The following is a 144179-nucleotide window of genomic DNA, read 5'->3' as shown; positions in this document are numbered from 1 at the left end:
TGATAAAGGCTGTTCAGTGAATAAAACAGATAAATATCCTTCTTTTTTCTTTTAAATAAATTTTATTGATTTTTTACAGAGAGGAAGGGAGAGGGATAGAGAGTTAGAAACATGGATGAGAGAGAAACATCGATGAGCTGCCTCCTGCACACCCCCCACTGGGGATGTGCCCGCAATCAAGGATGTGCCCTTGACGTGCCCTTGACCGGAATCGAACCTGGGACCTTTCAGTCTGCAGGCTGACACTCTATCCACTGAGCCAAACCGGTTTCGGCTCCTTCTTTTTTCTTAAGCTTACAATCTAGTAAAGAGGTTATGAACACAATAAAGAAGTAAATTATCGAGAATGATAGAACATATGTGCTTTAGGGAAAAGTAGAGCAAGGTAAAGGGGCGTGGAAGTGCTAGACAAACCCACACCTCTTGTGCAAGTTCCTCTGTGCCATATCCTGGGTGCCAGCCTGAGACAACCACCAGACAGAGAGCAAGTTTCCTGGGAAGATCTGAGCTGGCTGCACCTCACCTGTCCTCTGTCCTCCAACCTTCTTCCTGGGAGGCGAAAGGGGGCCTGAGTACATCCCACCCTGGGGTCCTGAACCATGGCTTAATAAATACTTGTTGGAAAAGTGAAAAAAATTAAAGGGAAAGAGGGAAAGGAAAATGTCATGGTATTGTCTGGCATGTAGGAGAACACTCACCTGTTCCATGCACCTGCAGGGAAGAGAGTAGAGGTTTGTAGAGGAGGACTTTGCCAATGGTGGAAACCATGAATGTGAGCCTTTGGACTTCAGTGTCCTGCCAACTGGAGCACCAATCTGTGAACTTCTGACAGATGATTATTTAGTACATTGAGTTGATACATTTGAGATATGATTAAACCCTATAAGATGATTCCTATGCTTATTTCCAGAGGGGCATCTGGCAGCAGAAACTTGAAACTATGTGTTAGAGCTGGGGAGGAATGTTCCTGAATTTGCCACCAGATCCAGAAACAACACTGTCTCTGAGTTTCAGGAGCCTTCTAACAGTAAGTGTCCTCCCATGACATGCTTCTCTTGCTTCTAAGCCTGTAGAGTCTTATTATTCTAAAGTGCTCAAACCTTTCCCAATCTGCTGAAGCAAACATTGGCCATCATTCAAAGCCATCTCTTCCCTAATACCTTTCCCGTGACTCTGGCTTCTCTGAGGCCTTGCCATGCTCAGCATATTATCCCGGAGTCTTTGGTTTACTAGATCTGTATTGTTGTAGCACTCTTTTCCCAGAGATTATGATGATTAGCCTGGTCCAAAAACACTATTTTCCATCCAAAGGAGACTCAAGAGGAAAGGAAGAGCGAATAAGCAGGAAACAGACTGGGTTGGTTCCTTGCTTGCTACAGCTCTTTGGTGACTACAGGGAGGCCTTCTGTATTTGGATGAAAGTGGTCTTTCTAGTTGAGAGCTTTCCATGAATTCTATATGTCAATCATTATGCTGACACCAGTCTTCCTTTCTATTTTTTAAGTTTCCGTTTCAGTTTTATTGAGAAATGATGGACATGTATAAGTTTAAGGTATATAGCATGAGATGGTTTGATTTGCATATATTGTGAAATGACTACCGTAATACATTTAGTGAACATCAATCATCTCATATAGATACAATAAAAAGAAAAAAATTTTCTTATGATGAGAACTATTAGGATCTACTCTATGAACTTCCTTATGTATTACACAGCAGTTTAGCTATAGTCATCATGTTGTACATTACATCCCTAGTACTTACTTATAACTGGAAGTTTGTACCTTTTAAAAAATATATATATATATATCTTATTGATTTTTTACAGAGATGAAGGGAGAGGGATAGAGAGCTAGAAACATCGATGAAAGAGAAACATCGATCAACTGCCTCCTGCACACCCCTCACTGGGGATGTGCCCACAACCAAGGTATTTGTCCTAGACCAGAATCGAACCTGGGACCTTTCAGTCCACAGGCCACCTCACTATCTACTGAGCCAAACCGGTTAGGGTGAAATTTGTACGTTTTGACCACCTTCCTCCCATTACCACTCCCCCACCCTCACCTAACCACAAATTTGACCTCTTTTTCTATGAGTTTGGTGGGTTTTTGTTGTTGTTTAAATTTCATTGAAGTCTAATCTCCATTGGATACTTATAATTTAGCCTTAATTCCTAAGATTATTTTGCTGTTTCTTTCCTGAGTTCTATCATTGGTTGACAAATTTATCTATTCTCTCTCTCTCTCTCTCTCTCTCTCTCTCTCTCTCTCTCTCTTGCTTTGTTCATTTCTGTTCTTGAATTTTTAATTTCCAACGTCAGGTGTTTTTTCATATTCAAAATGCTTGTTTTAAGATATTAATACCATTTATAATTTTGTATTTTGTGGTTGTTTTTTGGTAAGAACTTTCTACAGCTAAGATGCTTTGATTCTCATTTTTTCCCTCTCTTAGTGTAGCTTCCTGTGGCTTTGTGATGGTTCCTTTTATTTCAGTTAGAGTAATTTACATTCCTAGTTCAAGATCACCCTCTTCTGTCAGTGTAGTGAAGTACAGTTCCTTTAAAGGATGGTTTCATTTTTACATTAGGAGGTGATAATTTTCTAATGTTCTTTTTATTATTTATGTATTTTAGTTTCATGATATCTTTTCTGATTTAATGATGTTATCTTCTTTGATTTTCTTGAAGATTTTAGACAGAACTTTAAGTTGGTTTTATCTTCTTGTATTTCTGTCACCTCAGGATAAAAACCTCTCCTTTGTGACTATTTTTATTGTAATTAAGTGTGGTTTCTAACTTTTCCTGGAAAGCTCATATTGTGTGGGGATTTTCTTGCATACTTCTCTTATCTGTGAAGCAGTTTCTTAGCTGCCTTAGCCTTGGTCTCATGGGTTGACCAGACTCAACCCAGGCCATATGTTTGCAGCTCACCTCAGAGCTCTCCATTCTGGGATGACACTTCACCTGGTACAGACCAGAAGGGAACTCTGCTGTGGACATTGGCCCTGAGCAAGTAGTGTATTTCTGCCACAAGTCTGGATGCATGGATGAAGTTACATCACCCACTGTTCTTGGGTAGGAAGCCCAGCTCAGGTTCCTGTTACAGAAGGTATTTAACTCCAGCCCTGCTTGCCTGGCTCCAGTCCTACCTTTTGTCCCTGTGGCTTTATACTTTGTTTACTCTCACTTAGAACTGCTGAGATTTTCTTCTTATATTTTGAAAGAAGCATATGAACATGTATTTTTAATACATTTTTATTGATTTCAGAGAAGAAGGGAGAGGGAGAGAGAGAAACATCAATGATGAGAGAAAATCATCGATCAGTTGCCTCCTGCAGTGTGGATTGACAGCCCGCGCATGTGCCCTTGACTGGAATCAAACCAGGGACCCTTCAGTGCACAGGCCAACACTCTATCCAGTGAGCCAAACCAGCTAGGGCTAAACATGTATTTTTATATCATGTCTCATTGTTATGGATTTGGAGTACAGGAAAGAAGATTGTGAGTGTATTTACTTTGAGACCTTTATCCAGAGCTTTCATGGCTTTTAAAAAGTGAGAATGGGGAGAGGAACCAAGATGGCGGCATAGTTAAACAACTAATCTGCTGCCTCACACAACAATTTCAAAAATACAACTAAAAGACAAAAACGTCTACCACCCAGAACCACGGGAAAGCTGGCTGAGTGGAAGATTTACAACTAAGAAGAGAAAGGAACACAATCGCTGAAAAGCTGAGGTACGGAGGCACGCGAATCGGGCCGGCGGCGGGCGGCTGGGTGCGCGGCTTTTCTTCAACCCGCAGGGAGACAAGCTCCCGATCACTCTGAAATCCAGTTTCTGGGGACACTCGGGGGACCCAGGCACCTACGGGGAGAAGCTGGACTCTCGGCCATCGGGTCGGAAAGTGAGAGTGATTTTTTTGCAGAGGTGCGCCCAGCAATCATTGTTTACTGCGCTGCAGCGCAGGGCGCAGGGACTTGGAAAAGTGGAAAGGCAGAGACAGCTGACGGCAGCCATCGCCGTTGGCCACGCCCCAGCCTAGTGACACCCTGAGACCCCGCCCAGCCCTGAGACCCCGCCCTGCACATTCTACAAACCTGCCCAGGCTCCACTCAGCGGCTTTTGCATATAAATGGCCTGTTCTGGGGCAGCTCAACCAAATTAACTGCAGCTCCAGTCAGACTGCTCCAAAACCGCCCAAGCAAAGGAGGAGAAAACTAGCCCTTGATGTAGCTCCTGCTGGGGGACACACAGTACACAAGGGTACACCAAGAGTGTCCACCTCAAGTAACTGGGAGGCTGACCCGTTGAACCAATAGGACACAAAACTACCCTACCAACTTAGGGAAGCAGAGAATATGAGAAGGCAAGGAAACAGATCACAAACCAAAGAAATGGAGGAGAACAAGCGACTGGACATAGAGTTCAAAACCACGGTTATAAGGTTTTTCAAGAATTTCATGGAAAAGGCTGATAAATTCAATGAGGACCAACTAGAAATTAAACATACACTGACTGAGATAAAAAATATTATACAGAGACCCAAAAGCAGACTAGAGGATTGCAAGAATCAACTCAAAGATTTGGAATACAAAGAGGCCAAGGACACTCCTCCAGAGAAGCATGAAGAGAAGAGAATTCAGAAAATTGAAGATAGTGTAAGAAGCCTCTGGGACAACTTCAAGCGAACCAACATCAGAATTATGGGGGTACCAGAAGAAGAGAGAGAGCAAGATGCTGAAAACCTATTTGAAGAAATAATGAACAAAAACGTCCCCCACCTGATGAAAGAAATAGACTTACAAGTCCAGGAAGCGCACAGAACCCCAAACAAAAGGAATCCAAAGAGGACCACACCAAGACACATCATAATTAAAATGCCAAGAGCAAAAGACAAAGAGAGAATCTTACAAGCAGCAAGAGAAAAACAGTTAGTTACCTACAAGGGAGCTCCCATACGATTATCAGCTAATTTCTCAACAGAAACCATGCAGGCCAGTCGGGAGTGGCAAGAAATATTCAAAGTGATAAATAGCAGGAACCTACAACCAAGACTACTCTACCCAGCAAAGTTATCATTCAGAATTGAAGGGCAGATAAAGAGCTTCACAGATAAGAAAAAGCTAAAGGAGTTCATCACCACCAAACCAGCATTATATGAAATGCTGAAAGGTATTCTTTAAAAAGAGGAAAAAGAAGAAGAAAGATAAAAATTATGAACAACAAATACATATCTATCAACAAGTGAATCTAAAAGTCAAGTGAATTAAAAATCTGAGGAACAAAATAAACTGGTGAACTTAATAGAATCAGGCATAGAATGGGAGTGGATTGATAATTCTCAGGGGGAAAGGGGTGTCTGTGTGGGGAGTATGGGAAGAGACTGGACAAAAATCATACACCTATGGATAAGGACAGCGGGGGGGGGGAGGTAAGGGCAGAGGGGGGTAGGAACTGGGTGGTGGGGAGATATGTGGGGAAAAAGGAGAAACAATTGTAATCTGAACAATAAAGATTCATTAAAAAATAATAATAAAAACTAAAATAAAAAATAAAATTAAAAAATAAAAAATAAATAAAAAGTGAGAATGGCAATATGTGTATGAATTCAAGAAAATATCCTGTGATCCAATAATTCTGCATCTGGAAAATAGCAGGGCTCAAGAAATGGTGGTTATTATTATAACCCCTCTTTTCCTCCCAGCACTTTGTAGAATTGGGCTGTCAAACATGGTAGCCACTAGCTGCATGTGGCCATTGAGCACCTGAAACATGGCTGGTCTTAGATGAGATGAGCTATGACTGTAAAATGCACACCAGACTGTGAAGGCTTAGTGTGACCAAAAGAATGTACAGTATCTTACTAATAATTTTCATATTGATTATATTTTGCAATGATAATATTTTGGATATATTAAGCTAAATAAAATATGTTATTAAAATTAATTTCACACATAGCCTTTTACATAATTTAATACGGTCACCAGGAAATTCAAAATTATAAATTGTCTTTGTCAGCTTAGGCTACTATTACAAAATACCATGGACTGGGTGGCTTATACAACAGATATCTATTTTTTTTAGGTCTGGAGGCTAGGAAGTCCAATATCAAGATGCTGGCAGAACTGGTTCCTGGTGAGGGTCCTGGTTGCTAGCTTGCAGATAGCCACCTTCTTGCTGTAGCTTTACATGGAGAGAGAGGGCTCTGGTTTCTTTCTTTTCTTATAAGGACAATAATTCTATAGTGCATCTTAATGACTTCATCTAAAGTAATTACCTCCTACCAATCAAAAAATGGGCAAAGCACCTAAATAGACACTTTTCAAAAGAGTTCAGACAGAAGGCCAGGAGACATATGAAAACATGCTGAAAGTCACTACTCATCAGAGAGATACAAATCAAAAGGACAATAAGGTAACATCTCACACCTGTCAGAATGGCTATCATCAACAAATCAACAAATGATAAGTGCTGGCAAGGATGTGGAGAAAAAGGAACTTTAATATACTGCTGATGGGAATGCAGACTGGTGCAGCAACTGTGGAAAACAGTATGGAGTTTCCTCAAAAAATTGAAAATGGAACTCCCATTTGACCGAGTAATCTCACTTCCAGGAATATATTCCAATAAATCAGAAACACCAATCAGAAAGAATATATGCACCCCTATGTTCATAGCAGCACAATTTACAATAGCTAAGATTTGGAAACGGCCTAAGTGTCCATCAGCAAATGAGTGGATTTAAAAATTGTGGTATATCTACACAATGGAATACTATGCTGCTATAAAAAAAGAAGGAACTCTTACCATTTATAACAGCATGGATAGACCTGGAGAGCATTATTAGAATCCAAATAAACCAGTCGGAGAAAGGTAAATATCGTATGATCTCACTCATTTGTGGAATATAATAAACAACATAAACTGATGATCAAATACAGTAGCTAATGAGATAGAGAAGTGTCACCTGGAAAAGATTGGTCAGACACCCCATCATATCCCCAAGGGGAGGCACTGCCTCAGTGAAATTATTATACTTCAGGGCTGAGTCATGAGAGAATGAGAATCTGGTTGGTCAGCATACAGATAGCAAATATTGGGTATTGATTAAGGTATTTGAGGTACAAACAACAGAAACTTAATCATAAATAAGGGATTAAATAGAATGATAGGGGTGAGCCCACAGACTTGACAAAAGCTGAACAACTGGGTGTTAGGAGGGACAGGACCCAGTGAAACCTGTTCTGCAGACAAGAGTTCTGCAGCCAGCACCCAGGCCCATCTCACTGGGTATTGCCACCCTATGATTCCACTATGTGCCTTTTGCTCTTTCGACTTTGCTCAATATTCAAATGACCAGGAGAGGAAAACTTGACTTTGTTTAGCTTAGGTCATAGGTCCACCCACTCCTTAGGCCCTGGGGGTGGGATTCTGATTGCCAGCTCCCCAGGAACTATGGGGCTTAGGTTTGGGTGGTTTTCCAAAGGAAGGAGGTTGTGGCAGAGACTAGGCTTTGTGTTCACAAAATCCTGTTATCTTTTCCTCTTTCTGGACACAAAGGAAGACGTTATTTCCACCATTCTCTTCAGTGAAGTTAAGGTCAGTGGGATGCAGGTGGGAGGGAAGATCTCCAAGCCTGTGTGGACATAAAATCTTCTTCAAGCTTAGAGGGTATATGTTTAAGAAATCAGTATCATAGACTGGAAGGAACCTGGAAGACTGAGTTATCACTTAAGGGAGAGACTAGAGAGAGCTTACAATTTACATCAGACTGTGATTTCATTAAGAAATAAAACTTTATCTGAGATTTTAGGATTGTGTGTTATGGCAGCTGGCATAGTTACTCTGAGTAATTCAGTAGTATTATTTCACAAGAAAATATCTCTCTTTGGGAAGAGTCACAATATATGAGTACCTGAAGACTGAAGTGTGGAACAATGCCAAATTTATTAATATTCAATGAGAAATATAATAGTTTAGGGAACCAGGTGCTCAATCTTTGCTTAATCCATTCTCTTCTGCACTTAGAGTATATGAGAAGCCAAATTATAATCAAATGGATACTTGATAACATGCATATACACAGAATAAGGGGTGTTGATTTTATAATTGTAGTCTTCAATAACATGAGGACTTGACCACTTAATCTTTGGGTCATGTTTCTTAAAATGGAATTCAAGAGTCCATTGGGCTATTCTGCACCATGCCAGGGCGTACAAAAACCTAGGATAACTTGGCACATGTTTCTAGAGGAACCAAAGATTTGAGGGCTAATATGTTAATAACTCTATTGGTAATTTTAAAAATATCTTTACAAGAGAAAAAAGAAAAATATCTTTACATGAAAACATACAGATATGTTATTAATTAGAGTGCAAAAATTTCATTAATTTAAAAAACAACATGAAGCCCCAAAGAATTTATTTTATTATATATTTTTTATTGTTTAGCACGAAAGAATATTTGAGCTTGTGATGGGCAGCGTCTGGCTTAGGGTGAGTAGTACATAGCAACGTCAAGTGCCTAGGCTTGGTGTATGAAGACCAGGATTTTAAAACCCAGGCTTTCCCATTTATTAGCTTGGACAAGTCACTTAACTTCTCCAAGCCTCTATTTCCTTGACAATAAAATGAAGACCGTAAAGGTTCTTCCTCAATGAGTTGCAAGACTCAATTAGCCAGAGCACCAAAATCAGGACAATAGCTGACACAAGAAGGATACAATCAAGGGTAATGGTTATTGTTGCTATGGTTACAGCTATGCCCCCACACTCTTCTCAGCTACTAGGAGCACTTTAGGAAGATAAGCTGGGAACTTACCATCCTGATGCACCCCATCTTTACAATCGAGGCAGGCCACAGCCACTCTCCTTTCCTGTTTCTGAGGCTGGCAAACCCTTCTTCTGCTTGGTACTTTACACCCTCAGAAATGTTACTAGTACCTGTAGAGAAGTTATGGCCGAAAGAGTTCAGTTCTGTATATTTAGGCATCACTGCATTCCTCCCTGGTTTGAGACCTCTCATTTCTAGGTTCTTGCAGTATCTTGCTGTAGCCCCTGCACAATGCAGTGTTGTCATCACCTCATATTCTTTCACATGGAACTCTTCTTAAATGAGGGGAAGGAGATAAGAGGAGGGCATACATACTTCTAAATCCCAAAGTCAAGAAACAGTCCTTTTGCCCAGTCTCGTGGCACAGTGGTTGAGCATTGACCTATGAACCAGGAGGTCACATGCCCAGGTTGTGGGCTTAATCCCCACTGTGGGGCGTGCAGGAGGCAGCTAATCAATGATTATCTCTCATCACTGAGGATTCTATCTCTCTTTTTTTCTCCCTTCCTCTCTGAAATCAATAAAAATATATTTAAAAAACAAAAACAGAAACAATCCTTTCACCACAGTGATAAGGACCATAGTGACTTCCTGTCCTTCATTCTACCGAGGTAAAGAGGTGATATGTGGTATTAGAAAGATCAAGGTTTTTAGGGTCAGGCAAACCAAGGGCAATAGCCCAGCTTCATCATTTCCTAGTGAGGGCACTGGAATTTACCAGGTAGGTGGCCCCATTTGACCCCTTTGAACTTCAGTTTCCCAATTGACCCATCTCCCAGAGTTGGCAAGGAATGAGTGACACAAACATCAAGAAAGGGACATCCTACCTAATAATTGACAAATATGCAAATTGACCGCACCTTTGCTACACCCAAGCCACGCCCACCAGCCAAGTCACACCCACCAACCAATCAGGATGAGTATGCAAATAATCCCAAACAGGATGGCAGTTAATTTGCATATCAAGACAGCATAGAAAGAAGCCAAGAGCTGCAGAAGGGAGCAAAGCTGCGGAGAAGCAAGCAAGCCGGGGGAAGGAGAAGGGAGGAGTGGAGGCGGGGCCGGGGGAGAAGGAAGGAGAGCAGGTGGGCTGGCGGAGAAGGCGGGGCAGGGGAGAAGGGAGGAGCGCAGGCGGGGCTGGCAGAGAAGGCGGGGTGGGCGGGGCGGGGTAGAGTGCATCAGGAAACCCTATTTTTTTAAAAATATATTTTATTGATTTTTCACAGAAGGAAGGGAGAGGGATAGAGAACTAGAAACATCTATGAGAGAGAAACATTGACCAGCTGCCTCCTGCACATCTCCTACCGGGGATGTGCCCGCAACCAAGGTACATGCTCTTGACCGGAATCGAACCTGGGACCCCTCAGTCCACAGGCCGACGCTCTATCCACTGAGCCAAACCGGTTTCGGCAGGAAACCATATTGCAGGATTCTTCCTGCAACGGGAACTCTAGTACATAATAAATGATCATTTCCTTTCCAAGTAAAAGTGTTTTTGGTGCAGATATTTGCCTCAGAGCGGGCACTGCTTTCTGGGATCTTCTTTGTTTTTTTTCTTTTTTTAATGTGTCTGTGTATTTCTATTTAAAAGCTGAAATTCAACTTTCCATCCTGTATTTTATCAGTCCTGGAGCATGTGGCAATTTAAGTCTTTCTGTAGACTGGATGTGGAAAAGAAAAGGAAGCAAAAGGTAGTTGGTAACGGGAGCCAGGGTGATAACCCAGGTTAAAGCAGTGGACATTTCTCTATGTATGTATATCTCTGTCTTTTACCTCTTCTTTCTTTTCTCCTTTCCTTTCAAGTCATCTCTTTGTTTTTGTCCCACCAGTTTTTTTATTTTCCTTTTTGACTAAGTTATATATCCACATGGTTCAAATTAAAAAGGTATAAAAGAGGATTAAGTGAAGTCTCCTTCCCACCCTGTCCTGCAGCTACCAAATTCTTCTCCCTAAAGGCAACCAATGCTAACAGTGTATCCCCCTGGAATATTCTGTTTACCTCATTTTTATACAAATGATCACTTACTACTTGTTCTATACTACTATCTGAACCATATATTTATCACTGAACAGTCTTACAGATTTTTTCACACATGGAAAGCTCCCTTGCTCATACATGGAAAGCGCCCTTGCTCTTCCTTAATTTATTTTTAATTGCATTACATTTTGTTATATGTATGTACCATTACTTATTTAACCAATACCCTATTAAGGAACATTCAGGTTAGGTTTTTTTTCCTATTATAAGTAACTAGAGGTCAGCTGCATGAAATTCGTGCACTGGCGGGGGGGAGGGGGATGTCCCTCAGCCCAGCCTGCATCCTCTCCAATCCGGGACCCCTCGGGGGATGTCCAACTGCCAGTTTAGGCCCTGATCTCACAATCTGGGACTGCAGGCTCCCAACCACTCGCCTGCCTGCCAGCCTGATCACCCTCTAACCACTCCCCTGCCAGCCTGATCGATGCCTAACTGCCCTCCCGTGTAGGCCCGGTCGCCCCAAACTGCCCCCTGCTGCCAGTTTCGTTGCCCCTAACTGCCCTCCCCTGCCGACCTGGTCCCCCCACAACTGCCCTTCCCTGCAGGCCTGGTCCCCCCCAACTACACTCCCCTGCAGGCCTGGTCCCCCACAACTGCCCTCCCCTGCAGGCCTGCTCGCCCCCAACTGCCCTCCCCTGCAGGCCTGATTGCCCACAACTACCCTCTCCTTCCGGCTATCTTGTGGTGGCCATCTTTGACTACTTGGGGGTGGCCATATTTGACCACATGGGGGCGGCCAACTTTTGCAAGGGCATGAGGGTCAATTTGCATATTACCTCTTTATTATATAGGATGCTGTAATCTTTTTTTTTATATAGATCTTTATTGTTCAGATTACTACAGATGTTCCTCTTCCCCCCTCCCATATCTCCCCTCAACCCGATTCCCCCCCCTACCCCATGCCCTTAACCCTTTCCCCACTGTCCTCATCCATAGGTGTAAGATTTTTGTCCAATCTCTTCCCGCACCCCTCACACCCCCTCCCCCCGAGAATTGTCAGTTCACTCCCTTTCTATGCCTCTGATTCTATTATATTCACCAGTTTATTCTGTTCATCAGATTTTTTATTCACTAGATTTTTAGATTCACTTGTTGATAGATATGTATTTGTTGTCACTTTGTTGTTCATAATTTTTATCTTTCCCTTTTTCTTCTTCTTCCTTTTCTTAAAGAATACCCTTCAGCATTTCATATAATCCTGGTTTGGTGGTGATGAACTCCTTTAGCTTTTTCTTGTCTGTGAAGCTCTTTATCTGACCTTCAATTCTAAATGATAGCTTTGCTGGGTAGTGTAATCTTGGTTTGTAGGTTCTTGCTGTTCATCACTTTGAATATTTTTTATTACTCCTGTCTGGCCTGCATAGTTTCTGTTGAGAAATCAGCTGACAGTCGTATGGGTACTCCCTTGTAGGTAACTGTTTTTCTCTTGCTGCTTTCAAGATTCACTCTTTGTCTTTTGCCTTTGGCATTTTAATTACGATGTGTCTTGTTGTGGTCCTCTTTGGATTCCTCTTGTTTGGGGTTCTGTGCGCTTCCTGGATTTGTAAGTCTATTTCTTTCACCAGGTAGGGAAAGTTTTCTGTCATTATTTCTCCTAATAGGTTTTCAATATTTTGCTCTCTCTCTTCTTCTGGAACCCCCATAATTCGGATGTGGGTACGCTTGAAATTGTCCCAGAGGCTCCTTTCACTATCTTCATATGTTTGGATTTTTTTTTCTTTTTGTTTTTCCAGTTGGGTGTTTTTTGCTTCCTCATATTTCAAATCTTTGGTTTGATTCTTGGGGTCCTTTAGTCTATTGTTGAATTTCTGTATATTATTGTTTATTTCAGACAGTGTATGTTTAATTTCTGACTGGTCTTTTTCCATTTTTTTTGGCATTCTCATTAAGATCATTAAATGTCTCATTAAGTTCCTTGGAGGTTTCTAGAAGATTCTTGAGTAACCTTATAACTGTAGTTTTGAACTCTATATCCAATACCATATTTTCTGGCCTATAAGATGACTTTTTAACCCAGGAAAATCTTCTCAAAAGTCGGGGGTCGTCTTATATGCCGGGTGTCATCTTATAGGGTGGGTGTATCCCAAACTCTATATTTTAACTGGAAAAGTTGGGGGTCGTCTTATACGCCCAGTCATCTTATACACCAGAAAATACGGTAGTTTGCTTTCCTCCATTTCTTTCATTCGTGACATGTTTCTTTGTCTCCACATTTTGGCTGCTTCCCTGTGTTGATGGAGTGGCTTTGTGTGGTAGGTGACCTATAGGGCCCAGTGGCTCAGCCTCCCCAATCACCTGAGGTGGACACTCTTGGTGCACCCCTTTGTGGGCTGGGTGCACAGTTTTGTTGTAGTTAAGCCTTGATTGCTATTGGTACACGGGGAGGAATTGACCTCCAGGCCAATTGGATGTGAGGACCTGCTGTGTCTATAATGGAAGAACTACTGTGCTGGAGACACCCTTATGGGGCAGGACTTGTTTCAGTGGGGCTTTGGTGCTCACTGAGTCTGCCTCTTGAGTGTGTTACTTATGGATGTGAGGAGTTGAAATCTGGTATTGTCTCACACTGACCACTAGGTACACTGGCTCCTGGATCTCCAAGGAGGTGCAGGTCAGCTACTGCCTCAGGCCACCCAGCAGGAGCTATAGCGAGATCTGCAGATTTCTCCTCTTTGTTTGGGGTTTGGAAGTTTTGGAGCTGTCTGACCCAGCTGTAGTTTGTTAGATTAAGCTGTGAAAGGGCAGACCATTCATATGCAAAAGCCACTGCGTACAGCTTGGGTGGGTTTGTAAATTGGGTGAGGCAGGGTCTCAGGGATTCACCAGGGTGTAGCAAACAGCGATGGCTGCCAGTCAGCCGTCTCTGTGTCTCTGCATCTCCACGTCCCATGCCCCAGCGCAATAAACAATTCCTGCAAGCACCTCTGCAAGAAAGCCACCCTCACTTTCCAACCCATTGGCAGACAGTCCAGCTTCTCCCGTATGGATCCCCAGAGTAATGCTGGAAACTGGAGTTCAGAGCAGTATGGAGCTTGTATCTCCTTCCCGATTGAAAAAAACAGCGCACCCAGTCACCAGACCGATTTGGGCACCTCTGTACCTCTGCTTTTCCGCGCCTCTGCACGTCCTACCCCGTCTCAATGCGCTTTTTTCTTTCCTTCTAGTTGTGGAACTTCTGCTCAGCCAGCTTTCCCGTGGTTCTGGGTGATAGTCGTTTTGTCTTTTACTTGTAGTTTGGTGTGGATGTGAGAGGCAGCACGTGCAGATGTATACCTTATGCTGCCATCTTGGTTTTTTAGGATGCTGTAATCTTGCACATGTCATTTTGCAATAGGCAAGTATAAGATAAATTCCTGAAATGGAATTTCTGGGGGAAAAGGTATGTGCATTAGTAAATTGATGGATGCTTCCAAATTGGCCTTCATGGAGGTTGTACCAAAGCACATACTCACCTACAGAGCATCAATCTTCTGACTTTTCTAAAATCACATAAAAAGGAACCAAAACACTAATCAAGGAAGTAACAGAGACAATTTGACCTGACCCTGTGACCATGAGCCAACGGATTTGCTTGTTACTCCTCTCTCCCTCAGTAGACAATTTGGATATCTGATATTAAAGGTGTTTAAATGTCATAATTCTAAAATGGAATGTCATATTAAATGTGTTTCCAATTCAGTTGTTTAGCTGCATTTCAGGCTGTCAGAACCTCATGAAGTTAGGAGAAGTTAGGGGTGGGGAGAAAGTAAGAGATCAACCAAAGGACTTGTATGCATGCATATAAGCAAAACCAATGGACACAGACCAAAGGACGTGTATGCATGCATATAAGCAAAACCAATGGACCAGTAGGATGAGAGCATGTGCTGGGGGTGGGTGGGAGTGGTCAGAAAGAGGTCAAGGGGAAAAAGAAGACATATGTAATAACTTAAACAATAAAGAATTTAAACTAAAAAAACAAGTTAGTAGATTGGATGATGGGTTTAATCTTTGTTTTTTAAAGTTTTGAATTTTATAACTCTCTATTAAATCTATAGTCCTAAAACTTTTTGATATTGTACTCTTTTATTCTCCTAAGCATCACAGAGGACTTCAAGGTTTCTGTTTATGTGGGTTTTATATAAAAAGATCTATCAGCCGAGACCGGTTTGGCTTAGTGGATAGAGCGTCGGCCTGCGGACTCAAGGGTCCCGGGTTCGATTCCGGTCAAGGGCATGTACCTTGGTTGCGTGCACATCCCCAGTAGGGTGTGTGCAGGAGGCGGCTGATCGATGTTTCTCTCTCATTGATGTTTCTAACTCTCTATCCCTCTCTCTTCCTCTCTGTAAAAAATCAATAAAATATATTTAAAAAAAAGATCTATCATATTTGTAAACAAACTAAAAACTTAAAATATTTATTAAAAATGTTTCCATTTTATGTTAACAAAAATAACGTTGTGGGAAAAAACTATTTAAAAATGAGTGAGAAGAATATTGTTTATACTATTGCAAATCTGGCTTAACAGATGATAGCTGGCAGGGAACCTTGGGAAACCCAGTGGAACATTTTCCTATGGACTGGACTTCTGTGCTACAACACTTTCTGCCTCTCTTGAAAACACTTATGGCTGCTCCTTACCCTCCTGTTGTAAGGCCCCATCCCCAACTTCCAGGAGATGATGGGCAGTGCCAAGGCTCAAAGCTTTTTGTGAATTGGTTTTCAAAGTCCAGCTCCAAACCTTGTGTTCAGTGAGGCTAAACCTTGAATGGGTCTTTCTTTGTGGACGAGAATAATTATTGTAGCTGTATAAGCTTTGGTGTAGTGACAAAAGGGGCCTAATAACAGTGTGCTTGGGGTTGTGCCCAGGTTTCAGGTGCCCAGGTTATAATATCTAAATTCTAATGCCCAATACTGACATGACACCATATATCTAGACAGAGGTCAGCATGTTATCCAGAATATCTGACTCTTCCCACTAGATTACCTTCAAGAGACCAATTAGGTTTATTGAGTGAACAAACAAAAGGGTAGAAAAGCTATGCTGAGTACAGAGAATAGTCCATGGGAAACACACAGAATCAGGCTCATGTCCCTAGCCAGAGGCAAGTGTAATACAGAGGGCTGGAGCTAGATCCAGAATTGGAAAGGTGGCAACCCCTATGCATAAAAAGGCTGATGGCCCTTGGCAGCCCTACAGATCAGCCAGGAAATGAGAGCTGCCCAGCAGTAAAATTCTATGCTAGCAGGAGAGAGCCAAATGAGGTTTGTAATCCGGAAGACTGTTCTTACAGTTCCTGGTGAGAATACTCAGGAATAAGCACCCTGGCATAGGCATCATGTTGAAGAGAAGGAGAGTGAATGCTCAACTCTACAGTATTAGCCACAGTTCCATACTTAGCATTTCGGTCCTCCTTTATGGTCTACACCTTTTCTCTGGCACTCCTCTGTAACACGGGTTGGGCAGGTAACATTACTCTAACAAATGAAGCAAACAAGGAAAATGGGCTCAGGGATACTAAGTGACTTGCCCAGCTGGACAGTGATAAAACCACACTCAGATCATCAGACTCCTAATCCAGGGCTTTAGCCACTCTTCCCAGGTGGACTAGTGTGCGAGGAAGGAGCCACAGATGGTGGAAGAAATGAAAGCTCAAGCTGAGCTACTGGAAGCTAAGAGGCTTTAGAAGGCAGAGAAGAGGCAAAGAACGTAGGAGAAACACAGGAAGGAAGCTCTTGGCAAATGTGGGAATTGGTGGGAAGATTCATCCAAGTATCAAATTTGTGTTGGGACATGGGAAATTAAGATCTAAAAGTGTGAATAGATGAATAAATAGGATGTGATCCTGTGTGGTGTGTAATAAGGCATCATTGTGGTTTTACCACAGTGACCAGAGTAACAATGAAAGCAGGGCTTTCGTGAGATTAGTATGGCAGTGTGACAAGGATGTGAGTGGAAGAGAGAGTCTAGACCTGGATAACCCAATTAGGTATTCCGGTTGTGGTAATCCAGTTGTGAAGTGATAAATCTTTTTTTTTTATTTTTTTTTATTAAGGTATTATATGTGTACATATCTTACCTTTGCCACCCTCCACCCCACTCCCATATATGCCCTCACCCCCCAGAGTTTTGCATCCGTTGGTTATGCTTATATGCATGCATACAAGTCCTTTGATTGATCTCTTATCTCCCCCACCTCTCCCTAACTTTCCCCCTGTAATTTGACAGTCTGTTTGATGCTTTACTGTCTCTGTATCTATCTTTTTGTTCAAGTTTATAATGTTCTTTATTACCCATAAATGAGTGAGACCATGTGGTATTTTTCTTTCATTGACTGGGTTATTTCACTTAACATAATGTTCTCCAATTCCATCCAGGTTGCTGCAAATGATGAGAATTCCTTCTTTTTTATGGCAGCATAGTATTCCATTGTGTAGATGTACCACAGTTTTCTGATCCAGTCATCTGCTGACGGGCACCTAGGCTGTTTCCAAATCTTAGCTATGGTGAATTGTGCTGCTATGAACATAGGGGTGCATATATCCTTTCTGATTGGTGTTTCTAGTTTCTTCGGATATATTCCCAGGAGTGGGATTACTGGGTCAAATGGGAGTTCCATTTTCAGTTTTTTGAGGAAACTCCATACTGTTCTCCGCAGTGGCTGCACCAGCCTGCATTCCCATCAGCAGTGCACAAGGGTTCCTTTTTCTCCGCATCCTCACCAACACTTGTCGTTTGTTGATTTGTTGATGATAGCCATTCTGACAGGTGTGAGATGGTACCTCATTGTTGTTTTGATTTGCATCTCTCGGATAATTAGTGACGTTGAGCATGTTTTCATGTGTCTCTTGGCCTTCCTTCTGTCTTCTTTTGAAAAGATTCTATTTAGGTCTGTTGCCCATTTTTTTATTGGATCATTTATCTTCCTTTTATTAAGTTGTATAAGCTGCCTGTAGATGTTGGAGATCAAACCTTTATCAGTGATGCCGTTTGCAAATATGTTCTCCCATGCAGTAGGCCTTCTTGTTGTTTTGTTGATGGTTTCTTTTGCTGTGAAAAAGCTTTTTATTTTGATGTAGTCCCATTTGTTAATTTTCTCTTTAGTTTCCATTGCCCTAGGGGCAGTGTCAGTGAAGAATTTCTTTTGGCATATGTCTGAGATTTTGCTGCCTGTGGATTGCTCTAGTATTTTTATGGTTTCCCGTCTTATGTTTAAGTCCTGTATCCATTTTGAGTTTATTTTTGTGTATGGCGTAAGTTGGTGATCTAGTTTCATTTTTTTGCATGTATCTGTCCAATTTTCCCAACACCATTTATTGAAGAGATTGTCTTGACTCCATTGCATGTTCATGCCTCCTTTGTCAAATATTAATGAGCATAGTGGTTTGGGTCAATATCTGGATTCTCTGTTCTGTTCCATTGATCTATATGTCTGTTCTTGTGCCAGTACCAGGCTGTTTTGAGAACAGTGGCTTTGTAATACAGCTTGAAATCTGGTATTGAGATCCCTCCTACTTTATTCTTCTTTCTCAGGATTGCTGTGGCTATTCGGGGTCTTTTTTTATTCCAGATGAATTTTTGGAGAGTTCTTTCAAGGTCTGTGAAATATGCCATTGGTATTTTAATGGGGAGTGCATTGAATCTATACATTGCTTTGGGTAGTATGGACATTTTAATGATGTTGATTCTACCAATCCATGAACATGGTATGTTCTTCCATCTGTTTACGGCTTCCTCTATCTCTTTTTTCAGTGTCCTGTAGTTTTCCGTGTATAGGTCTTTTACCTCCTTAGTTAAGTTTATTCCTAGGTATCTTAATTTTTTTGGTGCGATGGTAAATGGGATTGCCTTTTTAGTCTCTCTGTCTGTAAGTTCACTATTGGTGTATAGAAAGGCCATAGATTTCTTGGCGTTAATTTTGTATCCTGCTACGTTGCCAAATCCATTTATTAATTCTATTAGTTTTTTGACGGAGTCTTTCGGATTTTTTATGTACAATATCATGTCGTCTGCAAATAAAGACAGCTTTACTTCTTCTTTTCCAATTTGGATGCCTTTTATTTCTTCTTCTTGTCTAATTACAATGGCTAATACTTCCAGTACTATGTCAAACAGGAGTGGTGAGAGTGGACATCCCTGTCTTGTTCCTGTTCTTAGGGGAAATGTTTTTAGTTTTTGTCCATTGAGTATGATGTTTGCTGTGGGTTTATCATATATAGCTTTTATTATGTTGAGGTATGAGCCTTCTATTCCCACCTTGTTGAGAGTTTTTATCAAGAAAGGGTGTTGGATTTTGTCAAATGCTTTTTCTGCATCAATTGATATGACTATGTGATTTTTAGTGAAGTGATAAATCTTGGACTAAGGTGGTAGCAGTGGAAATGGCCAAGAATGAATCCATACCACTTTAAGACAGACATTCCACAATTTAGTAACAAATTAGCTATGGAAACAAAAGTACAGAATTCAAAGCTGTTCCAAGCTCTGGAGGGTCTAGAACAATGAAGTCCTCACTGGAACAGAAGCCTTTAGAGATATTGGATTTGATGTGACAGTCTCAAGAGGGACAGTTTGTAACTTGAAGAGTACATCACAGCTGAGTGACCAGAGGTCAATCTCCTTTATGAAATGATTTCTGAGGCACATGGATGAAAAAGGAAGTTATATTAGCTAGCACATTTGCTATAATCATAAAAACCAAAATATGGCTTTTTTTCACTTTATTAGTACTTATAAAATAAAAACAATTTGTGAAAATATTTCCCTATTCAAGATAGAGAAACTACAATCTTTGCAAAATATACACACCCATAATTGTTACAATACATATCCTTGTATACACCTTGGACATTAGAAAAGTATTTAAGAATCATACCCTATAAAAGTTGGGAGAAGAAACGTTTTCCTCAACCTTGGTCATATATGTAACATTCAAGTACTTAAAACTACATTGTTGAAATAAAATGCCTCTAGTTTCCAGGATCAAAGGGATGTAACTTTCAAGGCCCCATAGGTTCTTTTATTTGTGCAAGGTCAAGAACCAGGAGAGGGTTCCCTGAGCGTTAATTTACCTTAGGTAGGTCAAGCAGTGGTTTACTTTCCATACTTTATCATGGAACTAAGGGGGTCGGGGGAATAAGGCCATGGAAACCCATCTCAGGCAGGTCCCCTTCTTAGCATTCCTATCTATGTAGTGTGGCTCCTACAAGAGGATTTTTAACCATTGAGCTCTAAAATGCTGATTCTATATTATCTAAGATACTTGCAAAATGATGCTTTTGCAAGTCTAAACTCCTATATTGTGAACTAGGATAAAGTTATGATAGTGTGACTCCCTAAATAGACTTCATTTAGGGTTTGTCAGGTGGGGAGCATTTGAAACGATCAGTAAACCAAAATATTCACTCTTGGAACTATTGGAGAAGATCCGTTCTTACTAAGGCATAAACCTCAGAAGCCAAGTTCCTTCTTACTTTGGAAGAACTGTGACCAAAGGATGGGAAAGAACCTGTAATCTTTCAAATCTGCAGGCTTAAAATAATAGACGCTACATCTGACAAAGAGCTGGAGCCCATTATAGCTTCAGCAATAAAGGGTTCATTGTTACAAAAAAATCATTTGCATGCATTTCCCACTTTCTGATTAAATTCCCAAGCTTTCTTAATATTCAATTATCTGTTTAACAGCAGAGTGTTGGCTTGCTGAAGTTCCAGATATGAAATGTCATTTTATTTCATGACACTAATATCATGATGTAGCTTTGACATTTAATATCATATTGATATACTAGATTTAACAGTGATTATTTTTTTCTATTCAAGAAACTACAAAAGTCAACCAACCATGGAATTCACAGGTCTTTACATTTAACATATAATATGAATCATTATTACAAATAATCCCATAAGGCAAAAAGACTATAAAAATAAGTTTAATAGGATTGCTGCACTTAGAGAGTTGTTTTAAAAATATATATTCCAAAGTTCTCTAAGTATTTGGCTTAGAGGGTAAGGAAGTTATCTATTAGGATGAACCATAAGTTAAAAGGTAAGTCTCTGTCATTTCAAATGGTTCAATCTAATAAATTCCTGAGAAAATTTTATTTGGCATCACACTATAAATTCAAAGGGAATTTATATAAAAACCACATTTCTAATGAGGAGAAAACACTTTAGGATAGAAATGGCACATTGGCCATGCCACGATTTCTTTCTTGTGATTAAAAATAAACAACTGCCGAAACCGGTTTGGCTCAGTGGATAGAGCGTCGGCCTGCGGACTGAAAGGTCCCAGGTCCGATTCTGGTCAAGGGCATGTACCTTGGTTGCGGGAACATTCCCAGTAAGGGGTGTGCAGGAGGCAGCTGATCGGTGTCTCTTTCTCATCGATGTTTCTAAATCTCTATCCCTCTCTCTTCCTCTTTGTAAAAAAAATCAATAAAATATATTAAAAAAAAAAACAAAACAACTTAGTGTGGTTTAAAAAAAACACCCAAAAATCAGAAGACAATTAAAATTATAGAATGATAGTTACAGTTGCTAATGCCACTGAAAGAGAAACTATTAGTCAAATTTGGTGATTTAAAAACTTTTCAAAAAGTTTACATATAAAGAAGTCTGGCATTAAAATGAAAAGGCACAAATATGGGTTAAAAGAATAATAATCATTTACAAGAGCCTTGAAAATAAGGCTAAATTATTTGTATTTTAACACCATTAAGTAGGCACCTATTACAAAGTTCAGCTTTGGCCTCCTAAATGCAATTATGTTTCAAATGAATTTTCAACATACTAATCATAGCAGCATTATTACCAGTAAGTTTCTTAGCCTCTACACTGCTAAAAGAGCATCTAAAATTTCCTCCCAACATAAATCCCATCATTGCAAAAATATACACTTAACTTTGAGTTCGATCCCCACTGATGTTGCATAAAGGAGGCAACCAATCAATGTTTCTCTCTCCCCCATTCCTATCTCTCTAAAAATTTTTTTAAAAATCAATAAACGTATCCTTCATGATGATAAAAAAAGACATACCATATTCAAAAATGATACTTAAACTATGAAATTTATTAAATATAATCAATTAATACCGATTTTCCAGGTATGTGCATATGTGGTGTTTGTACTCGGTGACGGTGGACTTGTAAAAAAAATACACATTCCCGCAATGATGCTTCATGTGGAACCCTGGCACCATTTACGAATGGCCGCTCCAGCACTACTGGCTACTACGCAGAGCGCGCCACCCACCGTCCACCACGTTGGTACATCAGACAGGAAAATAATCTGAAAGATAAAAGCAAAAACCACATCCATAGTCTTCGTTAGTGCCACTAGCCCAGCTTTTTCTATCTGAAGGGCTTTGGTGAGAAACACCTGACCCGCCAAACCAAACAGCCCGATTAGTAGGAGAAAGAGCCTTTCTATCCCACAGTTCGGCAGCCTCCACATTCCAAATACAAAGAGGATGATGATGGACTCCAGGAGGCCAGCCACTACGTAATACCAGATGGTCAAAAAGTAGTCCACAGATTTCCCCATTTTTCTGAGGATAACGAGAGTCAAGGCATTAGCCACAGCATATCCGAGTGCTGCAAACGTGCCCTTCAGGTGATCTGAGTAGCTTCCAGTCACCTTTGCAGCGTTGGAACCAAACAGAAAGGGCGGCCTCACGATGAGGATCACTCCAGTGAAGGCGAATGCGGTGAAGAGAACATCCCAAAGGCTGTATTTTTCCTTGAGAAATATGCAAGCAAATAGAGACGTAAACACTGGACAGCTAAACGCTATGACCGTGGCATCGGCGAGGGACGTTGTATGGAAAGCGTAGTATAAAAGGATCATGGCGGTAGAACCGAGAACTCCTCTGAGAATGAGCAAGATTCGTAGATCTTTTGGGCCTATAAACCCAGTTCTGGAAATTCAAACGAAGGAATGCATATTAAACGAAACTTGCTATTTGTTTTTAAACTATAATTTTTAATAAAGTATTATTTTAGAAGTCTTAACTATCAAAAAATAGGGGAATAGCAAATTAAATATGATAATGTCCACAACTACTATATCCCTTTAAAAAATGTTTTCTAAGTATACCTAACGACATTAAAGTGTTCACAGTATAAGCAAAAATAATACAAGAGAACTACATAAACAGTATCATTTAGTAAATAGATATATATTGTTTCTTTCTTCTTATGTTAGATATAATTTGCTACATGTATATATAGAGTGTCCCCCAAAATGTATACATACTTTGAATAATGATAAAGGCAGTGTTTATTAAAATACATTTCATTTTGAAAATGTAACAAAAATCAGCTGTTAACATATTAATACAGTTTGGGGGGGCACCCTGTATATGCTTGCAAAAAAAGACAAAGGAAAATATACTGAAATGCTCATTGTGGTGAGACCTCATTCTAGTATAGTAATTTTCCTTCTTTACATTTATTTTCCCCAAATTTTCTGTGAAATATGTAAATATATGAAAGCATGTTATTTGATAAGAAGTACAATTTCAAGATTTAGCTGCCCCATATAAGAAAACTTGGTCATGGACAGTGTGCATTCTTATGAGTTTTTCTATAAAAGCGGAAGCAATGCTACATGTTCTGTAAGTCTTTGAATGTGAGAGAACTTTTCACTGTTCTCTTTAGGAAAAGAGTTAAAACACACTGAAAAAGAACCTGAAGTATTCAGTAAGTATAACTGCCATCAAAGTTTTTTAATTAAATATTTACTAAACAGAATTCTGTGTTAGTTCCAGTCTAGGTGCATCTTGCTGATCTATGTTGGAACTGGACATCTTTAGGGCAGCATGTAGGCCAGACATGGGGACCCTGGGTCTCTGGAGTCCGAAGTAAAAGTGTGGTCACCTTTGGTCCATACTTTGAGAAGCTAGGAATCTTCCTCAATAGTGAAATTTAAAATGGGTCGAACTAAATTATCACCAAGGATTTAAGAAAATTCTTCCAGTGCCTTCCCCTGACAATACTTTTATTCCAAAATGGGGAAGATGAACAATATTGACCTTAGCAAATTTTAACCTTTTTCACCAAACCCTCAGTATATAGACTGAAACAATTCTAAGAGAATATGCACAGTATTATAGATATAAGGAGAGTTCCGTGGCAAGCGACTGAAGCTTTTAATTTGGGGTTTAAACATCTTTGCCAAAGAGAGAAAGAGCCAGGAAGCCACCAGGAACCAGACTGGTCTCTTTTTCCCAGGGTTCAAAGTACACAGGGGTGCACAGAGGTTATAACAGTGTGGGAGAGGCATACTTTTAACCTGGGGAGGGTGTGTGTGTGGCAGAATTCACATGAATGAGGAAGATGGGATGGGTGAGATCAATGCTACATTTTTAAAAAGCACTCTGATCTATAATAATTCCATTTGATTCTTGTAACCACACCAGGTAGAGGATAAATATTCCCTTCAGTTTACAGATGAGGACACTGAATATGGAAAGCAGTTACAAAGCCCCTCAAGATTACCTTTCCCCTTTCCCACAGCACCTTAGACCTAAATATTACTATGGTAGCTGCCTCTCTGCCCTTGTAGCAGAGCAATCTATTCTACCTAAAGAAACCTCTGACACTGGGAGACAATACCACATCCTCTTGTTTACTTTTTCTTCCAAATACTAGTTATACCAAAACAAAGAAGGGAAGGTGGTACAAGATGAGAGGAATTATACCAGGAAAGTTTTGTTCTCAAAATGAGGGTGGAGAATAACTGAATCTCTTTATCTCCCTCTGATGGGCATGTTGTGTGTGCTTATGAGCATCTGATTTAGGTGGGATCCTTGTGACTTTTCAGTAATCAGAGACAAAGGGTGTAGGGACTGGCAAATCTATGACAGGGGCCGGAACCGGTTTGGCTCAGTGGATAGAGCGTCGGCCTGCGGACTCAAGGGTCCCAGGTTCGATTCTGGTCAGGGGCATGTGCCTTGGTTATGGGCGCATCCCCAGTAGGGGGTGTGCAGGAGGCAGCTGATCGATGTTTCTCTCTCATCGATGTTTCTAACTCTCTATCCCTCTCTCTTCCTCTCTGTAAAAAATCAATAAAATATATCTTTTAAAAAAAATCTATGACAGGGATTAAAGCAGATACTATAGAGTAAATTTGAGCAGGTCAAAAGATTTACAACCATTTATTAATATCATCTACTTTGCAGTTAGGAAATACTTACTTTCTGTATATTAAGCAAGGGATAACGACTAACATTTGGAACACACATCGGAATGCACTAATTTCTACAGCATGGAGGCTTTGCACTTTTTTAACAAATAAAGAGCCCACTGAGAAAAGGAAGGCAGACAATAATGTGTAAAACAAGCCAAGTCCAGGACAGGGTGCTTTCTTCTTAGCTTCTGAAAAAGATAAATTCTGGTTAGTCCTTACTTCCAAGTGTATGCTTTATCATTTTCAGTTAGAAACTGAGAAAAATGGGACAATGTTAATGGGTAACAAGCTGCAAATATTACCTCCTAAGCATGTCTATTTTTTGGATTGGAAAAAATTTTCCCACCAAAAATGAAGAACCACAGAAGAAGGAAACAATTTAAACTTGTGTTTTCTTAAATGCAATTTCACCCTATAAAATGGATTTCCTTTAACTCGCTGAAGAGACATCCCTCACCTACAAGTCAAAAAGAAGTAAAAATAGTAAAGAAGTCTTTTAAGAAATACTTGTCAAGATGGCTAGAGAAAAATGCTTCCAAATGATGTTTTGTATCATCTCACTGGTGAACTGTGCTTTATGAAGACAGTGATCTTTCCTGGAAAACAGTTCATAACTGCTCTATGGCTACTTGTTGATGAGCTGACTTCCCCCACAAGCCTGCGAGCTCCTCCAGGGCTGGGGCCTCAGCGGTCTTGTTCATGCCTGGCACATGGAAGACCCTCAATAAATATGTGCTGAATGAAAGGATGTGAGAGAATCTCCTGGAAAGATGCAGAGTGTAAAACACTGGCAACAGCATGATTTAGGAAGGCTCTGTGTTTTGTTAATTTCAACCATTAGTCAAATATTTGAACCTCTCATGGTTTACAACATATCTTTCATTTAGAGCATAAACTTTCGAGGACAAGGGGGGGGAGGGGCTATATACCCTTCTGACCCCAAAGTGCTTTTTCTTTTCTTTTTTAATCCTCACCCAAGGATACTGATGAGAGAGTGCAAGTAAGAGAAAGAGAATGAGAGAGAGAAACATCAGTGTGAAAGAGAAACATCATTCGTTCAGTTGCCTCCTGTACGCACCCTGAATGGGGATTGAACCAGCAATATAGGTATGTGCCCTGACTAGAAATCAAACCCACAACCTTTTGGTGTATGGGAGGATGCTCCAACCAACTGAGCCTCCCAGCTAGGGCCCAAAGTGCTTTTTAAAAACATTTTAAAATTAGAATTGTCATCTAATACCAACTTCCTGGTTAACCGGCGCCAGGACACTTGTGCTTTCTCTAGGCCCATGGTCGGCAAACTGCGGCTCTTTGGCCCCTTGAGTGTGGCTCTTCCACAAAATACCACTGCCTGGGCGAGTCTATTTTGAAGAAGTGGCGTTAGAAGAAGTTTAAGTTTAAAATATTTGGCTCTCAAAAGAATTTTCAATCGTTGTACTGTTGATATTTAGCTCTGTTGACTAATGAGTTTGCCGACCACTGCTCTAGGCCATCAAGTATTCAATCTATTTATGATAGTCTGAGCCTTAAACTTCTATTTAGCCACTTCCTCTGTCTTAGTTGCCTAAAACAGGAGTAGAACCCGCTTTCAATCTTACCTCCTGGCATTCAAGAGAGCAAAATGGAGAAGAGTGAGCAGAGAACTCCCTAAAAGGCCACACACTGAACTCACAAAAAGGAGAGAATAAAAAGTAAACTTTACTGGCTCTTATTTGCTAAGAGCACGGCAGAGCTAAAGGATGTGTGGGCCCATGCAACTTGTAGTAAAACCAGGATCACCATTCCATCTAGAAATGTACAATGTGTTCTTCCACTATAGAACGGTATTATATAATGAGTTATATGTGGGTGTGTAGGTGTGTTTGTGTTAAAATGTCCTTCCATTATAAAGGCAAATACCAGGTAATGTATTTTAAGATCCTACTGTTAGTTAGATATCTTTGCCCACAAGTGACACATTTGCTAAGTGTGATGATGCAGTCTTCCTGTTGGCATTGTACAGCCTGTCCTTGGCAGTAACAGATGCCATTCTGGTCAGAGGCTTCACCTCTTCCTGTTCTAGGTGCACAGCTGAAGAGAATGAGCTGTCATGTTACAGATTTTACGTTGTCTAAGTGCCAGTCTCCACATTTTGTTCTGTAATCATGTGCTCAGATACTGCAGAACAAACTACACATACCTACTCAGCCCATGAGAAGGGAGCTTTAGAAGACTGCTAAGTTAAGCACCACCACTCAGTACATGTTTTGGCTGCAGTCAGCCTTAGAATTTAGCTTCTGAAATTTCAGAATTCAAGTCCAAATAAAATAGTTTTTCTTCAAAGAAACCCAACCCATACATAGAACCTACACTCTCAGACAGAACAGAACGAGATCAAGGACAGAAAACACCTTCCTGGTCTATATTTAAAGGATCTTCTCCAACCTAAACTTCTGTTTTTCTCCAAGAATATTTTAACATGCTATTTTAACTTTTTGAAGACTTAATTCCACATCCCTGGCTCTGATTATCTTTTCCTTAAGACACATTCACTCACATATTTTCTTGCATATGAACTTTTAGGGCCCATGCTTCCCAATGGGGACAGGGCAGTTGGTACAAGGCCAGCTGAACTTGATTATTTGTTAATGGGGGTGAGAACTGACTCTACACAGGCAACCCTCAGTCTCTTACTGAATAATAATTTCAATACTCTGTCAATGGAGATGAGCAAGAGTAGCATAATCCAGAGGCATTTGCTTATGTAATAAGCTTCCAAGTTCATATCTCACTATAAGCATATCTATTAATTTGGTGACTCTAAGTAACTCAAATTTGCCATAGTGCAACTTCCTGTGTTAGAAGAAAACAGAAAAGTTGCTCAATGTCTGCTTTAAACTGGTGATTCGAAATCCTGGTTGGGAATTAGAACCAACTAGTAGTAACGTTTTAATTTTTTTAATACATCTTTATTGGTGAAGGTATTACATATGTCCCCTTTTTCCCCTATTGACCCCTTCTAGCCTGTCCCTGCCCCTCACTCCTGCCCCAGGCCTTAGCCATACTATCAACTCTATCCATGTACAGATAGAGTAGGGGGACCATGACCCCCTACTCTAACCAACCAAATAACTTGTATGCATATATCCATGTATATATGCATACAAGTTATTTGGTTGGTTTCTTCCCACCCACCCCATCCTAAAATTTTAATTCCCAAGCCCTGCCCTAGACCTATTGAAACAGGATCTCTGTAAACTGTACAAAGCTCTACTGGCTAGAGAATCACAGTTAAAGAACTCATTCCTTCCAGGGGAATGCAAGGCACAGACCCAAGACAACTTCTTGCTTCAGTCTAAGATCCACACAGCCCCTCAAGAAAATAAATAGATGTCTTAGGGTAGTTGTATGTTGTCTGTGAGGGTTATCCAAGAATGTAAGAAAAATTGGTAACAGTTTCAACCTGAACTTGAAAATGAGTTTTGTTGAGGTAACCAGTTGATTCAAGAGGCTAAAATGATATTGTCACTAAGTTCAATGACAACAGTACTGTGGTTTAAAGTGTTTCTGTGGCAATCCTGTTTCTGGAATATCATCTGGTCCCCTTTTAATAACTATTGCTAAGCCTTATTTTTACCAACTTTCTTTGAAGTTATAAGACTCCACAAGATTCTAAGCGCAATCACTTATATTGGTTTGTCATTTTGCCACGTGCCGCCTGAGTGAACAGTGTTCCTCTTCCATTCCCATACAGGGGAAACGTTTAAGAGTTTGCAAAGCCCGACTCTGCATTCCATCAGAATGACATTTAGCCATAGGGTGATAAGGTGAGAAACTGACCTCTTCAAGGTCTGCACATCTGGCCAACCCCGCTTGGGGTAACTCCTGCTCTAGAGAGAGGCTCTACCATGCATAAAGGAATAGAAGTCTGTTCATTTCTGTTAGCGTTTAGGACAAAAGTGGAGCAAGAGTCATTTTCCTGGAGTTTATCTCTCTAAATTGGAGAAAGGGCATACAGAGAGGAGGGAAGCTGGGGTGCAGCAAGACACATAGGAATCCCGAGTCACACTTAGGGGAGGTGACCCAGAAGACGAGGTGGTGCCGACTGTGTAACTGTGTCTGGAAAAGGCATCTGCTTATTTCCCTCTTCTTCCAAGCAGCTGCTCCAAGTGGGTGGTGGAGTTCAAGGAGAAATGTGCTTGAGGCTAATAGAAAGGGCCCTAGGCTAGGTTTCTAGCAAGCTGGTGCTGCAGGGACCTAAGCCAGATCTTCATAAAAACAAAAGAGCCCAAGCCCTCCCTTCCTGGGCCTCACTTTCCTCTTTTGTCAAAGTAAGGCGTTGCAGGAGATCATGGGTTTTTCCCACGGGGTCCTTGGCTTGGGGGACGAGTCCCTGAACCCCTTAACCTCATCAGTAAGAGTATCACTCTGCCTTCTTGTGCATCAGTTGCTATCAAGTCCTCCTAACCCCAACTCTGCCTTCCCAAGATTCTGGGACAAACATTTTTTAGACTCGAAAGTTTTTCAACTTCCTCTTCAGGGTACACCGTTTACCACCGAGATCAGTTTTCATGGTTAGCTTCCTCCCAGCCACGGCCGCTGTGGGATGGCCTTTCTCGCTGACCACCCAACCTCCGACCTCGAGCGCCCAACTGCCATCTGACTCCACCGACTTGCCCGCAGCACTTTAATTATAGGAACAGTTGAACAGTTTTAGAATCCCCAAAGAGTTCCAAACACAATCAGAAACTTTCTCGGGCTTCGCGCCCGCGGATACAGGGGACTTCTGCTTTGCTGCCCCCAGGTGACAGCTCCCAGGTTTTCGGGGCTCTAGGCAGGGCAGAGTAGGGGGTCATGGTCCGCAATGCGCCCCGCGCCAGCGCCCGCCCGGCCCCCAAGGGCGAGACGGGCGCCAGGGTCCGCACCGCGCACTCACCAGGCTGCGCGCGCGAACCGCACGGCGAGGAGCGGCACAGCCAGCACCAGCTGCGGCCCGGGGTTTCTACTGCCTCCGCCGGCTCTTCCCTCGCGGCCGCCGGCTCTTCCCTCGTGGCCGCCGGCTCTGCACTCGCGGACGGGGATGTGTCGGTTTTCAGCGGCAGCCCGGGCTCCCGCAGCTCGGCGACCCCGGTGCTGTCGAGGGGCCGCATTGCGCGGCCGGCGCTCTCCCCGCGGCCGTCACAGAGTCTGGCGTTGAGCTTGGCTGCCTGGTTCTTTGCTGGCGGGGTGGGGGCGCGCCTGCGCGCGCGGCCCTCCTGTGCCCGGGGTAGGGCTGTCCTTCGCCGCCCTCCCACCTCCAGCTCCTTACCCTCCTGTGCAGCTGGAGGTCAGCCAGCTCTCTGATGGGGCTTCGTTGGCCACAGCTGACCCGAAGGCGTCCACCCTTCTGCTGCGGTCTGGCTAGACTGGCCAGAGCTTTGGAGTCATCTTTCCCAAGACACAGTGAACCCTTTCCCTTGGGCAGGCCTTCAGGAGGTTAGGAGGGTACCCCTTTGTTTATTGGTGTGGCGCCATAGTCCCTTCTCGAAGCTTTGTCAACCCCAAGCTTTTTCCCCATGACTCATTGCCTCTTACCCATGGAGGGTAGAATGTTACTGGTTCTAGGTCTTGAAAAAGGGGGTAAGGGATTTGCACATAACCACAAGGAAAATATATCAATAGAACTGTGATAGAACCCATTTATATGTCCTTTGTAACAGTAGGCACTCGTTATTGGTCCTTCTAGGTTGTAGGCAGTTAGATGTGAGCAGAGGGAGGAGGATGGGCCAGGTACAGACGAAGGTCACGAGGGTGGAAAGCCCTAGGTGCCTAGCAAGGGGCAGTCAATTGTAGGGTGGGGCCTCATCCCGGGGTAACTTAGTCCTTCCCTAGCATATCAGTGGTCATGTGGTTTGCACTCCCTGACCTTTCCTCCATGGCAATAACATCTAGGCCTCCATTGTATTTCATCTCCCACGTGCCTGTAATAGACATTTTGCATACCCATTCTTATTCCTTTTGCCTACCTCCCTGTATAATCCTTGTCCTACCTCATATAAGCAGCTGGCTTATGGAGGGTGGGGGATTGCAGAGCAAATTTTTGTGGATGACCTGCTGCTCTCCCACACTGCTGGCATCCTATATAATAATCCTATCTAATAAAAGAGTAATATGCAAATAGACCATCACCCCAACACACAAGATGGCTGCCCCATGTGGACACAAGATGGCCACCACAAGATGGCCAGCAGGGGAGGGAAGTTGGGAGAGACCAGGCTTGCAAAGGAGGGCAGTTGGGGCAACAAGGCCTGCAGGGGAGGGAAGTTGGGGCAACCAGGCCTGCAGGGGAGGACAGTTGGGGGGACCCAGGCCTGCAGGGGAGGGCAGATGGGAGGGGGAAGGCCTGCCGGGGAGGGCAGTTGGGGCAACCAGGCCTGCAGGGGAGGGCAGTTGGGGGGACCCAGGCCTGCAGGGGAAGGCAGTTGGGGGGAACCAGTCCTGCAGGGGAGAGCAATTAGGGGTGACTAGGCGAGCAGGGAGGGCAGTTGGGGGCGACCATGCATGCAGGGGAGGACAGTTGGGGGTGACCAGGTCGGCAGGGGAGGGCAGTTAGAGGTGACCTGGTCAGCAGGGGAGGGCAGTTAGGGGCAATTGGGCTGGCAGGGGAGGGCAGTTAGGGGCGACCAGGCTGGCAAGGGAGGGAATTTAGGAGTGACTGGGCCAGCAGGGGAGGGCAGTTAGGGGTGACCAGGCCTGCAGGAGAGGACAGTTATGGGCAACCAGGCCTGCAGGGGAGGGCAGTTTCGGGCAAACAGGCCAGCAGAGGAGGGCAGTTAGGGGCAATTGGGCCAATAGGGGAGCAGTTAGGTGTCGATCAGACTGGCAGGGAAGTGGTTAGGGGGTGATCAGCCTGGCAGGCAGAAGCGGTTAGGGGAAATCAGGCAGCCAGGCAGCCAGGCGAGCAGTTGAGAGCCAACAATTCTGGATTGTGAGATGGGCACCAGATTGGAGAGTGTGCAGACTGGGCTGAGGGACACCCCCCTCCCCATGCACGAATTTCGTGCACCAGGTCTCTAGTTAATGGAATAAATGCTCATATATTATTCAGCCCTATCTCTGCTTAATTGGCTCAGGTAGTGACAGGCAGCCTAGACCCATTGGTTGTCTGGTATCAGAATGGCTTTAGTATTACAGTTTATATATTCCCTTTAACTTCTCTTCTGCTGATCTTGACATATAAATGGTATCAATTATAGTCATTCTTTTATCTTAACTAAGCCTATAAGAACCATGAAAACATAAAAAGTAACTGGTATGCCCTAACTGGTTTTGCTCAGTGGGTAGAGCGTCAGCCTTCGGACTGAAGGGTCCTAGGTTCAATTCTGGTCAAGGGCATGTATCTTGGTTGCGGGCACATCCCCAGTGGGGAGTGTGCAGGAGGCAGCTGATCAATGTTTCTCTCTCATCAATGTTTCTAACTCTCTATCCCTCTCCCTTCCTCTCTGTGAAAAAATCAATAAAATAAAAAAAAAGTAACTGGTAAGAAAAGTATGGACCAGGCTAGAACTGGCTCTGTTTGGGCTTCATCGAGCAGGTGTGTGTCATGATTAAGTTCTTTGAGCATTGTTGTTTCAAGGCCTGATACCAATGACATTGAGCTGGTGAGAAGTGGGTTTCCGCACAGTGTGAAGGATGGGGAAATCCTGATAACGGGGGAGACCAGCTCAGAGCCTACTGTAATGCTCTAGTGACTCGAGGCAGAGGAGGCAGAGGGGAAAGATTGATTAGGAGGTGGAATGGACTAGGACTTGATGGGAAAGAGTATTGCTTCTGTATGCAAAATCATGCAGTGTTACAACGGAAACTCCTCTGCTTCTGAAGGAATTGGATCCTCCAGTGAGGACAGCACCTCTCACTATGATGCCAGGTAACCACAGACAGGGTGGCACTCCCATCATTCTGGTGTTAAGATGTGAGAAGGAAGGTGAAAGTAGAGGACAGCTGGGTTCTAGAATCCTTATTAACAAATGAAAGTCCAAGATCCTCACCATCCCAGTGGTGGCAGATGGAGACCTCCAGGTTCCACAGGAGGAGTTAGATTCCTGATTTCTAGTACTGTTTGCCAGTCAGGTATGCAGTTGCATTACAAATGTAGTGTAGTGTAGTGTAGTGTAGTGTACACCTTTGATAGTGGTTTTCTTTTTTGTAATGCAACTGCCTCACTTGAACTTTGAATGCTGAGGCATACACTTCAAAGATGTGTCTACTCCAGAGACAGCTATCTGGAATAAACACATAGCCAACCACAGAACTACATAAAGGGCGAGGTCACCTCCTGGTCCTGAGGCTCCTTTGTTTTAGAGATCTTGGTTGATTTCAACAGCCAAAATCATTTGTGCCACTCCCCCCCACACCCCATTCTTCACCAATAAAGAGTGACTCCAGAAACCCTAGGCCCCTAGTCTGGACTCCAATGAAAGCAGGACGCCAGGCCCTGTGTACGTGCTCTCTTTCTACCTGAGACCCCACTGTATGGTCTCCGATATAATTTCCAGGCCCTGTGAGTAATTAACCTTTGTGGGTTTTTTCACACTTTCCTGATGGTTATTACTGAAGGGTGTCTTGCAATCATAATAAAAATTATAAGGGCCAAACCAGCCACAACATTGTGTATTGATAGGCTGAGACCAGCACAAAACAGTGAGTCTTATAAATCAGGAACTGTCTTTTCCTAGTATGTCTCTCTGATTCATACTAGACTAGTATCTTGGTATTGATTTCAAAGACTGCTTTTTTAAAAAAAAAAACATTTATTTTTTACCCTTTCAGCTAATACAACTTATAACTTGGAAAATGGCAGTTTGTTCCAAGAAATAAGGTCTAATATTTGTGTTTTAGGGAAAATCAGTACCGTAGAACATAAGATCGTAATTCTAAATAACCTTGGTAAATGAAGAGGGAACAAGGAAAAGAGGGGGATTAGCATAAATGTAGGATGGTACATTAGCAAGGCAAAATAAACTTCGAGGTGATAAGAAGTGACTCTAGAATTATAACAACAACAACAACAAAAATGCCAGGGTCGGCAACACAGTTCCCAACAGAGTTGATTCAAAGTAAATGGGACCTTGAAAAGCAGAGGCAAGAGAACAGGCTGGCTGCAGGAGTATGTGGCATCCTCACCTTTCTGCTGGTTTGCCTGACACCAGCGCCTTCTGTGAGGACATGACAATGGAAGGTGGCATGGCTTCCCTGCGGCCGTCTCGAGTACTTGTTGGATAGCTTGTGGCTGGGGCCCACAGGGAGCCTGGGAGGAGGCTGAGTTCTAAGGAAAAAGGACATCGGCATTAAAGCAAAGCCCTAAGTGCTCTCACTGCCTGGCTGGACAGGGCTGGTCACCTGTCACTGGGACAGGCTGCAGGCCAGGGGTATCCCTTGGTACACTGTCATGGAGGGACATGCCTGGAGAGGGTCCAGAGCAGGGGTCCTCAAACTTTTTAAACAGGGGGCCAGTTCACTGTCCCTCAGACCGTTGGAGGGCTGGACTATAGTTTAAAAAAAACTATGAACAAATTCCTATGCACACTGCACATACCTTATTTTGAAGTAAAAAAACAAAACGGCAAAAACACCCGCATGTGGCCCGTGGGCCGTAGTTTGAGGACGCCTGGTCCAGAGCCTAGAAGCAGGTGGCAGCCCAGGCTTTGGATGTGAGAGCTGGGTCTGCTCCATTGCAGGTCCCCTACCTGCCCCAAATGGATGAATGGCCTTTTGTGAAACCCATGGAAGGGGTAGGCCCCGTCTGAACACCTGGGCCTGTTCCCACCCTCCCCCCCCCCAAAAAAAAAAATGCCAGGGTCAGTTCCTTTAAAAAAACTTAAACATAGCTCTACCTGGTTTGGCTCAGTGGCTAGAGCGTCGGCCTGCAGACTGAAGGGTCCCAGGTTCGATTCCAGTCCCGGGTTGTGGGGCTGGATCCCCAGTGGGGGACATGCAGGAGGCAGCCGATCGGTGATTCTCTCTCATCGTTGATGTTTCTCTCTCTCTCTCCCTCTCCCTTCCTCTCTGAAATGGATAGAAGTATATTTAAAACATTAAACAGAATTACCATATGATTCAGCAAATTCACTTCTGGATATATACCTGGAAGAATAGAAAGCAGGGGCTCAAACAAATATCTGTACACCCATGTGCAGTATTGTTCACAGTAGCTTAAAAATAGAAACAACCCAAATGGCTACCAATAAATGAATGGATAAATAAAATGTATATACAGTACATACAATGAGATATTATTGAGCCTTAAAAAAGAAATGAAATTTTGACACATGCTACAACATGGATAAACCTTGAAAACATTATGCTAAGTAGAATAAGCTAAGCATAAAAAGGACAAAATTATATTATTCCAGTTATATGAGGGACCAAGAATAGTCAAATTCATAGAGACCAAAAATACCGTGGTGGTTGGCAGGGGCTAGCAGGGAGGAGGGAATGGGGAAGTTATTGTTTAACAGGCACAGAGTGTCATTTTGGGATGATGAAAGAATTCTGTGGATAGATAGTGGTGACGGTTGTGAATTCACTTAATGCCACTAAATTCTATACTTAAAAATGGTTAAAATAGTAAATTTTACTATATATATATATATCCACAATAAAAGTGTTTCTAAAAATGCCAAGGAAAACCATTCTGAGAGTATGCAACAGACAGCTAATAAACCAGCAAGGTAGATCCAAAATTGAAGTAAACCATGGTCTGTATACAAACTGAGACAGGCAAGGTATTTTCTCCAGCACTGGCCATAGTCTCTCCTCAGTTCTGGCAGATAATGACAGAGGGAAGATGTGGAGCATAACATAAGGAAAGAATAGGAACACACATGGTATAGAGTGTCCCAGGCTTGTGAAACATTTCCATCCAAGTAGTATCCCCCATAGCTAAAAAAATGTGAAGTTTGAACTCTAAACTTTAATTTCCGGGAACAGAAATTAAGCCTTTTTCAGAAATGGGTCCTGTGTCCCATGTGGAAAATTTATGTCAACTTTCCATTCTATTCCCTCATATATTTATCTCAGTACCATTTTTCATATAACTCATTCAACTAATGTTGTTTGCATGCCTACCCTGGTCCATTTACAATTCTTAATAGAGGCAGAGTAGGGAACAAAGGAGACTGGGCTGCATTCAGTCCTCACCGTGACAGGGATGGGGATGATGAAGGAAAAAGGTGCTAGCATTACCTACCTTTACCTAGTGGGCCGTGTCTTGTTTAGCATCCTGTTCCCTCCCAGTTTGACATGTTGGCCTAGGAGTAAGGACATTGAGTTCTCTGTGGTTGCATGGGTCTAGGCAAATTTCAGCTCTCTCAATTTCTATTTTCTCAGCTCAGAAGGCACAGGACTGGATTCCCAATCAGTTGCTGTAGGGCAGAAAACTGCCCTTCAGGCCTTGACATGGTTGAGACTTGCTCCAGTGATTCCTTGCTTTCCTACTTTCACCTGTTCCCACACTGCCAAAGGTAGCTCCCTTGTAAATGATTTCTAGCACCCCACAGAACCTGTATCCTCCTGTGGGAACTTGCTTTCTGTTTACAGATTCTTTGGGAGTGAGGATGCCTGAACTTGAGACTAGGCCCTAGATAATAAAAGTGCAATATAATGCACTTTAATCTTGAATTTGTTATAAATTTGGGATTTGGATTCTACCCAGTGCACATTTTAATAACTACCATTTACTAAATGCTCAAAATATGCCAAGCACTATTAAGTGCATGATTTCACTTAATTGTAAAGTGAGTTTTTTCAGGAAGTTCAGCGTAAGTTTTAAAAGCAGGTCTCTGATAGCTTCTCGGCCTTTTGGCTAAGATCAAGTGTAGTAAAAGCAGGGCTGTAGTCCGGGTGAGGCCACGCGCTCCTGGGTCCGGGTGAGGCTGGGTCCCGGGCCCGGGTGAGGCTGCACACCCCTGGGTCCGGGTGATGCTGGGTCCCGGGTACGGTTGAGGCCGTGCGCCCCTGAGTCCGGGTGAGGCCGCGCCCCTGGGTCCAGGCGAGACCAAACCAGAGGGAGTTGGACCTGCATTACCACCATTTGTCCACCATCCAGAGCTGAAAAGTCAGTGCAGACATGTACACATAAGGAACTGGTGGACATTGAAATTGGGTCTCAAAAGAACTGTTGGTCCAGAAAGAAACTCACTACAGACTGATTCATTTGCCTGTCAGCATAACTATTATTGCTCATCTCACATTCGGTTCTTATAAGTATATTTCTAGTAGCACATGATCTCACTCATCTAGGGGGAAAGATGAGCAACATAGACTGATGAACAAGAACAGACCCAGAAACAAGGAGGCATCGATCGGATGGTCCGGCCTCAGAGGGAGGGTAGGGGTGGGTGGGGGTAGTGGGGAGAGATCAACCAAAGGACTTGTGTGCATGCATACGAGCCTAACCAATGGTTAAGGACAACAGGGGGGTGGGGGCATCCGTGGGGAGGGGTGTGGTATGGGAATGGGGGGATGAGGACAAATATGTGACACCTTAATCAATAAAGAAATTTAAATAAATAAATAAATAAATAAATAAATAAATAAAAGCAGGGCTCTGGAGTCAGACTGCCTGAGTTTCCATCCTGGCTGGCTTACCAGGTGTGTGACTTTAGAAAAGTGACTTAGCCCCTTTCTGAACCTCTATTTTCGTTTCTATAATAGAATCTAGCTGCTGTGAGAATGAAGTAAGAGAAAAACGTAAAACACCAGATAGTAAGTACTCTTAAAAAAAAAGAAAAAAAAAAAAAAGGTGTGCATTCTATTATCTTCACTTTACAGATGAGAACATTGAGGCTCAGAGATGTTAAACAACTTGCCAAAGTCACATTGATTGGTTAGGGCATAGATAGGTTTGGAATCCAGGAATGCCTGAAGTCAAAGTCATGGTCCACACAACTCTACTCATCCAGAAGACTTGTTACCAGGTTTGCTGGTTTCTGAGAGGACCTCTTTAGAGCATAGTTTCTTTCACATTGAATCCTGACTTGGACCTTAAGGCCATTGCTATGGCAACATTCTGTGACTACTTTCTATGTTACAGTGATGCTGTGTAGTTTGCATCTTGACTTTCTTGGAGTAAAATGCTATGGATAAAGAAGAGCAGTAATTTTTTAATGCTATTAACAGAAGTCAACCTATTTCCTTATCTGTTATGCTCCAGTGACCACAGCTCTGATCTCTTTTTATCTCACATCTGTTGTCCAAAGCTGGGGATCTTAGCTAGGACCTAGTTGGGTAGGGAGAGTTCATAGGCAATTTGCCAAGTGAATAGGTACCCTCAAATAACACAGCTCTGATTTTAGTCCCTTCCTGGATCTTCTGCCTGTCTGAACCCTCCACTCTCTTGCTGTCTGCTCCATTTCTCTTTTCCCATTACCAGAGTTGATCTTCTTCCAACTTTTCATGCTGTCAAACAAAAAGGGAAAAATATTAATTTTTAATAATAAGAGTCCTCAAAGTGGAAGAAGGCTTAGGCAAGGTGTCCGTGAGTAGAGAACTCCAGTACCACTTGAGAGACAAACAGCTATACCACAGATACACACACATATGTAGTTCTTGGCTACTACAACTGAATCAGAGGCCAGCACTAGTCTTCTGCTATTTTTAAATTAAAAGGATTCTTCATTTTAAATGTATATAGTGCCATAATTCATCAAAAAATTTATAGTAGTTAACCACCTCTTAAATATGATTGTAGAAACAATGTGTGGATTCAGTCAGTTTGTTTAAAGTTAACTGTATGCTATGAAGTATTCTAAGAGAGGAAATCATGACACGTTCCATTCCATTAAAGGGGATTAAAAAGAATTATAAGCTAATTTGGATAGCCCTAGCAATTTCCTGGGTATTATAATTCTGTATAAACCTGACTCTTTATATTAAAACCGTATTCTGGTTTCCTACCATTAAGTAAGAAATTCCTTAACAGAGGCCTAGAAATGGCCTTACTGTCACGCACTTCTTCACCTCCAGATGGTCACTTGGTGCTCTGATGTAGACAGTATAGAATGTCTGCTATTTCACCTCTGCTAATCTTCCCAGGAAGACAAGCATTCCATTCCATTCCTTCCACCTTGACCTTCCAAATGCCACTGCTGTGAAGAGGAGCCATCACAGATTGCCATAGCAACATAGTCTTTGTGAATCAGTAGATCAACCACTTTCAGGCACTGTCCAACTGACACCTGGTACAGTCGATTATTCCTCCCAAAGGTCCACTGCTGGGATCCTCCCAACCCATGGCACTTCATGAGTCCGGATGGGTCACATGATCGAGTTTGTGACATCCAAGCAAAGGAGATTACTTAAAATCAATCCATGCTCTTCATTATAAATCTAGATCTAATTTGGGTCACTGTAGTCACATGCCTTAAGCACTACTAGGCCTCTCTTCTGACTTGGGCGGCTCTGAGCCACCAGACATTTGCCAGTCTGGTGGTGATAAAGCCTTCCATGCTGAAGGGTTTTGGGGTGTTTTGGCCCTCTGTTGATAAAAATGGGTTGCTGGGGTTTGGCATTGGGCCCAGATATCTGCATCTCTAGGTAAATGCTATCCAAATGCCATTTAAATAATTTACAACCCAACTTCTTCCTCAATTCAACACACTCACTGACATTTCCATAGCTTCTTGTCCTCAGGTCAGGTCTTAAGGAAAAATACTGCTCCTTATATTCCTCCAACCAAATGTGTTCCAGCCTCAAGGAGTTGTGTCCTGGCCTTCGGAGGAACCATAGGGTCGCCTTTTCCAGAAAACGTGTCCGACTCTGGAGCAAGGGATAATGAAGAGCTTACCCCCACACATCCAAATCTGAAATGATCTTTCCAAGTTTTCTCCTTCCCAGATATCCATGCTGCTGTCATACTGCCCGAGTTCACTGAAGTAGCTTCTATTCATGGGAAACAATCCTTCATGCGGTAGCTCCTTCTGGTCCTCCGAGCTCAGAAAGGAGAACAAGATCCCATTTGAAGTGCAGCCCCCAGTTGAACCCTCCACGTACCACAGGGGATGAGCTGTAGGCCAGCGTGTCTGCACTGATGATATCGATCACCAGACACACGACCCTCCACGGTCCTCTCGGATGGCAGCCAGCAAGGGCTGCAGCCATGTTACATTCACTTCACAGTGGCTGTCCAGGAACACCAGGACTTCTGCTGCATGAGCTGCTCCTAACATTCTTCCTTGAATTAATCCCTCACGCTTGTATTTCTTATTAATTTAATTTTTCCAGGGAGGTTATTTGACAAATTCATCTAATTCTCCTTTCAAATCATCGAAGTCACTGTTGTCATCCACGAGGATGATTTCATGGAGAAGCCGGGCTGGTGTGTGGTCCAGGACGCTGTGCACAGTCCGCAGCAAAGCAGACAAGGCTTCATTGTAGAAACAAATAACACTAGTGCCTGGCAGGTCTGTAGGACATGTCTTGTCTTTACATGCTACATTCCTTGTATCTGGCACATCTCTGTGGTAGCCCAAGTGGTTGCTAATGAGCATATTGAAGGCATGCTTCTGATACCCCAAGTCTCTCAATTCCTGATCATGTTCATTAAAAATCATACCCAACTCAGAAGAGAATTTCATGTTGCCTTTTTCTGCATCTTCACTATGATTACCACATCATCAATCTTGTTTGCTTTGAACTGTAATTCTAATATTCAACTTGGACCTTGGGTGAAATGGGGATAGATTTTTGGGGGGAAATGGCTCATGGGGCCCAGACCCCTTGATGGGCACATTCTTAAAGTGGCCGAGACACTTCACTGAAGTTAAAATAAACAAAAAGCAAAACCGTCCAGGTCACAGATGTTAGGCATCCATAACAGAAATATCGAACTGTGATGCTTCCCATTATAGACCTAGCATAGCTGAAGGGCCATTTTCAGCTTCCTAGAGCAAAAGCTGCTGGAGCCATAAACTTGTACTGGTGGCTGGGTATGAACTGGCATGAGAGTTCAAAACGAGGAATGCAGTCTTGGGGGGCTGCTTCACTTCTGTGGGCTTTACCTCCAGGAACCCCACCAGGTCCTCAAGGTGAAGGTGAAGATCCCAGAAAGATCCTCTGGTGAATCCTGGCGCCGGCAACGCAGGATCCCGGCCTCTGGGACTCGGGCTGTGGCAGCTTCCCTCCCTCCACAGTCCAGGTACAGCTGCACTAGCTTCCGCAGGGCAGAACACCCGGGAGAAAATGCAAGGTGAGGTAGCGACCACAGGTTGGCCCAGGCCTCTGGAGTGCTCATCCAGTGCCGGTGCCACAGCCTCTACCATCTTCTTTCTTTTTTAACTTTTAAAAAACTTAGAGTTGACATGCCCAGGCCAGTGTGGCTCAGTTGGTTGGCTCAGGTTGCCAGTTTAATTCCCAGTCATGGACACATGCCCAGGTTGAGGGCCTGATCCCTGGTAGGGGGTGTGCAGGCAATAGCTGATAGATGTTTCACTGTTACATTGATGTTTCTCTCTCTCTCTGCCCCCCATCACCCTTCCTCTCTTTCTAAAAATCAATAAAAAGATTTTTTTAAAATTACAGTTGACATACAATATTATGTTAGTTTCAGATTTATAACCCATGAGCTGACATTTATATAACTTACAAGTGATCACCCTGATAAATCTAGTACCCATCTGACACCGTATATAGTTATTACAATATTATTGACTATATTCCCTATGTTGAACTTTACAGCCCCATGACTATTGTGTAACTACCAATTTGTACTTCTAAATCCCTTCACCTTTTTCACCCATTCCTTCAACCCCTATTCTATCTGGCAACCATCAAAATGTTCTCAGTATCTGAGTCTTTTTCTGTTCTGCTTGTTCATTTATTTTGTTCTTTAGATTCTACATGTAAGTGAAATCATCTGGCATTTGTCTTTCTCTCTGTGGGCTTTTTAAGAGGAACACTTGGGACTCCAGCAGCCCTCCGTCACACTTGGCCACAATCCCCACTGGTTTTTACAGCCAGAAGTTATGGGGACTTTTCTTCCCAGCACTGGAACCCTGGTCTGGGGGGCTGGGTGTGGGGCTTCTCAGGGGGACATTTTTTTTTAAGCATATTTTATTGATTTTTTTACAGAGAGGAAGGGAGAGGGATAGAGAGTTAGAAACATCGATCAGCTGCCTCCTGCACACCCCCTACTGGGCATGTGCCTGCAACCAAGGTACATGCCCTTGACCAGAATCGAACCTGGGACCCTTCAATCCGCAGGCCGACGCTCTATCCACTGAGTCAAACCGGTTAGGGCTCAGGGGGACTTCTGCAGCTGAGATATCCCTCCCGATTTTTAACTGCCACATGTGGGTGTGGGACCACCCCTTTTCCCATCTCCTCCCCTTCTTGCAGTCTGGATGTTGATTCTTTATAGCCTTAGTTATAGACTTCTGTTCAGCTAGATCTCTGGCGGATCTGAATGATGGTTGTTCTGTAGTTTCATTGTAATTCTGATGTGGTTGTGGGAGGTTTCAAGTACCACATTTACCTACCTGCCATCTTGACTGGAAGTACCAGCACTAGTCTTCTGAAGCAGCAGCAGCTTGACCTTCAGGGGTGGTAAGGACAGAAAGTACTCAAGCAATTTCATTTTTATACATCCAGGTACATTTTTTAAACCTTTCTACTTGCTCAATATATTCTTTTAAAATTATAGAACTAGGTTTTAAAGTTTTATGTACTATTTAGTGTATGATAAATATTTCAACAGTACAAAGGGTGTACTATAAATAATGAAATCTCTTTTCTCTTTTCCCAATTCCACTTCTCAAAGGCAATCACTGTAAACAATTTCTGTTCTTAACTCTTCTGGTGGTTGCCATTATATTCTTACACACTCTTAGGTCTCTAGTTAATGATTTATCAACTTTAGATGATTTATTTTATTCTGCTTTGGAAGATGAAGATTTTTAGTGCCTTTCACCACCTCCTTCTTTTCCTTGTTCCTGTCATATCTTCTTGATCAACTGGTTTCTGGACAAGGTGGAAACATGTTTGAGTTTCAGATAATAATGACTGCCTTTTGTCAAAGTCCTTATTCTTCCCAGAAAGGTAATGTGCTAACACATGATATATGATAACTAGAGGCCTGATGCACGAAATTCATGCAAGGGGCTCGGCCCTCACAGCCCCACCTGCCTCTGCTGCCTTGTGGCCCCGTAGCCCTGCCCCTCAACCCACTGGTCGTTCCAGAAGGTCATTCCAGAAGGTGGTTCTGCTGTCCGGTCTAATTAGCATATTAGCTCTTTATTATATAGGATTTCATTAATCTTTATACCCATGCTAGTAAGTAGGCACTATCCCAATTTTTACAGGTAAGGAAATCGAGGTTTTGGCTAGTTATGCCGCTTGCTCAAAGTCCTGTAGTTGATCATTAGCACAGTTAGATTTAACCTGGATTCTCTAACACTCAAGCCCACATTCTTCAGCATTACTGCCCTAGAACAGTGGTCGGCAAACTCATTAGTCAACAGAGCCAAATATCAACAGTACAACGATTGAAATTTCTTTTGAGAGCCAAATTTTTTAAACTTAAACTTCTTCTAACGCCACTTCTTCAAAATAGATTCGCCCAGGCCGTGGTATTTTGTGGAAGAGCCACACTCAAGGGTCCAAAGAACCGCATGTGGCTCACGAGCCGCAGTTTGCCGACCACGGACTTAGGATGAGTCAGGCAAGGAAAACTTTAAGGAAACGTTCTCAGTTAATGTAATTGGGAGGAACAAAAACACAAACCAGTGTCCTGGTTCCATACCAAGATGCCCTGACTTAATTGGTCTGGGGAGCCACCTGCATATGGGAAATATTAAAAAGGTCCCAGGAAATTCCAGTTCTAAGCACTGGGAAGGTTCTGCAGAAGCATGGTGAGGCAGTGATTAGCTCTAGCCCTCTCCTGAGCTGAAGCTGACCCACACCTACCACCAGCAGAACCTGGAGGCAAGCAGCTGAACAAGCAAGAAGGGACACTCAATGTAAGAAAAACTACCAAGAATCAAATGTGGAAGGAAAAGCAAAGCCAGATCGTGGAGAACAAATGTGGGGATGGGTTGGGGAAGCAGTTCCGAACTCCATTTCTGAATGGGGAGGGAGTGTTGATACACTGTTTTCAGACAGCATTTGGGATATGCTCCTAGATGTGTTCAGTGGTTGATAGTGCCTTAGTAGGGCTAGATATGAACAACCAGCAAAAGCTTCTAGAAAATGCTGTCTAGAACAGGAAATATGTAATGACAGCAAGTTGCACATTCATGATAACACCCATCAGACCTTAATCAGCACAAAAAACCTTCAGGAGAAAGGCCTGGTAGGGAATTAATAACAGGTATAATAATTTTATCAAAGTATTCCTAGCTGGTTTGGTTCAGTGGATAGAGCATCAGCCTGCGAACTGAAGGGTCCCAGGTTTGATTCCGGTCAAGAGCACATGCCCGGGTTGTGGGCTTGGTCCCCAGTGGGGGGGGTGGGGGTGGGGGGAGATGTGGAGGAGACAGCCAATCAATGATTATCATCACTGATGTTTCTATCTCTCTTTCCCTCTCCCTTTCTCTCTGAAAACAATAAAAATATATCTTAAAAAATTTATTAAAAGCTGACTATGCTTTGCACACATTATCTCCTTTACTCCTCACAACCGGTCCTAAGTAGTTATGATGATCTTTTATAAATAGGAAAACTAAGGCTTAAAAGTATGAAAGACAAAATGCATTGGGCAATTAGGAGCTGGTTTTATTTAGGCTATCGCTGTAAGGACGTTTATTGGTGAGGACCACCTCAAAGAAAGGGAAGGAAGTCTGGGTTTTTTTTAGAAGCAGGTAAACACGGGAATGAATCCAGGGAAGCCTTGGAGAGAGCGTGGACAGATCTTATCATGGAATCTGCATGGGCAAGATTGTCCTTTTGTTATTGGTGGGGTGCCCTCTGTGTCCCCATCTGTTACCAGTGGAAGTGGAGTTCTCGTGATGTCTCAAGAAAAGGAATTTCCTGAGACTCACATGGGAGGGTGAGTGATCTTTATTTTCATGGGATAAAACCCCTGGGTTTCCAATGTTGCATTTCCCTCCATGCTGTCATGGGAAAAGTTCAATTTTGTCTTCAGCAGGGCTAGAATTAAGGCCACTACCCAGAGCCTTTGCTCCATGTTAAAGAACAGGCCAGTGCAGCATTTGGCTAGCTTCACTTGTGTTCTCAGTTGCAGTCCATTGCGTGTAGGTTACGCCTGGCCATGGGCCATGTGGTTGCTTAAGGCCACATGGCAGGCTGGTGCATGGGGCGAGTACAGGTCACAGAGCGAGAAGAGCACAAGAACAGAACAAGAGAGAGAGAACTCTTTGTCTGAGGATCATAACTATGAGCTTAACCAGTTAACCCTTTAAGGTTTCTCATGCTTGCAGTGTCTCTCCCCCCGATAGCCAATTATATTTTTCTCAGTTTAGGCTGACAGGCAAGCATCTTTCCTATGTCACCCCACCTTCCTTGCATATGTGCCTATTTCCCCCTTTGTTTGGTATTTCCTCCCAGTGATCTGCAAGGAATAGACCAGCGGTTCTCTGGGGAGCATGAAGTTGCAGCTTCCGGGTGAAGCTGCCCAGATGACCAGCTTATAAAGGCTGGACTTCCTTTTGTTTTCTTCCTGTTATTAATATTAACTAGTTTATTATGACAACAACACTGAGAGATTAGCTGTTTCCTAGAATATAAAAGGTGGAAGGAATTATTAATCCTCCCTGTTTTCTCAGGGCTCAGGTAAAATTCAGTATTGTCAAAAGGTTCAGAAACTACCCAAAGTCAATCAACCAGGAAATGACCCAGCTGGATTCAGACCCAATCTGACTGGTGCAATCTGTTCTGTAAAAAGAAACATTGAGTGCCATTCAGCCAGGAAATGCCAGGCCAGAGAAGAGACTCCAGAGAGCAAGGTTCAGACCTGGTTATCCTGTGAACCTGGATGGAATCACAGGGTTGGATTCTAATTAAACAGCTTTGGGATCAGTCTTTGAGGAATCTAATAAACCAGGGTCCAGGACGAGGGTCCCAGGCTGAGAGAATGGGAACAAAGCCCCAGACCCCCTATAGGCAATGAGAACAAAGGCCTTGGAGTAGAAGCCCTCTCAGCTCTCCTTCACCTACCCCCTGTGAGAGTGAGCCAGCGATCTCTTCTGTCAAAGAAAGGAGCTCGCTGCCATCTTGGGTCCCGCCATTTGGGTATGACCTTCAGATTCTTTCAGGGGGCACCATCTTAGGTTCTGCGATCTTGGTAGGACCTTCAGGCTCTCAGGGGGGCTGCCATCTTAGGTTCTGCCTTACCTTCCCCTTCCTCTGAATTAGCCAATCGCCCAATAATGGGAATCCGGGCTCTTGTCCTTGGCCAATCGGGTCAGAGTTCAGAGTGAGGGGCAGGGCAGACCCCGCCTCAGGAAATAAAACCTGAATGGACTTCCCGTTGGGTGTGCTTTTGCCCAGGATTTTCAGCTGGCAGGAGCACCCCTCTGCGCAGAAGTCCAGTGTTTGTCTCATTCCAGCGGCATTGTTGAGAGCGTTTCTAAGCCCCCGCCCCCCCAGGCTTGTTCAGACAGATGTACAGTGAGCATGAGAGAGAGAGAGAGAGAGAGAGAGAGAGAGAGAAGGAGAGAGAGAGAGAGAGAGACGGAGAAGGAGAAGAAGGAGAAAGAGAGTTCTGCTCCGCTTCCGAGGACCTCATCACGGGATCCCAGCAGCTAACTGGCAGGCAGCTAGGCTGCTTCACATCAATTAGCCATCATTTTCATGGACTCATTAAGCAAGTTCAGGGGCTTTTATTGCTTTGTTGACTGAAGGGTAAAATGAAAATGAGTTTTTTACACTCGTGCAGCTTAATAATTAAAAGGCAGAGAGGTAGTTCTGTGTTTTCTAACTTGTGTGGCCTCGGGTACACTTTTCTTAGGCTGCTAATGCCAATATTCTCTCAGTAATAAATATTTATTGGGCTCCTACATGTGATAGCTACTGATAAAGGCTGTTCACTGAATAAAACAGATAAATATCCTTCTTTTTTCTTTTAAATAAATTTTATTGATTTTTTACAGAGAGGAAGGGAGAGGGATAGAGAGTTAGAAACATGGATGAGAGAGAAACATCGATGAGCTGCCTCCTGCACACCCCCCACTGGGGATGTGCCCGCAATCAAGGATGTGCCCTTGACTGGAATCGAACCTGGGACCTTTCAGTCTGCAGGCTGACGCTCTATCCACTGAGCCAAACCAGTTTCGGCTCCTTTTTTCTTAAGCTTACAATCTAGTAAAGAGGTTATGAACACAATAAAGAAGTAAATTATCGAGAATGATAGAACATATGTGCTTTAGGGAAAAGTAGAGCAAGGTAAAGGGGCGTGGAAGTGCTAGACAAACCCACACCTCTTGTGCAAGTTCCTCTGTGCCATATCCTGGGTGCCAGCCTGAGACAACCACCAGACAGAGAGCAAGTTTCCTGGGAAGATCTGAGCTGGCTGCACCTCACCTGTCCTCTGTCTTCCAACCTTCTTCCTGGGAGGCGAAAGGGGGCCTGAGTACATCCCACCCTGGGGTCCTGAACCATGGCTTAATAAATACTTGTTGGAAAAGTGAAAAAAATTAAAGGTAAAGAGGGAAAGGAAAATGTCATGGTATTGTCTGGCATGTAGGAGAACACTCACCTGTTCCATTCACCTGCAGGGAAGAGAGTAGAGGTTTGTAGAGGAGGACTTTGCCAATGGTGGAAACCATGAATGTGAGCCTTTGGACTTCAGTGTCCTGCCAACTGGAGCACCAATCTGTGAACTTCTGACAGATGATTATTTAGTACATTGAGTTGATACATTTGAGATATGATTAAACCCGATAAGATGATTCCTATGCTTATTTCCAGAGGGGCATCTGGCAGCAGAAACTTGAAACTATGTGTTAGAGCTGGGGAGGAATGTTCCTGGATTTGCCACCAGATCCAGAAACAACACTGTCTCTGAGTTTCAGGAGCCTTCTAACAGTAAGTGTCCTCCCATGACATGCTTCTCTTGCTTCTAAGCCTGTAGAGTCTTATTATTCTAAAGTGCTCAAACCTTTCCCAATCTGCTCAAGCAAACATTGGCCATCATTCAAAGCCATCTCTTCCCTAATGCCTTTCCCGTGACTCTGGCTTCTCTGAGGCCTTGCCATGCTCAGCATATTATCCCGGAGTCTTTGGTTTACTAGATCTGTATTGTTGTAGCACTCTTTTCCCAGAGATTATGATGATTAGCCTGGTCCAAAAACACTATTTTCCATCCAAAGGAGACTCAAGAGGAAAGGAAGAGTGAATAAGCAGGAAACAGACTGAGTTGGTTCCCTGCTTACTACAGTTCTTTGGTGACTACAGGGAGGCCTTCTGTTTTTGGATGAAAGTGGTCTTTCTAGTTGAGAGCTTTCCATGAATTCTATATGTCAATCATTATGCTGACACCAGTCTTCCTTTCTATTTTTTAAGTTTCCGTTTCAGTTTTATTGAGAAATGATGGACATGTATAAGTTTAAGGTATATAGCATGAGATGGTTTGATTTGCATACATTGGGAAATGACTACCGTAATACATTTAGTGAACATCAATCATCTCATATAGATACAATAAAAAGAAAAAAATTTTCTTATGATGAGACCTATTAGGATCTACTGTATTAATTTCCTTATGTATTACACAGCAGTTTAGCTATAGTCATCATGTTGTACATTACATCCCTAGTACTTACTTATAACTGGAAGTTTGTACATTTTTATTTTAAATATATTTTATTGATTTTTTACAGAGAGAAAGGGAGAGGGATAGAGAGCTAGAAACATCGATTAGAGAGAAACATCGATCACCTGCCTCCTGCACACCCCCCACTGGGGATATGCCAGCAACCAAGGTACATGCCCTTGACCAGAATCGAACCTGGGACCTTTCAGTCCACAGGCCAATGCTCTATCCACTGAGCCAAACCGTTTAGGGCGAAGTTTGTACCTTTTGACCACCTTCCTCCAATTACCACTCCCCCACCCTCACCTAACCACAAATTTGACCTCTTTTTCTATGAGTTTGGTGGGTTTTTGTTGTTGTTTAAATTTCATTGAAGTCTAATCTCCATTGGTTACTTATAATTTAGCCTTAATTCCTAAGATTATTTTGCTGTTTCTTTCTGAGTTCTGTCATTGGTTGACAAATTTATCTATTCTCTCTCTCTCTTATTGCTTTGTTCATTTCTGTTCTTGAATTTTTAATTTCCAACTTCAGGTGTTTTTTCATATTCAAAATGCTTGTTTTAAGATATTAATCCCATTTGGAATTTTGTGTTTTGTGGTTGTTTTTTGATAAGAACTTTCTACAGCTAAGATGCTTTGATTCTCATTTTTTCCCTCTTAGTGTAGCTTCCTGTGGCTTTGTGATGGTTCTTTTTATTTCACGGAGTTAGAGCAATTAACATTCCTAGTTCAAGATCACCCTCTTCTGTCAGTGTAGTGAAGTACAGTTCCTTTAAAGGATGGTTTCATTTTTACATTGGGAGGTGATAATTTTCTAATGTTCTTTTTATTATTTATGTATTTTAGTTTCATGACATCTTTTTCTGATTTAATGATGTTATCTTCTTTTATTTCCTTAAAGATTTTAGACAGAACTTTAAGTTGGTTTTATCTTCTTGTATTTCTGTCGCCTCAGGATAAAAACCTCTCCTTTGTGACTGTTTTTATTGTATTAAGTGTGGTTTCTAACTTTTCCTGGAAAGCTCATATTGTGTGGGGATTTTCTTGCATACTTCTCTTATCTGTGAAGCAGTTTCTTAGCTGCCTTAGCCTTGGTCTCATGGGTTGACCAGACTCAACCCAGGCCATATGTTTGCAGCTCACCTCAGAGCTCTCCATTCTGGGATGACACTTCACCTGGTACAGACCAGAAGGGAACTCTGCTGTGGACGTTGGCCCTGAGCAAGTAGTGTATTTCTGCCACAATTCTGGATGCATGGATGAAGTTACATCACCCACTGTTCTTGGGTAGGAAGCCCAGCTCAGGTTCCTGTCACAGAAGGTATTTAACTCCAGCCCTGCTTGCCTGGCTCCAGTCCTACCTTTTGTCCCTGTGGCTTTACACTTTGTTTATTCTCAGTTTGAGCTGCTGAGATTTTCTTCTTATATTTTGAAAGAAGCATATAAACATGTATTTTTAATACATTTTTATTGATTTCAGAGAAGAAGGGAGAGGGAGAGAGAGAAACATCAATGATGAGAGAAAATCATCGATCAGTTGCCTCCCGCACTGTGGATTGACAACCTAGACATGTGCCCTTGACTGGAATCAAACCAGGGACCCTTCAGTCCACAGGCCAACACTCTATCCCAGTGATGGGCAACCTTTTGAGCTTGGTGTGTCAAACTTCGCCAAAAAACTGAGCATAACTCGGGTAATGTGTCACTTTGAGGAAAAAACATTATTTCGCAAATGTTTCACCCTCAGGAGCAGCAAATGTTTCATCCTCGGCATGCGGCTGCCTTAGCATACTTCCTTAGACATTAGCGGCCGCATGTCATCAAAAATGGCTACGCGTGTCAGTGCTGACACGCATGTCATAGGTTCGCCATCACTGCTCTATCCAGTGAGCCAAACCAGCTAGGGCTAAACATGTATTTTTATATCATGTCTCATTGTTATGGATTTGGAGTACAGGAAAGAAGATTATGAGTGTATTTACTTTGAGACCTTTATCCAGAGCTTTCATGGCTTTTAAAAAGTGAGAATGGCAATATGTGTATGAATTCAAGAAAATATCCTGTGATCCAGTAATTCTGCATCTGGAAGTCTTACTTAAGGGAAAATAGCAGGGCTCAAGAAATGGTGGTTATTATTATAACTCCTTTTCCTCCCAGCACTTTGTAGAATTGGGCTGTCAAACATGGTAGCCACTAGCTGCATGTGGCCATTGAACACCTGAAACGTGGCTGGTCTCAGATGAGATGAGCTATGACTGTAAAATGCACACCAGACTGTGAAGGCTTAGTGTGACCAAAAGAATGTACAGTATCTTACTAATAATTTTCATATTGATTATATTTTGCAATGATAATATTTTGGATATATTAAGCTAAATAAAATGTTATTAAAATTAATTTCACAGATTTCCTTTTACATAATTTAATATGGTCACCAGGAAATTCAAAATTATAAATTGTAAAAAAAATTTTTTTTAATTATAAATTGTCTTTGTCAGCTTAGGCTACTATTACAAAATACCATGGACTGGGTGGCTTATACAACAGATATCTATTTTTTTTAGGTCTGGAGGCTAGGAAGTCCAATATGAAGATACTGGCAGAATTGGTTCCTGGTGAGGGTCCTCTTGCTGGCTTGCAGATAGCCACCTTCTTGCTGTATCTTTACATGGAGAGAGAGAGGGCTCTGGTTTCTTTCTCTTCTTATAAGGACACTAATTCTATAGGGAGGGCTGCATCTTAATTACTTCATCTAAAGTAATTACCTCTTGCCAAAACCCGAAACCCGTTTGGCTCAGTGGATAGAGCGTCAGCCTGGGGACTTAAGGGGCCCCAGGTTCGGTTCCGGTCAGGGGCACGTACATTGGTTGTGGGCACATCCCTAGTGGGGGATGTGCACGAGGCAGCTGATCGATGTTTTTCTCTATTCGATGTTTCTAGCTCTCTGTCACTCTCCCTTCCTCTATGTAAAAAAATCAATAAAATATATTAAAAAAATAAAGTAATTACCTCCTACCAATCAAAAAATGGACAAAGCACCTAAATAGACACTTTTCAAAAGAGTTTAGACAGAAGGCCAGGAGACATATGAAAACATGCTGAAAGTCACTACTCATCAGAGAGATACAAATCAAAAGGACAATAAGGTAACATCTCACACCTGTCAGAATGGCTATCATCAACAAATCAACAAATGATAAGTGCTGGCGAGGATGTGGAGTAAAAGGAATCTTAATATACTGCTGGTGGGAATGCAGACTGGTGCAGCCACTGTGGAAAACAGTATGGAGTTTCCTCAAAAAATTAAAAATGGAACTCCCTTTTGACCAAGTAATCTCACTTCTAGGAATATATCCCAAGAAATCAGAAACACCAATCAGAAAGAATATATGCACCCCTATGTTCATAGCAGCACAATTTACAATAGCTAAGATTTGGAAACAGTCTAAGTGTCCATCAGGAAATGAGTGGATTTAAAAATTGTGGTATATCCTCTGACTTTTCTAAAATCACATGGCAAGGAACCAAAACACTAATCAAGGAAGTAACAGGGACAATTTGATCTGACCCTGTGACTATGAGCCAACGGATTTGTTTGTTACTCCTTCACTCTCCCTTGGTAGACAATTTGGATATCTGATATTAAAGGTGTTTAAACCTCACAATTCTAAAATGGAATGTCACATTAAAATATGTTTCCAATTCAGTTGTTTAGCTGCATTTCAGGCTATCAGAACCTCAAGAAGAAGTTAGGGATGGGGAGAAGGTAAGAGCTCAACCAAAGGACTTGTATGCATGTATATAAGCAAAACCAATGGACAGTAGGAGGATGAGGACATGTGCTGGGGGTGGGAGTGGCCAGGGAGAGGTCAATGGGGGAAAAAGGAGACATATGTAATACTTTAAACAATAAAGAAGTTAGTAGATTAGATGATGGGTTTAATCTTTGTTTTTTAAAGTTTTGAATTTTATAACTCTATTAAATCCACAGTCCTGAAACTTTTTGATATTGTACTCCTTTACTCTCTTAAGCATCACTGAGGACTTCAAAGAGTTTCTGTTTATGTGGGTTTTATATAGAGAGATATCTACCATATTTGTAAGCAAACTAAAAAAATAAAATATTTATTAAAAACATTTCCATTTTATGTTAACATAAATAACATTGTTGTGGAAAAAACTATTTAAAAATGAGTGAGAAAAATATTGTTTATACTAATGCAAATCTGGCTTAACAGATGATAGCTGGCAGGGAACCTTGGGAAACCCAGTGGAACATTTTCCTATGGACTGGACTTCTGTGCTACAACACTTTCTGCCTGTCTTGACACCACATATGGCTGCTCCTTACCCTCCTGTTGTAAAGCCCCATCCCCAACTTCCAGGAGATAGATGATGGGCAGTGCCAAAGCTCAAAGCTTTTTGTGAATTGGTTTTCAAAGTCCAGCTCCAAACCTAGTGTTCAGTGAGGCTAAACCTTGAATGGGTCTTTCTTTGTGGACGAGAATAATTATTGTAGCTGTATAAGCTTTGGTGTAGTGACAAAAGGGGCCTAATAACAGTGTGCTTGGGGTTGTGCCCAGGTTATAGTATCTAAATTCTAATGCCCAGTACTGACATGACACCATACATCTAGACCAGTAGTCGCCAATTGGTGGTCTGTGAAGTCCGAAAGGTTGGCGACTGCTGGTTTAAGGAAACCTTTGGAGCAGCGATCGTGGACTACTGGTGGTCCGTGAGGTCCAAAAGGTTGGCAACCACTTATCTAGACAGAGGCCAGAATGTTATCCAGAACATCTGACTCTTCCCACTAGATTACCTTCAAGGGACCAATTAGGTTTATTGGGTGAACAGATAAAAGGGTAGAAAAGCTATGCTGAGTACAGAGAATAGTCCATGGGAAACACACAGAATCAGGCTCATGTCCCTAGCCAGAGGCAAGTGTAATACAGAGGGCTGGAGCTAGAGCCAGAATTGGAAAGGTGGCAACCCCTATGCATAAAAAGGCTGATGGCCCTTGGCAGCCCTACACATCAGCCAGGAAATGAGAGCTGCCCAGCAGTAAAATTCTATGCTAGCAGGAGAGAGCCAAATGAGGTTTGTAATCCGGAAGACTGTTCGTACAGTTCCTGGTGAGAATACTCAGGAATAAGCACCCTGGCACCGGCATCATGTTGAAGAGAAGGAGAGTGAATGCTCAACTCTACAGTATTAGCCACAGTTCCATACTTAGCATTTCGGTCCTCCTTTATGGTCTACACCTTTTCTCTGGCACTCCTCTGTAACACGGGTTGGGCAGGTAACATTACTCTAACAAATGAAGCAAACAAGGAAAATGGGCTCAGGGATACTAAGTGACTTGCCCAGCTGGACAGTGATAAAACCACACTCAGATCATCAGACTCCTAATCCAGGGCTTTAGCCACTCTTCCCAGGTGGACTAGTGTGCGAGGAAGGAGCCACAGATGGTGGAAGAAACCAAAGCTCAAGCTGAGCTACTGGAAGCTAAGAGGCTTTAGAAGGCAGAGAAGAGGCAAAGAACGTAGGAGAAACACAGGAAGGAAGCTCTTGGCAAATGTGGGAATTGGTGGGAAGATTCATCCAAGTATCTAATTTGTGTTGTGACATGGGAAATTGAGTTCTAAAAGTGTGAATAGATGAATAATTAGGATGTGATCCTGTGTGGTGTGTAATAAGGCATCATTGTGGTTTTATCACAGTAACCAGAGTAACAATGAAAGCAGGGCTTTCAGGAGATTAGTATGGCAGTGTGACAAGCATGTGAGTGGAAGAGAGAATCTAGACATGGGTAACCCAATTAGATATTCTGGTTGTGGTAACTCAGTTGTGAAGTGATAAATCTTGGACTAAGGTGGTAGCAGTGGAAATGGCCAAGAATGAATCCATACCACTTTAAGACAGACATTCCACAATTTAGTAACAAATTAGCTATGGAAACAAAAGTACAGAATTCAAAGCTGTTCCAAGCTCTGGAGGGTCTAGAACAATGAAGTCCTCACTGGAACAGAAGCCTTTAGAGATATTGGATTTGATGTGACAGTCTCAAGAGGGACAGTTTGTAACTTGAAGAGTACATCACAGCTGAGTGGCCAGAGGTCAATCTCCTTTATGAAATGATTTCTGAGGCACATGGATGAAAAAGGAAGTTATATTAGCTAGCACATTTGCTATAATCATAAAAACCAAAATATGGCTTTTTTTCACTTTATTAGTACTTATAAAATAAAAACAATTTGTGAAAATATTTCCCTTTTCAAGATAAACTAGTCTTTGCAAAAAATACACACCCATAATTGTTACAATACTAGTACATATCCTTGTATATACCTTGGACATTAGAAAAGTATTTAAGAATCACACCCTATAAAAGTTGGGAAAATAAATGTTTTCCCCAACCTTGGTCATATATGTGACATTCAAGTACTTAAACTACATTGTTGAAATAAAATGTCTCCAGTTTCCAGGATCAAAGGGATGTAACTTTCAAGGCCCCATAGGTTCTTTTATTTGTGCAAGGTCAAGAACCAGGAGAGGGTTCCCTGAGCGTTAATTTACCTTAGGTAGGTCAAGCAGTGGTTTACTTTCCATACTTTATCATGGAACTAAGGGGGTCGGGGGAATAAGGCCATGGAAACCCATCTCAGGCAGGTCCCCTTCCTAGCATTCCTATCTATGTAGTGTGGCTCCTACAAGAGGATTTTTAACCATTGAGCTCTAAAATGCTGATTCTATATTATCTAAGATACTTGCAAAATGATGCTTTTGCAAGTCTAAACTCCTACATTGTGAATTAGGATGAAGTTGTGATGGTGTGACGCCCCTACAGACTTCATTTAGGATTTGTCAGGTGGGGAGCATTTGGAATGATCAGTAAACCAAAAATTCCCTCTTGGGACTATTGGAGAAGATCAGTTCTTACTAAGGCATAAACCTCAGAAGCCAAGTTCCTTCTTACTTTGGAAGAACTGTGACTAAAGGTTGGGAAAGAACCTATAATCTTTCAAATCTGCAGGCTTAAAATAATAGATGCTACATCTGACAAAGAGTTGGAGCCCATTATAGCTTCAGCAATAAAGGGTTCATTGTTACAAAAAATTCATTTGCATGCACTTCCCACTTTCTGATTAATTCCCAAGCTTTCCTAAATATTCAATTCTCTGTTTAACAGCAGAGTATTGGCTTGCTGAAGTTCCAGATATGAAATTTGTCATCTCATTTAATGATATTAATATCATGATGCAGCATTGACATTTAGTATCATACTGATATACTAGAATTTAATAGTGATCATTTTTTCTATTCAAGAAACTACAAAAGTCAACCAACCATGGAATTCACAGGTCTTTACATTTAACATATAATATGAAGCATTATCCTATCTAATAATAGACAAATATGCAAATTGACCACACCTCCGACACACCCACAAGCCACGCCCACCATCCAATCAGAGCGAGTATGCAAATTAACCCAAACCAAGATGGCTACAGCCACAGAGAGCAACGTTTCCTAGGTAACAGAGGAAGCCAAGCTTTCCGCCTGCCCTTGTCAGGCCTAAGCCTCCACTCAAGCTACAAAGTTTCAATTATAGAAGGTAAACAAATTCAAACAAATGGCAGCAGAATGGAGCTTGAGAGAGCAGGCCAGGGTTGCCCCCGGCAACAGGGGAAGAAAAGCTTTCCGCACACCCTGGCCGGGCCCATCCGCTTAAGGCAACAAAGTTTCAATTATAACCCCAACAGAAATGGCTGCCGGCCTCGGAGGGAGCCCCAGGCTTGGCTCCACTCCAGGCTACAAAGTTTCAATTGTAGAAGGAAAATAAATTCCAGATACCAGGGCCTCCGCTTGGGTTGCCAGGGGGCGTGGCTGGCCTGCAAACCACCACAGGCCCCTCGCTCAGGCCGCCCCACACCCCAAGGGAACCCCCACCTGATCTGGGACGCCCTTCAGGGCAAACCAGCTGGCCCCCACCCCTGTACCAGGCCTCTATCCTACCTAATAAAAGAGTAATATGCAGATTGATCATCACTGCAACACACAATATAGCTGCCCCCATGTGGTCAAATATCCTGCCCCCATGTGGACACAAGATGGCCACTACAAGATGGCCAGCAGGAGAGGGCAGTTGGGAGGCACCCGGCCTGCAAGGGAGGGCAGTTGAGAGGGACCAAGCCTGCAAGGGAGGGCAGTTGGAGGTGATCAACCCTGAAGGAGAGGGCAGTTAGGGGTGACCAGGCCGGCAGAGGAGGGAAGTTGGGGGCAAACAGGCTGGCAGCAGAGTGGTTAGGGGGTGATCAGGCTGGCAGGCAGAAGCGGTTAGGGGCAATCAGGAAGGCAGGCAGGCAAGCAGTTGGGAGCCAGCAGTCCTGGATTGTGAGAGGGATGTCCGACTGCCCGTTTAGGGATCCGACTGCCCACCGGGATCGGGCCTAAATGGGCAGTCGGACATCCCTTGAGGGGTCCCATATTGGAGAGGGTACAGGCTGGGCTGAGGGACAACCCCCCTCTGTGCATGAATTTCATGCACCGGGCCTCTAGTTACACATAATTCCATAAGGCAAAAAGACTATAAAAATAAGTTTAATAGGATTGCTGAACTTTAGAAAGTTGTTTTAAAAATATATATTCTGAAATCCTCTAAGTATTTGGCTTAGAGGGTAAGGGTGGTATCTATTAGGGTGAACCATAAGAAATTATGGTTTTTGTAAGTTAAAAGGTAAAATCTCTGTCATTTCCAATGGTTCAATCTAATAAATTCCTGAGAAAATTTTATTTGGCATCACACTATAAATTCAAAGGGAATTTATAGAAAAATCACATTTCTAATGAGGAGAAAACACTTTAGGATGGAAATGTGCACATTGGCCATGTCAAGATTTCTTTCTTGTGATTAAAAATAAACAACTTGGTGTGGTTTAAAAAATACCCCCCAAAATCAGAAGACAACTAAAATTACAGAATGACAGTTACAGTTGCTAATGGCACTAAAGAGAAACTATTAGTCAAATTTGGTGATTTAAAAACTTTTCAAAAAGTTTATATACAAAAAATTCTGGCATTGAAATGAAAAGGCATAAATATGGGTTAAAAGAATAATAATCATTTATAAAAGCCTTGAAAATAAGGCTAATTTATTTGTATTTTTAACACCATTAAGTAGGCATCTATTCCACGTTTCAGCTTTGGCCTCCTAAATGGAATTATGTTTCAAATGAATTTTCAACATACTAATCATAGCAGCATTATTACCAGTAAGTTTCTTAGCCTCTACACTGCTAAAAGAGCATCTAAAATTTCCTCCAAGCCCTTATAAGGTTGACGCAGTGCCTTAAGAGGCTAACACAGAAGGGTAAACTAAGTCTCCATAAAACCCAGAGAAGAGATGGTAAAACTCCTCTTTGGATCCTGTCTGGAGTCACAGCTGGAAAAAAATAAAATAAAATTTCCTGCAAACCTAAATTCCATCATTACAAACATACACTTTAAAAACTTACATATATTTGTAACTAGAGTAATAAAAATTTTTGTGTTTCTTGAACTAATGAGCTGTCCTTACCAATGCCACCCTAACAGAAAACAAACCAAAACCAAAAATAATCGCTAGACCACACCAACAGGCTATGCTTCACTAATAACAGGCAGCATATTCAGCCCTGGCCGGTTGGCTCAGTTAGTTGGGAGTGTCCTCCAGTTCTGTTCTGGTCAGGAGACATACTTAGGTTCGATCCCTGACTGTGATGCATAGGGGAGGCAACCAATCAATGTTTCTCTCTCTCTCCCCCTTCCTCTAAAAAAAAAAAAAATTCAAATAAATAAATAAATCAATAAACATATCCTTGATGAGGGTGAAAAAAAGACATGCCATATTCAAAAATAATACTTAAACTATGAAATTTATTAAATATAATCAATTAAGTAAATACCGATTTTCCAGGTATGTGCATATGTGGTGTTTGTACTCGGTGACGGTGGACTTGTAAAAAAAATACACATTCCCTCAATGATGCTTCATTTGGAACCCTGGCACCATTTACGAATGGCCGCTCCAGCACTACTGGCTACTACGCAGAGCGCGCCACCCACCGTCCACCATGTTGGTACATCATGAAGGAAAATAATCTGAAAGATAAAAGCAAAAACCACATCCATAGTCTTCATTAGTGCCACTAGCCCAGCTTTTTCTATCTGAAGGGCTTTGGTGAGAAACACCTGACCCGCCAAACCAAACAGCCCGATTAGTAGGAGAAAGAGCCTGTCTATCCCACAGTTCGGCAGCCTCCACATTCCAAATACAAAGAGGATGCTCACGCTCCCCACGAGGCCAACCAGTACATAAAACCAGATGGGCAAAAAGTAGTCCACAGATTTTCCCATTTTTCTGAGGATAACAAGAGTCATGGCATTAGACACAGCATGTCCAAGTGCTGCAAACGTGCCCTTCACGTGATCTGAGTAGCTTCCAGTCATCTTTGCAGCGTTGGAACCAAACAGAAAGGGCGGCCTCACGATGAGGATCACTCCAGTGATGGCGAATGCGGTGAAGAGAAGATTCCAAAGGCTGTATTTTTCCTTGAGAAATATGCAAGCAAATAGAGACGTAAACACTGGACAGCTAAACGCTACGACCGTGGCATCGGCAAGGGACGTTGCCTGGAAAGCGTAGTATAAAAGGATCATGGCAGCAGAACCAAGGACTCCTCCGAGAATGAGGAAGATTCGTAGATCTTTTGGGCCTATAAACCCAGTTCTGGAAATTCAAATAAAGGAATGCATATTAAAAAAAAACTTAATTGTTTTAAAATACAATCCTATATAATAAAAGGCTAATGTGCAAATCAACCAAACAGCAGAATGACTGGTCGCTATGATGCACACTGACCACCAGAGGGCAGACACTCAATGCAGGAGCTGCCCCCTGGTGGTCAGTGCGCTCCCACAGGGAGAGCGCTGCTCAGCCAGAAGCTGGACTCACAGCTGACGAGCGCACTGGTGGTGGTGGGAGCCTCTCATGCCTCCGTGGCAGTGCTAAGGGCCTAAGGGGTCCCAGACTGTGAGAGGGCGCAGGCCGGGCTGAGGGACCTACCTCCCCAGTGCATGAATATCACGCATGGGGCCTCTAGTTTTTAATAAGGTATTATTTTATAAGTCTTAGCTATCAAAAAATAAGGGAATAGCAAATTAAGTATGATAATGTCCACAACTATTATATCCCTTTAAAAAACGTTTTCTAAGTATAGCTAATGACATTAAAGTGTTCACAGTATAAGCAAAAATATAAGAGAATTACATAAACAGTATCATTAAAATTTAGTAAATACAAATATATTTTTTATTTTTCCTTATGTTAGATATTATTTGCTAAATGTATATACAGGGTGTCCCCCAAAATGTATACACACTTTGAATAATTATAAAGGCAGTGTTTATTTAAATGCATTTCATTTTCAAAATGTAACAAAAATCAGCCATTAAAGCAGGGGTCCTCAAACTTTTTAAACAGGGGGCCAGTTCACTGTCCCTCAGACCGTTGGAGGGCCGGACTATAGTTTAAAAAAAACTATGAACAAATTCCTATGCACACTGCACATATCTTATTTTGAAGTAAAAAAAACAAAACGACAAAAACACCCGCATGTGGCCCGCGGGCCGTAGTTTGAGGACGCCTGCATTAAAGTATTAATACAGTGCCATGGCTGACCAAGTGACAGATGAACAGATTGATCAGACACGAGTTTCTGTGAATGAGAGGCTAAGGGACTGTTTTACTTTAGAAGAAAAAGCAGTCCCATTAGCCTGCCTCATTGGCTTTTTATTGTAATAACAGTTTGAAGTAAAATTAACCTCTGGATACAATCAGTAGGGTAAGTATCCTTAAGAAAGTATATGCTTCTACAATGTCTTTAAAGTGTAAACATAGAGATTCTAGCAAAATACCCTGGGGGATCAGACTTATTTGGAAAAGTCAAGGTAGGGGCTGCTGCCTTCATCAAGGTCCCCTCAAAGGCCCCCAACCTTACAGAGAATCCTCCTTACAGACATTCCAACCAAGTCCTGTGCTTCCTAACATCTCCCCCCTTTTTGTTTTGCTGGCTGCAGAAGACAGAGGGAGGTGGCAAACTTTCTGCTTTGGAAGGTCGGGGTCTACAAAGCAGGTTCACTACTTTTGTAGACTATCTATATATATAAAAGGCTAATATGCAAAGTATCCCTTTGGGAGTTCAACTGGGAGTTCAATCACTCGCTATGACGTGCAATGACTACCAGGGGGCGGTGTAGAATGAAGGAAGGCCTTGGCTGGCAGCGGGAGAAGGAAGGCTCCAGCTGGCAGTAGGAAGACCCCGATTGGCCCTAATCCCTGGCCAGGCCTAGGGACCCTACCTGTGCATGAATTTCGTGCATCAGGCCTCTAGTAAGAAAAATAAAGAGAATTACAATGACAGTTAATGGTTAGTCTGATCAGGTACCAATTGATTTTAGGAAACCATGTGGTGGGGTCTATCCACTCTAAATGCTCCTTTACCGTACTCTAAGCAGTAGTCTGTTTTTCATGTTTATTCATAGCAAATAAGGATTCTTTAATTTGCCTTTTCAACATGTTTACTTCTTCAGTAACGTTATCATGAAAGACTTCCCAAAGATGCTTTTTAACATCAATCCAATGATGGTGACTACTGTTCCATTTCAAAGGGGTGACATATATGTGCTTATGCTCCCAATTGCAATTAAGCACTTGCCTGTATGCTGTGTCCTATCTTTTTCCTAGATATTCAATGGCTGCCTCTATTGCCTGTAGTCTAGCTAATACTTTTTTTACGTATATGCTGTTGTATAGTGAATTCCCTAGTTATATTATAGGCCATATTGTCTACAAATGTGGCCATCTGCATAGACTCAGAAAGGGCCATCACAGCAATGCTGGCAGTAGTAAGAATAACAACAGCCGAGATAATGGCTGCAATGAGCATTCCCCAAAATTTTTTGGGCTGTAATTGGCTCAATGCTCTTTCTAAGACTTCAATAGTGATGAGCCTTGCCATTTCCTGGTGAGATTAACATGTATCAGGATTTCTGCTTGTCTTCTGAGTATCATTAATAGTGCTGATGTTCAATGAAGTAATATTCTGGGTGGTAATACAGGATGTAAAATAAGCTTCCTTTCTAACCTGTATTAGAAAAGATGAACTACGGTTTATTAGTAGATCGGGGCCCATAACAAAGACAGGGATAAGTGGTGCAAATCAGGCTATTGTCAGTAAGATTATTAGTAAAAGTTACACTATACTGGCCAGAGGAGTTCTGGTAGTCACCATGCCATGCCATGATAGAGTTCAATCCAACAAGCTGGAATCCACAGTGGCCCTGTGGGGGTAGAAACACACGTATATCCTCTCCCCCATGTTAATAATTTCATTGGGTCCTTGAGTCCCATATTCTCCCTTTTGTGTTTTACTAGTATGTTTTTTAATGTTGAATGGGCACACTCAATAATGGCTTGCCCCTGTGGATTGTAAGGGATTCGTGTAGAATGCTGGGTGGACTAAGTCCTGTAAAAGGTGGTAAAGGCATGGCTGCTATAAGCAGGCCTATTGTTAGTTTTTATCTTGGTTACTATAGCTATAATTAAAAATAGGTCTTACTGAATTTATGTAAAGAAATGTATTTCTACTTATTAAGAATTGCTAAATTTTGGAGGGATAGGTAGAGAGAGAAATCTATAATTTACTAAATTGCTTTAAAAATGCTTTCTTATATCTGAAAAACAAAAAGTTTAAGAATTAGGAATACTTTCAACAAAAGTTACAAAAAATACATAAATTATTTTTTATTTACTCAGCTTTATAATAAAATTGTTTTTTTTCTTGCTAATATTTCTATAGATCTACTATATAATGTAAATTACATGGAATTTTGTGCTTTTTGCAAAATATAGTCTATATTTTAATTTATAACAATTAGTTATAAATGAAAGTATATTAGAATTTAATGTGCATATATAAATAGAATTATTTTTTATTTGACAGAGCTTCCCATATATTTTAAGTATAAAATTTCCTTTATAAGGAGAGAAAGCAAATCTTAACATTTAAATCCTGGGAAGATAGTCAAATATATTATATCATTACCGTATTTTCCGGCATATGAGATGACTGGGCATATAGAGGATTTTCCTGGGTTAACCCTTTGCACTCACTTGCTTTTTTCTTGATTCCTTTATTCTAATGCTAACCGTGTCGAGTCACACTCGACATCCGAGTGCAAAAGGTTAAAAAGTTGTCTTTTATGCCGGAAAATACAGTAGATATAATAATTATTCTTTTTTAAAAATATATTTTATTGATTTTTTACAGAGAGGAAGGGAGAGGAAGAGAGATAGAGAGTTAGAAACATCAATGAGAGAGAAACATCGATTCAGTTGCCTCCTGCACACTCCCTACTGGGGATGTGCTCGCAACCAAGGTACAGGCCCTTGATTGGAATCCAATCTGAAACCCTCAGTCTGCAGGCCGTTGCTCTATACACTGAACCAAGCTGGTTAGGGCTATTATTATTATTAAACAATACTAAGTAATTTATTTATTTAAAGTAATCAGGTTCCTGATGAACATAATTATTTTAATGATTCTATCGAATAAAAGATTAATATGCAAATTGTACTTCTGCTACACCCACAAGCCAAGCCCACCAGCCAATCAGGAGCGAGTAAGCAAATTAACCCAACCAAGATGGCTACGGCCACGGAGAGAGCAGGAGGCTTGGGTTTCCCCAGCAATGGAGGAAGCCAAGCTTTCTGCCTGCCCTGGCCTCCACTTAAGGCTAAAAAGTTCCAATTATAGAAGATAAATAAATCCCAGATACCAGGGCCTCCGCTTGGGTCACCGGGGGGCATGGCCAGCCTGCAAACCACCACAGGCCCCTCACCCAGGCTGCCCCACACCCCAAGGGAACCCCCACCCTGATCTGGGACACCCTTCAGGGCAAACCAGTCGTCCCCACCCATGCACCAGGCCTCTATCCTATCTAATCCTCCTATCTAATAAAAGAATAATATGCAAATTGACCATCACTCCAACACACAAGATGGCTGCCCCCCTGTGGTCAAAGATGACTGACTCCATGTGAACACAAGATGGCCAGCAGGGGAGGGACCAGGCCTGCAAGGGAGGGCAGTTGGGGGTGATCAAGCCTGCAGGGGAGGGCAGTTAGGGGTAATCAGGCTGGCAGGCAGAAGCAGTTAGGGGCAAATCAGGAAGGCAGGCAGGCGAGCAGTTGGGAGCCAGCAGACCAGGATTGTGAGAGGGATGTCCGACTGCCCATTTAGGCCCAATCCCAGTGGTGGGATCAGGCCTAAACGGGCAGTCGGACATCCCTCGAGGAGTCCCAGATTGGAGAGGATGCAGGCTGGGCTGAGGGACACCCCCCATGCATGAATTTTGTGCACCTCTAGTATATATATATATATATATATATAAAACCTTTGCTTCTTAGGCAAAAATATTTTAATGATCCTATATAATAAAAGGTGAATATGCAAATAGACCAAACAGCAGAACGACCGGTCACTATGATGTGCACTGACCACCAGGGGGCAGACGCTCAATCAGGAGCTTCCCCTTGGTGGTCAGTGCACTCCCACAGGGAGAGCGCTGCTCAGTCAGAAGCCAGGCTTACGGCTGGCGAGTGCAGTGGTGGTGGTGGGAGTCTCTCCTGCCTCAGCAGCAACGCAAAGGATGTCTGACTGTGGGCTTAGGCCTGCTCTCCCAAGGGCTCCTGGACTGCGAGAGGGCGCAGGCAGAGCTGAGAGACCCTAAGTGCACAAATTTCATACACCAGGCCTCCAGTATATATAAAACCTTTGCTTCTTAGGCAAATATAGGAAAAACTGTTTCTTTTCTTTTTTTCTTACTTTTAGAAATAGGCTTATTTTTCCAATGGAAAATATACTCACATTCTTCAGAAGCATAATAGAAAATACTATGACCTTGACCACTCTTAGGAGTCTGGAGAAAGGGTGGGTGTGTATGTGGGGAGATAGCAGGTCCTGGGATTTGTTTCCAGGACTGTAGTAACTTCTGGGCCTTTAACGGCTTTAGTGTAAAAGTACCTTTTTTTTTTTAGTGTAAAAGTGCCCTTTCCCTCACCTCACTGTTGTGCTTCTGTAGCTTATTCAAGGGTATTTCTGGAGCTCTAGCCTTTTAGGATAAATACTTGGGGAGTGTAAATAATTATTTCCCATATGTTTTATCTTTTTGAGCAGATTAACAATATTAAATTTTGTATATAGTAAGAAGAGATCTTAAAAACAGAAACAAAAAACCCTACAGTAAATGAATGAGTACTCACAAAAGGGTGGACTGGGACATTAACCAAGTTATATTACAGACAGACAAGAACTTCTACTAGCTAAGAGTTTCTAGTGGCTGATGTCTTGAGAGGGAGAGAAGGGAAGGTGGTACAAGATGAGAGGAATTATACCAAGTAAGTTTTGTTCTCAAAATGAGGGTGGAGAATAACTGAATCTCTTTCTCCTCCTCTGTTGGGCATGTTGTGTGTGCTTATGAGCATCTTATTTAGGTGGGATCCTTGTGACTTTTCAGTAATCAGAGCCAAAGGGTGTAGGGACTGGCAAATCTATGACAGGGATTAAAGTAGATACTATAGAGAAAATTTGGGCAGGTCAAAAAATTTACAACCATTTATTAATATCTTCTACTTTACAGTTAGGAAATACTTACTTTCTGTATATTAAGCAAGGGATAACGACTAACATTTGGAACACACATCGGAATGCACTAATTTCTACAGCATGGAGGTCTTGCACTTTTTTAACAAATAAAGAGCCCACTGAGAAAAGGAAGGCAGACAATAATGTGTAAAACAAGCCAAGTCCAGGACAGGGTGCTTTCTTCTTGGCTTCTGAAAAAGATAAATTCTGGTTAGTCCTTACTTCCAAGTGTATGCTTTATCATTTTCAGTTAGAAACTGAGAAAAATGGGACAGTGTTAATGGCTAACAAGCTGCAAATATTACCTTCTAAGCATGTCTATTTTTTGGATCAGAAACTTTTTTCCCACCAAAAATGAAGAACCATAGACGAAGGAAACCATTTAAACCTGTTTTCTTAAAAGCAATTTTTTTCTTGTTAATTTTTATTGTTCAGATTATTACAGATGTTCCTCTCCCCCCCCCCCCCCCCATAGCTCCCCTCTACCTGGTTCCCACTCCACTCCAGGCCTTCCTCCCCATCCCCACTGACCTCCTCCATAGGTGTAAGATCTTTGTCCAATCTCTTCCTGCACCCCCCACAACCCCTTCCCCCCAAGAATTGTCAGTCTGCTCCCTTTCCATGCACCTGATTCTACACCAGTTTGTTCTGTTCATCAGATTTTTTATTCACTTGATTTTTAGATTCACTTGTTGATAGATATGTATTTGTTGTCACTTTGTTGTTCATAATTTTTTTATCTTTACCTTTTTCTCTTCTTCCTCTTCTTAAAGAATACCCTTCAGCACTTCATATAATCCTGGTTTGGTGGTGATGAACTCCTTTAGCTTTTTCTTGTGAAGCTCTTTAGCTGACCTTCAATTCTAAATGATAGCTTTGCTGGGTAATCTTGGTTGTAGGTTCTTGCTATTTATCACTTTGTATATTTCTTGCCACTCCCTTCTGGCCTGCATAGTTTCTGTTGAGAAATCAGCTGACATTAGTATGGGTGCTCCCTTGTAAGTAACTGTTTTTCTCTTGCTGCTTTTAAGATTCTCTCTTTGTTTTTTGCCGTTGGCATTTTAATTATGATGTCTTGGTGTGGTCCTCTTTGGATTCCTTTTGTTTGGGGTTCTCTTCGCTTTCTGGACTTGTAAGTCTATTTCTTTCACCAGGTAAGGAACGTTTTCTGTCATTATTTCTTCAAATAGGTTTTCAATATCTTGTTCTCTCTCTTCTGGCACCCCCATAATTTGGATGTTGGTATGCTTGAAGTTGTCCCAGAAGCTCCTTACACTATCTTCATATTTTTGGATTCCTTTTTCTTTTCCAGTTGGATTTTTTTGTTTCTTCATATTTCAAATCTTTGACTTAATTCTTGGGATCCTCTAGTATGCTGTTGAATCTCTGTATATTATTATTTTAGTCAGTGTATGCTTAATTTCTGATTGGTCCCTTTCCATATCCTTGAAGGTCTCACTAAATTTCTTGGAGGTTTCTAGAAGATTCTTGAGTAACCTTATAACTATGGTTTTGAACTCTATATCCAGTATTTTGCTTTCATCCATTTCTTTCATTTGTTACTTCTTTATCTCCGCATTTTGGCTGCTTTCCTGTGTTAGTTTCTATGTACTGGGTAGCTGCTAAGTCTCCTTGAGTCGATAGAGTGGCCTTGTGTGGTAGGTGTCCTATAAGGCCCAGTGGCTCAGCCTCCCCAATCACCTGAGGTGGACACTCTTGGTGCACCCCTTTGTGGGCTGTTTGCACAGTCCTGTTGTAGTTAGCCCTTGATTGCTGTTGGTATCACTGGGAGGAATTGACCTCCAGGCCAATTGGCTATAAGGACCAGCTGTGTCTACACTGGAAGATCTGTTGCACAGGAGACACTTTTATGGGGCAGGGCTTGCTTCAGTGGGGCTTTGGTGCTCACTGAGTCTGCCCCCTGAGTGTGTCTCTTATGTATGTGAAGAGTTGTAATCCAGTATGGTCTCACACTGACCACTGGGTACACTGGCTCTTGGATCTCCAAGGAGGTGCAAGGTCAGCCACTGTCTGGGGCTGCCCAGTAGGAGCTACAGAGACATATGCAGATTCCTCCTCTTTTTATGGGGTTGGAAGGGCCCAGACGAGGCCCAGCTGTGAAGCAAGGCCCAGCTGTGAAGCAAGGCTGGCTGCTGTTACTGGGCCTTGGGCCTTCTTTTGGAAGCTCTGGGTCTCTGTGACCCAGCTGTAGTTTGACAGGTTTTAGGCGGAGAAAGGACAGGCCATTCATATGCAAAAGCCAATGTGCACAGATTGGGTGGGGTTGTAAATTGGGAGAGGCGGGGTCTCTGGGAATCATCAGGGCAGAGCAAACAGCAATGGCTGCCAGTAAGCCCTGCACTGGAGAGGTCCCCAGGTCTCCGCCCCTGTGTAGGAACAATGATCGCTGTGAGCACCTCTGAGAGAAAGCCACTCTCACGTTCCTGTCCTGATGCCAGACAGTCGAGTTTCTCTCTGTATGTGTCTGGGTCCCCCAGAGTCTCGCCTGGAACTGGGCTTCAAAGCAAGTGGGAGCTTGTATCTCCCTCCTGATTAAAAGAGCAGCACATCCAGATGCAAGCACTTTCTGTGCCTCCGTACCTCTTACCAGTCTCAATGCACTTTCTTCACCTCTCTAGTTGTGGAACTTACACTCAGCCAGCTTTCCCGCAGTTCTGGGTAGTAGCTGTTTTGCCTTTTAGTTGTAATTCTGATGTGGTTGTGAGAGGCAACAAGTATAGGTGTTTACCTATGCCACCATCTTGGTTCTCCCCTCTTAAATGCAATTTCACCCTATAAAATGGATTTCCTTTAACTCACTGAAGAGACATCCCTCACCTATAAGTCAAAAATAAGTAAAGACAGTAGAGAAGTTTTTTAAGAAATGCTTGCCAAGATGGCTAGAGAAAAATACTTCCAAATGATGTTTTATATCATCTCACTGGTGAACAGTGCTTTATGAAGAAAGTGATCTTTCCTGGAAAACAGTTCATAACTGCTCTATGGCTACTTGTTGATGAGCTGACTTACCCACAAACCTGCGAGCTCCTCAAGGGGCCTCAGCTGTCTTGTTCATGCCTGGCACATGGAAGACCCTCAATAAATATTTGTTGAATGAAAGGATGTGAGAGAATCTCCTGGAAAGATGCAGAGTGTAAAACCACTGGCAACAGCATGATTTAGGAAGGCTCTGTCTTTTGTTAATTTGAACCATTAGTCAAATCTTTATTTAAACCTCTCATGGTTTACAACATCTTTCATTTAGAGCATAAACTCTTCCAGGGCAAAGGGGGGGGGGGGGGGGGGCTATCTACCCTTCTGACCCCAAAGTGCTTTTCTTTTCTTTTTTAATCCTCACCCAAGGATACCGATGAAAGAGTGAGAGTAAAAGAAGGAGAGAGGGAGAGAGAGAGAGGAGAGAGAGAGAGAGAGAGAGAGAGAGAGAGAGAAACATCAATGTGAAAGAGAAACATTGTTCATTCAGTTGCCTCCTGTACGCACCTGGACCGGGAATTGAACCAGCAACATAGGTATGTGCCCTGAGCAGAAATCAAACCCACAACCTTTTGGTGTATGGGAGGATGCTCCAACCAACTGAGCCACCCGGCCAGGGCCCAAAGTGCTTTTTAAATACATTTTAAAATTAGAATTGTCATCTGTGCCACGCCAGCACAGCCAAGGGTTCGGCGAGCCTGAGGGAGGGCCGGTGAAGGATGAAGAAAAGACAAAGAGAATAAGCTGGGTCTAGGTGGATCTTCTGTGCCTGGCTGAGGCCGCAGAACAGAACCAGACTGCAAGCTGATGGTTTATTTTATAGTCAGAGGTAAACAAGGTAATTTACAACGTTCTTGTGAGCTTCACTTGTTTTGGCAGCACTTGCTGCACCTCCCACAGCCCATTAGCTACCCAGGAAAGATCTAGGGAGCAGTCACAAGATCAAGCTTAATTATGCTAGGAGGGCTGTGCCCTCCAAGGTGGGACTTGTTTGCAACTTTGCCAGCAGGTCAGTCCGAGGCTTAACCCTATAACCGCTGCCTACAGTCATCTAATACCAACTTTCTGGTTGACCCTTCTGCTTTCTCTAGGCCATCAAGTATTCAATCTATTAATGACAGTTTGATTGAGCATTAAACTTCTGTTTAGCTACTTTCTCTGTCTTAGTTGCCTAAAATAGGAGTAGATCCTGCTTTCAATCTACCCCCTGGCAATCAGGAGAGCAAAATGGAGAAGGGTGAGCAGAGAACTTCCTAAAAGGCCACACACTGAACTCAGAAAAAGTAGAGAATAAGAAGTAAACTTTACTGGCTCTTATTTGCTAAGAGCACGGCAGAGCTAAAGGATGTGTGGGCCCATGCAACTGGTAGTAAAACCAGGATCACCATTCCATCTAGGAATGTACAATGTATTCTTCCACTATAGAACGGTATTATATAATGATATATATGTGGGTGTATAGGTGTGTTTGTATTAGAATGTCCTTCCATTTTAAAGGCAAACACCAGGTAATGTATTTTAAGATCCTAGTGTTAGTTAGATATCTTTGCCCACAAGTGACACATTTGCAAAGTGTGATGATGCAGTCTTCTTTGGTGGCATTCTACAGCCTGTCCTTGGCAGTAACAGATGCCATTCTGGTCAGAGGCTTCACCTCTTCCTGTTCTAGGTGCACAGCTTGAGAATGATTGAGCTGTCATGTTACAGATTTTACGTTGTCTAAGTGCCAGTCTCCACATTTTGTTCTGTAATCATGTGCTCAGATACTGCAGAACAAACTACACATACCTACTCAGCCCATGAGAAGGAAGCTTTAGAAGACTGCTAACTTAAGCACCGCTCAATACATGTTTTGGCTGCAGTCAGCCTTAGAATTTAGCTTCTGAAATTTCAGAATTCAAGTCCAAATAAAATAGTTTTTCTTCAAAGAAACCCAACCCATACATAGAACCTACACTCTCAGACAGAACAGAACGAGATCAAGGACAGAAAACACCTTCCTGGTGTATATTTAAAGGATCTTCTCCAACCTAAACTTCTGTTTTTCTCCAGGAATATTTTAACATGCTATTTTAACTTTTTGAAGACTTAATTCCACATCCCTGGCTCTGATTATCTTTTCCTTAAGACACATTCACTCACATATTTTCTTGCATATGAACTCTTACGGCCCATGCTTCCCGATGGGGACAGGGCAGTTGGTACAAGGCCAGCTGAACTTGATTATTTGTTAATGGGGGTGAGAACTGACTCTACACAGGCAACCCTCAGTCTCTTACTGAATAATAATTTCAATACTCTGTCAATGGAGATGAGCAAGAGTAGCATAATCCAGAGGCATTTGCTTATGTAATAAGCTTCCAAGTTCATATCCCACTACAAGCATATGTATTAATCTGATGACTTTAAATAACTCAAATTAATTGGCCATAGTGCAATTGCCTGAGTAAGAAAAAAAAACAGAAAAGTTGCTGTTTCTCTAATCTCTACTTTAAACTGGTGATTTGAAATCCTGGTTGGGAATTAGAACCAACTAGTAATTTTTTTAATAAATCTTTATTGGTGAATATATTACATATGTCCCCTTTTTTCCCTATTGACCCCTTCTAGCCTGTCCCTGCCCCTCACTCCTGCCCCAGGCCTTAGCCATACTATCAACTCTGTCCATGTATATATGCATACAAGTTATTTGGTTGATCTCTTCCCACCCACCCCACCCTAAAACTTTAATTCCCAAGCCCTGCCCTAGACCTATTGAAACAGGATCTCTGTAAACTGTACAAAGCTCTACTGGCTAGAGAATCACAGTTAAAGAACTCATTCCTTCCAGGGGAATGCAAGGCACAGACCCAAGACAACTTCTTGCTTCAGTCTAAGATCCACACAGCCCCTCAAGAAAATAAATAGATGTCTTAGGGTAGTTGTATGTTGTCTGTGAGGGTTATCCAAGAATGTAAGAAAAATTGGTAACAGTTTCAACCTGAACTTGAAAATGAGTTTTGTTGAGGTAACCAGTTGATTCAAGAGGCTAAAATGATATTGTCACTAAGTTCAATGACAACAGTACTGTGGTTTAAAGTGTTTCTGTGGCAATCCTGTTTCTGGAATATCATCTGGTCCCCTTTTAATAACTATTGCTAAGCCTTATTTTTACCAACTTTCTTTGAAGTTATAAGACTCCACAAGATTCTAAGCGCAATCACTTATATTGGTTTGTCATTTTGCCACGTGCCGCCTGAGTGAACAGTATTCCTCTTCCATTCCCAAACAGGGGAAACGTTTAAGAGTTTGCAAAGCCCGACTCTGCATTCCATCAGAATGACATTTAGCCATAGGGTGATAAGGTGAGAAACTGACCTCTTCAAGGTCTGCACATCTGGCCAACCCCGCTTGGGGTAACTCCTGCTCTAGAGAGAGGCTCTACCATGCATAAAGGAATAGAAGTCTGTTCATTTCTGTTAGCGTTTAGGACAAAAATGGAGCAAGAGTCATTTTCCTGGAGTTTATCTCTCTAAATTGGAGAAAGGGCATACAGAGAGGAGGGAAGCTGGGGTGCAGCAAGACACACAGAAATCCCGAGTCACACTTAGGGGAGGTGACCCAGAAGACGAGGTGGTGCCGACTGTGTAACTGTGTCTGGAAAGGGCATCTGCTTATTTCCCTCTTCTTCCAAGCAGCTGCTCCAAGTGGGTGGTGGAGTTCAAGGAGAAATGTGCTTGAGGCTAATAGAAAGGGCCCTAGGCTAGGTTTCTAGCAAGCTGGTGCTGCAGGGACCTAAGCCAGATCTTCATAAAAACAAAAGAGCCCAAGCCCTCCCTTCCTGGGCCTCACTTTCCTCTTTTGTCAAAGTAAGGCGTTGCAGGAGATCATGGGTTTTTCCCACGGGGTCCTTGGCTTGGGGGACGAGTCCCTGAACCCCTTAACCTCATCAGTAAGAGTATCACTCTGCCTTCTTGTGCATCAGTTGCTAACAAGTCCTCCTAACCCCAACTCTGCCTTCCCAAGATTCTGGGACAAACATTTTTTAGACTCGAAAGTTTTTCAACTTCCTCTTCAGGGTACACCGTTTACCACCGAGATCAGTTTTCATGGTTAGCTTCCTCCCAGCCAAGGCCGCTGTGGGATGGCCTTTCTCGCTGACCACCCAACCTCCGACCTCGGCCGGGAGCGCCCAACTGCCATCTGACTCCACCGACTTGCCCGCAGCACTTTAATTATAGGAACAGTTGAACAGTTTTAGAATCCCCAAAGAGTTCCAAACACAATCAGAAACTTTCTCGGGCTTCGCGCCCGCGGATACACGGGACTTCTGCTTTGCTGCCCCCAGGTGACAGCTCCCAGGTTTTCCGGGGCTCTAGGCAGGGCAGAGTAGGGGGTCGTGGTCCGCAATGCGCCCCGCGCCAGCGCCCGCCCGGCCCCCATGGGCGAGACCGGCGCCACGGTCCGCACCCCGCACTCACCGGGCTGCGTGCGCGAACCGCACGGCGAGGAGCGGCACAGCCAGCACCAGCTGGGGCCCGGGGTTTCCACTGCCTCCGCCGGCTCTTCCCTCGCGGCCGCCGACTCTTCACTCGAGGACGGCGATGTGTCGGTTGTCAGCGACAGCTCGGCGACCCCGGTGCTGCCGAGGGGCCGCATAGCGCGGCCGGCGCTCTCCCCGCGGCCGTCGCAGAGTCTGGCGCTGAGCTCGGCTGCCTGGCTCTTCCGGCGGCGGGGCGGGGGCGCGCCTGCGCGTGCGGCCCTCCTGTGCCCGGGGTAGGGCTGTCCTTTGCCGCCCTCCCACCTCCAGCTCCTTACCCTCCTGTGCAGCTGGAGGTCAGCCAGCTCTCTGATGGGGCTTCGTTGGCCACAGCTGACCCGAAGGCGTCCACCCCTCTGCTGCCGTCTGGCCAGAGGTTTGGAGTCATCTTTCCCAAGACACAGTGGACCCCTTCCCTTGGGCAGGCCTTCAGGAGGTTAGGAGGGTACCTGTTTGTTTATTGGTGTGGCGCCATAGTCCCTTCTCGAAGCGTTGTCAAACCCTGTTTTCCCCATGACTCATTGCCACTTACCCATGGAGGGTAGAGTGTTACTGGTTCTAGGTCTTGAAAAAGGGGAAGGGAATTAGCACATAGCCATAAGGAAAATATATCAATAGAACTGGGGTAGAACCCATTTATATGTCCTTTGTAACAGTAGGCACTCGTTATTGGTCCTTCTGTTGTAGGCAGTTAGATGTGAGCAGAGGGAGGAGGCTGGGCCAGGTATAGACGAAGGTCACCAGGGTGGAAAGCCCTAGGTGCCTAGCAAGGGGCAGTCAATTGTAGGGTGGGGCCTCATCCTGGGGTAACTTAGTCCTTCCCTAGCAAATCACTGGTCATGTGGTTTGCACTCCCTGACCTTTCCTCCGTGGCGAATGGCTAGGCCTCCGTCGTATTTCAGCTCCCCCATGCCAGTAGTAGTCATTTTGCATACCCATTCTTATTCCTTTTGCCTTCCTCCCTGTATAATCTTTGTCCTACCTCATACAAGCAGCTGGCTTATGGAGGGTGGGGGATTGCAGAGCAGATTTTTGTGGATGACCTGCTGCTCTCCCATACTCTCCCATGACTCTGGCTTCTCTGAGGCCTTGCCATGCTCAGCATATTATCCCAGAGTCTTTGGTTTACTAGATCTGTATTGTTGTAGCACTCTTTTCCCAGAGATTATGATGATTAGCCTGGTCCAAAAACACGCTACTTTCCATCCGAAGGAGACTCAAGAGGAAAGGAAGAGTGAATAAGCAGGAAACAGACTGGGTTGGTTCCCTGCTTGCTACAGCTCTTTGGTGACTACAGGGAGGCCTTCTGTATTTGGATGAAAGTGATCTTTCTATTTGAGAGCTTTCCATGAATTCTATATGTCAATCATTATGCTGACACCAGTCTTTCTATTTTTTAAGTTTCCGTTTCAGTTTTATTGAGAAATAATGGTGTACAGCATGATGGTTTGATTTGCATATATTGTGAAATGATTACCGTAATATATTTGGTGAATATCAATCATCTCATACTAGTGGCCTGGTGCATGAAATTTGTGTACATTAAAAGGGGATTAATTAGAGGAAATATTTTAATATTGCTATTTGCGCTTTCTCTAGAATAGAAGTGTCAGAGATGAAAGAATATTAGTAAAATGTATATGAAAATCTTCCTCCTGTCAGAGTCTGGGCCACACCACGGGACTCAGAGTGAAGTCCCTGCCCAACCCATGTGCACCTCAAAATTGAACGAGACCACCCTAACCGGTTTGGCTCAGTGGATAGAGCATCCGCCTTCGGACTGAAGGGTCTCAGGTTCGATTCTGGTCAAGGGCATGTACTTTGGTTGCAGGCACATCCCCAGTAGGAGTTGTGCAGGAGGCAGCTGATTGATGTTTCTCTCTCATCGATGTTTCTAACTTTCTATCCCTCTCCTTTCCTCTCTGTAAAAAACCAATAAAATATATTTTTAAAAATATTGAACAATACCTCCCCCAGCTAGTCCCCCCCCATCGGGCTAGATCCAGACCTGTGCAGTCCCATTCTTGTCAATCCCCACCCGGTGGGGGGGCGCAGCCTCAGGTCTCCTGGCCCAGCACTGGGGTGGGGAGCGTGGCCTGAGGTCCCCCAGCCCGGGCCGGGGCGGGGAGCGCGCCTTGAGGACCCCAGTCAAGCCCTGCCGGGTGGGGGGGTGCGTTGCCTCAGGTCCTCGCTGATTGCTTGTTAGGCTCGTTATGGGAACTCAGCCTCCGCTGTGGGCACAGCCATCTTTGTGGCAGAGTGATGGTCAATTTACATATTCCCTCTTTATTATATAGGGTAGATACAGTAAAAAGGAAAAAATTTTCTTATGAGAACTATTAGGATCTACTCTATTATAACGTGACCAGATGACCCGCTTTTGGCGGTACAGTCCCGATTTTTAACAATTTGTCCCGCGTCCCACGACATTTTAAAAAAGTCCCGATTTTTGGAAAGAATGCACAACAAGCTAGGGAACGGTGGGAGAACGGGAAGGGAATATACGGTTTTCGGCGGCCATGTGGCTATTTAGCCAGGATATGAGTTTTATATTATTTTTGTTAATTGTATAATGTTAAACTTTAATAATAACAAATAATTGTTGAGAACTGATTATCGAGAACTGCTTATCAAAGTTCGCATTGTTGATCAGTTGTTAGAATTCGACCACCATTGTTTGGACTTAATGAACAATGGCATTTTTTGGGATTGGCAATGACGAAAACATTTTGTAACTGTCTCTCAGACGATACACATCGTACTGCGTGCTAGTAAGCTAGTTAAATAAGTGATGTCATTACAAATCAGCTATTCAGATAATTTAGGTAAGTAATTTATTTATTCATTTCATAAATACATAAATTTTCTTGAATTTAGCAGACAGTACTTGTATTATTTATATTTTATAGTGGCAGCAAAAAGTCTAGCGCCGGCCTCGAAAGTGACACTTACAACTTACGTTACGGCAAATTCATGACCTTTTAAACAACGACAGCAATCTACTAAAAAAAATTCACTCAAATGAGAAATATGCCAAAGAATAAAATAATACTATACATAATTTTTTATTTATTATACTTGTAAATTGTACTTATGTTGAAATTTTAAAAAATATATTATAATACTATTTTTGCGTTCTATGAAAATTTTTCTTGCTCCATATAGACCAAATTTTTAATCAAGAACCACCCCCCATCCCCCACCCCTGGTCAATGGTGTCCCGCTTTACCAGTGTTAAAATCTGGTCACCTTACTGTATTAACAACTTCCTTATGTATCACACAGCAGTGTTAGCTATAGTCATCATGTTGTACATTACATCCCTAGCATTTACTTATAACTGAAGTTTGTATCTTTTGACCACCTTCCTCCAATTACCACCCCCCCACCCTCACCTAACCACAAATTTGACCTCTTTTTCTATGAGTTTGGTGGGGTTTTGTTGTTGTTTAAATTTCATTGAAATCTATTCTCCATTGGGTATTTATAATTGAGCCTTAATTCCTAAGACGATTTTGCTTTTTCTTTCCTGAGTTCTATCATTAGTTGATAAATTTATCTATCATCTATCTATCTCTCTATCGCTTTGTCCATTTCTGTTCTTGAATTTTGAATTTCCAATTTAAGGTGTTTTTTCATATTCCAAATGCTTGTTTTAAGATATTAATCCCATTTGGAATTTTGTGTTTTGTGGTTGTTTTTTGGTAAGAACTTTCTACAGCTAAGATGCTTTGATTCTCATTTTTTCCTTCTCTTAGTGTAGCTTCCTGTGGCTTTGTGATGGTTCTTTTTATTTCACGGAGTTAGAGCAATTTACATTCCTAGTTCAAGATCACCCTCTTCTGTCAGTGTAGTGAAGTACAGTTTCTTTAAAGGATGGTTTCATTTTTACATTGGGAGGTGATAATTTTCTAATGTTCTTTTTATTATTTATGTATTTTAGTTTCATGATATCTTTTTCTGATTTAATGATGTTATCTTCTTTTATTTCCTTGAAGATTTTAGACAGAACTTTATTTTAAGTTGGTTTTATCTTCTTGTATTTCTGTCGCCTCAGGATAAAAACCTCTCCTTTGTGACTATTTTTATTGTATTAAGTGTGGTTTTTAACTTTTCCTGGAAAGCTCATATTGTGTGGGGATTTTCTTACATACTTCTCTTATCTGTGAAGCAGTTTCTTAGCTGCCTTAGCCTTGGTCTCATGGGTTGACCAGACTCAACCCAGGCCATATGTTTGCAGCTCACCTCAGAGCTCTCCATTCTGGGATGACACTTCACCTGGTACAGACCAGAAGGGGACTCTGCTGTGGACGTTGGCCCTGAGCAAGTAGTGTATTTCTGCCACAATTCTGGATGCATGGATGAAGTTACATCACCCACTGTTCTTGGGTAGGAAGCCCAGCTCAGGTTCCTGTCACAGAAGGTATTTAACTCCAGCCCTGCTTGCCTGGCTCCAGTCCTACCTTTTGTCCCTGTGGCTTTATACTTTGTTTATTCTCAGTTTGAGCTACTGAGATTTTCTTTTTATATTTTGAAAGAAGCATATAAACATGTCTTTTCATATCATTTTTCATTGTTATGGATTTGGAGTATAGGAAAGAAGGTTATGAGTGTATGTACTTTGAGACCTTTATCCAGAGGCTTTCATGCCTTTTAAAAAGTGAGAATGGCAATATGTGTATGAATTCGAAGAAAATACCCTTTGATCCAGTAACTCTGCATCTGGAAGTCTTACTTAAGGAAGGGAAAGTAGCTTTATGCACAAGGTAATTATTTTTGGTTATAAAAATATGCATATATTGGAAATATTTACCAACAGCAGGGAAATAGTTCATAAACATAACTACTCAATGTAATATTGTGCAGCTACTAACAATAATAATTTTTAAAATCCTACCTAATAAAATGGTAATATGTAAATTACCATCACTCTGCTACGCCCATGATTGGGCCAGAGGGAGGCGCAGGGGGTGGGACTTGGGGTGGCCGGGGTAGCCGATTGGGCCCGCAGGATGCTGAGCTCGCGTTGCCAGTGGCAGCGCGAGCTCAGCGTCTGCGCCATGGCTGTGCTGTGCTGTTGAACAGAAGGGGCCTCTGGGGCAGTGAGCTCACGTCCCACCACGGACCATCAAAAGCATATGAGCCTAACCAGCGGTTAAGGACAACAGGGGGGTGGGGGCATGTGTGGGGAGGGGTGTGGGATGGGAATGGGGGATGAGGACAAATATGTGATACCTTAATTAATAAAGAAATTTTTAAAAAAAGCGGGGGAGCTGGGTGCCTGTCTGCTCCGGCACCAGGCCTTTCAAAAGCCTCCAGCTTCTGAAAGGCCTGGTGCACCAGCGGACAGGCACCCAGCTCCACCGCGATCGAAAGTGAAAGCGTGTAGGGGACCCTACACGTGCATGATTCAATCATGCACTGGGCCTCTAGTGTATAATGTAAAAGTGCTTATTAAAATGCAAGAGAAGAAATTGTCCTTAACCATTTTTGTTGTTGTTGTATTATACAAGTGTGCTTAAAAAAGAAAAGAACAGAGAGGGGTTCCCAGAGGCTGAATTTCAGCGAGTGAGGAATGGAGTGAGCTTTGCGGGTGGAGGAAAATTCACAGAGCTCGTAGGCCATCGTGAGCATTTGAGTTTTATTTTAAATGTAACAGGAGAGCAAAGGTAGGTTTTAAACAGAAAGTCATGATCTGATCAAAGTTTTAAGGAGCTCGGTGAACCAATTTCATGTCTTGTTTCTAGTCTTTTCTACAGTGTTAGTCAGATTGTGGCTGGAGTCAGGAGCTGGGGGCCATCAAAGAACAAACACCATTAGCACCCACCAAGAACTGAACCACAGACATTGATTCATTTTATAAAATGCTTCTTTGAAATGTTACTGTGACAGGATTTATGGATATCTGTCACTTAATTAGTGAATGCTTTAGGAATTGTGCCTTAATCATAGGTAAGAGCCCTAAAAAGTGCCAGCAAGGAGCTTAGAGGTGGGGCCAATTCACAGGTGAGGCTGGAGGGGTGACATAATACACAATCAGTTCCCAGGAAAAGTCTGTCTGAGGTTGAAGGAACCAGAGAGGTTTGGCTTGATTGTATGTGGCTTTGTTCTGACTTGATTTTTTTGAAGACATATTGTAGGGAATAGTTAGGGAATGTCCTACAATAGTGAGGAGAGAGGGGAGCAAGAAGGATGGAATGTGGATAGGTAATTAGAAACCAACCATTTGGGGTTCAAATCCTCCTTCCTTCCCTCCCTCCCTTCTACCTTTTTCTTTTCTCCTTTCTGTTTTTAATATATAGGGGATGAGAAAAACAAGAAGATATTTAATCAGTGGATGTCACCTTATTACAGTTGTCAGGGAACAAACATACTAAAATATTAATTTTGACATTCAAAATTAACTGGGGGCCCTGTATTTTTATTTGCTAAGTCTGGTCACCCTGCCTCTATGGCTCCGGTTTTGCCATTCCAGCTCTCTACTCTCCGGTTAGACAGCTGCCACCAGGAGGCAGCTGGGTGCTGTGCTCGCTCAGATGAAGGACTCTCTGGGCTTCTAGGTTGCTCAGAGTCGGTCTTCCTCTTCCAACCCTCCCCAACCCACCCCTAACTAAACCACAACTTTCCACTGCTCGCTTGTAATCTTGCTCTGTTAAAATAGCTGAACTCTAAAGAAGCATTTAACACCCTTTCTAAATGTAAAAAGAATATGCAACAACATGCTTCCTGCCTTCCAAGTTAATTACAGTCATAAATCAATTTTCTTCCCTTAAAAACCTGAATTTGGCTTAGAAGACTCACAGTTTCTGTCACTCACTCCCTTGATCTGGGTGTCCCCTCCCCTCCCTGCATTCCCTCCTGCCCTCTCTCCAGTAGGCTTTTTGCTCCCTCTCTCCCACCCCTTCCTTTCTCAGCTTGTCACCATGGTTACATGGGGACCTTTTTCTGTGGTGCCCTATTCTATAGCCTGCCTCTGAGGTAATTTACCCAGTGAATTCCTACTCTTCTCTGCCCTTATCCTGCCCTTATCCTCCTTCAATGAAGAAGGAAAAAAAATCAGAGAGAGAGAGAGAGAGAGAGAGAGAGAGAGAGAGAGAGAGAAAGAAGAGTACATCCCAGCATCTCAGATATCAAAATTCTTTTTATCTGTAGCCAGGAGACTTTCTCCAGTTACCTCTTCTTTTTGTTCTTCTTTAGGCAAGCCATTCCAGACCCCACGCCTCTTGCTCTGGTGTCAGTCTAAATGCACATTCAACAGTTAACGAAGCACCCTTTGGCCTTGCAGCTATAATAACACTGAGCAACTGTTTTCTTCTTTAAATGCCTCCAATTCTGGGATTGAAAAGGGTCCCTTTGGGACAGAAAAAAAGAACTGAACCAGGAATATGGTTATGTCACATGGGGGAGACATCAACTTAGAAAACATCAGCCTGATGAGTCCCTGCTGCAGTGAGAGGTTTCAAAGGAACAGGGCGGAGTGCAAAAATAATTCTCCTCTCACATTTCTGAGTCCTTACAGCAGGGCTAGTAACCCAATTAATAGAGGCAGATTCACAAGAGAAAGTGATCAAAATGATTCAAAGATGTACATGCGGGGCTGGGAGTGGGGTGCCATAAGAATATGACCTGAAAGCGCATTGGGCTTATATGCCTTCTGGAGCTAAGGAGAAGGAGGGATGTGGTTTGGGACTTCAAAGGCAATTCACATGGAGACAGAAAAGCAGTTGTTTGGTAAATAAATGTTTGCCTGACCATCTGGGGACACAGAGGACTTAGACCAAAGGGCCTTGCTAGGTTCCCCCCTGTCTATCACACATGAGTGCATATTAAACTATAGTTACCTGTGATGATATCTCCCTTCCTGGAGCACGTCCTCTATCTAAATTCATTTTAGGCAGTTGTGGGGGAGATCAAAAGTTTTTTTTTTTAATATTTCTTCTGCTAAAAATAACCAGCTTAAAAGAATAAATGAAGGCATGTGCTGGGGGGTGGGAGTAGCCGGGGAGAGGTCAATGGGGGAAGGAGACTGTGTGTAATACTTTCAACAATAAAGAATTTAAATTAAAATAAAAAGAATCCATATCCCTAAGAGGCATATTTTGGGGTGGCAAACTCTTCTCCCCTCAGCAGGCTGGAGCCATGTAATGACATGTTAAAGCCAAAGGCGCCCAGAAGAAAGTTTCCAAGAGAGATGGAGTGGAAATGAATCCAACATTTTTAAAGCAGCAAATATTATTGCAGAAAGCTTTAGGTATAATAACATGGAAGCAAAGATCATAAACAATAGAATTTTGATAAATAATTGGCTTTTGGTTGCTTGATTCTGTGAATTAGGTAATTTTTCATGATCCTCCTGAGCTACAGTATAACCTACTCAAATTATGCAAATGCCCATTCAAAGGAAGAGGCAGAAATATGTTAGTCTCCTCTATAATTCTAGACTCATGGGCTCCATTATCAAAGAAGACTTGCATCAAATGAACACAATCAAGCAAAGTTTTTTTTTTGTTTTTTTTTTTTAATGTCATGGACTGTAACCCACAGAAACACTTTCTTAGAGTCCTCATGTCCTTGCCCACCCACTTCCCTTACACAGCTGCTTCTGGGCCTCTCTTAAACGCAGATTTGGACAGCTTTCATCAACCTAGTTTGAGCGTTTCTTTGTGTACCTTCCTCCCAATTCTGCTTCATGAGAGTCCCCCAAACAGGACTCTGCTGGGAGGACAGTGGGAAAGGGAGAAATCGAGTAGGGGACTGCAGAACCTTCTTTAGCTCTTAGGGCCAAGGGGAAGGGCTAAGAATACCCTGACAGCAGCAGTTTTGCCTTGTTAAGCTTAATATTTTTTATAATGAAGTTCGATAACCTTGAGTATCTGAGCATTTGCCCAGACCCATTAGGATAGTCATTTCAACCAGCAATAACTCTGGGTGGTACTCTGTACTTGACCCTACACACATAGCTCATTGAGTCTTGCTGTTTTCAAGGGCAGTACAATTCAACTACAGTCATCTCTGGTTTAACCAAAGAAGAAAGGGAAGCAATTAATGTGGTTGTATGTACCAACCTTGCATTGCTCACCATCACCTGAATGAGAACACTGATCTTCCAGAGAAGGGGATGGGAGGCAGGACATCTAGTGGGAAGACGAGAGCGAAGTGTTTGTATTGCCCCCTCTTTGTTGTGGAGGTGGTAGGCATTAGTGACACAGGAGACCCAGTGGTAAATCTGCTGGGGCATGCAGGGAAGGATGGGCAGTTGTTCCAGGCTGGACTTAATTAATTGTTTATATCTTGGTTGAGTCATTGAGAGTCTGTGTTCTAGTGTTCAGCTTTGCATGATTCAAATTGCTATTTTGACTGTCCCTCTTAGGATGACCTGGCTTTGAAGGATTAATCCAGTCTCTCAGGAGGCAGGCCAGTGGACTGATTTCAGGGAAGAACAGAAAAAGTCTATTTGGAATACCAAAGCAAGATGCTAGTACTAAATATTTCCTTCAGTTTCACACGCTTCCTCTGGCCCCTGCTGCCTTCCTCATCTGGCAGAAGTAGGACTTTGGCAAAGCTTATTTAGCAAGACTTTAATCATCATTACAGTTCTTGAACCTTGGTAGCCCCTGGCCTCTGTTATTGGAATGTCCAGAACAGCCTTGCTGGCCATTCTCTGGAAGGACATCTCTTTCCCAAAACACCCTTTTCCATTTTAGCTGTACCTTTTCTGGGGACCAGCCTTTGGGATCCATATCTCCTGGAACACAGATGTCCATAGCAGATACCACATTGTGGGTCACTGGGGCCACCTGCAGTGGCAGCATGGTTCTGCTGCCCTCTGCTGGCCACAGTGTGCTTGTTCCGCTTGTTAACCATTGGGTCATGTCCCCCTCCCGAAAAGGCTGCAGTTCCTATTCCCTAATTCCCCTTCCTCAGCAGTCCTTAGCAGATACCAGACCCTCTTATTATTAAGGACTGGGTCGTGAAACCATGATGCAGCTTCCAGGTAGAGTTTATCTAACATGCTCAGGTGAATGATTCTGGCACCCATCACAATGGATAATGGGTTATTTCTGGGAAGGGCTCTGAAATATGGCCAGAAAATGTCTGAGCTCATCAATTATGCCCTGACTCTCATTTGATTTGTTGTCAAACGATGATATCGCTTGACCTTGTCCCCACATATTGTGATAGTCCTATTAGGGGGCCTCTAAACACAAAGCCACTAGCTATAGCATAATAATAATTATTGTTATGATTCATCAGCTACTGCATCCTTGATGTGGTAGCTGAGCATTGCAGAAATCTCAAATATCAGCAATAGGTTGACCCTTTAAACTGAAAGTGAAGGAGAGATTTGGAAAGATGCTGATGGAGGTGAAATCAGAGATCCTGGAGATAAAAGAGACTAGGTTTATATACCCCAACATGCTGGGTCATTAGGGACCATAAGATATGCCTAATTTTGTTTTATAATATAGACCTCCTCAGAGTCTGGGGCTGGCCCCTCTGGCCCTTCAAACACACCGATGCAGGCTGGGCGTGCAGTGTCTGAGATGCACTTTTGGGAGGATACACCTACCACGTAGCCTTTCTTCTTTGCCATGGAAGAGCCTTTTAGCAAATGTGTGTGTTTAAAAGTGGTCGGCACTTCGCCCTCACACCAGTGTAAATATTATAAACATGAACATCTGGCCCATATCATTGATGACTACAGGGCTTATTAGCCTCAAGTTAGGAGGATGAGACAGCAAAATCCTATCAAACCAACAGTGGCATCCTCAAGATGACTAGGGTGAGGTGGAGAGGGAGCTTAATCCCTTTTAATCTCTATTTGGGGAAAAAGTCCCTTTAAAAAGTTAACCAGCCCTGACCATTGTGGCTCAGTTGGTTGAGTGTCATCCCATCCACTGAGAGGTCATTGATTCTATTCCTGTTCAGGGCACATGCCTGGGGTTGTGGACTCTATCTCCAGTAGGGGGTGTCCAAGAGGCAGCTGATCAATGGATCTCTCTCGATGTTTCTCTCTCTTTTCTTTTCTCACTCAAATCAATAAAAACATATTTTAAAAAAATAGATAAAAAGTTATCCAAGCATTATATGAAACTATATTTTTAAATCAAGTAAAGGAATTCCATTAAAAATAGTAGCATCCAGTATAGGCTTTGCCATGGCTCTCTTTCCCCCTGATGTAGTTACTTAGTAATGTCCCATATAGTGGCTAGTCCATCAATGCGTACATCAGTGTGTAAAGATGGTGATACTTTGAAACAGTGATTTCAATAGCATAAGAAATGTCTTTGTTATTTTAAACCATTCATATTGGAGCACTGCCAAAGGGTTACCAAGTAACCCAGCCTATCTTGACTGATACAATCAATGTAAATACAGTGGTCAGTTTCTAGGGCACTGATTTCAGGTAGACGTGGGTTTGAATCCTGGCTCTGCTATCAATTAGCAACATGCCACAGGTAGACTTCTGAACCTCTCTGAACTTCAGTTCCTTCTCTAGAATATAGTGGCAATAATAGCATCATTGCAAAGGTTGAATGACTAAATACATGTAAAATATTCAGCACATGTCCTGCCCATAGTAAGTTCTCAATAAATTGTAGCTATTACTATTGCGTCCAATCACTAACAGTGTCTTTGGCTTATCCTATATAATAAAGAGGTAATATGCAAATTGACCATCATGCCATCACAAGATGGCTGCCTACGACCAGGCCAGCAGGGGGGTTATTGAGGGATGACCAAATGACTGAACACCAGGCTGTGTGGGGTGACCAGGCTGGCAGGGGGGTTAGAGAGGGACAACCAAACGACTGAATAAGTAGGCTGCATGGGACAACCAGGCTGGCAGGGGGATTAGTGAAGGATGACCAAATGACTGAACAACAGCCTGCGTGGGATGACCAGGCCAGAGGGGGGCTGTGAGGGCAACCAGGTCAGCAGGGGGTGCAGTTGGGGGCAACCAGGCCGTCGGGGGGGGCAGTTGGGGGCAATTAGGCTGGCAGGGAGGGGAGCAGTAAGGGGTGACAAGGCTGGTGGGGGGGTGCAGCTGGAAGCGACCAGGCCGGCAGGGAGGGGGCAGTTGGGGACGACCTGGCTGGCAGCAGGGGACAGTGAGGGGCAATCAGGCCAGCGGGGGGGGGGGTGAGGAGGGGGCGGGGCAGTTAGGGGCGACCAGTCAGGCAGGCAGGTGAGTGATTAGGAGCCAGCGATTCAGGATTGTGAGCGGCATGTCCGACTGCTGGTTTAGGCCCGATCCTTTAGGCAGTCGAACATCCCCCGAGGGGTCCCGGATTGGAGAAGGTGCAGGCTGGGCTGAGGAACTCCCCCCTTCCCCCCGTGCATGAATTTCATGTACCAGTCCTCTAGTTAAACATAAGTATGCAGGCCATGTGAAGACAGGTGATATGTGTGAGCCAGTAGAGTTACTAAAATAGATGGAATACTGTCTTTTAGACGATGTAGAAAGGAGTTAAGTTCTTCAAGCTTTGTGATGAAAATAAGTGCACATATGACTATTTTGTGATAGTGGAGGTGAAGGGGTTTTTATAGTTGGTCTTTTAAAATAGTATCTCTGCTGTTCACACTCCATTCAGTGAATAAGCCCTCTTTACTGAACCTTGGTGGATTCTGTGCTAAAAATATTCCATTCCCAGTTGGTATAGTGAAATGTCATATCCATTAAACACCAACATACCAAATGCTGCTGGCAGTTCCTCAACACAGCAAATCCAAGTCAACAGGGAATTGTGATCATCCTCGGCTTGTTCATATTTAACATCTCAGCAGATTATTCTGAAGGATTATCTAGGCTTAATTGTTATCATAGAGCTATTTTAGAATTATAAAAATAAAGAATTCATGTACTGCAACCAACTCATTTTTAAAGAAAGGAAAGTGTGGCCCAGGCACTGAAAGTGCCTTTTCAAGGTCACACAACTATAAAAGTGGTTTAATTGGCCCAGGATCTCCAAAATCCCAAGCTAATGTTTTGTTCCTTTTGTAACAGAGAGTTACAGAATTTTCAGAGCTGAAAGGACCTTTAGGATGACCTCACCCAGTTCCAATATCTTACAGAGAAAACTGAGGCCAAAAATACCCACCTCAAATGTCTTGTCCAGGGTAATACTTAAAGCTTGCATATTTCAGAGCTTTTGGCCAACTTTCGTTACCATAGGTTGGTGCTCTTGACAGTCTGCTGGTCTGTCCACTGTGGTTATTTAGAGCAGGGGCCCCTAAATCCCTGTCAGTGGACTGGTGATGGGCTATCAATACCAGAATTACCTAAGGGATGTTTAAAAACAAAACTTCCCAGGTCCCATTCTTTTTTTAAATTATTATTTAATATGTTTTTATTGATTTCAGAGAAAGGGAGAGGGAGAGAAGAATAGAAACATCAATGATGAGAGAAAATCATTGATGGGCTGCCTCCTGCACACCTCTGACTGGGGACTGAGCCTGAAACCCAGGCATGTGCCCTGACTGGAAATCAAATGGTGACCTCCTGGTTCATGGGTCGACACTCAACCATTGAGCCACAATGGCCGGGCCCAGGTCCCATTCTTTGAAGATTCAATTTTAGTAGGTCTCAGATGGGGTCTCCAGAATCTGTGGTTTGCTTTCTAGGTGATTCTGGGGAACACCCAGATTAGGGAACCATTATTAACAGAAGTCAGTGTTTCATGTGCTACTTTGCGGAGATTGGCCTATGATGATTTTCAGCTAATGGCTAGATACCTGCTGGAAAGCTAAGTCAGGGAAAGTCCTGGGCCACTAAGGCGCTTCTAAGATTTTAATCTGCAAAGCCAAGCTCAGGGTGGTAAGAGCAAGGAGAGAGGTGCCCTGGCCAGATGGAGATTGATCGGAAAGGGCAGCACATCCAGGGGAACAGGATGTGATCTAGGAACTCTTGGCCTTGTCTCCCAGGCACAGGGACATTCACTCCGAATTCACAGCTAGACTTCACTTGGCAGAACATAATTTTGAAACAAAGCATATCAATTTAAGTAGTTTAAAACAGAATATTTGAGAGAACACCATTAAAAAATGTACAGTATATAGAAATTGTAAGAGTAAATCATCATGAATAATAGACAAAGATGGGAGATTATATTTTGTCAAGTTTTGCAATATAAGAGCTGGAAGGGTTTTTCAAAACCTTTTAGTGACACATCTGAGGGTGTGGCCTCTTCCTTGGTAACTGACTTGCTAAGTAGAGATTCTCAATAGAGACCACACCTCTGTTGATGACTGCTGTTTTTCCTGTCCAGCAGTCTTTTCTTCTTTTAAATAGCTCTCCAATTTTACTTTAGGGAATCACCCTTACCTCACTCTCATTCCACCTTGGTTCTCATCCAGGGGTTCCAGGGTGGGCACATGACCCAAGCTTGGCCAATCAGAGCCTTCTATCCTTTGCCAAAGCAATTGCCTCAGGGACAGGCACTGGGCCTTAAGCACCAGACCTGAACTTTTGCTAGGACTACTGGGAAAGAGGCACTGTGTTTCTAAACTGGCAAGATGTAAAGTTGGAGCTGCTGCCGAAACCGGTTTGGCTCAGTGGATAGAGCGTCAGCCTGTGGACTGAGAGGTCCCAGGTTCGATTCCGGTCAAAGGGCACATATCTTGGTTGCGAGCACATCCCTAGTAGGGGGTGTGCAGGAGGCAGCTGATCGATGTTCCTCTCTCATCGATGTTTCTAACTCTCTATCTCTCTCCCTTCCTCTCTGTAAAAAAATCAATAAAATATATTTTTAAAAAATTAATAAAAAATAATAAAATAAAGTTGGAGCTGCTGGTGGGTATCTCTCCACTGTGAAAGGAGAGACTGACTTACAACGAAGTCAATGTAGAGGAAAAGAGAGCCAAGAGAAAGACAGATTCAGAAAGTATCACCTGAGTACCTGGTCCAAGTATTTCTGAAGCTTGACTAATAGTCATGTTTAAACTAGCTTAGTTGGATTTCAGCAACTTACACCTAAATGTCTCCTCATTTAATATGACTTTGCTGAAATTGCTTCATTTTATCATTCAGGGACAATTGCCTTTTTAGACCCAAAAGCCAGATAGAACTTTGAACATTTTTCACACAGTGTTCCCTCTACTGATACAAACATGGACCACATTTTAGTAAGAGAAAGTTTTATGAAAGCATAGGTAATTTCCTAGAGGCCCAAGTTCCTCAGTAGGAGTGCCTGACTCCTGCTGTCTTTCATGCTGGAGGCGGGGATGCTGCTGGGGTGATCTGCTCACTTCACTCAGGCTATCTGTCTGCCCCTCTCTTAGAGGGCTCAGCTGGATTTTTATCTCACCTCTTCTAGAAGTCTTCAGACAACCTCAGTCCTCACAGAGAAGGATGTGATGGTACACAGGAGTCCTCTGCCTAACCTGACAATGATTACAGCACCTACACAGCAATGCACCACTTTCACAATATTCCCCAAGATAGCAGAATAGAGTGGTGAGGTACAGGCTCCCAGGTCAGGCTTGCTGGCTGTGTGTATGTCAGCAAGTTACTAACCTCATCAGTAAAATGTAGGTATTAATAGTAACCTCCTCCTGGGATAGTTAGGAGGCTTATAATCTATTATCCTACTCTATGATGGTTATTATTCACATTTTACAGCTAAAATTTATTAACTTGCCCAAGGTCATAGAACTAGTAGGTGGCCACATTGAGATGCAAATCCAGGTCTGCCTGAGTCTAAAAAACAAGCTATTGACCACTATGCCCACTGTCCCAAAGACAGAAATATTGTAGGCACCAACTGGATAGACCTACAGGCAAAGAGCAGGAAAACATGGATCATGTTTCACTTCTCCTTTAGATCCCTATAGAACTTACTTTGCCTCTTTTATTTTTTTGGATGCTGCAAATAAGAAATTTAGAAATAAGCCCTAGTGGTGTGTAAATCCTTTAAGGGTAGGGACAACTTCTTGCTCATTTTTGCTTTCTTTGTTTCACCTACCATAATGCTTTGCACGTAGTAGGTGTTCAATAAGCGTCTTGAATGAAATTGAGCTCATTGTGTCCATAGGTGTAAATATACCAATCGATAGCCTTAGGGTACTGGGGACACTCCAGACTCCTGAGGGGGGTATCCATCTGGCAGTTCACAGAGTTATGAATTATTAATATATATTTTGTCTTTAAGCACTTCATAGCATGGTGCCACTGCTGGACACTATCTGAATGAATCTTGACTCTACTTCTTAACTAACTATATGACTATACACAAGTTATTTAGCTTTTCTAAGATTCAGCTTTCTCATTTGTCAAATAATACTATTATTATAAAATTACAGAGGATGGAATGATACTATAGATAAAGCACTTAGCATAGTGCCTGGCTCATAGTAAGTGCTTAATAAATGCCATTTATTGTTATAATTAAATGGAAATATTAAAGAATATTTCCATATTAAATTTGTTTTGTTTGTTTGTTTTAGAATTTTTAAGTATGTGAGGGTAGATAGGATCAAGAGCCTGAAGTACAGAGGACAGCTGTCCTGGGATCAGGCACTGTCCAGAGGACTGATTTCTGAGACACAGTTTTGCTGGGAACAATTGTTAAAAGCTTCAGCCAGGCAAGATGCTCCCCCTGGGGATCTCTGAGTGGTGTAGAACAAGGATGTGGACCCCTCTCTAGGGATAAAAATTTCAAAGGGCATAGACTTTCCGAAAGTGTTAGTATGAAGCTTCTTGCTCTTTGGGTCTCCATAGGTTAAATAAATCAGTTCCCATTCTTTAGTTCTGTGGACCAAGTTTTAGGTAGACCTACAATCTGTTTCAATAAGGATTTACTCAGGAAATATTGTCTCTTTCATCTTCCAGCTCAATCGATTACCCTTGGGAAGCAGGTGGGCATGGGCAGGCCTATTCTTTTGGGGTAATCTGTAGCCAAGATTCTTTGTAGGGCTGGGAATTCACAGTAGGGGGTGTGTCCACTTCTCAGATATGCAAACAGGAAGGCTGAAGGTGCTTAAAGCTATTTCATTTCCACCAACTTTATGGACTTTCTACAAAGTAGGACTGTTCTAGGGGATGGAGGGTGGGGTGAAATAGAAGAAAGAATGCATATGCCTAAGACACAGTCCTGATCTCAGGGATGTGTAACCTGGTGGAGAGATGGATATAACAACAACTAACCATTATGCAAGGCAAAATGAATTATGAGCCTTGCTCATGGTAAAAGCAATGGGCTGAGAAAACCGGAGAAAGGAGAAATCCCATCTAACTGATTGGAGGAGGAGGACTAAGATTTTAAAAAGTAGCCCAGCTGGTGTTGCTCAGTGGTTGAGCGTCGACCCATACACCAGGAGGCCACTGGTTCTATTTCCAAGCAGGGCACATGCATGGGTTGTGGGCTTGATCCCCAGTGTGGGGAGGGGACATGAAGGAGGCAACCGATCAATGTTGATGTTTCTCTCTCATTGATGTTTCTCTTTCTATCCTCCTTTCTCTCTCTCTAAAATTAATAAAAACTTTTTTTTTTTTTAATAGAAGAGTGGGGAAAGGATTGTAGGTGGCGGGAGCAGCCTTGGCACAGAAGCACATGCTTAGATAAATAGGGCTTGTCAAGTTTCATGGGTAACTGGGGTGTGGGTGAAGTGGAGAGTGGGAGGAGAAGCTGGGCTAGATTTTAAATTCCACTTTCAGGACTTTCTAAGGCCTTGTAGGTCTTCTGGGCTTGTGGTATCCCTGGATAACTCATGCCCTTGATAGCAACCATATTAAAATGCAGGTATATCCCACTTTAAGACGGATGTATAACTGTAAGAACTGAGATGAATGCATTGAGCTCTAATTGACTAGTTTAATGTACCTATCGATGTGGTCCTAAGACCAGTGCCAGTCTAGGAAAAGTTTAGAATCAGTGTGGGATGAAATAAGCACAGAATCGGAGAGGAAACACTTAGAAACTTTTATAGGCCGTTTGACATGACCACAATAACCAAGCAAGTGATCATTTTTCTAGTAATTCACTTTTATTCTAACTTCCAAAAATATTGGTTCACAATACAAACAGATTACATCGGTCTAAAATGCACTGGATATTTTTTAAATCTCGATGGTCCAAACCTTTTTAAACATTGGGAAAAAATTTAACGTGGTGAAGTACTGATCTAATTGAAATAATACTATTTGTTCAAGAAAGTTGAGGTTGGAGATAACAGAGGAAAGAATTGATGAACTTGAGGATAGATTAATAGAAGTTTTACAGTCTGAATAGCAGAGATTGAAATATCTAGTACTCACCATCATATCTATACACATCTATATTATAGTCCATTGTGCCTAAACATTCTGACTTAGTTGAAGCTAACTTTGTGGCAAGTACAGAAATCCACTCAAACTAACATAAAATAAAATAAAGTGTGTATGTGTGTGTGTGTATGTGTGTGGTGGGGGTGGGGGGGTTGTTATTAGAAGACTACAGAAGTACCTAAAGGAATTCAAGGGCAGGAGGTGCCACTGGTACTAATGAGGGATGAAGGAGGAAATGGAATCCAGGCTGCTGCTCCTCCCTTTTCTCTCACTCACCCTTCTTTCTGTCTCTTTCCTCTGCAATGGAGGCTGTGTTGCACCACTCATCCTCATTCAAGAATAAAGGGTTTGTTTTCCAGCTGTGGCTGTAAGATGAGCCTCTGCTGTCTGCTGTCTGCCGTCTTTGGGGATTGCCTTGGCTAAGAAAACAGCCCCATCTAAAGCCATACTTTCTCCCAAGGATGGCCACATCTAATGAGTAATCAACACGAAGGTATAAAGCTCTGGTCCCCTTGCTCCAACTTGGGACAACTGGGAAGAGACGTCTCAGCTCTAGAGCTCCCTACAGGGTTACCTTGATGGGACCTGCGTCACAGCTCAGCTTCTCTCTGCCAAATTCTTCTTTCCCCTCCCTTCCAGATGTTGCTCTCAAGGGTACTACCTAATAAAGGTTTGTGCATTAACTTCTCAGGTGACCCAACTTGGGACACCAGACTTCCCAATCTTCCTCTGCTCTCTCCCCCACTTCCTTTTTATACTCCCATTTTCCCTCTCTCCCTCTCCCTCTTCTTACCCCCCTTCCCTCCCTCCATCCCTCCGACTATGTAGTTTCTCACTCCTGCTTCTTTCTGAGCTTCTACTTCATTCCCTTCTCACTTTTGAGACCAACCTTCTCTGCTCCTCTGGTACATGGACCATCATGGCTGCTCCAAAATGGTGTCTTCAGCTCCCTAGTCAGTGTCACTGTGGCTTGTGCTATTGGTATCCCACCCACATGCCCTTTACTAGGCTGATGCACCCATCCTGCAGCAGACGTGGGTGCTACTTAACAGCTCACAGCTGTACCCTTCTGTGGAGCATTGCCCTTAGCCAACCTTCTCTGCTGGAGATTCCTGAGAGATTATGCCCCACACTTTTTGGACATTAACTATCAGATGAGAGGCTATAAAAGTCCATCCTCCTTGCCTCGAGGCAGGATATGCTCTGTGGTACAATTCATGCTCTAGAGTTCCCCATGGGGTTGGACTGAAGCCAGACTTTTGAAATGGCATCTTCACGTAGCATCTTTCCCTGCCCTGTGCCCCTCTCACTATCTTTCAGGTGTAGAGAAAGCACTCACACAGTAAATCCCGCTGCTTCGAGGGAACCTGACATAAGATCATCACCTTCAAATCTGGTGCCTCTGGCTAAAGACATAGCTTCTGCTGCCCCAATGTCAAATATCCAGGAGGGATAACTAGACTGGCTCAGGCTGAGCCCAGCACAGCCCAGCTTCTGGGTTGAACACCTGGACCAGGCGTTCACTCCAGGCCCAATCATCTGTGGCTGGAGAGTGGTACAGTGTAGGGTAGATGAGGGACACAGGAAGAGAGGGCAGCTCATAGGAAAGACTGGTCAATTCCTGCAAAAGTGGACCCTACCATCTGTCCTTCTCCTCAGTCTTTTTAACATTTATTTTCTCTGTCAGCTTCCTCACCTCTCCCCAGCCACATCCCAGGTTTGAAATGAAGGGGGCGGTTTTGAAAGGTAGCGCCATGTTATGGACCAAGGATTGGACCACATGTCAGGAGACCCGGATTGTAGCCTACTTCACCCCACTTGCTTCACATCTCTGGGTCTCAGATTTAAGGTAAATTAGAGAGTTGGTTTGCCAAGTTGAATAGTCAGTGCTCCTATGAAAACAAGCAGAGCAAGTCTTGAATGTGCATCCCTCAACTCGGCACAGTGCCTGGCACAGAGTAAGAACACGATAACATATTGAAAACACAAGAGAGCATTTAAAAATAAAATGACAGTGAATTACATTAAGACAGTAAAGGAAGAGTGTGACCCAAACTCATGCTGTGGGTGTGGAACCATTAGCCAGTTGTGGGTTAAGCACTTCAAGTGCTATTCCCAGTACGGCTACAGTGTGACAAAGCACCCCAAAACTTAGCTGTTTAAAACAACCATTTTATTATGTGTATAGATTCTATGGGTCAGGAATTTGGGTAGGTGATTGTGGGGATGGCTTGTCTCTGCTCCGTAACATCCAGGGCTTCAGTTGGGAAGATTTGATGGCTGGTGGTGACTTGACAGCTGGGAGCTGGAATCCCCTGGAGCCAACACTCAGATGACTGGTGGTTGATGCTGAGACCTCAGCTGAGGTTGCCGACCAAACCCTGGGCTTCCTCACGGAATGGTGGCTTCAAGCTGCTAGGACTTTTGCCGTGGCAGTTCAGGTTCACAAGGCAAAAGCATCATCATTTTGTAACCCAACCTCCAAAGTCAAACTGCATAATTTCCTCCACATTCTTTTGGTTGCCAGTCCAGATTTAAGAACAGAGTAATTAGGAACCACTTCTTGATGGGATGAGGGCAAGGTTCTCATAGCACATGTGGGATGGGAGATATAGTTAGGCCATATTTGAAAAGTTCAATCTGCCATATGCTCCTTAATTCTTCCATGTCCTTGGAGTAGGCATTATTGTCCCTTTACAGATGAAGAAACTGAGGCTCAGAGAGGTTAGGTAACTTGTCTGTGGACAAAGACAGTACATGGCAAGGCTGGACTTGATCCCGGTGTCTACAAAGCAGGTGTTCTCCAACAGCATATAGGCTGCTTACAGAAAATAGGAACTGAGGAAAGGAATGCATTCAAAGGCCAGTTCACCCTCTGTGCAGGATCAGGAGTGGGTAAGCTTTCTTCTCCTCCCCCATAACCCTGATGTCAGAGTTAATATCTTCGCCATGTTATAAAGGAGTCAGGTTCCTGTGCATAACTCCCTAAGGTGTTGCTTCTGGGAGACTCTATAACGATGTGTGTACCTTTGATGCCTCAAGTTTGCCAGATAAGTGCTGGCAGAGGGGTTGCTGTCCCCTTACCCACACCTTCCCACAATCATTTGGTCAAAGACTCTGGGGAACAATGGGCTGGAGGAAGCTCTGTTCCCTTCCATAAAGGCAGCATGCAGAACCAAGTGCCAGGAATACTTTCTCTGTTGTGATCCCCATTTAAACTCCTATCTTCCCTTAAGTCCAAACAAGGACCACTTTTTTCAGGAAGACATCTCTGATGCTCTCCTGAAACTTGCAATTGGATGTTCAGATGATACCTGACACTTACTGCTTGCTCGGTTGTGTCCTAACCCCCCCCCCCCCCCCCCCATGAGCCTTCTAAGGACTCAGAGGGCAAGGACGGTGCCTTTCTCTCCCTCAGTTCTCCCCCCAACACCACAGGAATGATACCTTATTCTTATTAGGTACTCAATACATACTGACTGATGAGATCAAAGGGCCTCATAAAGTTTATTATTATAACAGTAGGACACATGTGCACTTCTGAGAGCCCACAGAGTGCACAGGCATTGTGCTACTTGCTACCAACCCTTGTGATCCAGGAGCAGGGTTTTAGAAAATCAAATATGATCCTCCTGGGCACTCTGCAGCATGTCAGTAACATCAAACTTGGTCTCTAGAAGTCCTTGGTCAGATCAAGAGGCCTTCATTCCAGGTATATTTGAGGCCAGTGCTTTAAGGTTACAATCTCAATCAGCTGTCAGATGATTCTAGAGTCAGACAGTTAGAAAGTCCCTAAAGAGGGTTTTTGAAAATCCCAAATCTTGGCTATGACTTATCCTGTAAGTTGTTTGAATGATTGCTGGAGCTGGAGCTATTGGATAGGAAAGGATGGGTCTTACAGTTTTTATTTCAAATTAGTCTTCTTGTAATAAGCAAATTTCTCTACCCTTCATTTAATTTGTCACCACTTTACCTCCAAGTGTTCCTAAAAGCCACGACTTTTGGAAACACCTTTGAATATTCAAAATCAACTGATGAACCTGTTCATAAATTATGGGTAATCAACATCAGTGTTTCACCTTCACTCATTAGTCACAACATACGTAAACTCTTGATTCAAATATAACCTTATGGTATAAAACTATTTCCTAAATACACCATCACCAAGAAAATAAACTAAACTCCCTTAAGTAATTACCTTGGGATATGAAAGAAAATGTAAACATTTTATTTGGCAGTTGTTTCTGAACACATGAATAAATAAATGGAAAAGTACATATTAATATTTCTTTTTGGAGTAACAGATACCATTAAATGCTTATTTACACATCTTCACTGCAAAGAACAGTTACACAATTCAATTTTCTCTTATAAAAGGTAACTTCCCACACCACTGGACTGGACAGTTAAAGATGGGGATACTGGTAGTGCTTGGTTCTAGCAGTCTCAATGTTTGAAAGGCATTCATTTGCAAGTGGGATAAGAAGAGTCATCATGCATTGAGTTCATCCGGACCATGTACTGTAGAAAGTTTCTGATGGCAGCCACAGAATTTGTGTGTCATGCGCTTAAGTCAACTATGACATGTTTGTAAATCTGTGTATTTCCCTTAAAACTGGAAGCAAAAAGAAAATTGCGTTTATTAATGGACACATGTGTGAATGATCTTGGTGCCTGAACATTTAATTCCTGAAATTTCACAAATTTGGCTTTCTCTGCATCCCAGTTATACACTTGAGTAAAAGAATAATCACTTCCAAGAATTGCATATTGATAGTTATTTATCTGAAGAGGCTGGAACACCATAGATCCTCGTGATGGCATCCTCTGAATATCCTGAAATGAGGAGCCTCCCCATTTCATTACTTTGGAATCACCAATGAATCTTGTCAAGCAAATGTACACATCACCTTTCACTGAGAAGTGCTTTACGGCATATACATCCTCCATGTTAGGGATGTCAGTTTGGTTAATGAATAATTGTGTTGCTTTGTTCCACTGATAAATTACAGGACGTTGGGAACTACTGGACAGGATTAAGTGAGGCGTTCTGAGTGCCTGAGGTGTTCTGGCTATTTCTAGGTATTCCACATCAGTGTCCCTGTACCACGCATGTAAGGATTGATGGGAGTAGAATCCATTTCCATTCCATTTGTAAATGGTAGTAAAACCAGCTTTTGAACTGTCAGCAACAACAAAGTACCAGTTGTTTTCAATCTTGAATGTTTCAATATCATTGGGTTTTCGGATTTTGAGAATTTCAATATCCTGGATTTTTATGAACTTATTCGCAAAACCGTCTCGCTTATAGATGTGAGAGCCGCCAAACAGCTGGGCCACAATAACATAGAGCTGAGTTTCAATGACTATAGGCTTGCATACTACAGTGGACGTGCCTGGGAAAAGACAAATGAGAGATTAGCTGGATGGTAATCCTCTTTTGGAGCATGCAGACATTGTCATGTTACATCCAACCTGCACTAGATATTTAGGATACATGGCTATAGCCTGAGTTTCCTTCTCTCATTTCTTGCAAAAAAAAAAAAAAAAAAAAAAAGCATTGCTTTCCCTAATACATCATGAGTTAATCTTTGTAATTGTAGTAAAAACAGCCACTTATTGAGCACCTACTGTGTGCTTTGCCAAATCATCTCATTAAAATTTTCCAAAAGGTTAAATAATAAATATTATTATCCTCCCTTTTGTTGATGAGCAGGCTGAAGCTCAGAGAGGTTCAATGCTGCTAGGAGTAGGCAGAGTTGGGATTCAAACCCAGGCCTACCAGCATCGCTATGGGGTGGGCAGCTAGGTTTCCATCTTGGGCTTAGATCCCACAAGGTTCTAGGAGGTTTGAATGGTGGTTTGGAAGCCCATAGCTCTGTCTGTAATTGGTTTCTTCTAAGTGTGAACTACTTCTTGAATAACCTTTCCCCTGAGAAAGGAAAGTGATGCCACTTGGCATTTTTCTGCATCTTCAGGTCACTGATGGCAGGTGAGAAGAGAAGGAAGAGGGAGATGATGCTCATGAATGTTACTTTGGGAAATATTAGAGAACAACACGAGGTCTGTCAGTGGCCTAGCTCAGTATCTTTTTGGTAAGAGTTTAATACTTATTAATATATTCTGAACTCCTTGAATTCTAGGAGCTTGATTCTAGGTAATCCAAAGAGAAGTGGGGCAAATCTAGGCCCTTGGTCTTTTCTGCCTGTAGCCTAGGGGGCTCTGAGGCAGTAAGTTCTGCATCAACTCTTTCTACTAATTGACTCCATCCAGAGACAAAATTACTCTATTTGTGACCCTTTTCAGGACTCAACTGAGTGTGTGACCTTGGGAAAGTTACTTAACTTCTGTGGGATTTAGTTTCCTCTTTTGTACAGAGAGGGTTGAAACTAGATCAGGGCTGGTCACTAGATTTTAACTATGTACCTACAATGACTGACTGATGATGATAAGAGCGACTGCCCGGAGAACTGTGTTGAGAAGGATTCTGTGGCCACTGCTGCACTCTGCTAGAAAGAGCACCACAGTAGATTAGCAATGTCTGTCTGGGGATGAGGGACGGGATGTGGACCATGTATATGACGTCTGTTTGTCATTTTATACTAGATGATGCATTTTGAAGTTGCAAGTACATGATTCATTTCTCTCTCAAGTGCTCATCTAAAGATTCACTCAAGCCCTAGCCAGTTTGGCTCAGTAGTTAGAGCGTCGGCCCATGGACTAAAGAGTCTGGGGTTAGATTCCCATGAACCTCCCATGCAGGCTCCATCCCCGGTCTCATCAGGGCATGTGTGGGAGGCAACCAATTTATGTGTCTCTCTCACATCGATGTTTGTCTCCCTCTGTCTTTCCCCTTCCCTTCCACTCTCTCTAAAAATCAATGGAAAAAATATCCTTGGGTGAGGATTAACAACAACAACAAAGCAATGGATGGACTGTACATAGGTAAAAAGAACTGGTTTAGATTACACAAATACCTAATGTAATCCACTGGAAAACAAGGAAGGCTTAGGGAGAAAGGGACGCATAGCCTTTCTCCTTGAGAAAGGAGGATTCTAGAAGGGTATCAGTTAGGAGGGGATTCCTTCATCTGGGCACCTCTGTCTCAAGCAAGCTCAGACTTGTATTGATCCTTTGAGCAATGGGGCCGATGACCACCAACAAAATCTAATTATGACCCTCTCCATTTTGTCTAGGAGCTTTTAGGAGCAGATTTAAAGGTATTAGAAACTAAAGCTGATGTAAATATTTCACAGGGTGTCCCATGTTCTAATTTATGACTTAAAAAATTTCAAGTTGTTGAAATGAGAAAGGAACCCTAAGAGATCATCTGAGTAAAAGTTTGCATGGCAAAAAAAAAAAAAAAAATTGGTTTCCATGGTCAAAATAAATGCAAAAATTTCTGGAAAGAGGCTTGTTTTTTCACTGTTAGGACTTCTCATAGCCTCTAATGTGTATTATTCTGTATCTCCAAGAGGGAGATAGGTTCATAGATGTATTTGACCACAAAACCCTTTTTGTCACAGGCATACATTAATATTTTACAGAAGTAATGTTTGTGCAACAAAGTTTGAGACTCATTGATCTAAAATAACCTTCTTATTTTAAAGTTAAGAAAAAGAGGGCCCAGTGAGAGTGAGTGGCTTCCCCAGTTTGTGGCAGAACCTGGATTAGAACTCATGATTCCTAGTCTAATGCTTTCTCTTCGAGGAAAAATTATCCACCTTTTGTTGCATATTTACTAAGCTAGTTACTATGGTAAGTTTCTTGAATATATGCTTGCATTATCTTTGACAACCCTGTGAGTTAGGTATTATTATTTCAGATTTACAAGTGAGGAAATTAAAGTTTAGGGAACAATTTCAGATCACTTAGTAAATGGCAGAGTTGGGATTCAAATGTCTCAAAGCCTGCCCAATATCGCTCATCTTTTCCTGTTGCCCTTGGTCCAAACAGCTTAACTTTCCACTCAAAATATGATTAGGCTTCTCATACCTGTAATGTTGTCATAATTCCGGAAGGTCTTTTCTACATGGTCCCACTCAAGGAAAATGCATTTTCCGTTAAAAGGCTGAGCAATGACTACATACTCATCGTTCATATAAGAAAAAGTGTCTATGGACAATGATTGATAAGGCAGCTCTTGAGACTTTGCAAATTCTGCAAAAATAGGAAGTGACAATGAGTAACTGTGTGCTAAAGTCTAGCTCCTTGGCTAGATCTCAGATGTCCATAACAAATGCATTTATTTTAGAAAAGTAGTAAAATGACAATTTTACTTTGCTTTTAAATGCATGATGTTTTAAGGGTTCATAGTATTTTAAAAATTAAATTGCTTAGTTGGTTTTTGAGATATAAAAATATCAGTTCCTGCACATGCAAAAAGTGTAGCCCTTCTTTTAATTTTATGAGGTGGAGAGACTTGGAATACATTACCTGTAATGATACAATCAAAATCCTTGGGGGAGAGACTATTGATTTTGCGCTTCTTGTATTCTGGAGGGCTTTCGCAGTAGATGTCTTCGACAGTTGCATTGGTGTGGCCTAGCCATTCCACCAGCCACTTCAGTTTACAGTCACAATTAAATGAATTCCCTCTGAGGTCCCTGAAAGACAAACTTCAGCTGCTTTTGCTCTATGTGGGTCCTACCTTCACAGTATGACTTCTATTTCAGCCATTAGCATGTGCCAGAATGCCCCAGAATCCACCTTGAACCTGACTAATTCACTCTGAGCTCAGAGTTACCACAGTGTACCCTTACAGGCCACCCCAGTCAAAGGAACCTCCTAACTCACTCCCTCTTAGATTCAAAGGTAGCTGGGTCTAGAGCTGTGCTGTCCATAGAAATATAATGTGAATGACATATGTAATTTAAAATTTTCTATAGGCACATTAAAAAAGTAAAAAGAGACAGGTGAAATTAATTTTAATATAATATTTTATTTAGCCCAATACATACAAAATATTATTTTGATATGTAGTCATTATAAAAATTAATAAAATATTTTACATTCTTTTTTATATTAAGTCTTTGAAGTTTAATGTATATTTTATACTCATTTGATAACATATCTCAATTTGGATGCTAAATTTACATCAGAAATACCTGATGTGTTCTTAAGATTTAATAAAATTTCCAGTTAAAAAAAATAGATTCATGCACCCAAGTTGTTGCAAAGAGATTTAAAAGTTTTCCAATAATTGAACAGAGAATCAATTTTTAAATTTAAAAAAATTAAGTAAAATTTACAAGTCAGTTTCTCAGTCACACTAGGAACACACTTCAAGTGCTCAGTGACCGCATGTGTGGCTACCATACTGGACAGCGCAGGTCTAGAGGAAAGTATGTAGTGATTATTGTATCATATTTAATTAAATGGAGTGAGTTATTTGCTTTTCTTCTTCCTCACAGACATAATTAATCCTGACCTTATTTCATGGTCTACAAATTCAATTTTAATAGGAAATGACTTTGACACAGCAGAGTTAACGCAGACATGCAATAGCTCATGTTCATAATAAACCACACATCTAGATAGTTTAAAATTTCCACATATGATTCCAACTTACCAACTTCTATTTGTTTGTACGGCTTTGTTCATAAAGTCCATCTCCTTCCTAAAACCCTTCTTCATCGCACAGAATTTGTACAGTAACTATTGCCTACTCTTCATACAGCACATAAAAAATTTTTAAATGTTGAAGCTTTAAAATTTTTTTCAGGAGACATAGTCAAGAAAACCAAGAAATTCACTAAAAGTCAAGTTGGCATAATCCTGTACTTCTTAGATAATTCTTGATTTGGGCATATCAAAGTAGGCCCAAGAAGCCAAACCCATTATGGGATTCCCTGGAGAGACTAAGACAATTTCAAGTGGCTTTCTTTTATTTTTTGTTAGTGTGAGGTATAGGCTGACATAAAGATAAGACAAAGGGTCTCCAAATAAGCTGTATCCTCAAGTCAGCCATGAAGTGTCATCAAACTTCTAAAACATTGCCAGTACTGACCTAATCTCCCAAGAATATTCTGACCCAGAATAATAAGTGTCAACTTTTCTGGGCTATTGTTAACCAGAGCAGATAACTGTGGTCTGTTAGAGACTTTCTTGGAAATGTCCTGATCCCAGCACTCTCTTGAAAATAAACCAGGAATGGGGCTAATAGGCATGAAGAAGGGGCTGGGGGAATACTACAAGGAACAAAGAAAGTTTTTCAGTAGTTTACTGATTTGAACTTAAATACTAGGCTTAGAAGAAAACACTTGACTCAGATTTTTTGTTATTGGAGAAAAGTTGTTCTGAATGGTCTATAGCAAAGTACCTGAATAATAAGAAATCTTTTGTTTTCATATGTCCTTTCATTTGTTCCTAAATTCTACCTTATGGAATTTAAATACCTTTCAAATGTTCTGAAAGGCACTTAATGAAGCTAAATTGCTTTTGAGAGCTTTAGGCATATATTACTTGCTTTGCTTACAGCAAAATATACAAATTCCTTACAAAGATCTTTCACTCTGAGGCTTAAAAGTCAAAGTTTGAAAGCTCTTTTGTTTGAAAAGGGGTCAAAAATAATTAAGTTCATTCCCTTCCTGGGGCTTAAGCCAAATTCCTGGGGATTAAGCCTAGAGTTGTTGTTCAGTCTAATGAGAGAAAAGGCAAACTTTCCTCCCTTCCCCCATTTCCTGCTCCATTTCTCTGTTGACTGACCAACCCATGGGTGTAACCTTTCATCTTTACTCTGTTTCCCAGACTCCTTTATGTTTTTCCTTTGTAGCCCCATTTCCTGGACCTCTGGGGGGAAAAAGGCATCTTGAGATTTCTATCTGGGCCTCCTGGTCCCACTCCTTCAAACTTCCTTATCATCACTCCCTCCCACACAGACACACACTTTGTCAAAGGAATGTCTGGACACTATATTTTCAGATTGTCCAGTGGTAAATACTATAGAAGAAAAACATTAGTCCAAGTAAGTTTAAAATTCAAGTCAACTTAAATTCTAAAATTCTAATTTAATTTTAAAGCCAATTAAAAATTTTAATCATCAATACCAGGCTTCTTTGTTAACTATTACAAATTAATTAATTAATCATTCAGGTCCTCTTACACATTTGTTAAAGAATCCAGGCCTTTGAAAATATCTTTTGGGAGCGTCTGGAGATTGTTGTTTGCAAGGCTCCTGGGGGGAAAGAAAAAGAGTGAAGTAAACTGTAGTCATAAACTAAATAAATGTATTTTATGATAAAGCTTTGTTATGAGTCCTTTTTGTTCTTCCCAGACTATACTAAATTACTACTTCTGCTAAGATACTAGTCAGGTTCCTACGGTTGTATTTTCAGTCCTTGCCTCCTTGCTTCAACACTCACTCAATGGTACTTCATGTATCATGTTTATCATGCCCTCCCCACACCCAAATACCAGTAACAAAATGCTTGGGAACTGATCTCTCTGTTTAGAACAGATAAGAGAGTCACACTCTCAGACATTGTCTAAGGGATGTCTCCCAAAGGATGACTAAATGGGTGACAGGGTCTATCCCCAAATGCCCTCTCCCCTAACGCTGCCCCTTCTCTTCCCTCCCTCCTCCTTACTTGTTCCAAAGAACAGCTTAAACCTCCAGTTGATAGAGCCAACAGCTCAGAGTTTGGGGCCTCTGTCCCTTCATCAGCACATCTTTTTTTCTTTCCAAAGTACACACCTCTGTTTTCTACATTGTTTCCCTTTTAGTTCCATTCATACCCTCTCTCCCCCAGAAAACAGCTTTCTCACAAATACCCATCCATCCATCCAGCCAGCCAGCCAGCCAGCCATCTATCCTCTTCAGTCGTCTCCTTCTTTCCCTTTCTTCTAGTTCTTGCCCTATTACCACAGGAATTGTTTTCTCTTTCTCCTTCTATTTGTTCTTTTATGAATCACCAGAATGATTTTAATCAAAGTCAAAGAGTCTTGACAGCATCAAGGAAAGAGAAATGTGTCTATATTGCAGAAATGTGGCCAAGCAAAGAGCAGATGCTGTCTAATGGGGAAGGGTTCTAGTTACTGGTAACTTTCTATTTTTTAACCAGCATTGTACATATTCATGTTTCATAAACTTATCTTAGAAGTGGCCTTTTTTCACAATAAAAAATCAAAAAGTAAAACAAAAAAAGCCTTTGGTGTCAGCCTCCAAAACCCTTGAAAATGGAAATTCCCTTTAAAACACTCTTAAAAGTCTTCTATGTCTTCCATCTCCTAACTAATTAATATGAGATTTTCCAGTGTAAACATTGACTTTTAAAACCTATTTTAAAGTTAATTATGTTGCTTTTCTGAGTCTTGGAAATTACAACTAGATTGGAAAACCTTTTTCAATGAACCTTGGCACCTAAGAACTGAGTCGGAATGTTCCCGCCTCATCGACAGTCTATTTTGTGAAGAAGGACACGGATGTGGGGTCATTCTGAGCTTGGTTTGAATTCTGGGTCCACTATTTACTGGTTGTGTGATTTTAGTTATGCATCTTCTCTGAGACTCAGATTTTTTTTCATTTTTAAGTGGATGAATGATATTCATGTCATAAGATTGTTAGAAGTAGTAAATGAGATAACTCAGGATGGTATCTGGCTTTTGGACTACTCTCAAAGGGCAGCTTGGAGGAAGGAGTGGGGAAAAGAAGGAAAAGTACTTCTGCCTGTCCATTGCCCAAGACACAGCATTGAGAAAACTGACCATCCGAATGAACTGCTGCGTAGTAATAATAAAATGCTAAAGAAGACTATTCAAGAGAATGTTTCCATAACTCACCTTACTGCCTTGTGGTTGAATGAAGAGATTTCGACCAGTTCAGAGCCACTCACAAGTTATGTGTCTCAATTTATTTTCTGGCACCATGTGCCTTAAAGTCCTCATGCTAACTTCTCCTCAGTGGACATACCTCCCCCAGAAACCAGCACACTGTCATTGGCTTCAGGGCAGGAGTTTGGAGGAGGCTGGGTCAGGGGACAGTGGACAAGTCCTGGATTACTGCTGCCACTAGGGCTGCATAGGAAGAAGCACTTTGTTTGCATTGCTGCCCAAGGTGGTTCTTTTAAACAACGGAGGAATCTAACAGTTTTACTTCCTGCACAAAGGAGTAGAGCTCTAGGCCTCACAGGCCCCAGATGAAGGCTAACTGCAGAAGCAGCTGGTGAGATGGTCAGAGATAGAGACTTAGAGCTCTGGGGCTTCTGGAATAGAGAGTTGGTAATTTTTCATGACAAGATGGACTTATAATCTAACAGATCTGGGAGATGGGCTGATGAGGCAGGCTGGCCTGATGGACTGTAAAATGAGGCATTATGCTTCTTGAGGACATCTTGTGACAGGGAGGCTCTCGCCAAGGGAACCAAAGAGTGAGGGAGGCAGTGCAGTATGAGGGGTGCCAGAGGGAAGAATGGTGGATGGATTTACTGCACTCAGTCAGACCCCTCCCCTGTTCCATCACCAAAATTCAATTGAACACTGACTCCTCAAGGAGATAGGATGGAGCTTCATGACTAGGGTTGGTAAGGAGTAGGCATGAGAAGGCTGCCTGAACTCACAAAAGAAGCAGAAATAAGAGTAAGTAAGACTCAGAAATGAGAGGGAGACTTCTGGATGCCCAAGAATTATAGCTACCCTGTGTTTCTTGGAGGCCTCAGTGACATTGGGTTACATTTGGAAAAGAAGAAAGCAGGCAGCAGGACTTGGGCAGAGAATATCTTAGGGAAAGAATGCTGACAGAGCCTGGGAATTATTCTGCAAAAGATATAACAAGGTACTGATATAAAGCAACCTTCTGGCTCAGGTTGATAGGTAGGTGGTGAAGGGTGCATAGACACACAGAAGGGGATCATCAGAGCCTGTAAAGTTAAGAAAGGAAATGTGAAATGCCACTGCACAAATATTTGCTGTGGCCAGTTAGGATTTTTTACTAATTCCCAAGGAAAGAGAAATTGGAAATACTGGAGGCCTTCTGCATAATTGAGAAAAGATATTTAACCTAGCATTGTCTATAGTAGCAAAAACTAGAAACAACCTACTTGCCCATTAATAAGGGATCATGTAAATAAATGATAGTTCATGCTTAATATGAAATATTTTGCAGATTTTTAAAAATGAGGTAGATGTCTATGATTAGACGTGAAACAATGCCTAACTGGGAAAAAAAAAGGAGAATAGTTGTGTAGACCGTAATTCCACCAGGGAGGGAGGATATATGTCTATAGATGCATAAAAAAAGGTCTGGAAGGAGATATAAAAACTTTTGATGGAGTTTACATCTTGGCGTAGCTGGAATCTTTCACTTTTTCGATATAGATGCCTGGATTGTGAGGGTTTTAAATAATTGAGTATGTATTTTTATTTTAAATTCAGAAGAAATGAAGAATAACATTGAATTTTTAAAAGGACCCCTCTGTATATGTAATGGTTCCGTCCAGTGAGGACTCAGTCAATCTAAACCAATTATTTGACTTCATTCATAAAGACCCAAAGTTCTAGGCTGGAATGCAAATGACTATCACGGTCAGCACTTGGGTGCCTAGGTGGCCTTTGATGGCATCTTCTTTCATGGGATGGGCTTCAGGATGGAGCTGTCTTCTTCTTTTTTTTTTTTTTCTTTTTTCCTTTATTGATTAAGGTATTACATATGTGTCCTTATCCCCCCATTGTCCCCCCACTCTCCATTCATGCCCTCACCCCCTAGTGTCTGTGTCCATTGGTTAGGCTTATATGCATGCATACAAGTCCTTTGGTTGATCTCTCCCCCTTACCCCCACCCTCCCCTACCTTCCCTCTGAGGTTTGACGGTCTGATTGATGCTTCCCCGTCTCTGGATCTGTTTTTGTTCATCAGTTTATGTTGTTCATTAAATTCCACAAATAAGTGAGATCATGTGATATTTATCTTTCTCTGACTGTCTTATTTCACATAGCATAATTGGATCCGCCTTCTTTACCACGATTCCCACAAGGCTTAAAGGCCCTCATATCTGGGGGAGTTTAGGACTACAGTCAGGCCAGGCTTGGAATCATCCCTGTGGGTTCCTTGTGCCAGCTCCAAGTCAGCCTTCAGGCGGGTCTGGAGCCTCCAAAAAACCATCAAAGACATGTGGGGGCTTAAGAGAGATTCTCTGCAGGGAGAGCTACTGAGGACTCTTGGCCAGGGCTACCAAGAAGAAAAAGAGGTAAATCTTGTGATGCTAACTTATGCAAAAAAATGGGAATAGAATGAGATCTGGTGCCTATTTGGTTATATCAACAACTGGCGATATTGAGACAGCATTTCTGGGGTTAGCATTAGTGTTATTTTGGGGGTTGATGTTAGCATTATTAGATTATTCAGATCCCATCTCTACATTGAGTTTTGCCACTGGAAAGCAAAATGGAAAATCAATTCATTAAATTTCCTCAGTTTCTTCTTTCCCTCTACCTGCCCTCCTTTTCCACAGAGTAACAATTTAATATTATCATTCCCTTTTCCTCAGTGGAAGCTCTGGTTGAAATATGTTCTGTATCTTTTGTAAAACTGGTTGTAGCTATTATTATTATTATTATTATTATTATTATTTTGCATCATTTAGAGCAGTGTAGTGGTTGGGTCTCAAGTAAAGGGATTAAATTTTAGCTTCATCACTCTCAGGAGTGTGTCTTTAGATAACTTAATTTAACCTTTCTGGGTTTCTGTGTTGACATCTGCAAAACTGAGCAAAGAAAACCTATTTCATTTATTGTGAAAATTAACACCTGTAGCTACAAATATTTTTATACTCATGCTTTGAAATAGTTTCCAGAAAAATGTTGTATCTGCAGGTGAATTTTTTGTTTTGTTTTGTTAATCCTCATCTGAGGATACTTTTCTATTGATTTTTAGAGAGAGTAGAAGGGAGGGCGAGAGACAGAGAGAGAGAAACATCAATGTGAGAGAGATACATCAATTGCTTGCCTCCCAAAGGCGCCCCACCTGGGGGCTGGTTGTGGAGCCTGTAACGGAGATACATGCCCTTGACCAGAATCAAGACCCTTCAATCTGCAGGTTGATGCTCTATCCTCTGAGCCAAACTGGCTAGGGCTCTGCAGCTGAATTTGTATGCCTTATGTCAGATGTCAAGACCACAAAATCAATCTTTTTCATTGTGGTTGATGTCAAAACCAGTAATATCTAATATCTAAGCACTTTTAAATGCTCAACTCAGGAGGATGAGATACCTTTCTGTCTTTTTGAGTAGAAAGAACTCTATGCCTTATATTCTTAAATGTCCCATCTTTTACTGATATCTATCTATATCTATGTTATATCTATGTATAACAGACCACATGTACACATATATACATACCTATATATACAAACATATGTAATAGCTATTATTATTATTTCTTCATTTCAATAAAATTTGGAAAGTACAAGAAAAAAATTTTAAAGAAGAAAAGCAATAATTATTCTGGCAGAGGCAACCACTGTTAAGATTTTGTCATATTTTGTTTTAATCATTAATACAAAGCCCATCTCATGGGGGTATTAATATGGAAAACAAGTGTGTCCAGAGAGCTAGACTACTAGTCCCCAAGTCTTAAGACCTTCTTCTGTCTCCTCTAGTGGAAGCGTGGATTGGTGTGAGAGAGCTCCTTCCCCTGCAAGGGTCAAGTCAGTGCTGGATATTAAAACTGAATATGAATACTATCAGCAATAAGAGGAAGAAAACTTAAAATAATGAGGGAGAGAGAGGCAAGGACATAGAGGTATAGCTACTAGAGTTGACAGGAAGAAGACTTTCTACATGTTGTGATGGAAGGAAACCAGGCTACTGCCCAAGCTGACCCATTGCCTGTCAGCCTGACTTCAAGGTTCCCTGGACTCAGCAGCAGAGCACGGTGCAAACAGTATGGGCCCCAGAATCACATGTCTGGGTTTGAGCTCTGGCTGTTTCCCTTTCTACAAAGGGAATGATCACTTGGTAGAATGATATCCAGGCTCTATTTTAGCTCTAAAATCACATCTTTATACTTTTCACTGTGGGAGGCATGTGGCTTCATTTTAATAATAATAAAATGATACTCAGAGAGTTAATACTTTAAGCTCCATAGGTAAGAGTCAGTCTAGCCACGGGTTTTTATAGAGGGTAGGAGTGCACTGGAATATCTGAAGGGGGTGGATGAGTAGGACTGATTGAGAGAGGAGTGAAGATAAAGCAATGAGAAGTTTGAGAAACATTTCATCAATGTTAATTTTTTAAGGATGATTCTATAGTGTTACTGAAAGGACTCTTCCCACTGCCTCCCCAGTGCCTGGCACAAAGTAAGCCCTCAGTAGATACGTTAAAATAAATGAATGAATGGGGCAGGTTGGAGAGGAGGAGAGGAAGGGCACCAGTCTAGACAAAGAAAAGAGCAGAGGCCCCTTATACCAAGCCACTGAGCTAAGGAGAAAGTGCAGAGCCCTGTGACTTACCATGGTCACCCATCCTCATGTCACATGGACCCAAAAGTGCCCTCCCTCCTCTTGGCCTCACCTTGGTAATAATTCCAAAGCAATGGGGAAGCTCTTTAAAGTCTGTCTTCAAGTAAGCACCTTGTTCTAGGTCCAGAAAACTGCCCAAATAAACCTCTAGTTGCCAGCTGAGAAGATTCAAGCATTCTCAATGGCAGCCTTTCCTTCCCAGCAGAGATAATGACCATTCCTCCACTTTGGTGTTTTCATGGTTAACCTGAGAAAACCTCTGATAATGACTATGGAAACTACTGGAAAGTCTTCTCCCTAAAGCAGACCGGACTGGCTCAGACAGCACGTTTGTTTCAGTTCCACTGAGCTCTGCTGCTAAGAAAGCATCGCCCACAGCCATCTGGGTGCTCCCAGACTCCCCACGGTGCAGATCCTCGTTTGAGTTGGTGTCTCACTGAATTTGTGGTGCTTCAAGTGCAGTTATTTTAATTGCATACAAAATGTTTAAAGGGCTTAAATACACAGCAGCATTTGGAATCCTGATCGAGGACCAATAGAGAGGTTAGGCAGTGAGTTTACTGCATACCAGGCTCTGCTCTAAGCACCTTGCAAAAATTAACTCACTCTCATAACAACCTTAGGATCTAGGTACTCCTAAGTACATTATTATCCCAGCCCCCATTCTTACAGATGATTATTATCACCCTCATTTCACACATAAGAAATGTGAGGCACAATGAGGCTAAGTGACCTCTGATGTCCTCCAGCTGGTAAGGGGTAACTCCAGGCTTTGCACCCAGGCAGTCTGGTGGCACAGATCACCCTCTTAGCTACGACACCTCACTGCCTCTCTACATGCATGTCCTTGTGAAGGCTGAAATGAAGACATGCTGCCTGACTGGGAACACACAGGCACCTTAGTTTGGGGACTTCTGTTAATGGGTTTTGTACTCCCACAGTGCTGAGCAACCAGGAGGTGCTTCACAGCATGTATAGATTGATGACAATTTTCCCCAAATGCATGCAAATATCCCGCCTCCATTGAGCCCTAGCCACGGTGACACTTATGGGATGCCCAGGGGAATCATTACTAAAAAGCTCATGGGTATTAACAGAAAACAGTTAATGTTGAGAGATTTTGTCATCATTAGCCATCAACTATTTTTAAATTATTTTTTCCCTGATTTTAAAAGTAATACACAGTCATCAGAAAAATTCAAACCTTCCTGAAATATATAAACTATTCAAACATTTAAGTTAATCATACATAACATTAGGACAGTATCTAAAATAAAAAATTGAGAGAGGATTTGACTTGCTTTGTAAGGACTTACATATAAGGAACTCTCCCTTTTTTAAGGGCTAGCTTGAGAGGCAGGGGTTCATAGAGTAATTTTTAAGTTGTCTATAAATGTCTCTTCAGAAGATAAGTCTATTGAGACATGTATAAGAAGGTGAGATAAGTTCATTGGCTTTTTTTTTTTTTTTAGTTCATTGCTTTTTTAGGAGCTAACTGAACTTATATAAATGCTCAGATAGGTCCCTTGTAGCAGCTTTAATGTTAGGCTAGAATGGGAACTACTTGGATCTAAAATATATGTGTAATCCCAACTATTTGCTTTTGAAAATTAAGAGTGAGGATAGGGCCTCTGTCTTCAGGATCTCATCTTTCCTCCATAGCCATGGTTGCTCCTCAAATCATGTCCCATGGAAGGATCCCACTAGCTCAAGAGCTTTCTGGTCCTGCTACATCGGACATGGCGAAGAGGGCACTGGGGGGCTCAGTGAAGACCTTGGGAAACTTCTGGCTTTACTGATTCCTAAAGTGGGAGCTTAAACTCAGAGTGCATCTTCATGCTCTTATTTGTCAACAGGGGTAGTGCTACTGTTCCTTCTCTTTCTTAAGGCCATCAGGAAACTATATGAGGTCAAGAATATGAAAAAGCTTTGTAAACTCTTCCTGCAGCATGTGCAAGTTAGAGGGCGAGGCGATTGTTCCTCACTGCTTTAATATCTGCCTTTGGGAAGAATTAGTCTTAGGTGGAGAAAAGTGCACTCTGAAACCTAAAATCTTAAAAAGGAAGTTAATGGCTCAAACAAATGTCAGATTTATTTATAAGTGGTAATTAATGGAAAATGAACTTGATGTACTGAGCAGTCAGAGGAACATTTGGGTTTCAAATCCTCTCTACCCATCATCTCTCCTTGAAAGGAAAAAAAGGAAGAAAAGAAAAGAAGGAAAGGAAGGAAAGAGGGGAGAAAGGAGGGAATAAGAAAAGAGCAGAAATAAATAACTCAGGGGCAAAGGCACCAGAGAGAACATATTTGTTTGTCCAATTCCTCTTGTTTGAGCTCCTCCAGGTTGGAACTGGATCTTCTTCATCTTTGTGTGGCACATCCTAGAGACTATTTAGAATGAATCATATGGCATTGCCATTTTTATAGACAAAAACAGTCTAATATTGGCAATGCCATATGAGTCAACCCCCAGTGTTAGATAAAGATACAAGAGATCTAAGGGTTATATTCACTCAGTCAGTTTTAACCTGTTCCCATAAATACCTCTTTCCCATTTCCAGGACCTGGCCATAGAGGTGGAATTTCCCTTTCACTGTCTGGCCCTTAAGATTCATGTCTCTCTCTTTTAAGGCTGCCTTTGGTGTTCTCTTGAACTTAACAATATCTAAATATTAAGTACATGCTGTACTAATGTCCCTTTCTTATGGTCTTCATACCTCTATAGAAGCGGCCTCATTATGAGCCAAATTTAAATTTCCACTTTAGTTGATAGATATAATTGGCTCTAGTCAAACAAATAGATGTTCTTCACTATGGTGTGTACAGATTTTTTTCTTCCCTTCTTTCCTCCCTCTTATTCCCCCCTCCTTTATCCTCCCCCTCCTCGCCCTCTTTTCCTTCCTTTCCCTCCGTCCCTCTCTCCGTCCCTCCCTCCCTCCCTTCCTCTCTCTCTTCCTGCCTCCCTCCCGCCTTTCCTTCTTTCTTTCCTTCCCTACTGGCTGAGCTAGGTAGACTTGAGTGAACTAAGAGGCATGGCAAGGCTTATATCATGGGTTCCCAGAGAGGACACTGGACAGAGGCTATGTTGAATGGGATTTATGTGAATCAAGTAGATCTCTAAGTGGAGGTCATGAACTTCAGCTCCTCCTTCCATATATTTGTTTCTTTTATTTACTTTTGCCTGAAAGACCAGGTTTGACAGTGTTTGGCATAACGTTCACACCATCACAACAATTTTTGCATCACATTGTGCAGAGCAGCATTGCAAATGCCGTTTTTAGCATAGTGACTATATACAGAAGCTTTGGAAGGTACAATGATTTTATAAAATACAGTGGGCCATCAGTTCCTCCTTGATGCAAATCCAAACAGCAGTAGAGACAGGGCCTGGTAGAGGTAGCATGATGACCAGGTGGACACACTAGGATGCAGGCTCAAAGGGCAGGCATTGTTGTCTGCTTTGTTCCCTGCTGCACCTGGGGCCTAGAGCAGAGCTGGGAATGAGGTGTTGTGAGGGAGCAGCTAAAAGGTGACGAGATCGGGCGCGTTCAGGGTGGTATGGCCGTAGACAAGCAGCTAAAAGTTGAAAGAACGGCACTTAGGCCTCTAAGGCATCTTTATCTGAACTAATGAGACACATAGTGGGCACTCAGAAATAGTTGTTAAAGGGATGAACAGGCATTGTGGTTCAACTATTACGTTGAGGTTATTGTAATTCCATAGCTACTCAGTTTACTAGTCATATATCCCCTCCAAGCCTCTGTTCCCTCATTTATAAAAATGGGGATTATTGTGCCTTTCTGGCAGGACAGTTGAGAAGATTAAATGAAAATTCATGTAAAGCATAATGACCAATATAATAGTAGTCATTTATAAATGTTAGTGTCTTTTCTTCCCATGCCCTTGTAGTTTTCTGAAGATTATATCTGTGTGTATGTGTGTGTGTGTGTGTGTGTGTGTGTGTGTGTGTGTGTGTGTGTGTAAGGGGACAGGGAGGCCAGGAGAAACAAATGATTTGGTTCATGTTGGTCAGGATTTCTCAAACTCAGCTTAGCACAATGCCACTTTAGGCTGTAGAATCCTTTGTTATGGGGGCTATTCTGTACACTGTAGGATATTTAGAAGTATCGCTGACTCTATCTACTAGAAGCAGTTACTCCCTCCAGGCTTGACAACCAAACATGTCCAAACATGTCTCTAGATATTGCTGAATGTTCCCTAGGAAGCAAAATTGCCTCCTGTTATGAACAATGGACTCTAATCACCCATTGAATAATTAAATATTTCAATTTATAAACAAGTTGTCAGGTACTATGTACAGTTGCCTGTGGTTATAATATATGTTTAAATATATATAAAGTCAGGGTATATACAGAAAAAGAAATCAGCAAAATACCAAATTAAGCTATACAATCAACACATAATTATCCATGAAGTGAATAATGATTTAGATAATAAGAATGTTATTTCAGTCACACAATTGCCCTGCATTAGATTGGTTTAGACTCATCATATTAATAGCAGTCAATTTCCTGGACACACACTGGCTAATACAAGTGTGCATGAAGAGATACAAGTGTGCATGGAGAGAAATTGTTTGTGTTTCTTAAATGTTCATGGATACCCACAAAGTGCCCACTTTAACCACAGGTTATTAGCAAACTTAAGAAGTAATAGCAACTTTCATACTTACAGGTGAATTAATGACTTCAGTCCCCGGAAAGTATGTCTTGAAATGGACTTGATGTTGTTGTTTTCTATGAATCTGCAATAAGTTATAACATTTTTGTCAGCCAGCTGTAAAAATCTCAGAGCACTTGTCCTGAATCATTATGTTAAAAAATGTTGTTGTTGTTTTTACTTACAAATACTCTAAATGTGGAAGACCAATAAAAGCATCATCACTGATCACATCAAAGGAGTTCGATGTGAATAACCTGCCCAGAAAGAGTACACAATGAAAATGGTTAAACTGACAGGTTGTCAATTTATGCTGCTTTATCTCTCAAAGAAACGAGTGGGAGTTGTGTACAGAAAAATGTCTGGATGTCTGCCTTCTAAAGTGTTATTTATTTAGGTAATTTCTGTAGATTTTTTAAAATCCCCAATTATCTCCTCATCAAATGCTCATCCAGGAAGGCGGGCTTTGTGGCCCACTCATCACAGTGATGGATGTCACATGCCCTCGGTAACCTTTTGAGATACAATTTGGGCACTATGACAGCCAAATCAACATTTTATGCATTTTCATGAAAAAACAAAACAAAACAAAAGCACACTAGGAATCTTTCCTTTGCCCTAAAAACTTCTGGAACATTCTGACCAGCCCAAACAATGGTGCTTCTGGGTTTTAAGCCACTATGATATCCCTTAAATGAGCCATTGACACTGACTCAATGAACATCAACTAACCTCCTTCTATGAAAATAGAACAGGAATTTCAGAGGGAAGGTGAGGGTGGGGATGGGAGATTAACTGCATACATGCATATATGCATAGCCCATAGACACAGACAATAGTGTGGTGAAGGCTTGGGAAAAGTGGGTGCAGGGGAGAGGGGGTCAATGGGGAAAAAGAAACAAAAATAAAAACAAAAAAACCAAAGGGGACATCTGTAATACTTTCAACAATAAAGATAAATTTAAAAAATAAATAAATAAACTTAAAGAACAGAACAGGCTAAAGGTGTGAAATAATGAGGCTTAGGAAGAGTCTTAGATCCAGTTTATTACTAAATAGTTGAAAAGAACACTAACTTGGACAAATTTATTTGCAATTCCAAAATTCACAGAGATTTGGTTTCAAAATTACCAACAAAAAGGAACATTAACCAGCAGTCCTCACACCCTGTCGAACTCTTTGGAAAACTTGCCGATTTCCTGAATGGGAGGCTTAAAAGAGGTGATCATAGGCTAAACAACACGAAGCGGATTTTTGGTTTTTAGAGTGAGCATTAATTTTTGGAAATCGCTAGATAAAATATTGATACAAATGAAAAATAAGGTGTTTTAAGTGTACTAATGACAAATTTATAATAACATTCAGTCTACATGGTAAGTGTCTTGTGCAGGGGAATCTCATATTCCATCTGTAACTATTGTCCAAAATGTGACCATGATCATGGACCAGACCAGATGTTAAACATAATTTGACAATTCACATCTCATATATACTGTGTAATTGCACTATTAAAAGTTCAATATTCTCTGTTATAATATTTTTGACCTTTACTTTTGTAGTCTAGTGATTAAAAATAACACACTAACTAGTTTAGTGACTTCATCTCTCTGAGCCTGTTAACTAAGGAGATTAAAAGGAGGAGACCTCACTTTCTGAACATTTATTAATAACTTATTTGATATCTGGAATTGCTTCAGAATAATCAGGGGAGGAGACAGCAGTGGCTTAGAGGTGAATTGAGCATGAGGTGATAATTTTTGAAGCTCAAAAATGAGTACATGGGAGTGAACTTTATTATCTCTACTTTTTATATGCTTATATGCTTGAAATTTTTCATAAAAATGGGGGGAAACATGAACCAAGCAAATGAAACTAGATGATCTCTTGCACTTCTTCCTAAATTATCAATCCTGGAGTGCTGTTGTATTCTCTTTTACCTTCCTCCCTCCAGTGTCATAGCTTTATACTCAAGTAATTCACCACTGAAAAGTCAACACTGATGAATAGTGATACATTTTAGATGCCCTTAGTTTTTAAAATAAATTCAAGTGTGTATGATTTTAGTCACAACTTTGGCAATTGCCTCCTTTTACTTCATGGTTCTGTAAAACAAGAAGATTATGTGCCTTTACTCCAAGATAAGCTAACATCCAAAGACTTCCCGAGGCTCCAGATTTTCATTTCATTCTGTACAGACAGCATCAGGGGTGGAGAGAATGGAATAAGGCAGAAATAGATACAGAGAAATACTTCCCATGCTCACTGGTTTGCCAACTGTCCCGTGGGTGGACCAGCAACTTCATAATCATGCACTTCAAGTCACCAGAAGAAATAGCTTCTCTCACTAGTTCCCCTTATGTTGAATCAGATGTAAAACAGAGTGGGAAATGGATATTAGTGGGCAGGACCTGCCCACACATGTCAGGGAAATAAAACATAGGTATTTCCACTAGAATTTTTATCTACTTGTTTCTGCTTATCCCTAGCATCTATAATACTACCTATGCCATAATGGACACTGAATAAATATTTGTTAAACAAAGAGGAATTCACTCTACATTAAATTCTGGGCATTACCACATTACTAGGTTGGTAAGAGCAAGGACTTATCCTTATTTGCTTTTGTGTCCCCAGCCCTGAGCACAGTTTCTGGCTGAATAATGTTTGTTGAACTAGATTTCAAGGATTAAACCTCTGGTTAAAACTTCAACTACATACAAAAATATGGATGACGTCCACAAATTTAAGTCAAGGGAAAGAAAACAGAGCACAATGGAGTATCTCCAATAGTATGGGACCTATAAGATAATACTTATATAAGCAACAAAACCCAGCAAAACTGATTTATGCCCGCAGAAGTCAGGATAGTGGTTACCCTAGGAGGCAAGTAGTGACTGGAAGGAGACACAAGGGGAGTGTTTGGGAATAGTTATAATGTTTGGTTTCTGGGTGCTGGTTATAAGAATGTTCACTTTATTGAAAAATCATGGCAGGGGATGAGTTAAATAGGTAGAGCACAGAGGATTTTAGGGCAGTAAAAATACTCTGTATGACACCATAATGATAAATACATGTCATTATACATTTGTCCAAATCCATAGAATGTACAATACCAAGAGTGAACCCCAGTGTAGATTATGGACTCTGGGCGATAATGTAGGTTCATCTATTGTAACATATCTAACACTCTGCTGGGGGAAGTTGGTAATGGATGAGGCTATGCATGGGTCAGGGTAGGAGGTACATAGGAAATCTCTAAGCCTTCTCAATTTTTCTGTGAACCTAAAACTGCTCTAAAAATATGAAGTTTTAATTTTTAAAAGTTGAGATACTTAGGGGTATATGCACTTTTCTTTATTTTTTTTATAATTTTTTATTGATTTCAGAGAGGAAGGGAGAGGGGGGAGAGAGATAGAAACATCAGTGATGAGAAAGAATCATTGATTGGCTGCCTCCTGCACACCCCATTCTGGGGATCGAGTCTGCAACCCTGGCATCTGGCCTGAATGGGAATCGAACCATGACACTCAACCACTGAGCCATGCAGACCAGGCCTGCACTTTTCTTTATGTATATGATATTTCGATAAAAAGTTTTCTTATAAAAGTGAAAATTTTTCCCTTTGTCTGAGATAATAATGAATATCAGTCCTTTAATTCTAAATTCACTTGTGGTTTTCTGTGGACAAGGATTCCATGGATAAGGATGTGTAAAATTATACACACATTCTTAATCAGTTGAGTGGGCTATCCATTTTATTATCCTCTGTAAAGCTAAAAAGACTTTACAAGCGCATGTCCTATAAAGTAGATGAAACTCTGATCCTTAATATTTTATGGATTCTTCTGAATACATTTGATTTCAACATTATAACTTGTTTTTGTATCAGATATGTTAAAGAATTCCACAGTCCCTGATAAGAAAAATTGTGCCCACCCATCCCATCTGCACATACAATAGACTTGGGGCAGCCTAGGTATCTGTGCTTTATACCATACAACCTCTGTCTCTCTCCTCAGATTATTAGGGCTAGAAGGACTCAGCTTCTTACCCAGAGTAGCTAATTCTGAGGTTGGTCAGCATGGCATAGCCCAAGTAGCCTGGATCAAAAAGATGAGTTGGACTAAAGATGAATCCCTTCATGGGGTTTAGGAATCAGCAGAGATGGAGCCAGCTGGCAAAAGAGCTGAAGGAGAAAGGATGCCTTCAGGTTGAGTTAAATCCATGGCAGGCAGAAGTGTGTACAAGACACACTTAGGAGAAAGCACAATGTGAAGGAGATGTGTGTGCAAAAGGGAGGTGTATGTGAAGGCTAGAGCAGGGAGCCCTCTAGATCTGTGTTCGATCCTAAACCAGTACTTCTCAATCTTGGTCACACTTGGAATGACCTGGTGAACTTTAAAAATACTGGTACTTGTTCTCAACCTTAGAGATTCTGGTTACATTCTATGCCTGGGGAGCAGAGGACAGAGAATGAGGATCCGGCTACATCAGAAGAAGGTCAAAGCTAAGGCTGCCCATCATCCAGCTGAGAGGCCAGAGGTGGGGGTCCACAGAAGTGAAAGTACTGGACAGGCACATGCGTCAGTGCCAAGGCTGATTGGTCACTGAAGCGCTTTCCTACTTTGCTTCTCATCTCTTCTAGGGACTAGGAAGGAGCACTCTGAAGAGGGAATCAGGAAGCTTTGGTTGTAATTCCCACATGGCCATGAATCCTCTGAGTGGCCTTGAGCATGTTACTCCTCTCTATATCATCAAATCAAAGGTCTAGACTAGATAACTTTTTAGGTCACTTCTAACTTGAAAGATGCATGATTCTTTACTTGCAGTGTTATTGGCTTCATTCATGCAATAGTAGCTATGGGCTTTGCATGGGGAGTGGTAAGTCTACAGATGGCTACATGGGAATGGTAACCCTGATGAGAACATTTCTCTGTCTCAAATCAGACTGCTCATATGGTCACGCCAGGGTCCCATGGCTCTAATGACACCCACTTCTTCAAATTCTGTCTAGTCATCTGTGACATCTTGATTACCATCAGAATTGTCATTGGCCCATGGGTGGGCTGTATCCTGTCTTCCAACCCAAAGCATATTCTCCTGGCTAAGAAGGGGAGATAATTTAGGGGGCTGTCCCATACAATATCCTCTCCCCTCCCACCTCAGTGAGGACCATTCTGGATGAAGAAGAGAAGAGTGAGCACCAGGTTGTCACTTGAAGACCGCATTGATTAGATATAAAGAATCTAGTTTCTAAGCTTGTAGCTGCCACTTATTATGCACATGATGCATTAAGTAGGTGAATACATTTCATCGCCTGTTAAAATAAGTACTATAATAACAAAAAGACTTCCTGGAAGATTTTTAAGACTTGCATGAGATGATGTATATGAGTATGTCTCCAGCGCTTCTGCTGGAGAAGAGCTAAGCAGATTGACATGAAATGTCAGGGCTGGATGAACTCTAGATACAGTGAAGGACTTTAGTTTTACTGCTAGGGAAATGGTTCAGTAAGACTGTCACCTGCCCAAGGGGACTGTGATAGGCATCACCATGGAATTGGGCAACCACGGGCAGTGTGAATAAACGTGAGTGTGCACACGTCCAGGTACATACGTGTGTCTGTATGTTTATATGTGCATCTATATGTAGATAAGAGCAAGATGCACAGGTTACAGCTGTTGGAATATTTGTGGGCACACAATAGAGGGCTTGCCAACTTGTTTAGAACTGCCACTGCCTAAATGATTCACACTTTGGTTGTTACTAATATTCTCCTTTTTCCAAAAGAATAGGGATGGTTGAATGATTATTAATAATAGGCTTATGACTCACTTTAGTTAAATGTGCACAGTCTAAGTTCAGGTGTGGTGGGAATAACTTGAATAATTTACATTTGAATATTTAAAGATATGCTCTCAAGATAGGAAAGCATTAAGATGGGAAGCATCACACAGCAGCACATTGCTTCACAGTTCTTTTTGAGTCTGCTCCTTGAAAAACATTTTCAGTGTAATTCAGCTGATCCTTAAGTCTACTACCACCTCTTCAACCTGGGTTGATGGGGAATTAATAATCTTACTTTTAGCTCCACATAAATCTGAGGTGGGGGCACCCCAGAAAGATATATAGTTCATTTCCTCTTTTTTTTAGGTGAAGAAAGTGAGGCCTGCAGAAGTTAAGTGACTTAACCCATGTCAGCAGCAGGGCCAGGATGAGAATGTAGGTGTTAGATTTGCAAAGATTCCCTTACGAGTATTCTTGGCATGTCCACCAGCAAAGATCTGAGTGTGGCCCTATCTCTTTGCTTTTACAGTTATTACCTCTCATCCCAGGGCAGTCAAACTTTTCCTCTCTAGGAGTTGGCATAACTCCTAGTAAACAGCCCATCTCTCAGTGTTGAAAAAATTCAACATGCATCGCCCTGGTCCTGGAACACCAAGAAGGGACTTCAGTTTTATCTAAAACCTGTTCTGTACTATGCCTCATCCTTAGCAGCTTACCACCTCTGAGGATCTGAGTTCTCATTCAAAGCCTCAAATGAACACTCTAATGTAGGTTTTATATTCTCCACTGAGGTGAGAGAGGTAAAGAACACTGAGGTGTGAGAGGTAAAGTAGTATGAAGCTTGTAACTGCAGAGCTGGGACTCTGTGCTCAGGCATGCTCTTCCCAGGGTGGCTGGCTGGTAACAGTCCTGGGCGAGGCTGTGCTTCCTCTTTTTAGTCCCATCAGATCAGCCCCGTATCCGCTGCAAATCTAAAGAGCCTTGCTCGGTAGTCCCAGAGTGTATGCACTGAAATGCAAGATCTTTTGGGGTAGCTAGGTTTTACATGACACAAATAAATAAATAAATAGATTAATTAATTAATTAATTAATTAATTTGGGAAAAGTGAAGTTAATTGAGGTTCATTCTTTTTTTTATTTATTTATTTATTTTTATTTTTTTTATTTATTATTATTTTTTAATTTCTTTATTGATTAAGGTGTCACATATTTGTCCTCATCCCCCCATGAGGTTCGTTCTTAACGCACCTTTCTATCTTTAAGTAAAACGACTCTTTAAAAGGAAACTAAATATGCAGTTTCCCAGTCTTATGGAAAATGGGACCCTTTTATCTTTGAGCTTTACATAAAATGAATATTCCATGGAATGCATCCAGGGAAATGCTGGGTTAGCTGTCTGGGAAATAGCTGTGATGGAACCCACTCCATACAAAAACAGTGAGATTGTATATTTAAGCTCAGGGGTCTTTTTCCTGATGAATGGGCTGCCAGTGAGCGTCTACTTCCATCTAAAGATGGAGGAGCATCCACTGGGAGGTCCCCAAAGAATTGGTGTGTGCTGAGCTGCTTGACCGGGTGGATAGCCTGGTGGTGAGGCCTGAGTTCCTGATACCACACTAAATGAACCTGCACTAACAGAATTGTGTGGAGATAGATGGTTTAAGGTAGCTTTTAGGATGGGTTTCTTTCTACCTGCCTTAAGCTCTGCTAGCAAGACTTTCTAGAACAGGTGAAGTATAAATAATTAAGCTAAGAAATAAAATGACTACCAAAGGCATAGATTCCCTAAGTGTAGTCCACAGAACCAATATTAGGGGATTTTAAGAAAAGTGAAACAACATAAAATAAGTCCAGATCCTTGCATAGCCAGGCAGGGAGAGAATGTGCAGTTTTCCAAATTTATGTGAGCATAAACCCTTTTCTCTCAAGACAACAGTTTGATGGGACACAAGTTTAGAAAACATTGGCCTAAAGTGTAACTTTAAAGTAAATAAGTCCTTTTTCTTTTGCTCTCTTCCTCTCTCTCTCTTCCTCCCCCTCCCTCTCTTTCCTCCCACCCCCTGTCTCTGGGACCATAGCTTACACATACAAATGAGAGTTGAGTCCCAGGGAAACCACATGTTCTTGCCAGCAACGCTCCAACTCTTTGAAAGGGCTTTTGAAACTCCTTTTCAGTAACTGTCTGCAGGAATCAGGACACATTCTCCTGAATACCCTCCTCAGTGGCAGAGGCTGACCCTTTGAAAGGGAAATTGATTTTGGGGACAAAACTATGCAAAGTCAAGCCCAGTGACTCATGTTCAAGAGGAAATAGAAGTGGTTAAATTGAGGATGTGGATTTAAGCCCCATTCTGCCAGTTATTAGGGGTGTGACATTGAGGAGGTTACTTAACTCTTCTAGGATTCAGTACTTTACCTCTGTGGAGATAACCAAACCCCTTCACAGGATTATTGTGATGGAGAAAGAAAAGCAAGATATATGAAGTACTTGCCTGATATATGAAGTACTTATCAGGCAAGATAAAAATGACAAATGTCCTCTAACAAAACTTCACTGCTTTAAAAAAATTGCATGGCTTGTATACTGGCAGTGAAGACAATTATCAAGGAAGGATCTAGAAATAGTTATCCACAGAAGTACAGGTGGAAGAATCTGTGACCTCCTACAAGGAGTTCTCTGTAAGTCAAGAGTTCTTTGTACAAATAAGTTCTAACCTGTTTAGCTTTTTATTTTTTTATTATTATGTTTTTTGACCATGAGTTTTTTAAAATATATTTTATTGATTTTTTTACAGAGAGAAAGGGAGAGGGATAGAGAGGTAGAAACATCGATGAGAGAGAAACATTGATCAGCTGCCTCCTGCACACTCCCTACTGGGGATGTGCCCGCAACCAAGGTACATGCCCTTGACCGGAATCCAACCTGGGACCCTTGAGTCTGCAGGCCGACACTCTATCCACTGAGCCAAACCGGTTAGGGCTAACTGTTTAGCTTTTTAAAGTCTGATTGTTTTTAATAACATTGTGCATAGGCAAACACCTGCCCTCTTGCCATGTAAAGGGGCCCAACATTTCCTTTCCAACCCTTGCCCTGTGGGAGAGATACTGAAACATTGTGTTATCAACCACCATGGAGAAGTCCTGGTAAAGTCCCAATGGACCTGCTTGGGAAATCGGGAACTACATTATTATTTTAATAATAACTTCGTGCTCTAGCCAGTTTGGCTCAGTGGTAGAGCATTGCTTGCAGACTGAAGGGTTCCAGGTTCGATTCTGGCCGAGGGCATATGCCCAGGTTTCAGGCTTGGTCCCCAGTGGGAGGCGTGCAGGAGGCAGCTGATCAGTGATTCTCACTCATCATTGGCGTTTCTATCTCTCTCTCCCTCTTCCTTTATCTCGGAAATCAATAAAAAATATTTTAAAATAATAATAATAACTTCGTAATAGCCAGTTTCATATTATGAAAAATTTCCAATTAACAATCTAATTTACTGGTTTATTAGAATTGATACAATAAATTGTGTCCATTTCCTTAACAAGACCATTTTTCTATATTATATTATAGTAACTGTTTGTAAAATAGAATTTTAAGCTAGGAAGAGACCTTAGTTAATTAAATGTGAAGCTCTCAGTTGCCAACTTATGTTTTGTTTGCTCTTTATCCTGTTTCAAAATCTGCTTCCAGATTTCTGCCTTTCCCTGAAAATTATGAAAATATGGCTTCATGCTCATGTACCACATTCTCATCAGCAATAATCCAGTTGGGGCTGAGGATGCCATTTTTATATTAATTAATATATTTATTAATTATTTAATCCTCACCTGAGGACACACTTAGAGAGGAGAAGAGAGAGAAACATTGATGTGAGAGAGAAACATGGATTGGTTGCCTTGTGTACATTCCCCTACTGGGGATCAAACAAGCAACCTTTTAGTACACAGGATGATGCTCAACCAACTGAGCCACTTCGCTGGGCAAGGATGTCATTTTTAGATAAGACATGTCTTCTCTGGCTAATTGTAGTCATTACCATTCTCTATTGTCTTATACCCAGCTGTTTCCTTCATTTACCTTATCATCCCAATCCCCATTGGCATTTGAGTTTGAGAACCATAATTTAATCTAGCCCTGGTATTTTACACATATAACATCTGAGGCCCAGGAATATTTTGTGACCAACCCATGGTCACACAGATCATTAGTGGCTGGACTGGATTTCTCTCATAACTTCTAGTTCAGGCCTTTACTACCCTGCAACAGAACCACTCATCTGAAGACTGGCAGTGCTAATCTTGTAAACATCTGACCTGTTTTACAAAATGTGGTGCTAGTTGTTTTATTTCAGCCCTTTTCCCTCTACCCCCAAAAGGTAAATAGTTTATGTTTTCCCGTAAAGTAGTTGAAGGAAAGATTTCTTAGCAGGTTCTGATGGAGACCTATGTGTGGAACAGCAAAAATTTAATTTGGGATTGTAAGCAAACCCAGCCTACATGATCAGATGCTAATTTGATGTTACGGTCATTCAAATTAAAGTGATCTTCAGATACTATAATAAAAGCGAATGTTTATCAAGTTATAGGAACTGTGCCAAGCACTTTACATGTATTGTTTCATATAATTCTTACTGTAATCTTGTGCAATAGGTACTATGGTTATTCCCCATATTGTAGATACAGATAATGGGACTTGATTAAGCTCGTCTAAAATCAAAAACTAGAGTGGGGATTTGAACCCATGTTTATCTGACCACAAAAACCTGTGTTCTTTGCTACTTGCCACATTGCTGGCTCACTAGGGTTAGTCATTTTGATACCACAGCTGTCACTGTAAAGCCCTTGCAATCATTCTGTAGCCTATTGCAGCCGCAGGATCAATAATTGGCAAGCACTGCCATCATCACCATTCAACTGAATAACATTTTGAACAAAACAAGATAGCTTATCAAGACTACCTTACAGTACTTTCCAATACAGGCAAAACATAATTTACCCTTTTAGAGATCACTGCCAGCTTAGAGCTGTCATATCAAGGTGGGAGGGAGAGATGCCACTTATCTTTGTGTCCTTCACAAAGCCCAGCGCTGTGCCTGTTGCCCAGTAGAACCCCAAATGTGTTTGCTGAAATGAGAAGCTTTTGATTTCATTTTGTTACTGCTTGCAGCTAAACAGTGCATAAATACTTGTTTTATCTAAGCAAATATAATTAAGTAAAAAAGAAAATTATCTTTGTGTTAATGAAATTTTTTTCATCTTCATAATGGTTACTTAACCAGCATTTCCCATAGGATGTCCTGTCACATTGGAGAGAGGGGAATTCTACTCTTCACGGGAGAGACTAGTCAGCCTCCAAAATCAAATGTAGAACCTAAGAGGCTAACCACACAATACAATATACAGCTGATGTATTATAGACTTGTACACTTGAAACCTATATAATTGTATTATCTAAAGTTACCCCAATAAGTTCAATTTTAACAAAAAGAACCTAAGAGCCTAAATATGATATTTTTACATGTCAAAAGCATAAAGGAAGTCAGAGTGGGACAAAAAGGATTCCACCAGTGGGTCTAAGGACAGGCTTTGGATCTTGCCTTCTAAGTTCTGGCACATTGGAAATCTCTGTCTAAGAAGTTTGACGCTCTAATGTAATAAGCAAATATCTCCTCGCATTTTTTTTGGTTCAGACTACTTTCCAACGTCCAAACTATTAGTTCCTATGAAATAGAAGAGCAAAAACCAAACATAAGAATGTGAACATAATCAAGATTGTCTACTGATAGAAAAACAGGAGTTTTAGTATAAAATCTATGAAACTATGGATTGAATTCAACAAATATAATGTGTCCCCAAAAATGTATACACACACTTTGAATAATTATAAAGGCAGTGTTTATTAAAGTACATTTCATTTTCAAAATTGAGTTATCAGCTGTTAAAGTGTTTATACATTTCTGGGGGACGCCCTGTATATGGTTAGCAAGGTCTAGGCTTACAATATCCAGGCTCTTGTCTAGGAGCTTACCTCTTGATAATCCGTCATTAGAGACACAGGCAGATAAGGCACAAATAGCTCCAAAAATGACAGAAAGTACTAGAGACATCAGCTAAGTCCATAGACCTTGAGAAAACAGAAGTCAGGGAATGAGGTACCTCAGCCTGTTTGGATCTTGGGGTGTGTGTGTGTGTGTGTGTGTGTGTGTGTGTGTGTGTGGTATCAATATTGTCAGAGAGGACTGGACAAATAGCCAAATTCTGTTCATATCAAATCAGGTGTTTAGATGTTCTGTTTCTAGGAACCCATTAAAGGCTTCAAGGCATTGGGGTGGCATGATGAGATCTGTATTTCAGAAAGGTAACATTAAGGAGGTGGGTAGGATGGGAACTGGAAGTAGGGAGACCAGTGCAGAAGCTCCCACAACAACCTGTGAACACAATGAGTGCAGCCTCAGGGTCATGGCCCTCAGGTGCAGAGGAGGTGACAGATTCTCCTGCTGTTTGAGAGGGGACTTGTCCAGTTGGAAGTGGACAGTTAGGGAGAAGGGACAGGTAACTCCTAAGTTTCTTGCCTGAAGAATTGAGAGAATGAATTACTTTCAGAGAAAACATTTGTTGTACAAGGCTAGTTTGCACAGTTACAATTAATTAAAAAGTTAAAAATCAGCCCTGGCCAGCATGGCTCAGTTGGTTGAGGGTTGTCTCATGCACCAAAAGGTCACCAGTTCAGTTTTTGGTCAGGGCACATACCCAGGTTGTGGGTTTGATCCTGGTGAGGGTACATGTGGAAAGCAACCAATCAATGTTTCTCTCTCACATTGATGTTTCTCTCTCTCTCTCTCTCTCTCCCTCTTCCTTCCTCTCTAAAAAAACCAGTAAAATCATATTTTTTAAAAAGTTAAAAATCAGAGCTATGGGTCACTGGGAAAGTTGTAGACAAAACAGCCTAGATGACTAACATTTTTACTTCTTGGTCCATTGTGGGGGTATCAGCTCTGCACAAACTGAAGCATGCTCATCCATAACCAGCTACTAATTCCTCTAGAAGCCCTCTTAGCCAATAGGTCTGGCTTGAGTAGTCATTGAAGAGTGCTACATTTTCTTACACTTGTAATATAAAGAGGAATAGAAAAGGAGGCTAATCCCTATAAAGGTGAATAGGCCATGGATATTTTTACCTGGACAAATGGTATTTTGAAGGACTAAAGTATAAAACTTTAGTAAGTATGGATTTATTATTTATCTTGTTCATGTTGTTAGCATTTTCATTTTCACTTTTGATATTTTATGGACTATGTTCTTACATTGATTGTGGATTAATAAAAAAAATTTTTTTTTCTTCCCAGAGGGGTCAGTTCTATTGCTTCAACCGAGATAAAATCTTATTAGAATAAATAGACATTTTTTTTCTGGTCACACTGAATTTTTATGTACAGATTTTTTATTTTTTTTTTTAGCATCTTACCAGCACCAGCCCTGTAATTTACTTCCTGCAAATAGAACTTTCTCTTTTTAAAAAAATGTTTTTATTACACACACACACAGAGTGGCCAGATTATTATGATCTCTGAATGCATAATAATCTGGCCACTCAGTGTGTGTGTGTGTGTGTGTGTGTGTGTGTGTGTGTGTGTGTGTATTAGAGGCCCAGTGCATGAATTTGTGCATGGGTGGGGTCCAGCCAGCCTGGCCAGGGGGAGGGCACATGGGCGGTTGGCCGGCCTGCCTGCTGGTCAAACTCCTGGTCGAGGGGACAATTTGCATATTAGCCTTTTATTATATAGGATATACACTGAGTGGCCAGATTATTATGCGTTCAGAGATCATAATAATCTGGCCACTCAGTGTATATTATTGATTTCAGAGAGGAAGGGAGAGGGAGAGAGAGATAGAAATATCAATGATGAGAGAGAATCATTTTTCAGCTGCCTCCTGCAGGCCCCCTACTGGGGATTGAGCCTACAACCCACACATATGCCCGGGTTAACTGGAATCGAACCCGGGACCCTTCAGTCCACAGGCTGATGCTCTATCCACTGAGCCAAACCAACTAGGGCTAAAACTCTCTTAAGAGTTGGAGGCATTTATGTTACTAAAAATGTTATAAACAAATGGCAGTGTGGCCACATTTTATACTCTTAAATTTGAATTTTACTTCTGTAATGAGTATGTGTCATTGGGGATTTCAGTCTGTAGTTGAGAAGAACAGGACTGTAATTGTGAAAACACATTCATTTCTGCAAATTGCATTCATTACAAGTATCACTCCCTATCACGAAAAGCAAACCAGGATGAATAATTGTTCTCACTGGTTATGTTTCACAACCTGCCCTGAGGAAAACGTCAATGAAATTGCATTTTTTTTGGTTAAGGTTGTTTAAAACAATAAATTAGATATTTTTTAAAATATATGTTTTATACAACTAATCTGATAAATTTTTATTAGATCATTTTATTCCTTCTCTCCTCTCTCTACGGGGTTTGGGCTTTTTGTTGTTGTTCTCCCACACACACTGCCAGCCACGGCCTATCAGGATCTTTTCCCCAGACACTGTGTGTAACTTAAGGAGGAACCGTGTCTGTTTCCCTCAGTACCCCAGGCGGACTTTTCCAAAAGCACTTCTCATCATGTCTCCTCAGAAGGTCTGAAAAAGCATCTGGGGCCATAATGGATTTATCAGATTGTTAGGGTGGGTGATGGGAATGGGACATTTCCCTGCTCAACAACAGGCAAGAAACCAATTGACTTCGTATGTCAATCAAGCAGAATTGATTCTGAGGTTTATCACTTTGCAGGATATGACAGGTCAGTTTGGTAATCTGTGGTCACAAATGCTGTTAGAACTCATTGCAAACCCCAAGCCATGGCAGGCCTGACCTGCTGGCAGAAGTCATGCAAAGGCAAATTAGGGCCCCTTGGTCATCTTGTTCTAACGGGGGTTGGCAGCCCACAGGGGGTTTCAGAGCACTGGATGGCCCTGTGCCACAGAAGAACTCCCTTTGTCTGTGAACTATCCATTTTCACCACTGTTATGATTACGGCGCACTTCACATTTGGAGCCTTAGCATTTATTTCCTCGGTGAAAACGAGCTTACTATTTCCTCAGGAAAGATGGGAGGAAGCAGAGGACACCGGGCAGGAAGAATGGGAGCAAAATCTTTCTGAAACAGGGTCCTGGAGATTAGAGACAAACTTTGACCCCTGACCATTCTGCATAAGATCAGCCCTGGCATAAATCTGTCCCGTGGAAGTTAGCCAGTGTGAGTTAAGTAAGGACATACAGGGCAGGAATTACTCTCCCTTTTGTTATTTCTGAAACCTGAACTGCTTTCAGAAATAAGGGCTGGAATGTTCCATAGGAACTCGGAGCATGGGACACAGGGGCATGGCACACACTCTGTGTGGGCTATTTAAAAACCAGTTCCTTGGCTTCCCTCTGTGATTCTAAATACGTGTAATCACATTACCCTGCAGCAGCCGGGAACTATTTCTATAACATTGTCCAGCATCTGTGCTTGCCGAGGCTGGTCCACCCAGCAAAAGCAGAGTGGAGATGTGCTCACTGATTAGGTTGATCAATTCAGGCTTTCGGTGTCAGAGCTAAAGTCCAGCTAGTGTGGGAATATCAGGAGTATGTGTTGACTGACACCTCTTGAATTTTAAGACTTAGCTATTTAACTATTCTGGGAGGTGGGGCGGGGGAGGGGTGCCCTAGCTCATCAAAAGGATGCTTTTTAAAAAAATTATTATTAATTTTAATATATTTTTATTGATTTCAGAGAGAAAGGGAGAGAGAGATGGAAATATCAATGATAAGAGAATCATTGATCAGCTACCTCCTGCACACCCCCTACTGGGGATTGAGCCTGCAATCTGGGCATGTGCCCTGACTGGGAATCGAACTGTGATCTCCTGGTTCAAAGGTCAACACTTAACCTGTGGGCCGAGCAGCCTGGGCAAAAAGGATGCTTTTTAAATGAGCCATTTATTTATTTAACAAATGAACAACAGCACAATTTATCACTTTCTCAGATACAACCAATTCTTATTGTATGGAAGGATCTCAGCATTGAAGACTTTGATACTTTAAGTGCTAAAGACTATCTTTTTGGGGTTTGTTCAATGTGCTAACACTTCCCCTAATCATATCACTAGCCATTAATCAAACACATGAATCCCTTAGGAATATTCTACTCAAATGTTAATCGTTCAAAGACATTAGCTAGTAGAAGGGCATTAACCAACACTGTTACATAATATCAAAACACCTGATCATCTTTGTGAATTAATAAAGTAATCAAACCAGTTTTGGCATTTCATATAGACAAAACAATAGATCAAGTGATTTTTTAGCTTTATGTAAACATTTAAAACCCTACCATTTATAAAATATGTAACCATTTGACCCTATGCCAAACATTTTATCTACTAAAATCTTATTTATCTCTGATAACCATCTTTTAATGTGTTGTCACTTCCATTTTACAGATGAGGAGACTGAGGCTCAGAGAGATTTAGTCATTTGCACAAGATTACAAATCTAGTTTCTAGTAAGTGGTGGGATAAAATTTACACACAGATCTCTCTAATTTCAAAACCATGCTGTTTGCCTCTGTATGTATAACCTTACACAGCCAAAATGGCCAATTAAGGCAAGAGAACAACAACAACAACAACAACAACAACAACAAAACCTTGGGTCCTGAATCATGCAGTTAAGATAACCAAAACTCAGTTCATCAACGATTCCCTCCTGAAGCATGTTAACGACAGCCCCGAACTGTTGCCTGACATCTAAGCACGGGGGACCTTTTGACTTCCACATGGTCTTGCTCTGAGAACTAGCACTCCAATAGCCAAACATTACACATCAGAAAAAAATTGTACATGTGACATTATGCCTGTGGGGAGACCTGAGTGAAATATTATTTTTTGACTATTTTGAGACATAGACTGAATATGTAGTTCCCTCGTGGCTAACTCAAAACACAACAGCAGAGATTAATCTTTTGCACTACCCTATATTAATATTTTCTTTCCATTCTTATAAGGGAACTAATTATACATAAGATAAGATTAGAAAACAATCTCTCCAGAATTAATCTTTTACGGAATTACCTAGAAAGAACCAAGTCCTCCCCCCCGCCTCCCCCCCCCCCGCCCCCCCCCCCCCCCCCCCCCGCCATGGTAAATCACACGGAGTAGCAGCCTGCCCCAGATCCCCGGGAGACAACATCTTGAGCACATATGTTATGCTGGGTTCTGTATTGACTAATTCAAAAACTCCAGGGCAAAATAACCAAAGTTCCCAAGTCAAAAATGAAAGTAAAATAGTGGAATGAAATTGGAATCATTGTGGCAGCGTTCCCACAACTTCATACATAGCCATGGAAGTAGACAGCATTACAGGTTAGCGAATTTCCCATTGCAAGAATCAACCGGCACCGTTGGTGTCTCGCTGCACACAAACCCCTGGACCTCTCACTTTACTGATAATCATTTTCTCTCCCGAAATATGATCACATTCAACAAAATTAATATTGAGATTGTTTTACTAGAGGGCTTATCCAAATATATGCTATATTAAAAATAGTTATGATATAAATATTTCTCACAAGAGCTGCAGCGATGGTGTGAATAAAAAACTCCCTTCTGAGATTTCAGTAAAACCAGATCTCACAAAGGATCTGAAAGAAAACAAACAGACAGACACACACAAAGAGACACACACACAGAACAAACCTGTGTTAATCCGGTTTAGCAAAAACAGTCACTATTTTGACACTATTTTATGAAGTACCATACTGTTCCTTCCCAGATGAAGTAGGAGAAATGAATCTGCTACAGGTTTCTCATAATAATGTTCAAGGGTGGGGGGTACCTAAGCATGTTCCGTAGCAGCTAATCAAAATCAGAATCTCTAAATGCAGCAAAATGTTAGCACTGTCAAATGGCCAAGTGTGCGAGAGGAATCTCTCTCTCCATGCCCTTCTACCAGTACATACAAAGCCCCAAATACACTGGCTGGAATTTTTAAATCGTAAATTAGATAGCAAATGCTTACGGGCCTTACAATGAGATAACATCAGGAGGCACGGTGCGTGGAATGGATCTGGCATTCTCACATAAAGCATTATCTTTGGTACAAGTACACACGGCAGGGCATTTTGGCTTCGCTGGTTTCTTCCCCTCAGTCAGCAAAAGCGCAGATAAGAGACATAGGAAATAAGCAATTCTTTTCAGGGGGATGCAGGCATTTCCCATCCTTTGGCTTCTCTCTGATTCCATGCAGTCGGAAAAATCTCCCCAAACATGAACAGGGCTTCTGGAATTCAGCTGGTGATTGTCTTGCTCTGAGATCAGGTCACATAGGAGTCCACCCTTTCCCTTTGCCTCTGTATCTCTGCTTTTCAAAACGGGGACCTGCAGCTGATTCGTGAGCTGCTCCTCGATCCAGCAATGCACTGCTCGGGGAAGAGACCTGTGAGGTGCTGCGAGATGGGAGGGATCCAACTGCCGGAGGAGAGAGCCGACTTGCATCACCAGGAAAACACTGAGCGCAGACCAGCCTTCGAAGGCAAAGTGAAGTGATGTAACAGAAAATAAACAGCTTTCTGCTTGCACCGGGAGGCCCTGTAATTGTTACCAAAAATAGGACGGCGTTATGTCTTATTAGTGAGTGGGTGGGCGCGTGGGTGGCAGCAGTCATCTTGCCTCGGAGCTCGGCAATCTCAGAAACCTCTGGGAATTTGCTTTTCGTGTGGCAAACAACCCAGTCAGAAAAACTGGCTTAGGACCCAGCCCTGGCTGGAAAAATGAAGTTAAATCAAACTCCCTCTCTCCGCAGCATTTGGCTAAAACCTTGGTCTGTCTTGCTGAATTCACCTGACTAATGCCACCGTTGAAAGACAGATAAGAACACACGGAGAATGTGACTTTCAGGGAATGAATGTGAGTAAGTACTTTTCTGACATTTATCAACTGTCATGAATTATTGGTTTTCATAGTCCTCACCCCCCACCCCCACCCCACCTCCAATGTGCAAGCCATTCCCTCCTCCCATGAGGAGGGAGGGAAATAGAAGCATAGACTGGCTCTGTGCATAACCCACCTTTCTTGCTTCTGGAACTCCTTCTTCTTTAGCAGTAGCACCCAATGCCTGGCAGGAACTCTCGCCAGCTGGAGGCAGCCAACTTGGGCTTCTCAGGGCTCTGAAAAAGGCCTGGCTTAGCCCAGGGGGCAGAGACAGGGTGGGGAAAACGCTGGACCAAGAGCCGGAGACATGCTTTGAGGTCCCAGTTCTGCCATGATCTAGCCCGTATCTCTGGATCTATTCCCCTATCGTCAAGTGGGGATGATATCGATGTTCTATAAATATTATGAACATTAAATAAAAATGGTAGGCTGGACTACTGTCGTATTTGGGAAAGAGTGTGCACCATTGGAATGGAAATTCATTTAAAGAAGAAACAAATGAGGTGCTGGCTTTGGGGTAGGGTGGTATAGTCCAAGAGCTTGGGAAGACTTTTAGGATGGAGAGAGGTAAGTAGACCCTGGCTCCTCTTACCATGCTGGCCCAGGGATGTCAACCCATGATCTTTCTCTCTCAGCTTCTTAGATTGAAAGTCGTAAAAGGGTTGTTTGAGCAAATGTGTGATTAGGACATAAATTCATCCTACATGGGAACCTAATGCATGGACAGTCTCCCCGTTTCCTCTCACAGCATGCCCCACAATGACTCCAGTCCCTCTGTAAGCTCTGTGAGGAGAGAGCAGTGGTTGGTAGCTGTGTTCATTCTTGTACTTGGCTACTGTCTGTGTACCTGGAAGACAGGTGGCTCCATGTCTGTTTACCTGGAAGAAGGTAGAGACCCTGCTGTGAGTCGGTGCCTGGACAGTGTCGTCCATGCAGTGAGCCACCCATGTGCCCTCATGAGCGGCCAGGGAGTGAAAAGGCTCTTCTGGTCAGGATGTGCTCATCCAGGGAAACTTCAGATCGCACCTCGGAGTTATCATAAAGGGACCCGCCAACTCCCTGAAGAAGTAATGAGAGAGCAGAGTTCCAAGGTAGGGGGGATGAGAGAGTTGGGGAGAACATTCCAGGTGGAGGGAACAGCACATGCAAAGGCCTGGCCACCACCTGGCCAGGACCCTGGAGACCAGTGGGAGACCTCTGGAGTGCTTTAGGCAGGAAAGTGATATATCTGGTTTGTGCTTCAAAAGGACCAATAGATTATTATAATTAAGCCAGTTTTTAAAGGTTTATAAATATCATTTTTATAGAAAAGAAAAGGAAAACTCCGTCCAAGAGGAGTAATGATTTTAGAATGGATTCTACTGCTTCACTGTCAAGGATTGTCTGGAGGGAGGGAGTTATCATAGTGTTTTTAGGAACTGTGACCTATGGGCAAGCCCCACATGCAACAGTGAAAGTGTCATTTAAAAAGTTGGCAGAAAGTCAGTATTTTGTACATTGGATCCTGCATCAAGTACACAGTGAAAAGATGCTCTATAAAATAATTATGTGGTGGAAGTTTTATAGAGAGGATCATTTTTATTCAAACAATCACCTCCCCCCTAACTTACCTCACTTGTAAAGCATGTGTTTTGTAGCTATAAAATAAAGACTCTGAGAACTTGAAGGACCTTAGAATTCTCAGATCCAATCCCCATATGTTACAGATGGGTAAACTGAGGCACTAAGAGGGCGCACAGATTGCAAGTGGCAGAGCCACCACTCTGCATGGGATGACCCTGGCAGATACTTGGTTAAACTGGTGGATATAGTCAATCAGGATAATTCACTCCCTATGTTCCACTTTCAGATGTGTCACGTTATCAAGATTGCTTCATCAGCCCTTGGCTTTGTGCTCTGTGGACATAATCAAAGAAACAGTGAGTGGTCTTTCAAACTCTCTGACTTGGTTAGGCTAGGAGGGCAGATGAATGAGGGAAAGAAATCATACCCATAACTATCCACTGTGCAGCTGTATTTCTCTGGCGGTTCAGTTGGTCAGTTTAAGTGGAAAAGGACCATGATTGGGGGGTGGGAGGGGTGGAGAACGGGGCGGGGGGAAAGAGGGATCCTAAGGACAAGTTACAATGGGCATTCTGAAAAGACAGTAACTTTTTCTTTTTCTATGGCATTTAAGCCCAGACTTGAATTCCCTATTCAACTAAGATCGGGCAGAATTTTAACTGTAATGCAGAATGCTGATGGCCATTTAGGGAGGAGAAACCACTCCTGCCTCCAGAATTGGGTCTGAGGAGGGGACTATAGAGAGGAGGGCAGGTTGCTACACTAAAGCCCTGAGGGGTCTGGGCTGGGGTCTATTGCTGATGAAGCTTCCTCTCCTGACCGGTCCTCTTCTAGAAGCCCTGGCCAGGTCCAGAGAGGCTGTGGGAAGTGGGAGGGTGGAAGCCTAGGGGTTTCCCATTTGAAAGCCTTTGGCTAAGGTTTGACACCTGACCTGGGGCTTTGGGAGAGGGGCCTCGAAAGGAGGAAAGCAGAACTGGAAGGAGGCCCAGGGAGGCTGAAGGCCTTGGCCCAGGCAGCTCAGTGCCCAGTCCTAGCTGTAGAGGAGTGGCTGAGCGGGTCCAGGGCTGGCTCTTCACTGCCAGCCATGAACCATGGGCTAGCTACTTAACCTTTCTAGGCCACAGTTTTCTCCTGTGTAAAATGAGGATAATACTAGTATGTGCCACACAGAATTTTTGAGGAAATGAATACAGTAATGTATCTAATGTGCTTAGCAAGGGGTCTGATACCCAGGAAAGATTCATTGTCGTCATCATGGTCGTCGTCGTCGTCATCATCATCATCATCATCATCATCATTGCAACAGGACTCGAATTCTGAACATGTGACTCCTGATACCTGGGAAGCAAAGCTCTCAAATAAAAATGGGTTTAGCTTAAATCTATGCTCACTCTAGAAAGCAGGCACTTCTGGGCAGGATGACAGACTGTGGCCTTGCCAAGAATCTATTCACATGGAGGAACCAAGGAGTCTCCTGGGAAAGAAAGAACTTACCAGTTTGGATGAGAGTAGCAACATCCAAACTTAGTCCAAGGACAGGTCTGGAGCTGGAGAAAGAGAAGGTGGTCTGAGTGCAGGGTAGAGATTGTGTTCTGCCCCCTGCCCTCGAACATGTGTAAGTTAGAGAAGGTAAGAGAGATCCACTTTGGGATCCTTGTACTAAAAGGAGTTCTGTCCAGTTTGGTGCGCACTGTGGCATTGCCTTTGAGGACCAGGAGGAACTACTCACAGAACTGTGGCACCGGAGATGCTGTAGGATGTGAGACCAGCAGTGTCCCTATCCAGGCCCTCAGCTCACACATCACCAAAGTCACTGGATTTTCCACCAAAAGCAGCTCCTCCTTAGTGGCCGAGCAGCAGTGACAGCCCCACAGACATCAGAGGGACTGGGGAATGATCCCGTGAGGCAGCTGGAGCAGAAGAGAAGGAAAATGAGGGGTAGAGTGTGATGTTTGGGGGCACATGTGCAGTGTTTCCTAGGCATCCTCAGAAACTGGAAGGGGTCTCTGTGGAGGGTTGGGCGATTCTGCGAGAGCCAATGAGAGCAGAGAGAGAGAGAAAGAGAGAGAGAGGAACAGCCTGTGCCGTGATTCTGATCTCAGTTTTCCCCTCAGGCTGGTGTGGCCTAGGAAACACACTTTGTACAAGTAAACAAATCGTTATTATGAGACTTGAAAGATCCATCTTGGCCCTGCCTCCTTTTGCAAACACTCAGACATGCAAACGGGTGTCAGTTTAAGCAGCTTTCTCAATAGAGCAGGGTTTTTGAAGCTGCAAGTCAGACGCGTTAATGAGTTGCAAAATCAATCTAGGATAAGCAGATTGTATAAGCAGAATTTTAAAGAATGAAATAGTTTTGGCCCTGGCCGGGTAGCTCAGTTGGTTAAAGTGTTGTCCTTATATGCCAAGGTTGTAGGTTCAACCCCAGGTCAGGGCACATACAAGAAGCAACCTATGAATGCATAAATAAGTGGAACAATTGCTATTTCTCTCTCTCTCTCTCTCAAATCAAGAAATAAAAACACTTTAAAAAGAGTAACTATTGCCTTGTGAAACCTTTGTTTCCATTGTGTGAGTGTGTGTGTGTGCATGTGCATGTGATGTAAAAATTTCTTACAGTCAGTTTATGAAGAAAAAAAAAAGGAAGAGAGGAAGGAAGGAAGGAGTGTGTCACTTAGGATGCTTTGGTAGAAAGTAACAGACATGGACCCTGCCAAACTAAACATAAAAGAGTTTTATTGCCTTGGTAATAGAATGACTGGCAGAACTCATGGAAGGGCTGTCCAACCAGGATTCAGCAATGAAGAAACTTGTGGGGGCTTGGGGATCTAGGTGGCAGGAACTAATGGGAAGTCTCCTCAGGTGAATCCTCTCCAGTCAGTTCTCATCCCTGTGTTCCTCCCCAGAGGAGAGAGCCCAATGGACTGAGCTGGGTCCAGTGCCCACCTATTTGCCATGGGGAGGCAGGGCACCTTGGTGGCAATCCCACCAAGAGAGCACGCAATGAGAGAGGGGTGGGTCCTCAAAGGAAACTTTGGTGCTCCTACCAGAAGCAGAGAGGATGGATGCTGAACAGGCAAAACCCCAAGGGATACTCAGTATGGGACGTGTGCCAGGATCTGTTAGCTAATATCATTGACCTCTGCCCCAGCCTATCACCGCAAATCCAACCTCAGGATTTTAAGGAGAAATGACCCGAGGACCATTTACACAAATAGATATTGATAATTTCTCATAGGACAGCTAAACTCTTATGTCCTGACTGTGAATCAGGGGATTTTCAATTCTTATGGTCCAAGAGAATAGAACTTTGGCCAAAAGAGAAGTTGAGAAGGCAATAATAATGAAAGCTGACACACAATGCATATTATGTGCCAGATGCTGTTCTAAGCAATATGCATATATTCATTTAATTCTCATAATAATCCCAAAGTCTAGATATGTGTATTATTATTTCCTCTCTATTTATAGAAAAGGAAACTTAGGCCTAGAAGGTTAGGTAGTTTGCCCAGGGTCCTGCAGCTAGTGAGGAGTGGCCCTGGGACCTGACCCAGGCATTCTGACTCTGATGTCCATGGTATTAGCCACAAAGGGACACTGCCTCTCCAAAAGGCTGTGTGGGATGTGGAGAATTGGGTGTCTCTTTGGATGCCCACAGTGCCTCACTGGCTAGGCACTGCTATTGAACTACAATTCCCAGCATGCAACTAGGCTATCATCTTAACCCCTTCCTCACCAAAAGTTCCTCACTTTCTTGTATAAAAAATGTTTAGTGGCAAAATTTGGTCTCTCTAAAGGATGATTATGCAATTGAGGCATGAATGCAGGTGTAAGTCGGAGTAGATAGAGAAGATGGCAAGATTCCAGGTTAAAATATCTTCTGCATTTTTCAGTATTCAAAGGAAGACCTTGGGAATTACCATGGGAAAGATTGTTTTTTAATTTAGAAATGCATACTGTGGGAAGATCAATAGGGGGTTTTAATGCACCCATTCTCAAACTTCGCTGCACTTTGGAATCACCTGAAGAATTTTTAAAATTCCTTGGATTGCATCCTTAGAGGTTCTAATTTATTTGACCTATAGTACTACCTAGACATTGAGACTTTTAAAAGTTAAATGAAATTCTAAAGTAAAGTACTAGAAAGCAAGGAGAATGTTGAGCATGTTCTTGCACGTCCACAAGTAAGTAGCTATTTGGGTGCTGTGAGTTCTGAGAACATTGGGCTTAGTTGCCTCTTGCTTCATGTTGCACCATATGCCTGAAGTTGGTGAATGGATAAACATTACTAGTGGCTATTCCTGGATGATCAAGAAACTTTGCAAAGACAGAATGAATGATTATTTAGTGAGGAGAGTATTAAAGAAGACCCTGGGGCAGGGTAAGGAGGAGAGTGAGGACTTCTCATCATTTTGGTCTTAGAATTCCCATCAGGTGCTGTGGGCATCAACTTAGAACACTACTGCCCTCCTAGGAGGTGTTTGCCTGAGGGCATTACTGCTGTTACCCTAGCTGCAATTATTGGACTGAAGATGCTGACATCCTGAAACTCTTAGGACCTCTACACATAACAAAGAATTGTCCTGTTGCAGATGCTCTTAGCATTCTCACCGAGAGAGAGAAAAAGAAGTTCCCATAGTGGGGAACATAAAAATCTCCTTTGTGCATTTTTCTGAACAGTAATCAATAATCCATTAACTCAGGAAAGCTGAATGATCTTCACACAGAATCCAAAACAAACCGACAGCTATCCTCTAGCAAGAACTGTGGAGAGGCTGTGTGGCCATGGACAAGGCATTTTATTTCCTTAGGCCTCAGTTTCTCCATCTTTATAGCACTAACGTTATATAACTTTTGAATTTCTCTTCTCATAAAGGAGAAATATCTTGTAAAAATCAAAGCTTAGAGAAACCTTGTTTTTCCCCTTTTGTGTATGGTAGACACATATACTACAGTTAAGCAAAATGGATATGATAAAGTACAAATCAAGATATGCAGAAGCAAATGATCCCAAAATATTTTTGATAAAGTATGATTTTAGCTCTTTAGCATTTTCTCTGGAAGTGTGTTTGAGTTTTTCAGAACCAAACACTAAAAATGCAGGCAAGACCATGGTAGGCCATTCTTCCTACTGGCTAAACTGGAATAGCAAAGAAAGAAAGAAAAAAAAAAGTAAGCTGTTAGGGAATAAAACAAACATAATTCTAAGTCATGGGAAAGGTGAACATAATTGAGCCAGAAGTATAATCTGGGGTGATTTTGTTGCCCTAGCGTGGGATTTGTTTATTGGACTATAAAGTTGAAAAAACGATTATTCTCCTTTCTTCTTCTTCTACTTCGTGCCTGAATCACTCCCAAGATAGTTATTAGCAGTCATTTTTTCTTAAAACAGACACTCCTTCATCCTTTCAAGGAGACCATTAACTGCTTTTTGTTTGTTTTGGTTTAAGATTCTGAAATTAAAAGGAGAAACATGCTGTGGAAAATTGAACTTCAAGATGTTGGATTTCAGGCTTTTGCTTTGGTCTTATCCCTTTAGAAAGGCTCTGTTTTGTTTTGTCTGGCTTTATACTGTCATTCTGGTGGAACTCAGAGCTTTCCATTGTTGCCTGTGACTTGTGGCCTGTATTACACCCATTAGTTTCAGTTGGAATGGTGACCCAAGAAGGTTGGAATTTGACCCAAGAAAATGGCAAGGGGATGACGGAACTGGTGATGACCATAGGATTAGTGACCACAGGATGGGCATCAACAACAGAGAAGCATCAAGCTTCTGCACCAGCCCCTCCCAGGCCCCACATTTGGCACTGCCCCTACTGCCCCCAGCAGTGGAGGGAGGAAGTGACTGTAGGATGAATATCAACAAGAGGAAACAATACTTTCTGGGTTTCCAGCAGGACAGATGCTCAATTGATCATCTAACCTGCCTTGCAAGTGAGGCAATAGCATCCTCACTCCACAGTGAGAAAACAGGAGCTCACAGAGATTATATGACTTCCTCAAGACTATTTAGTTTCAAACTAACTTCTGTCTGTTTCCAAAATGTTTATCATGTGATTCCTTACTTTTGATATATATGAAATTATGGGCAGTTCTTGAGGCCTTGTCCATGTGAAGCAAGTATTGTGTAAAATGTCTGTACAGTGTCGTTGGTTAATATGAGGCATGGAAACCACTGAGGCTAGCCCAGTCCTAGCTCCGGAGGCTCTCTGGGGATACCTGGGAGACCGCTTGGGCCATCCCAACCCAGTGGAATGCAATCTAGTGAGGAGGTTACAACTCATTATCTGACTGCCATTTACCAATTCAGTGACCTTGGGCAAGATTTTACACTCTCATCCTGTTTCCTCATCTGTAGAATGGAGATAATTATTAGTACTCACCTCACAGATGGCTATAAAAAAGAAATGAGCCGTGTGCCCGTGGATCCGGGTGAGGCTGGGTCCCGGGTCCGGGTGAGGCCGCGCGCACCTGGGTCCAGGTGAGGCCACGCGTCCCCTGGGTCCGGGTGAGGCCACGCACCCCTGAGTCTGGGTGAAGCCATGCCCCTGGGTCCGGCCGAGACCAAACCAGAGTGAGTCGGACCTGCATTACCACCATTTGTCCACCATCCAGAGCTGAGGGGTCAGTGCCGACATGTACACATAAGGAACTGGTGGACATTGAAATTGGGTCTCAAAAGAACTGTTGGTCCAGAAAGAAACTCACTACAGACTGATTCATTTGCCTGTCAGCATAACTATTATTACTCGTCTCACATTCAGTTCTTATAAGTATATCTCTAGTGACACATGATCTCACTCATCTAGGGGAAATGATGAACAACATAGACTGATGAACAAGAACAGAACCAGAAACAAGGAGGCATCGATCGGACTATCGGGCCTCAGAGGAAGGGTAGGGGAGGGTGGGGGGAGGGGGGAGAGATCAACCAAAGGACTTGTGTGCATGCATATGAGCCTAACCAATGGTTAAGTTCAACAGGGGGTTGGGGCATCCGTGGGGAGGGATGTGGGATGGGAATGGGGGGATGAGGACAAATATGTGACACCTTAATCAATAAAGAAATTTTAAAAAAATGAGGTAATGAAAGAAAATGCCTATCACATAGCAAGCTACTATTATTTTGATCTATCTCCCACTATTCAAAGTACCCTTATTAGAGCCCCCCTCCTGTGGTTGTCAGAGTGACTGAGGAAGGAGGGATGAGAGGAGAAACCAGGCCAAAGTGTAATGGGGTGGGTAGGGGGGGTGGGAAGAACAGACTAGCATGACTGCGGCCTTGACATAGGCTATACCCTTCAACCGCAGGTGGGTAAGTTATGGGAAGGTGACTAGAAAATTTTATGTTAAAAAGATTTGTAAGTTAGTAAGGTTTGTTATGCAGATAAGAGTCCTCTCAGATGATAAAAGTTATATTGGAGAGGGACACATGTTTACAAATGGAGCTTATGTTACCTTTACAAAGGGAAACATATCCTGCTTCTGGACAGGAAGGGAGAGGGCAGAGAGCTAATTGCTTTCAGCTCAAAGCAATCCTAAAAATAGTGGCATCCTTTGGGGTGATATACTCTGATCCCCTTCACCGGGCCTTGCTTGGGTATTAAACATTGTGCTAAGAACCTTCATATGTCTATTATGTTATATCATTTGTTTCTCTTAACTCGGTGAGGTAGGTATTAGCCCATTTTTTCAGGTAAGGAAACTGAGGCTACAGAGGTGCTATAGGTCATAAACCTAACGAATGGCAGAGGTAGGATTTGAACCCAGGAAAATTAAAAATTAATTGGTCATTTCTTAATAAGGGCATTTTTTTTTTTTTTTTTTTGCAGGAGTGGAGGTGGGAGACACTATTGTTCCTAAAAAGGGACCTTTAGGGAGAATCAAGAAAGGGACCCTTAGTAGTTGTAAATCCTCCAGCACCTGGTGGTGCTGTCCACAGGAGAAGCTCAATAAATATGAATTGAGTAAGCAGTAAGAGAGGGCATGAAGACGGGAGTGAGGGAATACATGAAGCCCCTCAGATGGTCTCTCCCAATTCATCAGGACCCTTCCAATCCCAGTCACAGGTCAGCTGCCTGTGTCCTCCTCTCTTGCATCTTGCAGCTCCCAAGAATTTGGGGGGTTTGGTGATTGGTTTCCCCCACTTTCTCTGGTCTCTGAAATGCTAGGTCTCAGCACTGGCTGCTCCTGTGATTCAGTCTCCTTGGCTTCTTTAGATGCTGCTGCCCAGAAGACACATCCATAGCCCCTTTCATCTCAAGGGACAGAGGATTACAATAAATAGCAAATATAAGGACATTATAGAGGTGGTGGAAACTTCCCAAGTTCCACAAGTGGAGGAGCTTGGGAAGTTTCCACAACCTGACTCCCTATATCATGGTCTCCCCAGAGTCAGACGACAGCCTTGCCACTAGGTACATAGGTGATCTTGGGCAGTTATTTAACTTCCCGGACCACATCTGCAAGATGCACCTATCTCTTCAGGGTGGGGTGAGCATTCAAGAAGGTTGTGTATTTGAAAGTCTTAGAACAGAATAAATGCTAAATATGTTGAAGTCCTACTCTCCAATATAACTATTATTGGAGATGGGGCCTTTGAGGAGGTAATTAAGGTTAAAGGAGGTCATAAGGGTGGGGCCTTATTCCAATAGAACTAGTGTCCATATAAAAAAAAGGAAGAGCCATTAGGGGTATACCCACATGGAAAAGGCAATGTGAGGACACAGTGAGCAGGCAGCCATTTACAAGTTAAGGAGAGAAGCCGCAGCAGAAACCAAACCTGTTGACCCTTCGATCTCAGACTTCCAGCTTCCAGAATTTTAAGAGAATAAATTTCTGTTGTTTAAGCCACCCCAGTCTGGGGTATTTTGTTATGGCAGTCCTAGCAGACTAATATAAATGTTAATTCCACTTCTTTTCTTATTGTTTGAACAAACTCACACATTCAAAGATAACTCAGAATTTGAACTACAAAACTTTTGACTTGCCTGAACTCAACTGGAGTCACTGGGACTCAAAACTTGGAAAGAAGGCAAAGGGAGTTTAGCATGTCTTCTCAGTGTCATAGTGGAACACTGTTTACAGGCATGCCCAAGGATTAACAATGAGCTGGGCTGAGGGGTGAACCTTTGCTTGAATTTCTGCTTACCGTTGATCAAAGGCCAATTTTAAAGTTACTTCTGCACTAGTAGACTTGTGCCCAGTAGAGAAGTATATGAATTCTGAAAGGTAAAATATATAATTCTCAAGTTATGGTTCTATTGCCTGCAGGGCATTAGCCAATTTTATATCTAATCCAACTGTCTTCTTCTAAGATTATTTCTCCAATGCCTATATGATTCCAGTTCTAATTATCTTTAGAACCAGCTTCCCCTTCCGTCACTAATGAGTTGAATAAATCTCTGACATGTGTTCATACAAATATAGAATGAATACATGTCAGTTATTTATGTTTTTGACTTTTGAAAACTATACTTTAGCAAGTACGAGGAATTCTGATATTTCTAGAATATAAAGATCACACTTTAAGGTGATATAAGGCCTTTTGGATTGAGGTTTGCTTTTTTAAAATTTCTAGATCTCTGTATTAGTAGCTTTAAAGTGCCAATGTTCAGGAATTACAATATTTATTAGCTACAGAAGGATTTGATTCCTTCCAGAGACAGAGCAAACCTAAAGTAGATTGTAAAGTAGTTTCCTTTATCCTTTATTCTACTCTTTCTTTCCTTCCCAGCTTGCCATATACTGACAAGGCTCTTTAGCCTGGCTCTGTTACTCTATCTCCTTGTCTCAGGTGGTAAGAAATGATCTGGTAGGACATAGGGTATGGATGACAGCAAGGGGTTCCTCCAAGGCTATTTGCATTGAAATAATGGGCAGATGCTTTAACCTAGTGGCTTTCAGATTGTATTTCTAAGGCTTTACATCTACTTCCCCTAACTTTCCTTCTCCTTCCCTCTCTTCCTATAAATACAGTTCAGCCAGAACGACTCCTCTTATACACTAAGATTCAGGTAAGATTTAATGTGAATGATCAATTAATTAGAGGTTCATTTAACCCAAAGAAATAAAGCCTTAATAATGGCAGAAGCGATTGTGGTGTAGAGGGGAAAACCTTTAAGCCAGGACACGTAAAGAGTCCTTGCTCTGCCATTTACCAGCTGTGTGATCTTGTGCAAATCACTTGATTTTGTGGAGCCTTGAGGTCCATACTTTACAACTCTATCTTGCAGGTGAATTGGGAACATTAAGAGAAGTTATGTAAAGTGACATGTAATTGTGGAAGGGTTGGCATTGCCAACATGCAATGAAGGAAATTATGGGGACCTAGAACTCCTAATTATGCTGATGAAGTAGCCAGCTAGTCACATGGCTCCTGATTTTAACCTTATTGTATGAGGACTTGCTCCATCATTACCTTAAATTCCTTTTGCCACC

General features: G+C 42.1%; 3 protein-coding genes, 1 long non-coding RNA gene, 1 other non-coding gene and 1 pseudogene across 11 annotated transcripts; 2 read left to right on the top strand and 4 right to left on the bottom strand.

Moving 5' to 3' along the window:
* Positions 1 to 19241: 19241 nt before the first annotated feature.
* On the bottom strand, positions 19242 to 30206 carry LOC129152106 (solute carrier family 35 member G1-like). Of its 4 annotated transcripts, none has more exons than XR_008558828.1 (4): positions 29579 to 29637; positions 25050 to 25230; positions 21946 to 22769; positions 19242 to 19487 (listed from the first exon to the last, which is right to left on the bottom strand). XR_008558828.1 is itself a non-coding variant. In XM_054729362.1 (2 exons), the coding sequence occupies exons 1-2, from the start codon at positions 30169 to 30171 to the stop codon at positions 22125 to 22127; spliced, it is 231 nt and encodes a 76-aa protein (XP_054585337.1). In that variant the 5' UTR covers positions 30172 to 30206; the 3' UTR covers positions 22029 to 22124. The 4 variants fall into 4 exon arrangements, 2 of the variants coding, with proteins under 2 accessions (XP_054585337.1, XP_054585338.1); XR_008558829.1 differs by having other exon boundaries at positions 29524 to 29633; XM_054729362.1 differs by lacking the exons at positions 19242 to 19487; positions 25050 to 25230; positions 29579 to 29637 and adding an exon at positions 29958 to 30206 and having other exon boundaries at positions 22029 to 22141.
* Positions 30207 to 39081: 8875 nt separating this feature from the next.
* On the bottom strand, positions 39082 to 40903 carry LOC129152110 (polypeptide N-acetylgalactosaminyltransferase 11-like; annotated as a pseudogene).
* Positions 40904 to 47930: 7027 nt separating this feature from the next.
* LOC129152107 (uncharacterized) lies at positions 47931 to 135090 on the top strand. The gene is made up of 4 exons (XR_008558830.1): positions 47931 to 48037; positions 132049 to 132152; positions 134026 to 134095; positions 134954 to 135090. It is a non-coding gene; the product is annotated as an uncharacterized LOC129152107 (long non-coding RNA).
* LOC114228177 (small nucleolar RNA SNORA26) lies at positions 58089 to 58210 on the top strand. Its single transcript, XR_003614290.1, has one exon. It is a non-coding gene; the product is annotated as a small nucleolar RNA SNORA26 (small nucleolar RNA).
* Positions 58715 to 73184, bottom strand: SLC35G1 (solute carrier family 35 member G1). The gene is made up of 3 exons (XM_054729361.1): positions 72965 to 73184; positions 65521 to 65701; positions 58715 to 59534 (listed from the first exon to the last, which is right to left on the bottom strand). Exons 1-3 carry the CDS (start codon positions 73140 to 73142, stop codon positions 58796 to 58798), a joined length of 1098 nt encoding a protein of 365 aa, XP_054585336.1. The 5' UTR covers positions 73143 to 73184; the 3' UTR covers positions 58715 to 58795.
* LGI1 (leucine rich glioma inactivated 1) lies at positions 95849 to 131504 on the bottom strand. Of its 4 annotated transcripts, none has more exons than XM_008156891.3 (8): positions 131275 to 131504; positions 130817 to 130888; positions 113605 to 113676; positions 113433 to 113504; positions 102393 to 102464; positions 99725 to 99894; positions 99284 to 99448; positions 95849 to 96684 (listed from the first exon to the last, which is right to left on the bottom strand). In XM_008156891.3, exons 1-8 carry the CDS (start codon positions 131487 to 131489, stop codon positions 95849 to 95851), a joined length of 1674 nt encoding a protein of 557 aa, XP_008155113.2. In that variant the 5' UTR covers positions 131490 to 131504. The 4 variants fall into 4 exon arrangements, with proteins under 4 accessions (XP_008155113.2, XP_054585330.1, XP_054585331.1 ...); XM_054729357.1 differs by having other exon boundaries at positions 95866 to 95903; positions 131275 to 131489; XM_054729355.1 differs by lacking the exon at positions 130817 to 130888 and having other exon boundaries at positions 131275 to 131489.
* Positions 135091 to 144179: the final 9089 nt, after the last annotated feature.

This window comes from Eptesicus fuscus, chromosome 17 (assembly GCF_027574615.1).
Source record: "Eptesicus fuscus isolate TK198812 chromosome 17, DD_ASM_mEF_20220401, whole genome shotgun sequence".
In the NCBI taxonomy this organism is placed as follows: Eukaryota; Metazoa; Chordata; class Mammalia; order Chiroptera; family Vespertilionidae; genus Eptesicus; species Eptesicus fuscus.
This window is presented reverse-complemented; position numbering and strand designations above follow the sequence as displayed.

Bases quoted from the DNA above. Each gene is read 5' to 3' on its own strand.
- LOC129152106 (XM_054729362.1), bottom strand. From the start codon at position 30,171: ATGCGGCCCCTCGACAGCACCGGGGTCGCCGAGCTGCGGGAGCCCGGG.
- SLC35G1 (XM_054729361.1), bottom strand. From the start codon at position 73,142: ATGCGGCCCCTCGGCAGCACCGGGGTCGCCGAGCTGTCGCTGACAACC. The intron at 65,702-72,964 runs GTGAGTGCGGGG...TATCTTTTTCAG, and splicing joins CGGTTCGCGCACGCAGCCCG to AAGCCAAGAAGAAAGCACCC. The intron at 59,535-65,520 runs GTAAGTATTTCC...TTGAATTTCCAG, and splicing joins CCTTGCTTAATATACAGAAA to AACTGGGTTTATAGGCCCAA.
- LGI1 (XM_008156891.3), bottom strand. From the start codon at position 131,489: ATGGAATCAGAGAGAAGCCAAAGGATGGGAAATGCCTGCATCCCCCTG. The intron at 113,505-113,604 runs GTAAGTAAAAAC...AACTTATTGCAG, and splicing joins CTTCCACATTTAGAGTATTT to ATTCATAGAAAACAACAACA. The intron at 99,895-102,392 runs GTAAGAGGACCT...TTTGTCTTTCAG, and splicing joins CTGGATTCTTTAACAAATGT to GGACCTCAGAGGGAATTCAT.